The sequence below is a fragment of the Salvelinus alpinus genome, chromosome 13 (assembly GCF_045679555.1).
Source record: "Salvelinus alpinus chromosome 13, SLU_Salpinus.1, whole genome shotgun sequence".
NCBI classification, from domain to species: domain Eukaryota; kingdom Metazoa; phylum Chordata; class Actinopteri; order Salmoniformes; family Salmonidae; genus Salvelinus; species Salvelinus alpinus.
In genome coordinates, this window is record NC_092098.1 from 23687657 (window position 1) to 23813735 (window position 126079).

Sequence of the window (126079 nt, forward strand, 5' to 3'; positions counted from 1 at the left end):
CCCTCCCCCATTTCTCTCTCTCTCTTTCTTTTTCTCCTTCTCTCTATCTTTAGGTTTAAGGGCCATATAATTTAGGGGGACTCCTGTGGAACCCTATCCTCATAAATCAGGCCTGGGCAGCACCTGAGGACAGGAGCAGAGCACGGCCTGGACTTCAAAGCCAAGGAAAAATGAAGGCAAATATTTTACAATTAGAACCTGCAATCACTGCTAGCTCGGCTGACTGGGCTAGAGCCATCAACTCAACCTTTCCATGGTAATGCTTTACATTTTTTGGGGTTTTGAGATATCAAGATAGGTCTTGTCCAAACTGGTTGGATGGAAGTTTCAGATTGTGTTTCGTGTCTTAGTGGAATTGGGTTATACAGATTACCATGCTCCGAATAAGGTACAGATGATTGTGTTTCAAATGAGGTGGATTATCTGAGTCAGATATCAACTGAAGAGAACAGATTGGATGTCAACTGAAGAGAACAGATTGGATGTCAACTGAAGAGAACAGATTGGATGTCAACTGAAGAGAACAGATTGGATGTCAACTGAACGAACAGGTTGGATGTCAACTGAACAGAACAGATTGGATGTCAGATGAACAGAACAGATTGAATGTCAACTGAACAGAACAGATTGGATGTCAGATGAACAGAACAGATTGAATGTCAACTGAACAGAACAGATTGGATGTCAGATGAACAGAACAGATTGAATGTCAACTGAACAGATTGAAAGAGCACATTCTAAAAGTTTCACCTCATCACAGAAAACAACAGTATTTTGAACTGTGTGGAGTAAATGTTTTGGAGTTGGGGAAATCCCTGCATACACAGGATTGACCTTTGCGTCGGTTGCTTTGGTGGACACAGTGAAAGGTGATTGTCCTGACCTTTATCCAAGGCTCCTGGCCAAGTGTGTGTGCTGGGTCAGGTAACTAAAGGGTAGGCCCTCATGATGAACTGAAGGTCGTTGAGAAACATTGTTTCCTTCCTGCCTTCTTAATTTTCTGGTACATATCACAGCTGAGCGAGGCCAACCGTGAGAACAATTACAAGGCCAGGGTTTCAGCTCTTACCAATCACAACTATCGATCAGAGGTGCGTGGCAAAATTCATTTTTTGCGTAACAGTTTTGTTATGACATCAATACACTAGACTTATTGAGAATCTGAATTTCATTGATTTCATTAAATGTAGAGCTTCAATCATGTTATCTCTATGTACAAAGATAAAGAAAGCTGAATACAGACTGTGGCAAGCAGCATTTTTTTCACATTACTTTGATTTGAGCTGTCAATAATTCCCAGCCTATTTGTCCTGCACTTCCATTGCTCGGCTGATTCTATAGTCCACTATAGTCTATAGCTGATCCAATTGTCTATTCAAGGCAACCATATTGTCCATACAGCAACACCATACTACCCTGTTGATATACCACAATACTCTTCTATATGCAATTGTCATTGAAAGTGTTTGACGTGTCCAACTCCCTACTTGCAAGTAGGGAGTCATGCAGTTTCAAGTAGTGAGCAGCTAGCTAGGCCTCTCTTCCTCACAAGAGTTGTATGTGATTTATGTCTTTACGAGCACATCAGATTTACTGCTGTGGTTGTAGAGAGAGCATGGAGAGACTAGAGCATTGGACTCTCCCAGTCCATTCACTTTGACAGGTGACAAGACACCAGTAATTATCGGCCGCCAGGAATAAATCACAGACCTTTATTGCTTACCTCACCATACCCTTGACGGAATAACCATTTTCAAGCGAGAGGAACCTGCCCAACGCCACTGAACCTGAGATTTGTAAATCTCCTGCTAGAAGCTCACATAATGACTAGTTGTTACCTGCTCGTTATTAGAGGTCTGTGTGCCAAACGTTATAGATGTATATTCCCAAAGGGGTAGTTATACGGGTAATAAGTGAGTAAGGTCCGGGTTCGCTAACCTTGGCTTTGCAGTGGTATGTTAATGCATGTTTTTGGTGTCCGCTCTGGAATTTTCTCACCTCAATAAAAAGCCTGCAGTCAAAAAGGAGGGCTCCCCGTTATTCTAGGCACTTCCATTTTCTCACACCACAGTTCATGAGGAATTGTTAATGTCTTAAGATAGATGGATGTTTTCACCTGTAAACTCAAAAATATTTTTGTCATTTTTATGATAGTTATTTAGTAACCCTAATGCTTGCTATTCTGATTATTATACTGTAGCACTGCTCAAGGCATTGGCACATATAGCCATATCTGTGATATGCATAATACATGCATTGACGTTTAGTTACTTTTAGATGAGTGTCTCTGAATTAGGAGATGTGAATCCATGCATAAATTAGTATTGATTATTGAATGTAACATCAATTTACTTGAGAGTTGACTGAGACCTCTAGCACTTAAGAATTGAGATGGCAGCAACTCAACATTGATCTGTAGTGCTCTGTTCAGTGGAGTGTCGTTAGTAAGGCAATTAACTATTTCCTTCCTATGTATCAACCTATCAGGCCACATCTCCCTTCAGATCTCTCTATCTCTTGATGTCAGCTGTCACTGACGAATGCTGTCTGTCACAGGCAATGGTGTCATCTCTTGGACCAGATTAGAGATTTGTTGAGGGATCCCCTCCCTTTCTGAGTCAGGCAGGCCTCTAGTCTTCTGTGTCACTTTTTCCTCCCTGGTGAACAGAGGGAGTGAGCCACATAGTATATGAGACACACATACACACTCAGAAGGATCAATCCAAAATCCTGTCATTTTGTCAAGTTTTGTGGTAAGGTGGGTTTGTGTGGGCTGTATCTGAGCATCAATGTGCGAGTTGAGAGAACTCAAACCACACCTGAGGGGTACTTGCCCCCCAAGACAGACCTCAGTGCCCCATACCATACATACAGTGGGAATACATCAAAGGTCCCTCTAAACATGTTCTAAACAACACATGAAAACATGGAAGGTTACTGACGTGCAACATTGTGAATCATTCTGTCTGAAATTACTGGCAATTACGCATGTTTGTCTGCTGTAATCTCTTTCAGCTAGCGCACCGGCCATAAAATCTGAAATGTTGGGTGGAAAAAACGCCGGTGGCTTCTCCAGCACACACAACTCAACACTGAAAGTGTCATACTCAGGATGTCTGTCAAAATGTTGACTATTAATCATTTAGTTGTTTTGAAGAGTACTGTACTTCAACATCACTGCTGTTTTTGATGTTTTTATTTTACTCCATGGTAACCAGATTTTTCCGGCATGGCAGAAAACAGTGCTCAGTGATAAAAGTGTTATCTCATAAGCTTAGTTTTGTTTTTGTTTTATTAGGATCCCCATTAGCTGTTGCTACTGCATCAGCTACTCTTCCTGGGCTCCACACAAAACATAAAACATGATATAATACAGAACATTAATAGACAAGAACAGCTCAAGGACAGAACTACATACATTTAAAATAAGAAGTGGCAAGGGCATGCTTAGATTTCACTCAGGGGTTGAAGAATTTAACAATTCTTCCATTTGAAGAATAGGCCTCCTGCCTATACAGTAGATGTTGGGGATGATGCACACTGCCCTGTCTCTCTTAGTCTTGTAGGCATTGGAGAGGATTGCTAAAACCCCTTCTAGTGATCTGATTTACGCCTAGGATTAGACTAGAGAAATGCAAATCTGTGAATGTCATGTCCAACAGTTACCCCAACCTGCATATAGTGTAGCAATGTAAGCAGCTCCACCTCTCTGTGTTTGACCGCCTAAATGCCGATTTCAAGCCAAAACAAACAATGAGAAATCATGCCATCATTATAAGAATGATAAGGTATTCACTAGTATCCTCCAAACAGAAGCATGTGTTGTGAATTGCTGATTGAATACTTAAATGAAAAAAAGTATATGCTGTGCACCCACAGCACATCACTACAGGAAAATTAGCACTTTGAGTTGTTCCCTTAAACCATGTACAGTATCATGTCATGTTTATGATACGTTATATAATGGCAGAAAACAGTGCTCAGTGATAGTGTTATCTCATAAGCTTAGTTTTTTTGTTGTTTTATTAAGATTCCCATTAGCAATTGATATTTCGCTACACCTGCAATAACATCTGCTAAAAATGTGTTTATGTGACCAATAAAATTTGATTTGATTATAATAATAATAATAATTAGGGGGTGCTTACGGTATATAGTCCTGTTTCACTATATGTACAAGTAGGTAACCTGTACATGTGTTAGGTGTGTTAGGAGAGTGGGGTCACAGCCAGGGGATCAGCTTCACGACGCATAGGCAGCTTCAATGTTCTATTTGTCTGTGCAGCTTGGGGCCGATTCAGACTTATGCCTCGTTCATATTAACCATAGGCACACCGTTACATTGCGCAGGAAGTCATTTCTTTAAGTGGGGACGTCCACAATGGAGTGGAATCGCAATGCCCCCTTGCAGTTGAAGACTCCGTTGTGAGACGGACGCTGCATACTTTTCCAAACTTTGCATGGTCTTCAGGCCAGCCAGAGTCCATCGAAGAACAAGAAGTGACCAAATCACAGAAGAAGATGAAAATATGTGGTTTTCGGTGACAAATATTTACCCATTCCTATAAGTGATTACTATTTTAATACTAATGTTAAATAATACACATTGGCTGTTAAGCCTTCAGAAAGTATTCACACCCCTTTACTCTTTCCACATTTTGTTGTTACAGCCTGAATTTAAAATTGATTAAATGTCATAATAATGTCATAATAGTGAGAATTTTATTTTGCAAATAATAATACAGAAAATAAAGCTGAAGTGTCTTGAATCAAAAAGTATTCAACCCCTTTGTTATGGCAAGCCTAAATAGGTTCAGTAGTAAAAATGTACTTATCAAATCGCATAATAAGTTGCATGCACTCATACCGTGTCAATAATAGTGAGTAACATGATTTTCGAATGACTACCCCATCTCTGTACCCCACACATACAATTATCTGTAAGGTCCCTCAATTGAGTAGTGAATTTCAAGCACAGGTTCAACCACAAAGACTAAGGAGGTTTTTCAATGCCTCGCAAATAAGTGCACCGATTGGTAGATGTGTAAAAAAATATAAAACAGATGCTGAATATCCCTTTGAGTATGGTGAAGTTATTAATTAGGCGTTGGATGGTGTATCAGTTCACCCAGTCACTACAAAGTTACAGGCATCCTTCCTAACCCAGTTGCCATAGAGGACGGAAACTGCTCAGGGATTTCACCATGAGGTCAATGGTTATTTAAAACAGTTAAAGAGCTTAATAGGTTGTGATATGAGATAACTGCGGATGGATCAACAACATTGCAGTTACTCCACAATACTAAAAGAAGAAAATGAAGGAAGCCTCTACAGAATAGAAGTATTCCAAAACATGCATCCTGTTTGCAACAAGGCACTAAAGTAATACTGCAAAAAAAATAACAAATCCAACACATCACTGAGTACCACTCTTCATATTTTCAAGCATGGGGGTAGCTACAGTGGCATCTTCAACCTAGCCTAGCTTTTAGCTAGATAGCTAGCTGCTCTGCAAGCTAGTTTGACTTGCTATAAAGTTAGAAACAAGTTGAGGAAAAAGTTACTTAACGAAACATGTTTTATTATCACCTGAAACAGTGGTCAGTTTATTAGGTACACCACCTCGTTCACAAAAATGGTTCGCTCCTATAGACAGTGAATCACGTGGTCATGGCTTGCTATATAAAGCAGGCAGACAGGCATTGAGTCATTCAGTTACTGTTCGATTAAAGGTTGAAATGGGCAAAGGGAGTGACCTAAGCAACTTTGAGCATGGTATGATCGTCGGTGCAAGGAGCACCTGTTCCATTATCGCGGGACACCGCCGGCCTCCTGGGCTTTTTCACGCACGACAGTGGCTAGGGTTTAGCGAGAATGGTGCAACAAACAAAAAACATCCATTCAGCGACAGCCCTGTGGGCGAAAACGGCTTGTTGATGAAAGAGGTCGAAGAAGAACGGCAAGAATTGTGCAAGCTAACAGTCAGGCCACAAACAGGCAAATAAAGCTGCAGTACAACAGCGGTCTGCAAAAAGGCATCTCAGAACACACATCTCGTCGGTCCTTGTTACGGGGATGGACTATTGCAGCAGGCGACCAACACACCGGGTTCCACTCCTATCAGCTAAAAACAAGAAGAAGTGGCTCTAGTGGGTACGTGATCGCCAACACTGGAAAATTGAGAAGCTTGGCATAAGCAACATGGCCCCATCCTGCCAAGTGTCAACGGTACATGTTGGTGGCGGAGGTGTAATGGTGTGGGGAATGTTTTCCTGGTACCAATTGAGCAACGTTTGAATGCCACGCCTTAGAATCCATGCCCCAAATAATTCAGTCTGTTCTGGAAGAAAAGCAGTGTCCGACCCGGTACGAGATTGGGGCATTAGGAATTTATGCCTTTCCTACTCACTTTTCAGTATCTGGTATTCAGTCAACTTATTCAGTCATGTAACGCGCTCTGCAGTTGTGTCTACCTTGAACACTGAATACATTTCATTCAACTTCTGAAAACCCTCCCACTTGCTGGCCAACATATTTTCTCATGGAGTTTTCATTCAATAGGGTTTTCAGTACATTTATCTTAAGCCATGCTTTTAATTATGGTGTGCCTTTTAGTTAGAATTTTGACGACAGACTCACTAGAATGTATTGAGAGAACGGGTTCAGAATATTAGGGATCAATGAAAAAAAGCCTTCTACTTAAAAGCCAACATGGTAGGGATAAAAACACAGCAAACATAGGACATAGGAAGCGCAGTATGTGTGCATGTACAGGTGTATTGGGATGGAAGGTGGGGTGTGTGTTTTTGTTAATGGAAAGTGTGGAGTTAAGTGAGTGAAAAAGGAAAATGGTTGCAAATGCCAGAGCCCATGTGTGTCTGCGAGCAGGAGTTGTGACAGAGAGAACTTTCAATTTTGTGCAGATATGGGATATACATTTCAAAATAAATTATAAATATATTTATTGTCCTATCATGATGGAACGGTCCCCAACTTTATACCCTATACACTCACCTGAGCGACCCAAACACTAAGGAGAAGTCCTTATCTGTTTTATAGACCTACTGCAAGTAGCCAATATGCAGCCAAGAAAGAAAGCTAAACGAGACCCACTTAAGAGTTTAACATCTGAGCTTGTGGTTGTTTGTGGGGGAAGGGTGAGGAGTATGTGTGTGTGTGTGTGTGTGTGTGTGTGTGTGTGTGTGTGTGTGTGTGTGTGTGTGTGTGTGTGTGTGTGTGTGTGTGTGTGTGTGTGTGTGTGTGTGTGTGTGTGTGTGTGTGTGTGTGTGTGTGTGTGTGTGTGTGTGTGTGTGTGTGTGTGTGTGTGTGCGGGCGGGCGGGCGGGCGTGCGTTCGTGTGGGCGTGCGTGTGTCTATGTATCCCACATCTGTTGCTATGGGATAATGATGTTAGGGACAATACAGGATGAATCACAATAATTGCTTGCCAAAAATGTAATGTTTGTAATGACAGGCCTGGTTATAGGTAATAATCCTTCGTATGAACTGCCACCATTATTACGCATATTATTTGTTAATTATGGAAATAAATTAAGATATGCAAGATTTTTCAATATATATTTTTAAATAACTATATACAATACAACCGAGGTGAGGGCATTGGAAATGCTTTTGGCCGTTAATCTGCTTCTGTTATGTGTGTGGCACTGTGCTCTTTTTAAAGGATGGGTTCCAATCTCTCAAGGGCCCTAGGATAGAGGTGGACAGGGTGGTCTGCCAGTCCCTGGGACAACAATCCAACTTGGGATGAGGGAAGGTTTTAGCATGTGGAATAGTGGAGAACAATTGGAAGTTTACTCAGTAGCAGTGCAAATACCATGGTACAGCTATACGGACACTCAATTATTATGGTACTTAATGGTAAGTCTACGAACATGTACTTTGATAAATAAAATTGAAACTAGTATCTTATGGAAAATTGTGAAATAAGTATAGACAGTTATAATTGTAATGGCTTAGCAGATAATAAAAAAACACAATCAGTATTTACCTGGCTAAAAGAGAAGGAATATAATATCCATTGTTTACAGGAAACTCATTCAACCATTTTAGATGAAGTTGTGTAGAAAAAGGACTGAGGGAGTGAAATATACTTCTCCCATCAGCAAAGAAACTAAAAAGGGGTGATGATATTTATTAACAATAATTTTGATCTGTGTCAGGACCCGGTGCGAGAAACAGTCACTAATAATCGTCAGAACCCAGAAGATGAGGCAGACACAGCAGTACTAGAGATGGTGGTTTAATTAAAGAACAAAATCTTCAGGCAAAGAAACTAAATCCACAATGTCCAAAAATAAAGCCAAGAGGCACAAAATGGAAATCCTCCAAAATACAAAAGAAACTCCACAAAGTGGGAAAAAACAGCAGGGAAAAAACAAACCTCAAAAGACTACTCAAAATATACACAAGAACTAAACCAGAGAACCTCTGGAAAATCCAATAAAAGAACTATCTGTAAAGAACAAGGCTTGGGCTGAGGCTGGGTGCTAACTTACATCCACTGAGCAAGGAACTGAGGAACACACAGGGTTTAAATACTAACAAGGGAATGACCTACAGGTGCAAACAATAATTAGAGCAAGAAAAACAAAAGGTACAAAAAAGGTGCAATGGGGACATCTAGTGACCAAAACCCGAACAGTCTTGGCCAAAACCTGACAATCTGAATGTGCAAATTGTCCAAACAGATCATCAAGGTAGATGGATTATTTTAAATATGTTATTGGACCATAAACAGATATGGCTCATTAATCTATAAGGTCAAAATAATGATGATCCACTTCTTTGAAATTATATTATAAAAAAATGTCAAGCCTACACGCAATACAATACTCTATTATTATGGTGGGAGATTATAATACGGTTTTAAATACCTCAATCGACCGATCGTAAAATAAATCACACAACAAACTATAACCCTTAGGCACTTAAGGAAATCACAAATATCATGGATATATTGGAACTAGTGGCTATATGGAGGCTAAAATATCCTGACCTAGTGAGATATACATGGTGGAGGCTCAATCAAGCTACTGTAGTCGTCATGACTATTGTTTTATGTCATTCTTGCTGGCACCAAAAGTTTAAAAAGTGTTGATAGGGGACAGAATGCGGTCGGACCATCAAATAATTGGCATATACATTACTCTTACAGAATTTCAAATCAAATGTATTTATAAAGCCCTTCTTACATCAGCCGATATCTCAAAGTGCTGTAAAGAAACCCAGCCTAAAACCCCAAACAGCAAGCAATGCAGGTGTAGAAGGGTGGCTAGGAAAAACTCCCTAGAAAGGCCAGAACCTAGGAAGAAACCTAGAGAGGAACCAGGCTATGAGGGGTGGCAAGTCCTCTTCTGGCTGTGCCGGGTGGAGATTATAACAGAACATGGTCAAGATGTTCAAATGTTCATAGATAACCAGCAGGGTCAAATAATAATAATCACAGTGGTTGTCAAGGGTGCAACAGGTCAGCACCTCAGGAGTAAATGTTAGTTGGCTTTTCATAGTCGATCATTCAGAGTATCTCTACCGCTCCTGCTGTCTCTAGAGAGTTGAAAACAGCAGGTCTGGGACAGGTAGCACGTCCGGTGAACAGGTCAGGGTTCCATAGCCGCAGGCAGAACAGGAAACTGGAGCAGCAGCACGGCCAGGTGGACTGGGGACAGCAAGGAGTCATCAGGCCAGGTAGTCCTAAGGCATGGTCCTAGGGCTCAGGTCCTCCGAGAGAGAGAGAGAAAGAAAGAAAGAAAGAAAGAAAGAGAGAAAGAGAGAAGTAGAGAGAGCATACTTAAATTCACACAAGCACCGGATAAGACAGGAAAAATACTCCAGATATAACAGACTGACCCTAGCCCCCCGACACAAAAACTACTGCAGCATAAATACTGGAGGCTGAGACAGGAGGGGTCGGGAGACACTGTGGCCCCATCCGACGATACCCCCGGACAGGGCCAAACAGGCAGGATATAACCCCACCCACTTTGCCAAAGCACAGCCCCCACACCACTAGACGGATATGTTCAACCACCAACTTACCATCCTGAGACAAGGCCGAGTATAGCCCACAAAGATCTCTGCCACGGCACAACCCAAGGGGGGCGCCAACCCAGACAGGAAGATCACGTCAGTGACTCAACCCACTCAAGTGACGCACCCCTCCTAGGGACGGCATGGAAGAGCACCAGTAAGCCAGTGACTCAGCCCCTGTAATAGGGTTAAAGGCAGAGAATCCCAGTGGAGAGAGGGGAACCGGCCAGGCAGAGACAGCAAGGGTGGTTCGTTGCTCCAGTGCCTTTCCGTTCACCTTCACACTCCTGGGCCAGATGAGTCATCAATAAAGACTTAAAGGTTGAGACTGAGTCTGCGTCTCTCACATGGGTAGGCAGACAATTCCATAAAAATGGAGCTCTATAGGAGAAAGCCCTGCCTCTAGCTGTTTGCTTAGAAATTCTAGGGACAGTTAGGAGGCCTGCGTCTTGTGACCGTAGCGTACGTGTAGGTATGTACGGCAGGACCAAATCGTAAAGTTAGGTAGGAGCAAGCCCATGTAATGCTTTGTATGTTAGCAGTAAAACCTTGAAATCAGCCCTTGCCTTAACAGGAAGCACGTTTCCACGGGGGCGAGGATATTTTACATTTAATCAAAGCCTATTGGATGACAAATTGTTTTTAATCAGGACAGAAAAATGTATAACTGATTTTTTCTGACATAGTTTAGGTACAGAAGATCCCCTTATTGTATGGGACACTTTTAAATGTGGCTTTAGAGGCCATACAATTCAATACTCAACTTTAAAACAAAAGCAATTTAGGTCAAAAGAGTTCATATTATCAAAGGAAATAGAGGGACTAACAGTACAGATAGATAGCAATAAAACTATACCATAGAGGCACAGAACACGTTAGAGGAAAAACAAAAAGAAATGGACGCACTTATTAAAGAAAGATCAAATAAAATCAACGTTTTTTATTTGTCACGTGTGCCACATACAGCAGGTGTAGGCCTTACAGTTAAATGCTTACTTACAAGCCCTAACCAACAGTGCAATTTAAGTAAAACATAGGTATTAGGTGAACAATAGATAAATAAATAAATAAAATACAATAGTAAAAGACAGTAAAAATTAACAGTAGTGAGGCTATATACAGTAATGTAATATATTATACAAATAAAGCGAACTGGATGGAATATGGGGGAAAAAGCACCAAATAATTTTTTAATCTTCAACAGAAAATGCTACCAAAAAGTATTTTCTGAAACTTGTTATAAATGAAGTAGTCACCCATGATTCACTAAACTATATTTTGAAAGAGGAAGCAAAGTACTTTAAGCATATGTTTCCATTTCAGTCTCCTCCATCTCCACTACCTGAAGTTAATTGTAAGGATTTAAAAAATATATATAATAATTAACAGCTGTACAGAAAGACTCATTTGAAGGCCAAACTACAGAGGAAGAACTTCTTGATGAAATTAAAGCCTTTAAGTCCGGGAAAACTCCAGGGCTGGATGGCATACCAGTTGAGGTATACCAAACCTTTTTTGATGAACTCAAAGGACCGTTATTAGCATGTTTTAACCACTCCTATAAAAATGGTAGATTATCAGATACTCAACAAGTAGGTCTGATTTCATTATTACAGAAACAGGACCCAAGTGGTAAATATAAAGATCCAATCCATAAAAAATATTTTGGCTCCTCACAATTCAGTGTTGTGATGCAAATATTCTAGCAAAATGCATAGTGCATAGAATTAAAAAGGCATTGTCGTATATTATTCATCCTAATCAGACAGGTTTTTTACACGGACGATACATTGGAAATAATATAAGACAAGTACAGGAAACAATAGAACGCTATGAAAAATCTGTGAAACCAGGCCTGGCATTCATAATTGACTTATTTTGATAATGCACAACAGGAATTGATATACACTGCTCAAAAAAATAAAGGGAACACTAAAATAACACATCCTAGATCTGAATGAAAGAAATATTCTTATTAAATACTTTTTTCTCTACATAGTTGAATGTGCTGACAAGAAAATCACACAAAAATTATCAATGGAAATCAAATTTATCAACCCATGGAGGTCTGGATTTGGAGTCACACTCAAAATTAAAGTGGAAAACCACACTACAGGCTGATCCAACTTTGATGTAATGTCCTTAAAACAAGTCAAAATGAGGCTCAGTAGTGTGTGTGGACTCCAGTCTGTGGTGCAACGTGGCGTTGGTGGATGGAGCGAGACATGATGTCCCAGATGTGCTCAATTGGATTCAGGTCTGGGGAACGGGCGGTCCAGTCCATAGCATCAATGCCTTCCTCTTGCAGGAACTGCTGACACACTCCAGCCACATGAGGTCTAGCATTGTCTTGCATTAGGAGGAACCCAGGGCCAACCGCACCAGCATATGGTCTCACAAGGGGTCTGAGGATCTCATCTCGGTACCTAATGGCAGTCAGGCTACCTCTGGCGAGCACATGGAGGGCTGTGCGGCCCCCCCAAAGAAATGCCACCCCACACCATGACTGACCCACCGCCAAACCGGTCATGCTGGAGGATGTTGCAGGCAGCAGAACGTTCTCCACGGCGTCTCCAGACTCTGTCACGTCTGTCACATGTGCTCAGTGTGAACCTGCTTTCATCTGTGAAGAGCACAGGGTGCCAGTGGCGAATTTGCCACTCTTGGTGTTCTCTGGCAAATGCCAAAAGTCCTGCACGGTGTTGGGCTGTAAGCACAACCCCCACCTGTGGACGTCGGGCCCTCATACCACCCTCATGGAGTCTGTTTCTGACCGTTTGAGCAGACACATGCACATTTGTGGCCAGCTGGAGGTCATTTTGCAGGGCTCTGACAGTGCTCTGACAGTGCTCCTCCTGCTCCTCCTTGCACAAAGGCGGAGGTAGCGGTCCTGCTGCTGGGTTGTTGCCCTCCTACGGCCTCCTCCACGTCTCCTGATGTACTGGCCTGTCTCCTGGTAGCGCCTCCATGCTCTGGACACTACACTGACAGACACAGCAAACCTTCTTGCCACAGCTCGCATTGATGTGCCATCCTGGATGAGCTGCACTACCTGAGCCACTTGTGTGGGTTGTAGACTCCATCTCATGCTACCACTAGAGTGAAAGCACCGCCAGCATTCAAAAGTGACCAAAACATCAGCCAGGAAGCATAGGAACTGAGAAGTGGTCTGTGGTCACCACCTGCAGAACCACTCCTTTATTGGGGGTGTCTTGCTAATCACCTATAATTTCCACCTGTTGTCTAAACCATTTGCACAACAGCATGTGAAATTTATTGTCAATCAGTGTTGCTTCCTAAGTGGACAGTTTGATTTCACAGAAGTGTGATTGACTTGGAGTTACATTGTGTTGTTTAAGTGTTCCCTTAATTTTTTTTGAGCAGTGTATATATAAATGCCTGAAATATTTAAATCCTGGATAATCTCTTATACAATGGGTTAAAGTGTCACGTTCTGACCATAGTTCTTTTGTATTTTCTTTGTTTTAGTGTGGTCAGGGCGTGAGTTGGGTGGGTAATCTATGTTTTCTATTTATGTGTTGGTTTTCTGTGTTTGGCTTGATATGGTTCTCAATCAGAGGCAGCTGTCAATCGTAGTCCCTGATTGGGAACCATATTTAGGTAGCCTGTTTTCTGTTGGGTTTTGTGGGTGGTTGTTTTCAGTCTTTGTGTGTCTGCACCAGATAGAACTGTTTCGGTTGTTCACTTCCATTAAATAAGATGAACAATTACCACGCTGCGCATTGGTCCTCTGATCCTTCAAACTTCTCCTCCTCAGACGAGGAGGAAGACGACAGCCGTTACATAAAGTTATGTATAGTAACCCTAGGTGTAAATTAGCAAATAATGGCCACTTATCTGAAAGTATTAAACTGTCAAGAGGAGTAAAACAAGTTTGTCCACTATTGGCATATCTATTTATTATGGCCATCAAAATGTTAGCAATTAAAATCAGATCCAACAATAATATCAAGAGGCTAGAAATCCAGGGCTTAAAAACAAAGGTAAATCCACAATTTGGATCCCTCCACAGCCTCATAAAGGAGCTAGATCATTTTTCTAATCTCTCTGGATTACACTGTGTACTATATTACGTATTGGATAACAAAAAAATACAACTTTTACATTACTGTGTAGTTTACCAATAAAATTGTCTGACGGTGAAGGGGACATACTCGGTTTTCATGTCACAAAAGAAAGAAATTATCTCATACATGTTTATAGAAAGTAAGCAAAAATAGATGAGATCTTGCTACCATGGAAAGGAAAATACCTGTATATTTGTGGAAAAATCACCCTGATTAACTCTTTAGTCATATCCCAGTGTACCTATTTGTTTATGACCTTGCCTACACCTAGCAACTTGTTTTTTAAATTATATGAGCAGAAAATATTACATTTTATTTGGAACGGCAAGCCAGACAAAAATAAATGGGCCTATTTATATAATGAATATGAATTCGGAGGGCAGATATTATTAAATATTAAAGCATTAGACCTCTCACTAAAGGCTTCAGTTATACAAAAGTTATAATTGAATCCAGACTAGTACTCTTGCAGATTAGTTAGAATGTCTCACCCCATGTTCAAGAATGGCCTTTTTAACTTTATTCAGATCACAACCTCTCACTTTCGGTTATTTGAAAATTAAATAATCTCCAAAATATGAATATTTTTAAAACAAGGCATATAAAGTTGGTTGCAATTTCAGTTTAATCCGCCAGAAAAGACACAACAAATATTACGGATCATTTCAAATATACTCATTTATTTTTTAAATATATATATTTTGGGGAGAAAAAAAACGGTATAATCTTTGAAAATGTTATCATAAATAGGACTGGTGGAGTTATGTCATACATGCAGCTAATAAAAATATATTGAAATGTCGGCTCTACCCAAAATTACAACCAACTAATTGCAACATTATGGCAAAAAATGGAAGAGGCAAGTGGGAGAGGGAGAAAGTAAGAAACATGTCTGGCGGCCCTGCATTAAAGACCAAAATGAGTTAAAGAAATGTCAGATAAATATTGCCAAATAAAAAAGTATACCAGTTTCATTTAAAGACCAAAAAATTTACAGCTGTGCCATACAGACTGCAAAATAATTGGGAAGAGATTTTCAATGTACCTATTCCATGGCACATAGGTTACGAACTGATATACAAAAATCACAGTTTTTCAATGTAAGTCAATATACAACATTCTTGCAACCAGTAGAATGTTGATTAATTGTTAATTAAAATGCATTCCAGGTGACTACCTCGTAAAGCTGGTTGAGAGAATGCCAAGATTGTGCAAGCTGTCATCAAGGCAAAGGGTGGCTACTTTGAAGAATCTCAAATATAAAATATATTTTGATTTGTTTAACACTTTTTTTGGTTACTTCATGATTCCATATGTGTTATTTCATAGTTTTGATGTCTTCACTATTATTCTACAATGTAGAAAATAGTAAAAAATAGAGAGAAACCCTTGAATGAGTAGTTGTGTCCAAATGTTTGACTGGTTCTGTATATTTACCCCCCAAAATATATGGGGGATTGGAAATTATGCAGACAATTACTTTGATGGAAGCCACAGTCTATCTGAAATATTAAAACTGATCCACCCCCCAATTTTTTTTATTAAAAATAATAAAAAGCCATCTAAATATATGCATACTCATCTCCGTTTCAGCACAAATTAAATAGACAACATCCTGATACTTAAAAATATACTAATCGTGTACGTTATTTAGGTTTAGGAACATTTTTACGAATCATAAAAACTGTTTTGGAGAGCCGTTACGCATGAAAGAAAGAAAATTGTGGTTTGATTCATTCTTAAAATTGACACATTCAGTTCTTCAACCCATGGTAATGTTGTAAGATTAGTGTACATATAATTACTATAGGAAAAATGGTTTACAATAGTAGTGTCACGTTCTGACCATAGTTCTTGTGTGTTTTACTTGTTTTAGTGTTGGTCAGGACGTGAGCTGGGTGGGCATTCTATGTTGTGTGTCTAGTTTGTCTGTTTCTATGTTTGGCCTAATATGGTTCTCAATCAGAGGCAGGTGTTTTGTGTTGTCTCTGATTGGGAATCATATTTAGGTGGCTTGTTTTGTGTTGGGGTTTGTGGGTGGTTGTCTTCTGTCTTTGTGTTCTGCACCAGATAGGACTGTCTCGGTTTTCACGTTTGTAATTTTGTATTTTGTATAGTGTTGACGTTATCATCTCTTTCTTTATTAAATCATGTTGAACACTAGCCGCGCTGCGTTTTGGTCCTCTCCTTCATCCCAGGAAGAAAGCCGTTACAAGTAGGCTATATCCTCGTCTATTGCCTGCACTAACCATGGAACTGTGTGATGACACGGCCAAGTATTGCGCCCCTTGTCGGGTTCAAACTGTTACAGCTTGATGTACGCTCTGCTCCACAACAATTTAATTAGCCTACATGTCTTTTTAAAATATATTATTAACTGTTACTAATGATCCTCAGGAACAAAAACAACAACCAAATTAAGGTCAAACGAAACAATGTAATTAAACGGAAGGATAATGTAGCCTATACCAACTGAAGGGAACTAACAGTAAATTGGATAGCCTATAATTAACACATTCAAGAGTACCCATCCCTGCAAGTTAAAAGGCTGTACAATTTAAATTCTGCATAATGGCACAGCATTTCATAAACTTTACTGTGGGAAAGTTGATGTATTAATATGCTTTAGTTTGCTGCCATAGTTTCACATTTGTCTCCAGCGATTATTAAGTAAAATATATCTAAAACAAGTGTCTAGCTCTTATCAATATCTCTTATCAAATTGTAAATTACAGTGCATGGAGAAGGTGTTATTTCTATTAAAAAAAATATAGTCGATGCTTTTTCCACTTGGAAACGGTAGGTTCGCTAGACCTTATTCATGGTGCAAAGGTGGTGGAATTATTAGGGAATAAAGTCAAGGTCAGAATAAAGTGTATCTGTAGACACACCTCCGCCACATTTGATCTCCACCACTATTCTCATGCTTAAATTCAAGTTCAGAATACACATAGAGAGAAAAGTGAATAAAAAGAGAATTACGTTCAATTGACTTAAATCGGGTCGGAATCGGCCCCCATATGAATAGAAGATTTTAGCTGAAGACAAACTCCAAAGGCAGCGGTATCATGTTCATGGTGCATTCCTTGTGAGGACTACTCAGTAATTATGCTGGGTTGTCATTAAGGAGTCCATTTGGAGTGTTAGAACCAGTGGTCAAGGTTAAGTGTCTGTAGGGTAGTTCCCAGTTCTCCGTTCACACACACATCACAGTTTTAGGGGGCTGAGGCTGCCCCCTAACCAATATACCAATGGGTTATAACCAAAATTATTTATGGGTGGTTTGGAATTCCCATTGTTAGAGTCTATCCTGTCCATGATACTGTATACTAGGCAACATACACATGGCCACATTCATAAAAAGTGTGATCGTTTACATCCTTACCTAGCAACGCACTTCTACTACTACTACTACTACTACTGCTACTACTACTACTAAATCAAATCAATTTTAATTTGTCACATACACATGGTTAGCAGATGTTAATGCGAGTGTAGCGAAATGCTTGTGCTTCTAGTTCCGACAATGCAGTAATAACCAACGAGTAATCTAACCTAACAATTCCACAACTACTACCTTATACATACAAGTGTAAAGGGATAAAGAATATGTACATAAAGATATATGAATGAGTGATGGTACAGAACGGCATAGGCAAGATGCAGTAGATGGTATAGAGTACAGTATATACATATGAGATGAGTAATGTAGGGTATATAAACATAAAGTGGCATAGTTTAAAGTGGCTAGTGATACATGTATTACATAAAGATGGCAAGATGCAGTAGATGATATAGAGTACAGTATATACATATACATATGAGATGAGTAATGTAGGGTATGTAAACATTATATTAAGTGGCATTGTTTAAAGTGGCTAGTGATACATTTTTACATAAATTTCCATCAATTCCCATTATTAAAGTGGCTGGAGTTGAGTCAGTATGTTGGCAGCGGCCACTAAATGTTAGTGGTGGCTGTTTAACAGTCTGATGGCCTTGAGATAGAAGCTGTTTTTCAGTCTCTCGGTCCCTGCTTTGATGCACCTGTACTGACCTCGCCTTCTGGATGATAGCGGGGTGAACAGGCAGTGGCTCGAGTGGTTGTTGTCCTTGATGATCTTTATGGCCTTCCTGTGACATCGGGTGGTGTAGGTGTCCTGGAGGGCAGGTAGTTTGCCCCCGGTGATGCGTTGTGCAGACCTCACTACCCTCTGGAGAGCCTTACGGTTGTGGGCGGAGCAGTTGCCGTACCAGCCGGTGATACAGCCCGACAGGATGCTCTCGATTGTGCATCTGTAGAAGTTTGTGAGTGCTTTTGGTGACAAGCCGAATTTCTTCAGCCTCCTGAGGTTGAAGAGGCGCTGCTGCGCCTTCTTCACAACGCTGTCTGTGTGGGTGGACCAATTCAGTTTGTCCGTGATGTGTACACCGAGGAACTTAAAACTAACTACCCTCCACTACTGTCCCGTCGATGTGGATAGGGGGGTGCTCCCTCTGCTGTTTCCTGAAGTCCACAATCATCTCCTTTGTTTTGTTGACGTTGAGTGTGAGGTTATTTTCCTGACACCACACTCCGAGGGCCCTCACCTCCTCCCTGTAGGCCGTCTCGTTGTTGTTGGTAATCAAACCTACCACTGTAGTGTCGTCCGCAAACTTGATGATTGAGTTGGAGGCGTGCATGGCCGATGCTACTACTACTACTACTACTACTACTACTACTACTACTACTACTATTATTTTTACAGATCCACTGTCTCATCTGTCCAGCCATGCAACTTAAAAAACTTGATGTCCTCTGTAAAAAGGATCATGACATTATCTCCAACATTTGCAACAATATTGAAATTCAATCTCCACTGTGTCCTATAATAATGAACGTGTCGGGACGAGACAGACAAGCAGCTTTTCTCAGCCAGTCGAAATCATGAATCAGCATATTTTTGGTGGATATGTACAAAGAAATGTCAATCGATGTCAACAGGTCAATTTAAACAAAATGCAGCTAGTTTGCTGGCTTTGCAGCTTCAGTCTGAAGTGATTGTGTTAGCTGTGTAGTTGGCTAGCTAGCAAGGGGGGGAAGAGCCTCCATAGAAATCATTGTTGTTTACCATAGTAAAGGTCTGGAACTATCAACCAGCGCTTGACAACCAGTTTGGGAAAGAACCTTTCTTTTTAATGCAGGTAATCCTTTGTATAAAATCAATAATACACTCGAGACCATGTGTTATGACATTTTTTAAATTTTTTATAATTTAATAATTTATCATACACATTTTTTCATAAAAATGTCATAACACATGGCCTCATGTATTCTTGCTTAAATCGTTTTGTTCTTATTAGAACCGTATATTTTTTTGTTCTGTTACACTGTTCCAACCAGAAAAGTTCTGAAACGGTTTGAACCAGAAAAAGTTACGGTTTATATCGTTCCTTTCTGAACTTCTGACCAGAGCTATCTAGCTAGCTAATAAGTTTGTGTGTGCAGAGCAGCACCAGAATTCAAATAAAAACATAGCTTACATTTTTGCAGTTAATAAAACCAAAGTGAAACGTGATAACTATAGTATCCACCATTAGCGTTTTTAAAAGTTCATCCAATCTTCTCTAATTTAATCTGTCTCCCTAATTTCTGAATCATTATTGTAATGTCAGTAGGCCACAGTTGCCTATGTTTCAGAGGGGGGGGCAAGTAGCCTACACTTGCACAAACACTGGCAAAGATTTTCAGCTAGCAGGCGGACACTGGAATACGTTTCTGAAGGACAGAGTAAAGGCTTTGCATAGGCATTTTGTTGTGTTTTTTGTGAGACTGGAAAAAAATTACTGCAGCGTAAAATAACGTTATTAACCGGTTCCCATGCTTTTAAAATAACTTTTCTGTTCAGGAACAGTATAGATCACTTTCGTTCCCGGTTCTGATTCTGTTCATCTAATATTTGTATTATTTTCCGGTTTTCGGTTCTGTTCTCTGAGTTCTGTTCCCAAGTGCAGCCATTTCAAATGTGCTTAAATGTATGTTTTTGAGGGCTTCTTATAAAGACAGCATGGCAGAGAAATTTTTACTTATTTTACTATCTATTAGTTGTATTTATTAGTCAATAATTACACAGTTGTTAAGTTTATGCAGGGTCGCAAGTCTTGTCTATGGAGCAATTTTAGTGCCAACAGAAAATGTATTTGAATTCCATAATTTTGAATTTGTAATAGGATATTGAATTTGAATGTAATATTTTTGAATTTGTAATGCACAAATTGAATCATTGAATTCATACATTTAACTTGTATTTCATAATTTGAAACTACATTTAATGAATATTGCATTCAGTTCTAAAATAAAAGTGTAATTGAATATTCAAATTCAATATTTACAGTATATATTCAGTTTCAATATGGTAGATTTTGCAAAATATAATTTACAAAATATAATTTAAAGTTTATCAAAGTTTCAAATATTCATCTTCTCAGATGCATTCAGATTCAGTTTAAAATGTCAATTCTTCAAATTCAGATTCAAAACGAGAGACAGCATGATACTTTGCCAGCCAGGAAAGGTAGAGAACTTCATTCTCTCAAATTTGGTGGACACATTTATTTACATCCCTGTTAGTGAGCATTTCTCCTGACAGGTGTGGCATATCAAGAAGCTGATTAAACAGCATGATCTCACACAGGTGCACCTTGTGCTGGGGACAATAAAAAGCCACTCTAAAATGTGCAATTTTGTCACACAACACAATGCCACAGATGTCTCAAGTTTTGAGGGAGCATGCAACTGGCATGCTGACTGCAGGAATGTCCACCAGAGCTGTTGCCAGAAAATGTTATGTTCATTTCTCTACCATAAGCTGCCTCCAATGTAGTTTTAGAGAATTTGTCAATATGTCCAACTGGCCTCACAACCGCAGACCATGTGTAACCACGCCAGCCCAGGACCTCCACATCTGGCTTCTTCACCTGTGGCATGGTCTGAGACCAGCCACCCAGACAGCTGATGAAATTGTGGGTTTGCACAACCAGAGAATTTCTGTATAAACTGTCAGAAACCATCTCAGGGAAGCTCATCTGCATACTCGCCGTCCTCACCAGGGTCTTGACCTAAATGCAATTCGACGTCGTAACTGACTTCAGTGGGCAAATGCTCACCTTTGATGGCCACTGGCACGCTGGAGAAGTGTGCTCTTCATGGATGAATCCCGGTTTCAACTGTACTGTGCAGATGGCAGACAGCCGTGGCTTCGTGTGGGTGAGCGATTTGCTGATGCCAACGTTGTGAACAGAGTGCCCCATAGTGGCGGTGGGGTTATGGTATGGTTAGGCATAAGCTACGGCCAACGAATACAATTGCATTTTTGAATGCACATAGATACTGTGACGACATCATGAGACCCATTGCCGTTCCATTAATTCGCCACTATCACCTCATGTTTCAGAATTCCTGAAAGCTGAACATTTCCCAATTCTTCCATGGCCTGCATACTCACCAGACATGTTTGTGACGCTCTGGATCGTAGTGTACGGCAGCGTGTTCCAGTTCCCACCAAAATCCAGCAACTTCACACAGCCATTGAAGAGTGGGACAACATTCCACAGGCCACAATCAACAGCTTGCTCAACTCAATGAAAATAGTCCAGTGGCCATTTGATTAATTGTTCAGCAGTCTTATGGCTTGGGGGTAGAAGCTGTTAAGGAACCATTTGGACCTAGACTTGGCGCTCCGGTACCGCTTGACGTGTGGTAGCAGTGAGAACAGTCTATCACTTGAGTAACTGGAGTCTTTGACAATTTTTGGGGCCTTCCTCTGACACCGCCTATTGATAGGTCCTGGATGGCTGGTAGCTTGACCCCAGTGATGTGCTGGGCCGTACACAGGTGTGATTGGACCATGATAGCTTGTTGGTGATGTGGACACCAAGGAACTTGAAACTCTCGACCTGCTTCACTACAGCCCCGTCGATGTTAATGGGGGCCTGTTCAGCCCTCCTTTTCCTGTAGTCCACAATCAGCTCCTTTGTCTTGCTCACATTGAGGGAGAGGTTGTTGTCCTGGCACCACATTGTTGTCGTTGTCTGTGATCAAGCCTACCACTGTTGTGTCATCAGCAAACTTAATGATGGTGTTGGAGTCGTGCCTGGCCACACAGTCGTGGGTGAACAGGGAGTACAGGAGGGGACTAAGCACACACCCCTGAGGGCCCCCCGTGTTGAGGTTCAGCATGGCAGATGTGGTGTTGCCTACCCTTACCACCTGGGGTCAGCCCATCAGGAAGTCCAGGATTCAGCTGCAGAGGGAGGGGTTTAGTCCCGGGGTCCTTAGCTTAATGATGAGCTTTGTGGGCACTATGGTGTTGAAAGCTGAGTTGTAGTCAATGAACAGCATTCTCATATAGGTGTTCCTTTTGTCCAGGTAGGAAAGGACAGTGTGGAATGCGATTGCGATTGCTTCATCTGTGGATCTGTTTGGGTGGTATGCAAATAGGAGTGGGTCTAGGATTTCCGGGATGATGGTATCGATGTGAGCCATGACCAGCCTTTCAAAGCACTTCATGGCTACAGATGTGAGTACTACAGGGCGGTAGTAATTTAGGCAGGTTACCTTTGCTTTCTTGGGCACAGGGACTATGGTGGTCTGCTTGAAACATATATGTATTACAGACTCGGTCAGGGAGAGGTTGAAAATATCAGTGAAGACACTTGCCAGTTGGTCCATGCATGCTCTGAGTCCCCGTTCTGGTAATCCGCATCCTTGTGAATGTCGACCTGTTTAAAGGTCTTGCGCACATCGACCACGGAGAGCATGATCACACAGTCGTCCGGAACAGCTGGTGCTCTAATGCATGCTTCAGTGTTGCTTGCCTCGAAGCGAGCATAAAAGGCCTTTAGCTCGTCTGGTAGGCTTGCATCACTGGGCAGCTCGCGGCTGGGTTTCCCTTTTGTAGTCCATAATAGTTTGCAAGCCCTGCCACATCCGACGAACGTCAGAGCTGGTGTAGTAGGATTCAATATTAGTCCTGTATTGACGCTTTGCCTGTTTGATGGTTCGTCTAAGGGCATCATGGGATTTCTTATAAGCGTCCGGATTAGTGTCCTGCTCCTTGAAAGCGGCAGCTCTAGCCTTTAACTCGGAGCGGATGTTGCCTATAATCCATGGCTTCTGGTTGGGATATGTACGTACGGTCACTGTGGGGACGACGTCGTTGATTCAGTTATTGATGAAGCCGGTTACTGAGGTGGTATACTCCTCAATGCCATTGGATGAATCCCGGAACATATTCCAGTCTGTGCTAGCAAAACAGTTCTGTAGCATAGCATCCGCGTCATCTGACCACTTCCATATTGAGCGAGTCACTGGTACTTCCTGCTTTAGTTTTAGCTTGTAAGCAGGAATCATGAGGATAGAATTATGGTCAGATTTGCCAAATGGAGGGTGAGGGAGACCCTTGTATGCGTCTCTGTGTGTGGAGTAAAGGTGGTCTATAGTTTTTTTCCCCTCTGGTTGCACATGTGACATGTAGATTGCCTGCGTTAGATTGTCTGCATTAAAGTCCCCGGCCACTAGGAGCGCCTCTTCTGGAGGGGCATTTTCTTGTTTGCTTTTGGCCTTATATAGCTTGTTGAGTGCAGTCTTAGTGCCAGCATCGATTTGTGGTGGTAAATAGACGGCTACGAATAATATAGATGTGAACTCTCTTGGTAGATAGTGTGGTCTACAGCTTATCGTGAGGTAATCTACCTCAGGCGAGCAATAGCTCAAGACTTCTTTCATTTTAGACATCGCGCATCAGCTGTTATAGACAAATAGACACACACCCCCATCCCTCGTCTTACCAGACGTTGCTTCTCTGTCCTGCCAATGCACGGGAAACCCAGCCAGCAAGTATATTGTCCGTATCGTTGTTCAGCCACGACTCTGTGAAACATAAGATATTACAGTTTTTAATGTCCCGTTGGTAGGATAGTCTTGATCGTAGATCATACAGTTTATTTTCCAGTGATTGCACGTTGGCCAATAGTTTGGATGGTAGAGGCAGTTTACCCACTCACCGACGAATTCTCACAATGCACCCCAACCTCCGCCTCCTGTATTTCCTTCTTTTCTTCACGTGAATGACGGGATTTGAGCCTGGTCTCGGGGAAGCACCATATCCTTCGCATCGGACTCATTAAAGAAAAAATCTACGGACAGTTTGCGGTGAGTAATCGCTGTTCTGATGTCCAGAAGCTCTTTTAGGTCATAAGAGTGGGTAGCAGCAACACTATGTACAAAATAAGTTACAAACAATGTGAAAAAAATAACATAATAGAATAGTTGGTTAGGAGCCCGTAAAACGGCAACCAGCCCCTCTGGCCCCGTTATATCCAAACTAAAATGAATGTACTGCAGAACAAGGCAGTTTGACATCAAAATAAAAAAACTGCTTGCGACAACATTTATACAGTGTCATTTTGATTACACCTGCTCTGCGTGGTACAGTGGTCTGATTACACCTGCTCTGCGTGGTACAGTGGTCTGATTACACCTGCTCTGCATGGTACAGTGGTCTGATTACACCTGCTCTGCGTGGTACAGTGGTCTGATTACACCTGCTCTGCGTGGTACAGTGGTCTGATTACACCTGCTCTGCGTGGTACAGTGGTCTGATTACACCTGCTCTGCGTGGTACAGTGGTCTGATTACACCTGCTCTGCGTGGTACAGTGGTCTGATTACACCTGCTCTGCGTGGTACAGTGGTCTGATTACACCTGCTCTGCGTGGTACAGTGGTCTGATTACACCTGCTCTGCGTGGTACAGTGGTCTGATTACACCTGCTCTGCGTGGTACAGTGGTCTGATTACACCTGCTCTGCGTGGTACAGTGGTCTGATTACACCTGCTCTGCGTGGTACAGTGGTCTGATTACAAAACTGAAGAACAAGATGCAGCTTGTGCAAAACAACCTCATTAGGTATCTGCCTAATGTATGTAGGATTTTAAATTGAGCCAGTTTGATAGAGCAGGAAAATAATCCTGCAGCAAAAGGAAATGTGAATTATTATGTGGATTATAATTAATAAACATTTTTGTAGGGGTTGATACATTTTTTGTTAGGGCAAATCAAGTCTGAAATGTCAAAGTGGAAATTACAAACTTTAAAAGCCTTTTCAAAACTCAAATGCAGTACAGGTTTGCATTTCCTAGGTCTGTTGCCTACAGCTCACAATGAAACAGCTGAAGCTTAACCACATGTACAACATCATTAGTGGTACTGGCCCTAACTACTTAGGCTCAAAGATAGCTATATTTTTCTGCCATTATGCTAGGAATTTATCAATGGATTCCAAAAGAAGAGATACTGGATTGGTCTGACTGACAAAGAAAAGGAATTGGCCACGAAATGGGTGGATGGCACACCATTGACCATAGGGTAACACAATTATTTTAGTGTCACATTTGCCTACTGAAGAATACGTGCAAAAATCCATGAATGGACATTGACATTCTGAGTGCATTGTGTGTTTATAGGTTCTGGTGAGACTAGTAATGAGGACTACTGAGATGGAAACTGCTTTCTCTGGTGGTCCGTTAAAGAGATGGAATGATGCATCTGAGTAATCTCCTGGATCTGTGAGAAAGTAGATTGCCTGTAAGCCTAACTCTTACACCAAACCCACAAGAAGTCATTAATAAAAAATATAAAAAATCGTTATAAATTAATGATATACAGTGCCTTCGGAAAGTATTCAGATCCCTTGACGTTTTCCACGTTTTGTTAGGTTAAAGCCTTATTCTAAAATTGATTAAATTGTTTTTTTCCCTCATCAATCTACACACAATAGAAATATTTGCTAATTTATTGAAAATAAAACACAGAAATATCACATTTACATAAGTATTCAGACCCTTTACTCAGTTAAGTGCTTAGGGTTGTTGTCTTGTTGGAAAGTGAACCTTGGCCCCAGTCTGAGGTCCTGGGTGCTCTGGCGTAGGATTTCTTCAAGGATCTCTCTGTACTTTGCGCCATTCATCTTTGCCTTGATCCTGACTAGTCTTCCAGTCCCTGCCTCTGAAAAACATCTCCATGATGCTGCCACCAACATGCTTCACCGTAGGGATCGTGCCAGGTTTCCTCCAGACGTGACTATTGGCATTCAGGCCAAAGAGTTCAATCTTGGTTTCATCAGACCATAGAATCTTGTTTCTCATGGTCTGAGAGTCTTTAGGTGCCTTTTGTCAAACTTCAAGTGAGCTGTCATGTGCCTTTTAATGAGGAGTAGCTTCCGTCTGGCCACTCTACCATAAAGGCCTGATTGGTGGAGTGCTGCAGAGATGGTTGTCCTTCTGGAATGTTATCCCATCTCCACAGAGGAACTCTGGAGCTCTGTCAGAGTGACAATCGGTTTCTTGGTCCCCTCCCTGACCAAGGCCCTGATTGCTCAGTTTGGCTGGGCGGCCAGATCTAGGAAGTCTGGGTGGTTCCAAACTTCTTAAATGTAAGAATGATGGAGGCCACTGTGTTCTTGTAGACCTTCAATGCTGCAGAATTTTTTTGGTTCCCTTCCCCAGATCTGTGCCTCGACACAATCCTGTCTCAGATGTTTACGGACAATTCCTTCGACCTCATGGCTTGGTTTTTGCTCTGACATGCACTGTCAACTGTGGGACCTTACATAGACAGGTGTGTGCCTTTCCAAATCATGTCCAATCAATTGAATTTACCACAGGTGGACTCCAATCAAGTTGTAGAAACATATCCAGGAGGATCAGTGGAAACAGGATACACCTGAGCTCAATGAGCCAAGTAAAACCCCAGAGGACAAACCCTCCCTTAACCCGGACGACGCTGGGCCAATTGTGTGTCGCCCTATGGGACTCCCGGTCACGGCCGGTTGTGACACAGCCTGGGATCGAACCCGCAACACTGCGATGCAATACCTTAGACCACTGCGCCACTCAGCAGGCCTGCAGATTAACCTTGAATTGCTTAATTGGTTTCTTCAGCTCAAAGCAGACTAACCAGTAGCCTGAATGCTACACTCTTAGAAAAAAAAGGTGCTATCTAGAACCTAAAAGGGTTCTTTGGCTGTCCCCATAGGAGAACCCTTTGAAAAACCCTTTTTGGTTCCAAGTATAAACATTTTGAGTTCCGATGAAAAACCCTTTCCAAGGAGATGGAACCCCAACAAGTTCTACCTGGAACCAAAAAGGGTTCGCCTATAGGGACAGCCGAAGAACCCTTTTGGAACCCTTTTCCTACGAGTATACTGAATGCCAACACAGCATATTATGGCCTGACACATTTATTAATAGTATTATATGCTAATAATGATATTTCCCTCTAACTATCATGTATGCATTTCTTACAAATGCCATTTAATGTTGAATGAGCTATTACTATTATCTCTTACTGACAAATAACAGCAGATTCACTTTTCTTTCAGTATACTTGTCACGTTCTGACCCTAGTTCTTGTGTTATTTCTTTGTTTTAGTTGGTCAGGACGTGAGTTGGGTGGGTTATCTATGTTTTGTGTTTCTATGTTGGGTTTCTCGTTTGGCCTGATATGGTTCTCAATCAGAGGCAGGTGTTAGTCATTGTCTCTGATTGGGAACCATATTTAGGTAGCCTGTTTTCTGTTGTGTTTTGTGGGTGGTTATTTCCTGTTTAGTGTTTTTGTGTTTCACCTTTCGGGACTGTTCGTTTGTCGGTTTATTGTTTTTTTTCAGTGTTCAGTTTTATTATTAAAACATTATGGACACATACCACGCTGCATCTTGGTCCTCTTCTTCTCCTCCAGACGGCGAACGTTACAATACTTTCCTGTTGTGCTTTTATCATCACACCTCATTATCAAGTAGAACGTCTTAACCATTTGTTGATTCATGGCTTGCAGAAGACTTGAAATAGATAAAGATATCCTTTTCATTTGAGTTCACTGATTGGTAGTGTTCCTTCACTACCTGTGTGTCTGAAGCCTGGCACGTGGCGATAACAAACTGGCGGTGCATGGGCATACATTTAGACTCAGACAACTTCTGGAAAGGACAGTTCCATGTCTACCAGTGTCCATGTCTAAAACAGAGATGTAGTGATAGAGATCTGCAGGTTGGTGCAGGACAAAGACCAACATACACCTAAAGTATTATTGTAGAGAACACGTCTCAGTAAATAATTGTACACAGTATCATATAGAAGCCATACAGAATTGATCTGCTTATATTATTGGAAATGGGCCAATGATCAGAGCTAATAATTCGATTTGAGGTTCTTGTGCATTGTGAAATAAATAATGTGATTTTCATGTAAATGGGTGCCAGTCAAGCTATATACAGTATTAAAAACGACAGTGCCCAGATTAAGGGATGAACAGAGTTTATGAGACAATACCATATTTCATATTTCAACAGACAGATATTGGCAGATGTTGCTCCAGTCTATTAATAAACAAATCAGAATTAAAATGTACATTCTTAAAAGACATACATTGAGTTGTGCAGACTTTGTGCAATACTGTATACATGTATATTTCTTATAGACCCTGCGTCGTCACTAGCGTTTTACACTGTGCACATCATCAATTATTAATGTTTCGACTTGCGTCTCTCTTGAAAACTGCGAGTAGCTCTGATGTGTTTCAGCCTTTCACTGATCTGCTATAAGAGGGCTACAGAATACAGCATAAAAATGTTTTATTGTGTACCAACATACTGTACATAAGCAAAGATTTCAAGCTTACTGATCTGAAGCGTTATTACCTCAAAACAGAAAACACAGTTGTTTTTTAAAAGACCAGCCCTTCATTTGACATCTATGACTGATTTATTCACTTAGGTTGTCAGAGCTATGTGGTTCAGTTACTAACCCCAGGTGGCTTTATGACACTGACAGTTTTTCTTCTTCTTACAAAAAATGTAACAAATGACTTGGTTAAATACAGGGAATACTTTAGTTGAAGGCGTATACATAACTGTGTCATTATGCCTACATAAGTGTGTCATCATGACACTTGACATTACCAGTCATGACACTTGACATTTTGCTCCATGTGTTAAATGCACAAAGGCATTAAGAAGTGGAGATTGTAGCATTAAGTACATAGCTGGTCATATGGATTAAGTCCATGAATTCTAATAAATGTTTGCCAATGCTAATTGGTGATTACGTCATGAGGTGTTATAATGACAGTATGTTTACCCCCTCAAAATCAAGAGAATTGACCTTTGCGTACGCCTGTCTCAAGAACAGTACACTCTGGCAGTGTTTACTAATTTGCCAAATTAAATTAACTTTTTTTTCTATTATTCTACTTCAGAGTGAAATCTCTAACACAGGAATCTGTTAACTTTCTCTACTCAATCAAGCAAATTTACTTTGATTTTTAAACACTGTGAGTGGCTGCAACATCAGGAATCTCTCCCACTACTATATAGAATGCATTATGTATCTACTGATCTGTGGAGGATGGTTGATGATTACTTTTTCAAAAACTCTTGGCTTAACACCTTTGTGTCAAGCATACACCAATGTTCACGTAAATTTTGCATCAGCAAGTAAGGAGGTTTACATAGAGAAAATGTCATAGCAGCAAGGTATAGGTATCATTAAGGTACACTAACACAGTATCGGAGACAAGAAAAACACAAAATCACAAAAACACTAGCCATGAGGTCAAGAGCTTTACGTTACCTTGTTTCTGTGTGTTTAGTAGGCCTTATAGTATTTCTGTGTTTAGTAGATATTGTAGTATTTATATGTGTTTAGTAAGTATTATAGTATTAACCTGTTTGTTTAATCAAGTGATGCTGGGATTTCTCTGATAAGAATGTAGATGGCGGAACCATAGAATTAGAATGAATAGAATTAGGAGAGCCTCTCTCTTTCCACAGTGGAAAATAAGAGAAACAGCTACTAGTGTTTAACTAATAAATATGTATTGCAATGAAAGGCTCAATTCCGGAGGAAATAGTTACAATGAAAACAATTGGTAATAAGCCTACTAATAAATTATCATTTTAGGTACCATTTGTTTTTAAAGCCTGTAATCCAAAATGGCATGGTGGTACCTACAATAACCACCTACAATAGACAGTTTGTTGTTATACTGTAATTGACAGTTTCTCAACAGTTTCTAGTCGACATTGTAACAGATGACATAACACATACAGTATATCATGATATATTCAAGTCTTACCAATAAGTTAACTGTGTCCAATCAACAAGCTGCAGTTAGACTGTTGCTTGTGTCATAACACTTTAATACCAATGAGTGCCAGTATTTGCATCCTGAGTCAAATGGAACAGTCTGTATTGAGTATATTGTGAAATCAATTCATTTTCTAACTACTGGTTTTGGGAATAAGGCTTGACAAGGTTTTTTATTTATATTTTTTAGAGATTTGGTTATGACTAATAACACACACAGAACACTTTAAGCAATGATGTTTGATTTGGAAGGTCCATGGTATGGGGCATTTAGGAATCAGATAAAACATATCTGTAAACATAATTCAAAAGTAGCCCATTTGAAATAGAGTTGACCAAATTTCAATCATACTATGCTGGCTATTTAAAAAATAAAAAAAATAAAAAAAAGTTTACCTTTATTTAACTAGGCAAGTCAGTTAAGAACAAATTCTTATTTTCAATGACGGCCTAGGCAGTTAACAGTGGGTTAACTGCCTGTTCAAGGGCAGAACGACAGATTGTACCTTGTCAGCTCAGGGATTAGAACTTGCAACCTTTCGGTTACTAGTCCAACACTCTAACCACTAGGCTACCCTGAGGTTTCATATTGTAGGTGTACAGTACTAACTAAACCAACATTTTATTTGTGTTCATTAACTTTCTTATCAATATATGTTTATAATTAATCATCCAATATGACTGAAGCAAGCAAAACATTTTGTGGATGTATGGTTGTATTTAGCTTTGAAGTCATAGCTCAAGAGTCACAGCTAAAACGTGTGTAGCCTGGATACCAGTCTGATCAGCTCCAGAGTTGCTAAATAAACTAGCATTCAGGTTAGCAAGTTCTTTGTTATCATCCAAGCCAGTTAACCAGTTCCAGTAAATGTAGCAAAGGCCTATCATTCTCAACAGGACTGTTCTTATAATAATTCACTTGCCTGACAGGATCTAACTACTAATAGAAAAAACTGTCTGTAGCAAACCCGTATGATCAATTAAATGAAATACACATTTATAAATACACAACAAATGTACCTAGGTCCAGCACATGTTTCCCTTGTAAAATGTTAAATCTAACTAGATATTGGTGTATATACACTATCCTTTGTTAGTGACTCCAAATTTGCATATTTTTAATTTAAATGAAATAAACAGCAATATCGTAATTGACTGATGTTGTTTCCCCATTTCATTTGTGTAGATTAATGTAAATGTTTTAATCTTAACCCACTTCATTCCATAGAACTCTGTTTATTAGAGCATAGGATTTATTGGTGTACTGTACGTAAAGATATCTACAATTTAATGACTAGATCATGACAATTGTACATAAATCCTCCTCTGACTGACAATCATTTTCTATTGGTTTAATCTCAGAAAGACAGAAAACAGGGAGGGAGAAGTAGTTTATGATACAGTTGAAGTCGGAAGTTTACATACACCTTAGCCAAATACATTTAAACTCAGTTTTTCACAATTCCTGACATTTAATCCTAGTAAAAATTCCCTGTCTTAAGTCAGTTAGATTCACCACTTTATTTTACGAATGTGAAATGTCAGAATAATAGTAGAGAGAATGATTTATTTCAGTTTATATTTCTTTCATCACATTCCCGGTGGGTCAGAGGTTTACATACACTCAATTAGTATTTGGTAGCATTGCCTTTAAATTGTTTAACTTGGGTCAAACGTTTCGGGTAGTCTTCCACAAGCTTCCCACAATATGTTAGGTGAATTTTGGCCCATTCCTCCTGACAGAGCTGGTGTAACTGAGTCAGGTTTGTAGGCCTCCTTGCTCGCACACGCTTTTTCAGTTCTGCCCACAAATTGTCTATGGGATTGAGGTCAGGGCTTTATGATCGCCACTCCAATACCTTGACTTTGTTGTCCTTGAGCCATTTTGCCACAACTTTGGAAGTATGCTTGGAGTCATTGTCCATTTGGAAGACCCATTTGTGACCAAGATTTAACTTCCTGACTGATGTCTTGAGATGTTGCTTCAAAATATCCACATAATTTTCGTTCCTCATGATGCCATCTAGTTTGTGAAGTGCACCAGTCCCTCCTGCAGCAAAGCACCCCCACAACATGATTCTGCCACCCTCGTGCTTCATGGTTGGGAGGGTGTCTTCAGCTTGCAAGCCTCCCCCTTTTTCCTCCAAACATAATGATGGTCATTATGGCCAAACAACTCTATTTTTGTTTCATCAGACCAGAGGACATTTCTCCAAAAATTACAATCTTTGTCCCCATGTGCAGTTGCAAACCGTAGTCTGGCTTTTTTATGGCAGTTTTGGAGCAGTGGCTTCTTCCTTGCTGAGCGGCCTTACGGGTTATGTCGATATAGGACCCATTTTACTGTGGATAGAGATACTTTTGTACCTGTTTCCTCCAGCATCTTCACAAGGTCCTTTGCTGTTGTTCTGGGATTGATTTGCACTTTTCACACCAAAGTACGTTCATCTCTAGGAGACAGAACGCGTCTCCTTCCTGAGCGGTATGACGGCTGCGTGGTCCCATGGTGTTTATACTTGCGTATTATTGTTTGTACAGATGAACATGGTACCTTCAGGCGTTTGGAAATTGCTCCCAAGGATGAACCAGACTTGTGGACGTCTACAATTTATTTTCTGAGGTCTTGGCTGATTTCTTTTGATTTTCCCATGATGTCAAGCAAAGAGGCACTGAGTTTGAAGGTAGGCCTTGAAATACATCCACAGGTACACCTCCAATTGACTCAAATTATGTCAATTAGCCTATCAGACGCTTCTAAAGCTATGATATCATTTTCTGTTATTTTCCAAGCTATTTAAAGGCACAGTCAACTTAGTGTATGTAAACATCTGACTCACTGGAATTGTGATACAGTGAATTATAAGTTAAATAATCTGTCTGTAAACAATTGTTGTAAAAATTACTTGTGTCATGCACAAAGTAGATGTCCTAACCGACTTGCCAAAACTATAGTTTGTTAACAAGGAATTTGTGGAATGTTTGAAAAACAAGTTTTAAGGACTCCAAACTAAGTGTATGTAAACTTCTGACTTCAACTGTATATTCTGGGGTTCACGTAATGTTGATGTTACTACTGTATTTTCACAAGTGAAACCATTACAGTCCCTGTCAAATATATTCTAATAATATAATAAAAACAGCAATGAGGTTCTAATGCTTCACCATACTTTATGTGGGGATAGTTTAAGATCTACCATGATATTAGCATTTTACACAGACCTTCCCTTCAGATGGAATTATTGCACTGCCAAATTAATTAAAAAATTGGTGAACTTCTCAAGACCACGAAGAACATGAAGGCATTCAAATAGAAGGTGCACTATACTGTCATGCCATGACACAGGTCTGGCACCACAAGGAGGTTATGTTGGGCATTGCCTCCTTGAATAGACTCTTGAATGTGATTGAGTTTTAATGGCAACCCTATTTCACCTTTATTCCTGGTATGGCATGGGCCTGTACATGATTAATCCAAAAGTTCAGAAGAGAATCATGTGTTGATCAATTCAATTATTAACACAAGTAGGTAATACCAGCATTCCATCATGACAACAAGACTCAGAGATAGCAATGAGGTGGGTTTGAAATGTCAATATGCTGAGTATACACAGACGTGTTGGAAGTGTTTAAGGTGCTGCTGACCTGACAGAAATAAGCTGATGATGAATGTGAACAATCATAGAATTAATAAGCAACTGTTTCTTGTCTCCTTTCACTCTCTCTCAAACAAAGAGAAGAAATAAAAAAGTATATTGCTTCAGAAAAAAGCTTTTTCAAAATATTGTGAGACATTTCATTCACCACTGCTTGGGTTGTTTTAGACAGAGCATTACATAGTCAGTCATAGGTATATTATATATATACTGAGAGATGCTGTGAATCCAAGAAATAAATGATCAATGAGTCGTGACTGTGACAAATGCCTGTGACCACACAGTGGCGCTGGTTAATCTCCCCTATCCTCCAACCTACCAGCAAGGGCCACAATGCAATGCAAGTATTGATGTATTTTGCCTGGGGGAGGGGGAGGGGCTGAAAGATCAGTCAGTCACAGTTAACATTAGGACCCAAGCCTCAGGATGTCACAGAGAGAGACAGAGAGATAGAGAGAGAGAAAAAGAGAGAAAATATGCACAGAAATGTACACATCTCCCCCCGTCTCTCTTGTTCAGCACTGTCTGGTGTCGTAGGGTAAAGTTAGGAGGGGGGGGGCTTTAGATGGTTGAATGCCAGTCCACTCCTCCACTCAGCGGGGATCATTTGCTCTTCCCTGACGTGCTGGAGCCCCCTGCCCCTCCCTCTGCCCTCTCACCCGTCTCCGACGTGTCTGCTTTCTCTGAGCCTTCTCCCTTCTTCTTGGACCCCTCTCCCTTCTCAGACCTCTCTTTCTCTGACCTCTCCTCCTCCTCCACCTCTCCTCCCATCTCAGACCTCTCTGACCTGGCGTCTGCGTCGCCCTCAGACTTCTCCTTCCTCTCCGAGCGGTCGGGATCTGTGGACGAGGTGGTGGGCTTGTCCCACTTGGCAATCTCCTCGTGTTCAGTTATACTGGTGGTGATGTTAGTGACCCAAGCCTTCAGGTCCTCCTGCAAAAGTGTACCCAGAGACATGATATTGTCAGGGTTTCCACAAAACCAAGAAGCAGGACCAGTAATTTAATCAATCAAATGTGTTTTTTAAAGTCCTTTTTTACATCAGCAGTTGTCACAAAGTGCTTTACGGTTACCTGGCCTAGACCCCAAAGAACAAGCAAAGCCAAGCGAAAGCACAGTGGTCAGGAAAAACTCCCTAGAAGGAAAGAACCTACTGTAGGAAGAAACCTAGAGAGGAACTCTGCTCAGAGGGGTGGCCTATCTAGCTCTCTAATGGGAATAAAACATTGATGTTAAGACATTAAATGAAACATTCATCACAGGCATTCTTACCTCATCCTTTGCATGGAAAATATAGTCATTGCCATCATTTTTCCTGTTGTAGAAGAAAGGAGAGAGACATTGTTACTGGAAGTACCAAGAGTCTATCCTCTGGTCACTCAAACGTTTTAAGGTGAAGAAAATGATTATATGCTAAAATAAGGTGGAGTAAAAAAATATCCTCTTCATCAAGCCATACTTGATAACGAAGACATTTTTCTTCTTCTTGTATCCTATGGTGCTATCACATATACAGACGCTCAGGTCGAGTGGGGTTTCTTCATTGTAAGGTGTGGTGGTGCTCTTGGCGTCCTTGTAGAAAGTGATCCCTCCCTTTGACAACACGCAATACAAATTCACCCAGGACTTACTGCAAAACAAGAACAAGAACAGCTTGTTGGGCAACTGCTTATGCACGTTTCTACTTTCTTCCAAAGTGAACTCATAGTGTGTCAATATGTGTGTCAATAGAGTACTGTATATACACATATTATTTTGTGATCTAGCTACATTAACCTTTTAACTTTTGTCTGCGTGGTGTGTGGTGTGTGCAACTGAGTCGGTGGACGCCCACCTGCTGGGACTCTTCTGGTGGCCCTCAAAGTCGTGTTTGCGGTACAGGAAGCCTTCGTTATGGGCAGTGTGTGAGGGCGGCAGAAGTTGTGCCGGACTCTGGGCCGGAGCCGAGCGAGAGCGTCGCTTCTCCTCAGGCTCTTTGGGACGGGGTCTCCTGCGGGGTTTGGGACGGTCTCGGGCGCGCGGGCGCTCGTAGGTCACAGGTGCTGAGAGGCTGCTGGTGGGGCGGTACGTCTCCCCTCGAGCCTGGAACAAACAGGAGAGAGGTGTGTCATTCAGAAATCCGAAAAGCAGGCCTGTGTGGCCTCACAAACGATCTTCATTATACAAAAACAAAATACGAAATACTGTTAAATACTGTACATGTGAAATAACTTACTTGTGCTGCCTCTCTCTCCTGGGCCTGCTCCACAATCTCAGCCATGGTGGTGGCTCTCTTCTCTCTGCAATGACACAGTTTCTGCCATGAGTCACCCAAACAGGGAATATAGTCAATACTCTACCTTCCAAATCAATGGTTTTGGATCATGGTGGACAGTGCAAATTGTAATAACTGTTTTTGTAATGAGCTTGTTAAATGAGTTTCCACAAACAAACAGCACAGTGAAGAACTGCTGAGGTTATGACCAGGCAGTCCTGGACTCACGTTGAGCGCTTGTCGGAGCCTTCCATGTCGCTGGAGTCGTCCTGCCTCGGTGTCCTCGCCTTCCCACTGCCCTCCTGCTCGCTGGACGACTGCCTCTCCAGGCGTCGCCTATAGCGCTCCTGGCGCACAATCATTGGCAGCTCGTTGAGCCGCGCCTGAATCTCCTGTTCGCTGGAGGTCTGCCGACCTAGCTTGTACTCCCTCTCCCGCCGCAGGTGGTCCATCTGGGGGTCTGAGCGGCTGCCGCGGGGGTCCCTCTGGAGCCTGCCGTGGAGGAGATCCAGGCCAGACTCTGGCCCGATCATATCCACCATGGGGATGTCCCCAAACTGTTCCCTCTGCGCCCTGCTGGCCTCCAGGAGGGGGTTGACAGCTTTTTGCATGTGGTTGATCCTGGGCTGCATGCAGTCAGCTTTCAGATGCTGCCACGCATATGCCATTTTGGGGTCCATGACCCCACCACTTTGAGGCAGATAGCTAGAACTACCCATACCCCCAACACTTTGCGCAAGGTAGCCTGAACTACCCATACTCCCACTACCTTGGTGTTGTGCAAGGTAGCCAGTACTTCCCATACCCCCACTACTTTGATTTTGCCCAAGGTAGCCTGAGCTACCAATACCAACACTGTTTTGATTTTGTGCAAGGTAGCCTGAGCTACCCATACCCCCACTACTTTGATTTTGCGGCAAGTAGCCTGAACTACCCATACCCCCACTACTTTGATTTTGAGGCAGGTAGCCTGGACTACCCATACCTCCACTACTTTGATTTTGAGGCAGGTAGCCTGGACTACCCATACCCCCACTACTTTGATTTTGCGGCAGGTAGCCTGGACTACCCATACCCCCACTACTTAGATTTTGTGGCAGGTAGCCTGGACTACCCATACCCCCACTACTTAGATTTTTTGGCAGGTAGCCTGGACTACCCATACCCCCACTACTTTGATTTTGCGGCAGGTAGCCTGGACTACCCATACACCCACTGCTTTGATTTTGAGGTAGGTAGCCTGGACCACACATACCCCCACTACTTTGGTTTTGAGGTAGGTAGCCTGGACTAACCATACCCCCACTGCTTTGATGGTTCAGTCCAAGGTAGCCAGAACTATCCACTGGCGGGGGGCCAGTCTGATGGTTCCCTCCAAGGTAACTAGAGCTGCTGTCCACTCCTCCACCGCCCGGATGGTTCAGTCCAGGGTAGTTGGAACTCTCCAATCCCCCGCTGCTGCTCTGATGGTCCAGTCCATGGTAACCAGAGCCATTTATGACAGGAGCGTAGCTGGCTATGGTAGAACCCAACCTTTGGGCTGCAGAGGAGGCAGAGGCAGACATCTCCAGACTGGTCTGCTTGGGCCTGGGCTCAATATGCACCTGGACCATCTGTCTCAGCAGAGTTGAGGTAGCAAGAGGAACGGTCGGAGTGAGACAGGATGATGGGAACATCCTCCGACTGGAGAGTGGCATTGGGGAAGGCTTGCTGCTCTGTTCTTCTCTCAGCTTCTCTGCCTGAGAGAAGAGATTGAAGTGAACTGCAACCTCAAATGTAACAGTAAAACAACTAGCAAGTTTACTGCACATGTACTGCAAAGACGTGTCCTATAAATTATTGAATCAAATATCTAATTAAACCCTTGTTTAACAAAATCCTAATGGATATGTTAGACAACAGACATAAGTAAATCCTTAAGTAGACTGTCTGTATCTATCTAAAGAAAGGCTTACATTGGAGAGCTGTCTCAGTGAGCTGAAGCGCTCCTTCCAGGTGGCTGCAGCATTGCGGAAGGCCTCGTGGCGGAGGATGAGTTGCTCCACCTCATCAGTCTGGGCCTGGGCATCTCCTCCAGCCCCCCCAGCCACCCTAGAGGAGGAGCTGGAGCTAATCAGGGGCTCCTTGGCCTTCAGCCAGGCCTCCGCCTTCACCGTCTCCTGGGCATACTGGAACTGATCCTTCTCTGAAGGAAAGAAGAAGAGATAGGCATGCTTAACTCGATATTCCTTATTATAACAAAGTCTTTGAACATTGACGAACCTCATACTGTACACATTTATGCTGCATGGGCATGAATGGGTCTTCCATTGACATAAGTTAATGATTTACATGAAAGTCTGAGTTTGGCGTGGTTATCTCAGCTCTGAATCGGCTAGGTCTTGTGTTGATGTTGTATCAGATGTATTTGATGGCTGTACTGTTCTGTAAAGTGTAATCTACACACTTAGAAAATATGTTTCTTCAGGTCCCCTGTGGGACAGTTGAGCTAACGTAGGCTAATGCGATTAGCATGAGGTTGTAAGTAACAAGAACATTTCCCAGGACATAGACATATCTGATATAACTCCGCTGTCCAATTTACAGTAGCTATTATAGTGAAATAATACCATGCTATTGTTTCAGGAGAGTACACAATTTTGAACATGAAAAGTTATTAATAAACAAATTAGGCACATTTGGGCAGTCTTGATACAACATTTTGAACAGAAATGCAATGGTTCATTGAATCAGTCTAAAACTTTGCACATACACTGCTAAATTGCACCTGGGCTGGAATAATACATTATGGCATTTCGCTTGCATTTCAAAGATAAATGGTACAAAAAAAATATATATATATTGTTGCTTTATTCTTTGTATTATCTTTTACAAGATCTAATGTGTTATATTCTCCTACATTCCTTTCACATTTCCACAAACTTCAAAGTGTTTCCTTTCAAATGGTACCAAGAAAATGCATATCCTTGCTTCAGGGCCTGAGCTACAGGCAGTTAGATTTGGGTATGTCATTTTAGGCGAACATTTTTAAAAAGGGGCTGATCCTTAAGAGGTGATGGTTCTATTTTGATGGTTCTATTTTGAACCATAATGACTCATCTTTTAGGGATAATTAAAATGTAGGGGCGGTGGCTCATTTGAATATTTTGGGGCGTTGTTTGCGCTAAGCTCTTTCTGTGCAACCGTGAGTGAGAATGTCATTCCAGTTTATCTAATCTGTTGTGTTATGTCATGTCTTACGTCAATACTTAAATATGACTATGGACAGTTACGGTGTCTTGTGACTAAATCAGTGGTTCCCAATTCTTTCCTTAGGGTCCCCCAGCTGTTCTATAGCTAGCAAACGTGATTCAACTTGTCAATTAACACAATAATAACACCTATGGAATAGCACTGCTATTTGCAGAGTTAGCTCCAGGTAAATGCACTGGTTATTTGTAGAATCCCAGGAAATGACCTTATGAGAATGGTTCTTTGTAGAAACTTCAAAAAATTGTTCAAAATAGCACCAAAAAGGGTCCACTATGGTAACAAGCCAAATAACCCTTATTTGGTACTATATATAACTATTTATTTTAGTGTGTAGTCTAGTCACGTTGAAACTATTGTTGAAGCCCACACACAAACATAAATATTCATAGTGAAAGCCATGTTGTTCACAAAAAATGTGCAGTGTGAAGATGCCTGCTCTGAGGCACAATCTAAAACCAGTACTCTCGAACACAAGCCCTTCCTTCCTCCATATAAAGATTTCTGCAGTGCTGCCTGAAAGCTGTTTGTGCTCCCTCCACGGTGCCTGCCAGTGTAGTGAGTCACTCACTGCGCTGCAGCTTCTCCTGCTGTTTGTCCCATCTCTCAGAGAGATCCTTCTGCTTAGCCAGGAGCGCATCCAACTTCTCCTTTATCTGTGTCAAGAGGGGGAGAGAGACGGTTGGGGAGCGTTCAAGATCACAACAAATGGAATGCAACGACAATATATTAAAACATTTGAAGTCAGTCTTGACAGGGAATTATATTCATCATCATGTGAGGTTTAAGTGATACACCTCCATTGAAGACAAACCTACACAATATTCATAATATAATATTTTAGTTATTCATTTTTTTTTGTTTTGCAGCAGGTTTTAACTAACACAGCATGAGTGAAGTGTGGTTTTGCTGCATACAGTGTGATGTGAAGTGTGGTTTTGCTGCATACAGTGTGATGTGAAGTGTGGTTTTGCTGCATACAGTGTGATGTGAAGTGTGGTTTTGCTGCATACAGTGTGATGTGAAGTGTGGTTTTGCTGCATACAGTGTGATGTGAAGTGTGGTTTTGCTGCATACAGTGTGATGTGAAGTGTGGTTTTGCTGCATACAGTGTGATGTGAAGTGTGGTTTTGCTGCATACAGTGTGATGTGAAGTGTGGTTTTGCTGCATACAGTGTGATGTGAAGTGTGGTTTTGCTGCATACAGTGTGATGTGAAGTGTGGTTTTGCTGCATACAGTGTGATGTGAAGTGTGGTTTTGCTGCATACAGTGTGATGTGAAGTGTGGTTTTACTGCATACAGTGTGATGTGAAGTGTGGTTTTGCTGCCTAACCAGCTGGCACATTGGTTCCTTGGAAGTTGTGGGAACGTATGTTTTTAGTTTCACATTAGTTGTGGGAATGAAGCCATAAGTTTCCCGACCGGTAAAACAGAATACTTTTTAAACATACTGAGAACAGAAGTGAACGTTTTGCCTGTTCTGGAAACATTTATGTTTAGGTTGCAGGGAGGTTCTGAAAATGTTTTACTTTGGTTCCTTGAAAGTTTTCCTGGGAGGTTATATTAAGGCTTTGAGAACGTTATTCTGAGGGTTTTTAATAACTTCCTTAAAACTTTCACTGAATGTTTTAATAAGACTTTTAATAACACTGCTAGCTTATTTTGGGTTAACATTTTTGAACTCCAAGCACAGATAAGACACATGGAAATTCATTTACTTATCCTTTAATCATACGAACACATTTATTTTGTTATTGTTCCACGGCATCAGTGAGATTCAAACCAATAATCTTCTGTTCTCCATACATGGAATTAGTCCATTGCGCCACCAGGATGGAGCTAGCTATAACATGTTTTTTTGTTGTTGTTGTTGTGTTTTACAGCCCTTTTCTCCCAACTTTCATGATACCCATTTGCGATCCAATTACTCCCCTAACCCGGACAACGCTGGGCCAAGTGTGCGCCGCCCTATGGGACTCCCGGTCATGGCCGGTTGTGACACAGCCTGGGATTGAACCCGGGTCTGTAGTGACACCTAAAGCACAGCGATGTAGTGCCTTGGGTTACTGCGCCACTTGGACGGCTGTGCAATGTTTTTGTACGTCTACTCAAACAGGGTGCAGCCAACACACCTGAACACACTTAATAAAGATGCACTATGGAGAAATCGCAAAAAGTTACATATAACAGCTTTAACATGATATAGTTTTGTTGATGCTTAGAACAGAATGTATATGTTTTTAACTAACATTCTTAGAACTTCATCTGAGCATTACTAACATTTTCTTGTGGTTTTTATGTAAAGTTTTCTTAACGCTCTTAGAACAATTTGAGAACATGACTTTAATTAGAACCATGAGGAAACCGGCAGGAAACGTTATGCTGAAGTACTGAAATTCCCACAAAAGAAAGTTGTTCTCTGAACTATTTGAGAACATTCCCAATGTCAAACCAGTTGGAGAACATTTCATTACCAAACTGTAAATTAAATGTAACCATGTTTGAACTTTTAGGAAATATTCTGTTAAAATAATGAAATACCAAGAAAATATATATTTTTTTGTCAAGTCCCTTAAATGTGCTGAGAATGTTCCAAAGCCAAGCAACTATCTTGCACCATTCCCTGAAAGTTGTGGGAAGGTTGTATGAAAAAACCACATAGGACAACCACGCTGTCACCAAGCTCTAAGAAACATATGGTTCTCAGAACATTTTGTGCTAGCTGGGTACAGTGTGTAATGAGATTTTGCTGCATACAGTGTGATGTGAAGTATGGTTTGGATCCATACAGTGTGATGTGAAGTGTGGTTTGGATCCATACAGTGTGATGTGAAGTGTGGTTTGGATCCATACAGTGTGATGTGAAGTGTGGTTTGGATCCATACAGTGTGATGTGAAGTGTGGTTTGGATCCATACAGTGTGATGTGATGTGTGGTTTGGATCCATACAGTGTGATGTGATGTGTGGTTTGGATCCATACAGTGTGATGTGAAGTGTGGTTTGGATCCATACAGTGTGATGTGAAGTGTGGTTTGGATCCATACAGTGTGATGTGATGTGTGGTTTGGATCCATACAGTGTGATGTGATGTGTGGTTTGGATCCATACAGTGTGATGTGAAGTGTGGTTTGGATCCATACAGTGTGATGTTTTGCTGCATACAGATTCAGTGTAATGTGGTTTTGCTGTATACTTATGTAGGTGAAGTTATATGTGATGCTGACCTCCTCGGAGGCTGGGTTGCCTGCGGCCAGCAGGATCTTTCCCAGCTCCACACATTGCTGTATTGTCTTCCTACGGCCATCCATCTTGGCTTTCAGCTCACCATGCTGTTTCATCATCACCTCTGCAGAAGACGAGTCCCTGGCGGAAGCCACCCCATAGGACAGCGTCAGACAGGAGGGAAGCACAAAATGCAAATGTCAGAAAAGAAGAGTGAAGAGACGGACCTATTACCATTTTCCCTATATCATACTTTCCAGTATGGTTCTAGCAACTGTATTGTAGATACATACTGTAACCAGGCCTGCGAAGTGCAGGTCGGCTCAGCTCAGCTAGTGTGAAAAGAGTATGTGTGAAATGTTAGCCAGGTGCTTGACTAGTGGGTTCTGACAAACCAGCTAAAGAAAGTAAAGTTACGTATGTGATGTATCCTTAAATATAAATGAGGACTACTTAAATACTGTAAACAAAAACAACATCTTTTCCCCTTATTTCCCACAACCAAATTAAACTGAATGGCAGATATTAAAAGAAATTAGGTCAAGGTGACGAAGCATTTTATTTTTAAACTAAGTACAGCTTTATTGCATAACATGAATGGGTCTATCTACAGTATGTGCAAGCCAAGAAGGTATTAGATCAACTAGGGGTGCCTGAAATGGTTACTAAAATAGAAGATAACATATCTATACTGAACAAAAATATAAACGCAACATGTAAAGTGTTGGTCCCATGTTTCATCAGCTGAAATAAAAGATCCCAGAAATGTACCATATGCACAAAAAGCTTATTTTTGTGCACAAATGTGTTTACATCCCTGTTAGTGAGCATTTCTCATTTGCCAAGATAATCCATCCACCTGACAGTTGTGGCATATCAAGAAGCTGATTAAACAGCATGATCATTACAGAAGTGCACCTTGTGCTGGGGACAATAAAAGGCCACTCTAAAATGTGCAGTTTTATCACACAACACAATGCCAGAGATGTCTCAAGTTTTGAGAGAGCGTGCATTTGGCATGCTGACTGCAGGAATGTCCACCAGAGCACATTCATTTCTCTACTATAAGCCGCCTCCAATGTAATTTTTGAGAATTTGGCAGTATGTCCAACTGGCCTCCCAAACACAGTCCATGTGTAACCACACCAGCCCAGGACCTCCACATCCGGCTTCCTCACCTGTGGGATGGTCTGAGACCAGCCACCCGGAGAGCTGAGGAGTATATCTGTCTGTAATAAAGCCCTTTGCGGGGAAAAACTAATTCTGATTGGCTGGGCCTGGCTCCCCAGTAGATGGGGAGCCAGGTGGGTGGGTGGCATAGGCCCTCCCAAGTGGGTGGGCCTATGCCCTCCTAGGCCCACCCATGGCTGCGCCCAAGCCTAGTCATGTCAAATCCATAGATTAGTGCCTAATATATTTATTTCAATTGACTGATTTCCTTATATGAACTGTAACTTGCTGAAATTGTTGCATGTTGCTTTTATATTTTTGTTCAGTATATACATTACAGATGCATTTCCTTTTTATCCTTAAACTAAGAAGAGCCTATTTATCAAGTCAAGTATCAGAGTTATGAGATGATCAAAATGGCTGACAATTAGCATTTAGTTCAGGTAAGGAGACCTTCCATTACTTACCTGGGGTCGTCCCCTCCAATCTGTCCCATGATGCCCTCCATCCACATGAGCTGCTCGCGCACCACCGAGAAGAACTGCACCTTGTCTGTCACCGAGGTGACCTGCACACGACTGGCCTCACAGGAAACCAGTAACTCCTTCCATGCTGACATCACTTCCTGCTCTTTGCTCATGATGGCCTCAGCCTTCTCTCCGGCATAGATGGTCCTCAGCTGGGCCGCATTTTCCTGCAGCTGCCTTACCTGGAATACAACATAGGACATGCCTCTGTCATTTCAAATCATCAACTAATCATGGTTGGTCTTCAGTTTAGAATACAACCAGGTTAATCAGGTGTGCTAGCTAGGGTTGAGGCAAAAGTATGACTCCAGTCATATGGTACATATGGCACACAATATCTTTCATCTTTGCCACTGTGTCCATATTGGTATTCTATTTACTGCGCTGTGTATCTTGGGGTTAACATCTATAACATCCTCATGCCCTCCAGGAGCATTACTTATTTGAGTGAATGGTGTTAGAGGAGAGCCAAAGTGCATTGACAGTCCTCTAAGGTCAGAGGGGGACATTTCACCAAATCACCTCATCTACACTCACCTGTGGACCCCAGGAAGAGTAGCTGCTGCTATCACAACAGCTAATGGGGATCCTAATCAAATACCAATACCTGTGAGACGAGCAGCTGGAGGGCGTGCTCGAAGGAGAGCATGAGCCTCTGCAGGGTGGCAGGGTTGGCGATGCTGGCTTGGCACGCCCTCACCTCTGGCAACTGCCTCATCTTCCCCGCAGTCTGAGCCAAGACCTACAGCACAGCACAACACAGGACAGACAGCATCATCATCACAAGACCCTCACAAATACAACCTCACACCCGGGATATTCACAAATCTAAGTGTCTACACTGTCTACCAGCACCTCCAACCACTATGATGTTTGATGTAATCTAATATAAATCCAGCCGAACCGTACTAGTGTTTCTCCCACCATTGTACAGGCAGGTCAGGTCTCCCTGCCTAGCTATGTTTCCCTCTGCTTATTGAAAATACTCTTGGGGAACCTAGAAAATAATCTTGGAGAAACACGGAGCTGTACCTCTTTGCAGTCGGTGAAGAACTTGTGCAGCTGGTGTGATGCTGCCAGCATCTGTCTTCGGGTCTCCATGAGCTCCAGTAGGTCGGCCCATGACTCATTCAGTCCGTCCTTCCACTCAGCTATGGTGGCCGCGTCCGTGTGGCCACAGTCTATCATCTCATTCACCATCTTATTCACCTGCTCCATCCTCTGCTGGCCTATGCTGTTGGTCTCTGAGCAGAACTTGGTGAATTTTTCCTGTAGCATCTGTGAGAGAGAGAGACCAGAATAAGCTTGGGACCAGTTATAGAGGTCAGGTATCGTATTTCACATTTCCATTCCATTTGTCATTTCTATTGCACTTTATTTTGTGTCATTCAGTTGTGTTTTTATGGTGCACTTTGCTGAAACACTCAACTACTCACAACAATGATGTTTATTGAATAAACACATGACAATGTAATTCGCCAGGGACTGATTGTGACCATCCATCGTCGATTGATTGATTCATTGCCTGATTGATTGATTGATAGACTGACCGTGACATGCTCCAGGTCTTGACCCAGCTCAGTGGAGCTGGCAACGGCCTCCCTCTCAGTGATCCACTTCTCTAACTCCTCCACCTCTCTGTTGAGCTGGTACATCCAGTACTGCTGCTCCAGCTTGGTCTTCCTGTGCTCCACCATGTCCTTCAGAGACACATACAGACGGTCTATGTGGGACTGCTGCTTGGTGATCCCCTCACTGTCAAAGAGAGAGAGGGGGATATTGAGAGGGAAACTGACACAGTAGACAGTAAAATAACGGATCATTCACTGAAATTTAGTAGCCTATACAAACTGAGGCCGTTTTATTTTCTGTGTGGTCTATGGTAAAATTCCACCAGTGAATTAGCTGTTGTTTGTGGGTATGAGTTGGAGTATCATTGAAGCATGTGTTTAGATGTAGTTTGAGCCTGGGTGTGACTGTCCGTGCCTGTCTGGGTGCCCAAGCTCCAGCTGTCGCTGACACTGCTGGGAGAGCATGCCCACTGTCTCAGCGTAGTTCTCCAGTGTCGCCTCCAAGGCCAGGTGCTCCTTCAGCAGCTGCAGGGTGCTCTCCTCGTCCTACACAACAGTGACCTCATATTAGGGACAAAATCCAAACCATCAACCATACATGTACATTTTTTTGTAAAAAAAAAAAACAGGCACATTAGGCAAATCATGGTAAAGGTCCTCCGGGAGCACTGTGGACTACTAACCAACGGGCCAGTCTCATACCCACCCTGCCAGTTCAATCTCATGATACCATGCGTACCGTGCCCTTCTCCTCATTGATGAGGTGCAGTTTCTGGCCTGCCAGCCAGGACTCCACCTTGGCTGCCTCGCTGTAGTACTGCTGGGCCTGCAGCACCACATCCAGCATCACAGACCTCCTCTCCGCCTCCAGCCTCAGCACCTCCCACACCTGACGCACATGCCCCGCCCCCTCACGCACAAAGTCAACCTCAGGGGTCCGCAGAGAGGCGATGATCCCCGCCCGGTCCAACACCTCCTCCACCCGTGCTTGGCGCCCCTGCAGATCCCTCTGCAGTGTCTGACGGGCCAATAAGAACCAGGGGTCATGTTTAGCTGGGTAAAAACGGCTCAAAACAGAGTGAAATTGGGAGGCATTATCTGAATTTGTCCAATAAGAGCTCACATTTTTGCTTTCCTTTATAAAAATGTGTGGCGGTGTGTCCTGTTGTGTGGGGACTGTAGTTAGGTCTGAGATGAGCAGGGATAGTTATTCAGTTTATGCTATGCTGTGAAGAGATAGTGTTGTGTGCTCATATAGAGGTCATCTGTCTCTCACCTGGTTGATCTTGACATGCTGCTGAACACTCTGCAGGTTGTTGCCGTAATCCTTAGAGGAGGCCAGAGGAAGCCGCTCCTGGATCCACAGCTATAACAAATCATCAAACTGTGGTCAGTGACAGTCTGTACATACCTATCTCATTGAGAGGAGACCGTGATGGTTTAATTGATAAAGAATGGGAGACATCGTCAACCTTTGACCACAGAACATACAGTGAGGGAAAAAAGTATTTGATCCCCTTCTGATTTTGTACGTTTGCCCACTGACAAAGATATTATCAGTCTATAATTTTAATGGTAGGTTTATTTGAACAGTGAGAGACAGAATAACAACAAAAATATCCAGAAAAATGCATGTCAAAAATGTTATAAATTGATTTGCATTTTAATGAGGGAAATAAGTATTTGACCCCTTCTCAATCAAAAAGATTTCTGGCTCCCAGGTGTCTTTCATACAGGTAACGAACGGAGATTAGGAGCACACTCTTAAAGGGAGTGCTCCTAATCTCAGTTTCTTACCTGTATAAAAGATACCTGTCCACAGAAGCAATCAATCAATCAGATTCCAAACTCTCCACCATGGCCAAGACCAAAGAGCTCTCCAAGGATGTCAGGGACAAGATTGTAGACCTACACAAGGCTGGAATGGGCTACAAGACCATCGCCAAGCAGCTTGGTGAGAAGGTGACAACAGTTTCTGTGATTATTCGCAAATGGAAGAAACACAAAAGACCTGTCAATCTCCCTCAGCCTGGGGCTCCATGCAAGATCTCACCTCGTGAAGTTGCAATGATCATGAGAACGGTGAGGAATCAGCCCAGAACTACACAGGAGGATCTTGTCAATGATCTCAAGGCAGCTGGGACCATAGTCATCAAGAAAACAATTGGTAACACACTATGCCGTGAAGGACTGAAATCCTGCAGCGCCCGCAAGGTCCCCCTGCTCAAGAAAGCACATATACATGCCCGTCTGAAGTTTGCCAATGAACATCTGAATGATTCAGAGGACAACTGGGTGAACGTGTTGTGGTCAGATGAGACCAAAATGGAGTTCTTTGGCATCAACCCAACTTGCCGTGTTTGGAGGAGGAGGAATGCTGCCTATGACCCCAAGAAACCATCCCCACCGTCAAACATGGAGGTGGAAACATTATGCTTTGGGGGTGTTTTTCTGCTAAAGGGACAGGACAACTTCACCGCATCAAAGGGACGATGGACGGGGACATGTACCGTCAAATCTTGGGTGAAAACCTCCTTCCCTCAGCCAGGGTATTGAAAATGGGTCGTGGATGGGTATTCCAGCATGACAATGACCCAAAACACACGGCCAAGGCAACAAAGGAGTGGCTCAAGAAGAAGCACATTAAGGTCCTGGAGTGGCCTAGCCAGTCTCCAGACCTTAATCCCATAGAAAATCTGTGTAGGGAGCTGAAGGTTCGAGTTGCCAAACGTCAGCCTCGAAACCTTAATGATTTGAAGAAGATCTGCAAAGAGGAGTGGGACAAAATCCCTCCTGAGATGTGTGCAAACCTGGTGGCCAACTACAAGAAACGTCTGACCTCTGTGATTGCCAACAAGGGTTTTGCCACCAAGTACTAAGTCATGTTTTGCAGAGGGGTCAAATACTTATTTCCCTCATTAAAATGCAAATCAATTCATAACATTTTTGACATGCGTTTTTCTGGATTTTTTTGTTGATATTCTGTCTCTCACTGTTCAAATAAACCTACCATTAAAATTATAGACTGATCATTTCTTTGTCAGTGGGCAAACGTACAAAATCAGCAGGGGATCAAATACTTTTTTCCCTCACTGTAAGAACTATTTAGAAAAGCATATTAGAGACCTTAAGAGGCTATAGGACAGAAAATAACAGAATAGATGGAGAGATAAAGGTGGAGAGAGGGAGAGAGGGAAAGATGCCACGGAGAGAGGGAAGTATATTTTGCATGTGGAGGTGTCACCGGCTGGAGCGCCCTTATGTACAGTACCAGTCAAACGTTTAGAAACACCTACTCATTCAAGGGTTTTTCTTTATTTTTTACTATTTTTTACATTGTAGAATAATAGTGAAGACATCAAAACTATGAAATAACACATATGGAATAATGTAGTAACCAAAAAAGTGTTAAAAGTAATCAAAATATATTTTATATTTGAGATTCTTCAAAGTAGCCACCCTTTGCCTTGATGACAGCTTTGCACTCTCTTGGCATTCTCTCAACCAGCTTCACCTGGAATGCTTTTCCAAAAGTCTTGAAGGAGTTCCCACATATGCTGAGCACTTGTTGGCTCTTTTTCCTTCACTCTTTGGTCAAACTCATCCCAAACCATCTCAATTGTTTGAGCTGTTCTTGCCATAATATGGACTTGATCTTTTACCACATCTTCTGTATACCACCCCTACCTTGTCACAACACAACTGATTGGCTCAAACACATTAAGAAGGAAAGAAATTCCACAAGTGAACTTTTAACAAGGCACACCTGTTAATTGAAATGTATTCCAGGTGACTACCTAATGAAGCTGATTGAGAGAATGCCAAGAGTGTGCAAAGCTGTCATCAAGGTAAAGGGTGGAAGAATCTCAAATATAACATATATTTTGATTTGTTTAACACTTTTTTGGTTACTACATGATGTGTTATTTCATAGTTTTGATGTCTTCACTATTATTCTACAAAGTAGAAAATAGTAAAAAATAAAAATAAAAAAAACCTTGAATGAGTAGGTGTGTCCAAACTTTTGACTCGTATGGAATAAATAAAAAAAATTGTCAAATAAATTAAATCAATCAACATAGGGAAAGAAAGGCTAGAGGCACCAGGTAGTGATGAAGTGTGTCAGTCACTCACTATCTCTTCCTCCAGGTCCTGGGCGACCTGGTGCATCTCTTTGGAGGCCAGCAGGATGCGTCGCCTCTCCTTCAGGGGCTCGATGAGGCGCACGATGCGGGTCTCCACTACGGCTGGCTGCTCGCCCCCTTCTCCCTCCCCACCCTTCACCAGGCTGCCTCGCTGGGGGAGGCACACCCCCTGGAGGGACCCTAGTTCCCCAACGTCCTTGTACAAGTTCCCCATCTGAGACTGAGGGAGGCCAGCCAGGGGGAAAGAGGAGGTCACGTTAGGAATAGATGATGAGAGACTGATGCCCAAACACACAGCACATGGGTTTGAACAGCACTTTGAGCTATTTTCTTGTGTGTGTTGTGTTTCAATGTTATGCAATGTAATGGATTAGCTGGCTTTAAGAACAAACTATACGGTGCATTCTTTCATGTCGACAACCAGCCTAGTGTCTGATGGCAGGGAACTTGGCATGTAAAAGTCAACAACAACGGCTTCTATAGCATTAACAGACATTTGAATTTGAAATATTACATAAATTAATATAAAATGAGTTGAAATGTGTTGTCACAAAATAACTGCCATAGCAAAAATCATGAAAAGCAACCTATAACAGTAAATTGACACCTGAAATTTATGCAGCTGCTCGTTGAATGTGGGTAGGTGATGAGCCTGCTCCAGCTGGGGGGGCTGTTTCTCCAGGCCAGAGAGCTGGTGGTCCAGGTCTGAGTAGCTCTTCACCACCGGCTCTGGCTTGTTGTTCTCAAACAGAGCCCGGGCCTTGGCCTTGGTGGTGCTCTCCAGGTCCGTCCAGCACTCCCTGATCTCCTCCAGCTTCTGCTGCACCACCGAACGCAGCTCAGGCTTCTCATCGATCAGCTCCTGGCCCTCCTGAAGGCACATAGAGGGGAAGAGGAGAGAGAACAGTGGTTACATATATACCCTACCAAAGTTATTTTCTTAGTTTAGCTTGTCCTAAGTATGGCCACTTACATGGCCAACAATTAATTTAATGTTTGAATAGTTAAATATAAGCTGAGGAAGTTCAGGTGACATGCTGTATTATCGTATACCATTGTCGTAACTGTAAAGCTGCTCTGCTGCTGATACTGTGATAACCTCAAACTCATATGTTAAATCAAGCAATGAACAGTTATATTTCTCAACTGAGAGATGTAATGCTTCCCTCCAACATGTACACTAGTATAATGTCAACTTTCCCTTGGAGGGATGTTACTCACTAGCTGTGCTGATTATTTCCTCATTTAGTACAGTGTGCTGAAAATCTCTCAAATACAGGCTACACAATCTCCATACAATATTACTATTTTGTGCATAATGCCAGAAAATATCAAATGATTAAACCCAAGCCAAATAAGATCAGTTCTTACTAACAAAGCATAGTGTGAAATGTGCAAGATGACTGCAGCAGATTGAAGCATAGACAATGTTTCATGTCTCTCTGCCTATGCATAAGTGACTTGACCATCCGTCATATCAAACTAATGTTTATCAGGGCCATTTTTTTTTTTTTACTTGACCTTAATTTAACTAGGCTTGTCAGTTAAGAACAAATTCTTATTTTACAATGACGGCCTACCCCGGCCAAACCCTCCCCCAACCCGGACGACACTGGGCCAATTGTGCGCCGCCTTATGGGACTCCCGATCATGGCCGTATGTGATACAGCCTGGGCTTGAACCAGGGTCTGTAGTGATGCCTTTAGCACTGAGATGCAGTGTCTTAGACCTCTGCGCCACTCGGGAGCAGAGATTGCACAAAGCTAGGGCAATTTTTGCAATCAGGCTGATTTCAGGTTGCTTTCACATGAATTCCATGGAAATCATCTGTGTCTACACACAAGTCTACAGTGCCTCAATAAAAGGCTAGGGGTCCCAGAGATCCAAAGCATCATCTTTTGAAATCACCACAGAAAGCCACAGCACTGTCTCTGTTTAAAGGTCATGACTCCTAACTAAAAGGTTGTTTCGGGAAAGGGAAGACAAACACCCTTTTATTGACCGCCAATGTTGTGTCTGGTCAAAAACACCTGTTAAGGCAACACCAAGACAACCCCAAATGTCCCATAATATTTTGTTCAAACTCTGGGCTATAACAAGTGTGTGGTTCATTTCTGATCTTCGTCCCTGAATCAATGGTAACTCATGAGCAAAGCCACAATAGCCCTGGCAATGCCAAAAGGCTGGTGCCTTGAATGGCTTTAACTCGCACAGAGGCAGGTGTATAACAAAACCTAGCCCCAGGCTGACCTAAAAAAAATAATGCATGGAAAGCCCTAATACACCCCTGGTCTGTCTGTCTAAGCACAACAGTTCCCTGCATTCACTCGAGGGTTTCTTCTTCTAAATCTTGGGCTTTGTGCATGATGTGAGCTGTACGAGGAGATAGATGTGCAGAGAGAGATCAAAGCTTTTCCTTCTCTCTCTGTCTGTCTGTCTGTCTGTTCGTGTGTGTGTGTGTGTGTGTGTGTGTGTGTGTGTGTGTGTGTGTGTGTGTGTGTGTGTGTGTGTGTGTGTGTGTATATATATACACTGCTCAAAAAAATAAAGGGAACACTAAAATAACACATCCTAGATCTGAATGAATGAAATATTCTTATTAAATACTTTTTTCTTTACATAGTTGAATGTGCTGACAACAAAATCACACAAAAATGATCAATGGAAATCAAATGTATCAACCCATGGAGGTCTGGATTTGGAGTCACACTCAAAATTAAAGTGGAAAACCACACTACAGGCTGATCCAACTTTGATGTAATGTCCTTAAAACAAGTCAAAATGAGGCTCAGTAGTGTGTGTGGCCTCCACGTGCCTGTATGACCTCCCTACAACGCCTGGGCATGCTCCTGAGGAGGTGGCGGATGGTCTCCTGAGGGATCTCCTCCCAGACCTGGACTAAAGCATCTGCCAACTCCTGGACAGTCTGTGGTGCAACGTGGCGTTGGTGGATGGAGCGAGACATGATGTCCCAGATGTGCTCAATTGGATTCAGGTCTGGGGAACGGGCGGGCCAGTCCATAGCATCAATGCCTTCCTCTTGCAGGAACTGCTGACACACTCCAGCCACATGAGGTCTAGCATTGTCTTGCATTAGGAGGAACCCAGGGCCAACCGCACCAGCATATGGTCTCACAAGCGTTCTGAGGATCTCATCTCGGTACCTAATGGCAGTCAGGCTACCTCTGGCGAGCCCATGGAGGGCTGTGCGGCCCCCCAAAGAAATGCCACCCCACACCATGACTGACCCACCGCCAAACCGGTCATGCTGGAGGATGTTGCAGGCAGCAGAACGTTCTCCACGGCGTCTCCAGACTGTCACGTCTGTCACATGTGCTCAGTGTGAACCTGCTTTCATCTGTGAAGAGCACAGGGCGCCAGTGGCGAATTTGCCAATCTTGGTGTTCTCTGGCAAATGCCAAACGTCCTGCACGGTGTTGGGCTGTAAGCACAACCCCCACCTGTGGACGTCGGGCCCTCATACCACCCTCATGGAGTCTGTTTCTGACCGTTTGAGCAGACAAATGCACATTTGTGGCCTGCTGGAGGTCATTTTGCAGGGCTCTGGCAGTGCTCCTCCTTGCACAAAGGCGGAGGTAGCGGTCCTGCTGCTGGGTTGTTGCCCTCCTACGGCCTCCTCCACGTCTCCTGATGTACTGGCTTGTCTCCTGGTAGCGCCTCCATGCTCTGGACACTACGCTGACAGACACAGCAAACCTTCTTGCCACAGCTCGCATTGATGTGCCATCCTGGATGAGCTGCACTACCTGAGCCACTTGTGTGGGTTGTAGACTCCGTCTCATGCTACCACTAGAGTGAAAGCACCGCCAGCATTCAAAAGTGACCAAAACATCAGTCAGGAAGCATAGGAACTGAGAAGTGGTCTGTGGTCACCACCTGCAGAACCACTCCTTTATTGGGGGTGTCTTGCTAATTGCCTATAATTTCCACCTGTTGTCTATTCCATTTGCACAACAGCATGTGAAATTTATTGTCAATCAGTGTTGCTTCCGAAGTGGACAGTTTGATTTCACAGAAGTGTGATTGACTTGGAGTTACATTGTGTTGTTTAAGTGTTCCCTTTATTTTTTTGAGCAGTGTGTATATATATATATATATATATATATATATATATATATATATATATGAGGCTCTCTCTGTGGCTCTACTCCAGCTCTCCTGAAATAGATTCTCTAATGCACAGTCTCCTCCCATGCTCCGACTGAGAGGAACAGGAGGTGTTTCCTATGACAAGCGTTCATATCAGACGTTTCCTCATCATCTCTAGTATCAAGGACCACTGAATGTCAGTCAGCCGTATGGAGCCAGAGGAAATTGTGCAGTGAAAATGACATACAGTCCTGTACTGTATACACACGTAGTAGACCTTCATAACCATAAGTGTAGTAGAGACCTGTTTAGTGCAATGTTCGTTTTCAAGAAGAGAAGCCTGAATAGAATTGGTCCTTTATTCTAAATACCCTGCTAAATGAAAATAACTGGTGCTGCTATAGACTATACCTTGCAGGGACATGCATAATAACCCAGAATATAACATATTTCATCCTGTAAATATTGCTGTATGTTTCTCTCCTATATCTTTCTCAGAGATAGCTGGACCTATCCTTTGGCTTTCATAATGCAGTGCTGCATTCCTCCTCTTGGCACAGCCTCTATGCTTAACTGCTGCCATTGCTCAATCCCTCTCTCTCTCTCTCCCTCCCTCTCTCTCCCTCTCTCTCTCTTTTTCTCTGCCACTCTCTCCTCCTCGCATAATGCAGAGCCAGCAGAAAGCAGGCTAGATCTCTCTCCTCTCCCTTGGCTTCACTGACACACAGGGAGAGAGAAGGAAGAAGAGAAATCAGTGTGGGGGGAGGAGAGGAAATGGAGAGGAGAAAGGAGAAAGGAGGACAGAGAGAAAGAAGAAAAGAGGAGAGGGAGGTATGAGTGAGAGGAGAAAGGAGATAGAGAAAAGGAGAGGGGGGATGTGCAGGGCACACACACCTATGTAAATACATTGTATACTGAGAAGCACAATAACAAACACATATGCACACATATTCATAAAATACACAGACATAAAAATACTATATAAACACTCATGCGCTATACAGTGCATTCGGAAAGTATTCAGACCACTGGACTTTATCCACATTTTGTTACGCAACAGCCTTATTCTAAAATTGATTAAATCATTTCTTTCCCCTCATCAATCTACACACAATACCCCACAATGACAAAGCAAAAACAGGTTTTTAAACATTTTTGCAAATGTACACAAACCCCCCCCTGAAAATGTGCATTTACATAAGTATTCAGACCCTTTACTCAGTACTTTGTTGAAGCACCTTTGGCAGCGATTACAGCCTTGAGTCTTCTTGGGTATGATGCTACAAGCTTGGCACACCTGTATTTGGGGAATTTCTCCCATTCTTCTCTGCAGATCCTCTCAAGCTCTGTCAGGTTGGATGGGGAGCGTCGCTGCACAGCTATTTTCAGGTCTCTTCAGAGATGTTCGATTGGATTCAAGTCCGGGCTCTGGCTTGGCCACTCAAGGACATTCGCAGACTTGTCCTGAAGCCATTTCTGTGTTGTCTTGGCTCGGTGCTTAGGGTCGTTGTCCTGTTGGAAGGTGAACCTTTGGCCCAGTCTGAGGTCCTGAGCGCTTTGGAGCAGGTTTTCATCAAGGATCTCTCTGTACTTAACTCTGTTCATCTTTCCCTCGATCCCGACTAGTATCCCAGTCTCTGCCGCTGAAAAACATCCCCACAGCATAATGCTGCCACCACCATGCTTCACCGTAGGAATGGTGTCAGGTTTCATCCAGAAGTGACGCTTGGTATTCAAGCCAAAGATTTCAATCTTGGTTTCATCAGACCAGTGAATCTTGCTTCTCGTGGTCTGAGAGTCCTTTAGGTGCCTTTTGGCAAACTCCAAGCGGGCTGTCATTTGCCTTTTACTGAGGAGTAGCTTCCGTCTGGCCACTCTACCATAAAGGCCTGATTGGTGGAGTGCTGCAGAGATGGTTGTCCTTCTGGAAGGTTCTCCGATCTCTACAGAGGAACTCTGGAGCTCTGTCAGAGTGGCCATCAGGTTTTTGGTCACGTTCCTGACCAATGCCCTTCTCCCCCGATTGCTCTGTTTAGCCGGGCGGCCAGCTCTAGGAAGAGTCTTGGCAGTTCCAAACTACTTCCATTTAAGAATGATGGAGGCCACTATGTTCTTGGGGACCTTAAATGCTGCATAAATGTTTTAGTACCCTTCCCCAGATCTGTGCCTCGGCACAATCCTGTCTTGGAGGTCTACGGACAATTCCTTCAACCTAATGGCTTGGATTTTGGTCTGACATGCACTGTCAACTGTGGGACCTTATATAGACAGGTGTGTGCCTTTCCAAATAATGTCCAATCAATTGAATTTACCACAGGTGGACTCCAACCAAGTTGTAGAAACATCTCAAGGATGATCAATGCAAACAGGATGCACCTGAGCTCAATTTCGAGTCTCATAGCAAAGGGTCTGAATACTTGTGTAAATAAGGTATTTCTATTTGTGGTTTTATGAATTTGAAACAATTTCTAAAAACCTGTTTTCACTATGTCATTATGGGGTATTGTGTGTAGACTGCTGAGGACTTTTTGTTATTTAATCCATTTTAGAGTAAGGCTGTAACGTAACAAAATGTGGAAAAAGTCAAGGGGTCTGAATACTTTCAGAATGCACCGTACGTGTAGCCTATGAAAATCAATAGGCACTCACACTCTCACAAACATGGCATTCACATGGATATGCACACACACGCGTGCCTGCGCACACATACAGACGCACACCCACAATGCCATCAGAGGCCTGGTTTGAATCATTTGCTGTTAATTACCCTATTGGCAGGTATATTGTGATGCTAAACTAATCCATGACATCACCATAACGATACTTTACATACAGCTAGCTAGGTGCAGCTACATGGTTTCTCAAGTGGGTGTGCAGATAGATTCTAGGTACTACTCCGGGCAACCAAAACAACGTGTGACTGACGCAGTTGTAGATTCTGACTAAAAGGCTAGTGCATGGTTAATTTTTCGCTCGCAAAACCAACACCTTAAAAACAGCAACAACAGACCTCAACTGTTATATGTTCACTAGACCGAATCCAAGGACATCAACTGGATGTGATGTGATCCTGTCGTATGCTTTTGTTTGACAGTATCAAGTGTTCCAGAGGGATAGGTGTTTTTGTGTTTACACAGTGTTTTTCTATGTTTACACAGCATTTGACATTGGCAAAGCATTGCCACAAGGTCAGCCTTAAGTAAACCCCAGAGTCCTCTCTTTGTTACAGACAAGCATCCCCACGGGACTGAAGAGGCCTCTACTGAGACAGCCCCACTTCATAGCTCCGAGCTCAGGCCCAGTCCCAGCTCAGAGCTCCAAGCTGGGACTCAGGCCCATCTGCTGAGTAAGTACTGAGGGAGAGCAGAGGAATTGGCCCGGGGCGGGAACCCTTCCAAAAGGACAGAGAGTTCTCAAATCGCAGCAGAACGCAGCATAATCTTTTCTCCCCGGTCTCTCAGGTAACGAGAGAGGGAGAGGAGGAAGGATAGGTGGGGGCCGATTAAGTGATGTTCTCGAGAGTAGCAAGACACGAGGGTCTCTGAAACACATCTTGCGTGGGGCTAGCAGAGACATAGAGCCTTTGAGAAACCCCGCTAGTCAGCCTTGTGGATACAGTCACCACAGACAGAGCAGACATCTTCTGTGTCCATTCTTTTAATGTACTTTTGTACTGTATCTATCTGGTATCTGGTATGAAAGGTTATACAAATACGCTGATGATTCTGAAGCAGAGCAGGTATCCTTTTTCATTACGTTTCCACTTTGAGCTAGCTGTCATTCTAGCTCGAGCGAGGGCCTCTCTGTGACACCAGTAGACATTTCACAGCCATTTGTAGATGTACTGTATGTACATAATGAACAAATCATACTTAATTGTAAGATGCTTTTATCCAAGATACTATATCTATCACAGGTATTAAATGTATGTCACTAACATCCAATACTGATTATGACTGAGCTATTTTATGCATGTACATATTATACTGTGTCTACTCTACCAACAGACATCCTCACTCCTAAAAATCAACCATTTGAGAACCAGCTCCAATCCTTACTCTACAAGGCAAAGAGGTTTGTCTGTTCTCCAAATATATGTATATCTAAATGTTCCATGACCTTGTGTCCTACTGAACATGGCCCTGGTCTTTCCAAAGATTTTTCAGTGTTGGAGAGATCGCGATTTACCAATGTTTGGTACGGCTGCTCTCTGACTACTTTTATTATTAGTTGGATTGATCAGTTATTTCATGCATTATTTATAATATAATCCAATTTCATTTTACAGCCACATCAAGAATAAACAAAGACATATGCTTTTAAAAAGGCCTAATACCTGGACCCTCTAGAAAACCCATTTGCCTTTGACTGCAGGGCAGAACATTGAGCATCATTGAGCAGCATCAGGCTCATGAAGGGGGGCCTACTATTGCATCGTACACTGGACAAGCAAGATGGCCATGTGAGCATTCTGATACGTATGGTATGGTGAGAGGCTCTCATATCCTCAATAAGACATTCATTCATCACCTCACGTTTAATCTCTGCTATAACATATAACCTCTCAGTGGTATATAATTTTGATTTACACTACCAGTCAAAAGTTTTAGAACACCTATGTGACGTTCTGACCATAGTTCTTTTGTGTTTTCCTTGTTTTAGTGTTGGTCAGGACGTGAGCTGGGTGGGCATTCTATGTTGTGTGTCTAGTTTGTCCGTTTCTATGTATGGCCTGATATGGTTCTCAATCAGAGGCAGGTGTTAGTCATTGTCTCTGATTGGGAACCATATTTAGGTAGCTTGTTTTGTGTTGGGGTTTGTGGGTGGTTGTATTCTGTCTTTGTGTTCTCTGCACCAGATAGGACTGTTTCGGTTTTGCCACGTTTGTTATTTTGTATTGTATAGTGTTCACGTTTATCGTATTTTTATTAAACATGTTGAACACGAACTACGCTGCGTCTTGGTCCGATCCCTGCTACACCTCCTCTTCAGACGAGGAGGAAGGCTGCCGTTACAACCTACTCATTCAAGGGTTTGTCTGTATTTTTACTATTTTCTACATCTTAGAATAATAGTGAAGATATCAAAACTATGAAATAACTCATATGGAATCATGTAGTAACGATAAAGTGTGAAACAAATTAAAATATATTTTTTAATTTGAGATTCTTCAAATAGCCACCCTCTGCCTTTATGACAGCTTTGCACACTCTTGGCATTCTCTCAACCAACTTCACCTGGAATGCTTTTCCAACAGTCTTGAATGAGTTCCCACATATGCTGAGCACTTGTTGGCTGCTTTTCTTTCACTCTACGGTCCGACTCATCCCAAACCATCGGGGGATTGTGGAGGCCAGGTCATCTGATGCAGCACTCCATCAGTCTCCTTCTTGGTAAAATAGCCCTTATTCAGCCTGGAGGTGTGTTGGGTCATTGTCCTGTTGAAAAACAAATGATAGTCGCACTAAGCGCAAACCAGATGGGATGGCGTATCGCTGCAGAATGCTGTGGTAGCCATGCTGGTTAAGTGTGCCTTGAATTCTAAATAAATCACAGACAGTGTCACCAGCAAAGCACCCCCACACCATAACACCTCCTCCTCCATGCTTTACGGTGGGAAATACACATGCGGAGATCATCAGATCACCCACACCGCATCTCACAAAGACGCAGCGGTTGGAACCAAAAATCTCCAATTTGGACTCCAGACCAGAGGACAAATTTCCACCCGTCTAATGTCCATTGCTCGTGTTTCTTGGCCCAAGCAAGTCTCTTCTTATTATTGGTGTCCTTTACTAGCGGTTTCTTTGCAGCAATTCGACCATGAAGGCCTGATTCATGCAGTCTCCTCTGAACAGTTGATGTTGAGATGTGTCTGTTACTTGAACTCTGTGAAGCATTTATTTGGGCTGAAATCTGAGGTGCAGTTAACCCTAATGAACTTATCCTCTGCAGCAGAAGTAACTCTGGGTCTTCCTTTCCTGTGGCGGTCCTCATGAGAGACAGTTTCATCATAGCGCTTGATGGTTTTTGCGACTGCTATTGAAGAAACTTTCAAAGTTCTTGACATTTTCTGCATTGACTGACCTTCATGTCTTAAAGTAATGATGGACTGTCGTTTCTCTTAGCACATTTGAGCTGTTCTTGCCATAATATGGACTTGGTCTTTTACCAAATAGGGCTATCTTCTGTATAACACAACACAACTGATTGGCTCAAACGCATTAAGAAGTAAAGAAATTGCACAAATTAACTTTTAAGAAGGCACACCTGTTCATTGAAATGCATTTCAGGTGACTCCCTCATGAAGCTGGTTGAGAGAATGCCAAGCATGTGCAAAGCTGTTATCAAGGCAAATTGTGGCTATTTGAATAATCTCAAATATAAAATATATTTATATTTGTTTAACACATTTCTGGTTACTACATGTTCCATATGTGTTATTTCAGAGTTTTGAAGTCTTCACTATTATTCTACAATGTAGAAAATAGTAAAAATAAAGACAACCTCTTGAATGAGTAAGTGTTCTAAAACTTTTGACTGGTAGTGTATATAACATTTGTTATCAATATGCCCTTTTGATATAAAACTTCTGCATTGGGATATATATTAACAAAGCAATTTTTGTAAATTAGAGGTGTTTCAGTTTATCATGCCATAATATTCTACGAAATGTGAGAGCAAAAAGATAAATACCTTGCTGATGAGCTCGATGAATAAATAATTTCAGTAAACCGCTACAATATCAAAACAGATTTACCGGAATAAATTAAATCATTGAAATGAAATCCATTGAAATGTCAATCGTGAAGGTATTCCAACTGAGGTTAAAATCACGTTCTTGCAAGAAAGCACAGGACATTGCAAAAGTCTTAGAAAAGTAAAGGTAAGAGTGCTGGGAAATGCATGAAAATAACATACATTTTGATACAATTTTAAGGCTAAGACATCCAGCAGACATTTAAGGCTTTCAAAATGGTGTTATCCACAATAATTAGTTAGCTAGGTCCTACATACAGTAAGTCTGTTTTCACATCCAATCTATTTTTATTTCGTTTTTTTATTTTACCTTTATTTTAGCAAGGAGTCACCATTGAGACCAGTGTCTCTTTTTGAAGGGAGCCCTGAATATACAATTTCATGGAACAAAAAAATTGAATACAATATAAAACAAGTAAAATACAGCACGACACAATTGCACTGACAAACATAGGAGTCTCCAGAGTTAACCCTATGAACTGGTTTGATAACTTGTCATTTTAAATCTTAATAGTGAAGTTAGGTAAGTCGGAAGCTTGTGGAGCAGGGCTTTGTAAACAAAAAGAGCGTAATGATGTGATCTACGTGACTTCAAAGAGGTCCAACCAACCTTTTGGTAAAGAATACAGTAATAAAACTGTCTCCTGTGATAAAACAATGGGCACTATGACAAACGGCATGCAGGGGTTTAAGAGTAGAGGCAGTTGCACTTTGATAAATAGTATCACCCTCATCAAGAACAGGTAGATAGGTTCACTGCACAATCTGCTTCCTGCTGACTAGAGAGAGACAAGACCTGTTTTGTAAAAAAAAGCCCACTTTAAATCTTAGTTTCTTAACAAGCTCATCCGTATGTTTTTTTAAACAATAAGTCATTGTCCATCCAAATACCAAGGTATTTGTATGCAGTGACTTGTTCGATTACATGTATCTCTTGATAGGCCTAAATAAACAATAGTAGTCAAGAGAGCATTCAAAAGGGCATGTGGGCTAGATAAGCTAATTCTCACAGTATAGCCTGGCCCTAAATTGAATTACTTGGGGTGAAGACTTTTACAAACTAAAGGTTTCTAAATACAGTAGACCTTTTCCTGGAATGGGTAGACTTATTCTAAATCGAGCCCTAGTCCCTGTAGATCTGAAAGGATTGTGTATGGCAGTATTATGTCAATTGCCTCACCTGGCCTTCTGATTGGCTGAGTGCCTTAGGTGTATGGGCTAGGGGTTGATTTGGAATTCCGAGGTAAATCAACTAATTCAAACGTGGAGCACCCACATGAGCCTCCCACCAGGCTTCTCTGCAGCAGTGTGGTTGAAGAACACTTGGATCGGGGTCAGTAGGGCACAGTAACACCAAGGCTTGTTCTTATTGGACAAGTTCAAGTAGTACCTTCCAGTTTCGAAAATGTTCTCTCTATTGAACCCAACCCAGGTATGGGTTGTCTTCACTGATAAAACAGCACCAGAGAACTGGGATGTCAGCATTTACTGCCTCTCTAGTTACCATACAAACAATTGCATGTTGTACAGTACTACGCTATTAATACAGACTTGTTGGTATATTCATAAAATAAGGCCATGAATGGATTGTATGTTGACAGTAGCACACAGGTCTGATAGCCCACTAACTGTCATGATGTTCACGTTTCATCCAATTATTGATAATAAATGCTTTGAGGAAGAAACACACTGGTAAAATATAATCCAATGTTAGTATGTAGCTATAGCATGGGCAGATGAATAGGCAATAGGAAAAATACATTGCCCAGGGTTTACTGCTTCAGTTATGCAGAAAGCATAACAACACTGCTTTCACGTGTATAACCTTGAACTTGAAATTCAGGATGTCCTAAAGAGAAGCATATAACAATATTTGTTTACAGTTTACTCATGGCTGAGTAATCAAAACGGAGTAATGACAACCCCCCTAATGTGTCTTGCCGACGTGACCATCCCTTTTACACACACACACACACACACACACACACACACACACACACACACACACACACACACACACACACACACACACACACTATCCTCCCCAAGCACAAACCCTCTCTCAATCATGTGCTCACACTACCCTCCCCCTGCACCTTCCACTCACCTGATCTGTCTGACCTTCCCCCACCTCCCTTCACCTGCTCTCTCTGACCTCCCCATACCACTCTCTCCACTCACCTGCTCTCACTGACCTCCCCTTAACACCCTCTCCACTCACCTGCTTTCACTGACTTCCCCCTACCACCCTCTCCATTCACCTGCTCTCTCTGACCTCCCCCCACCACCCTCTCCCCTCCCCTCTCCATTCACCTGCTCTCTCTGACCTCCCCCCACCACCCTCTCCCCTCCCCTCTCCATTCACCTGCTCTCTCTGGCCTCCTCCCCCCACCACCCTCTCCCCTGCACTCTCCATTCACCTGCTCTCTCTGACCTCCCCCCACCACCCTCTCCCCTCTCCTTTCCACTCACCTGCTCTATCTTGGCCAGCCATTCTTTGTTGCGGGCCAGCTCGGCCATGAAGGCCTGGTGCTTCAGCCACTTCCTGTGAAGCTTCTGGGCCTCATCCCGCGCCGTGTCTCGTCCCGCACCCATAAGCATCTTTTCCTTTACCCGCTGTCACCAATCACTCAGCTAGGGGAGACAAAAATAGCCACCATCAGGGGCTGAGCCTGAGCCAGCCCCTCTTCCTCTCTTCTCTCCTCCTTTCCCACAGGACGTCCTGCCTATCTGCGTGGCTCCTCTACGCCAGAGACACCCACTCCACTCTGCAGGGTCCCGGGTACCTTCACTGTCACAACCCACCCCAACCCAGCCCCCACCAGACGCCCTTTCTGGAGAAAAAAAATAAAGATAAGCACCTCAGCAGCAGCAGTGGCAGTAATGGTAGCTCAAGCCCTTCCGATTCGCTCGCCCCTGGGTCCTCATGCCATACTACTTCACGGCTCCTGCAGTCCTTCCTGGTGCTGCAGTGCCTGCTAGCCGGTCTCAGAGAAAGCAAAAACAACCAAGCAAATACAGGAAAAGAGCCAACGACCCAACAGCGCCGACAAAGAGCGTCACAAACATCCAACACTCCTTTTTCGTTTTTGGGGGATGTTTTTTCTCTCCTTGTCTCCTGAGCTCGATTAGAATCCAGTCGTTAATGAAGGTGATAATGATCTAGCATAACCAGCACGACTCCATCAGACAGGACAAACCTGAGGGTCCAGCGATCAGCGTTGGCGATCTCGTACGGTCCGTGGTCCTGCCTAATGTTGCCGTAGTCGGGAGGAGGAAGAGGAGGATGAAGAGGTGGAATGGGAGGAGCAGAGTGAATGGAGATGGATGCAGAGGCAGTGCAGTCAGAGGGGGGCAGATAACATAAGCTGTCCACTCTTGAAATGCACCGTTGCCACTGCTGCAGAGTAGAGATGTAGCTACTGTACACACGGGGGTTGGGTTGTGTAAGACACTGCTACATTATATCCTCTTCCCAGTTCTCCTTCCTCAAGTCTCCACACAGATCAGACGCGGCTGGTGCATACTGCTGCAGTCCCTGCCTCTCAGCTACGCTCCGCTGTGTGAGAACGTGTGTGTGTGTGGTGTGTGTGCACGTATTTGTGCAATCACAACCAGCACTGCAGTGCCGGGGAAGAGGTAGGGGGAGGGAGGGAGGGAGAGTGAGGAGAGAGAGAAAGCAAGGAGAAATGGAGAGTGAGAGAGATATAGCGGGAGAGGGAGAGATAGAACAAAGCGAGATATATAGAGCTATTGGAAAAGAGAAAGAGAGAGAGGAGAAGGAAAGAGAGAAAACGAGAGCCTGCGTCATCCTTTAGTGTCACCAGGGACATTTTTCTGCACTAGAAATGACTGCACTCAGAGCAGAGCGGGAGCAGGAGGTTTAAGAGGGAGGGGGAGGGGGAGGTGTTGTCATTTGGAAACAGCTGAATGAGAGGGGAGGAGGATGCAGGAACACATGGCCCACAGTGCAGCTGGCTGCTTCGGATCACCGTTCACTCTCACCCATTTAAAGGGACCAGCATGCATTTGGTTCACCAGCAGCAAATAGGGCTACCTCATTGGGTAGCTACAGTAACACAATTTCAGGGGTTAGAAGTGGAGGACTTTACAGCACAGACGTAACCTGTAAGCAATTCTAGACCTCTGAAATAAAATGTTTTAATCCATGAATATTTGTTCCACATGAATCAGAAACAGTGATATTGACAATGAACGTTCAATGACAGTTTCTGTCATGTATATGGATTAGGTATTAGTAAATATACTTGAATAACAATTGAACATGCTGCTGAATGTACAGTAAGATAAAGACTATACACAAGGAATGATCAAATGTTACTCTTGTAGAGTACATAAGAAACAGATAAGCAATTCAGGGTAACACTTTCCCCCGGGTACTTTAGGGTAGAATTATTTCATATTGCCATATAAACATATTTATAGCACCTATGAATTAAGATGCAGTCTATAGAACATTATGGAGCTGTATAGTAAAGTAACAAGGCACAAGATGCTATGATATATTATGAATAAATCACAGATCACCTTACTGCTTTATTATAAAGTTCCCTAATGCTGACAGCATCTACAGTATCATGTGCTATGAATCTATGTTAACGACTTACAGTGAATGTGTACCATTAAGCATACATTACACATCTATACACACATCATAAACATTGCATTATAGCTACATAGAGCATTATGAAAATGTAATTAATATTTTTGTAGTAGTAGCGTGTATGTCGTGTTCCAAAAACACTGTGAATATTCTGATTGGAGAGTGAGCAGAGTGGAGGAGTTAGCTGGGCTTGATAAGGTGATGCCATAATATCAACAAAGACATTTTAAATTAACAAGGCCAGTTAGCTCCAATATATACATACGTTAATCTTTAATAACGGTCTATGTAGCTATGATGCCATGTTGCCATGTTTTTTATGTTTATAGATATGCAATGTAACCTACCTAACCTACCAATGTAACCTACCTAACCTACCAATGTAACCTACCTAACCTACCAATGTAACCTACCTAACCTACCAATGTAACCTACCTAACCTACCAATGTAACCTACCTAACCTACCAATGTAACCTACCTAACCTACCAATGTAACCTATACAAGCTTCGGAAAGTATTCAGACCCTTTGACTTTTCCACATTTTGTTACATTACAGCCTTATTCAAAAATGTATTAAAAAATATATTTTCCCTCAACAATCTACACAATACCCCATAATGACAAAGCAAAAACAGAAGGTTTTTTTGTGCTAATTTATAAAAAAAAAAAAACGTAAATATTATATTTACATAAGTATTCAGACCCTTTACTCAGTACTTTGCTGAAGCACCTTTGGCAGCGATAACCGCCTTGAGTCTTCTTGGGTATGATGATACAAGTTTGGCATACCTGTATTTGGGAAGTTTCTCCCATTCTTCTCTGCAGATACTCTCAAGCTCTATCAGATTGGATTGGGAGCGTTGCTACACAGCTATTTTCAGCTTTCTCCAGAGATGTTCGATCGGGTTAAAGTCCGGGGTCTGGCTGGGCCACTCAAGGACATTCAGAGACTTGTCCCGAAGCCACTCTTGTGTTGTCTTGGCTGTGTGCTTAGGGTCGTTGTCCTGTTGGAAGGTGAACCTTCGCCCCAGTCTGAGGTCCTGAGCAGGTTTTCATCAAGGATCTCTCTGTACTTTGCTCCGTTCATCTTTCCCTCGATCCTGACTAGTATCCCAGTCCCTGCCGCTGAAAAACATCCCCACAGCATGATGCTGCCACCACCATGCTTAGAGATGGTGCCAGGTTTTGTCCAGACGTGACACTTGGCATTCAGGCCAAAGAGTTCAATCTTGGTTTCATCAGACCAGAGAATCTTGTTTCTCATGGTCTGAGAGTCTTTAGGTGGCTTTTGGCAAACTCCAAGCGGGCTGTCATGTGCCTTTTATTGAGGAGTGGCATCCGTCTGGCCACTCTACCATAAAGGCCTGATTGGTGGAGTGCTGCAGAGATTTAAAAATGTTTTTATTTCACCTTTATTTAACCAGGTAGGCTAGTTGAGAACAAGTTCTCATTTACAACTGCGACCTGGCCAAGATAAAGCAAAGCAGTGCGACAGAAACAACAACACAGAGTTACACATGGAATAAACAAGCGTACACAATAGAAAAAAAAGAAAGTCTATATACAGTGTGTGCAAATGGCATGAGGTGGTAAGGCAATAAATAGGCCATAGTAGCAAAGTAATTACAATTTAGCAGATTAACACTGGAGTGGTAGATGAGCAGATGATGATGATCAGATGATGGTGTGTAAGTAGTGATACTGGTGTGCAAAAGAGCAGCAAAGTGAATAAAAACAATATGGAGATGAGGTAGGTAGATTGGATGGTTGTCCTTCTGGAAGGTTCTCCCATCTCCACAGACGAACTCTAGAGCTCTGTCAGAGTGACCATTGGGTTCTTGGTCACCTCCCTGACTATAGGAAGAGTCTTCGTGGTTCCAAACTTCTTCCATTTAAGAATGATGGAGGCCACTGTGTTCTTGGGAACCTTCAATGCTGCAGAAATGTTTTGGTACGCTTCCCCAGATCTGTGCCTCGATACAATCCTGTTTCGGATGTCTACGGACAATTCCTTCAACCTCATGGCTTGGTTTTTGCTCTGACATGCACTGTCAACTGTGGGACCTTATATAGACAGGTGTGTGCCTTTCCAAATCATGTCCAATCAATTGAATTTACCATAGGTGGACTCCAATGTAGTTGTAGAAACATCTCAAGGATGATCGATGGAAAGAGGATGCACCTGAGCTCAATTTCGAGTCTCATAGCAAAGGGTCTGAATAGTGTAAATAAGGTATTACTGTTATTTATTTTTAATACATTTGAAACAATTTCGAAAAACCTGTTTTCATTTTGTCATTATGGAGTATTGTGTGTAGATTGCTGAGGATTTTTTGTTATTTAATCCATTTTAGAATAAGGCTGTAACGTAACAAAATGTGGAAAAAGTCAAGGGGTCAATACTTTCCGAAGGCACTGTATGATTTGTAATATAGCCTAGAATGAATGTACATATTTTTTATTCAAGGCATACAATACAGTAAGTTTTATATTATTCAATTCTCAGAAACAGGCCTTCAGCACCATAGCATTTTGCAATCCTGGTGCATTCTTTCTATGAGTTTCAGTAATGTTTTCAAATGACTAGTACACAATACATATAATGTTATCATTTGTGAAAAATAATAACAATTTGTCCATTGTCAATTTCTTTAGCTTAAATAAAAAGTTGAATGTGAACTCTAAACAAAGACTCAAGCTGAGTAGACCATTAGGTTCACTAAATCAAATAACCTTGGTTTCTACTTACTGAACTCAAAAGTATTTACCACTGGGCCAAAGCCATGTTTAGTCTTGTTTTTTCCTTATAACTGAAAAACAGAAATAAAGAGTCACTTTCTTCTCAAAATCGTAATAGTTTTCGCTAGAATGGGAACTTCAACAATTCTAAGTAATGTTTTCCCGACAGTAACAGCCAAAGGCAACAAAAGGTCATGGCCTACACAGGAGTGACCTGGAAAGTAAAGCTGCAATTATCAATAACTGTCAATAACGGCCTTGGTTAGTCGGCTAAATACTTGATTTGTTTTGCTAAAGATATACAAACATGTTCCTAATCCTTCTTCTGTTGAGTGTGACAAGTATTGAGCGATTTCAGTGCCAACAGAAATGTTTTGGAATTCCATCATTTTTTATTTGTATTAGGATATAGAATTAGAATTTTATATTTTAGAATTTGTAATGCACAAATTGAATACTTGAATTCAGAAATTGAACTTGTATTTCATAATTTGAAACTGAATTGAATAAATATTGCATTAATTTTTACAATTCTATTTCCAATTGAATTAAATATTCAAATTCAATATTTATATGTTCAGTTTCAATATGGTAGATATTGCATTCGTTGTCTGTGTATCAAGTTTACAAACTATAATTTCATAAGTTTATCAAAGTTTCATATATTCAACTTCTCAGATTCAGTCTCTAAATTAAGATCGAAAACCAGAGACAACATCCTGATAGAATCAAACACTATCTGTGGTCAACAGCAGCTTCTGGCGGTTTCTGAAGCCGATGTGGCATGTTGAATACATTTTCTATCTATGAATTTGACTCTAGCGTTTGAACCGTTTGAGTTAGAAGCTATTATGACCGTTTATGACCCATTCCTAAAAGCTAAGACTGTAACATGGACGTCCCTTCAATTCCGCTCTATGATGATTACAGGCTGTACAGGACACGTTAAAAAGGAGTGTGATAAAAACCTAAATTTGGCCCCCGTAAGAACATAGTTGAATAGCCCTGTCATTGCACTTCTAAGGATAGCCTTTCCACTCCCTATTTAATCTTGCTCTTGTGACCTACTGGGTTTGTACTGGGTCTCCTGCCTGTCACAAGACTGTGTTAGCCCACTTAGCTAAAGCCCATAGGGATTAGTTCAGGAAGTTAACACAAGTCTTAAAGTCTACAGCAAGGTTACTCATCCAAAGAGCGTGGTTCATCGAACCACCTCAATAACATTTCACCCCCTTTCACCTCAAACTCAGATCCCAGAACCAATATAACTGACTGGGTTCAAAATCAGGCCTACTGCACAACAATAAAATGTATTGTGGCAAACAGAAGCAGAAGGATCTGTGCACCCTATTTAATGAGAATGCGATAGAGGTGGTTTGGTGATCCATGCATGTGATGAGCAACTTTGCCTAAGATCTCAAGAAATGTGTTAGTTTGACTGATGAGATTCTAACCCAGGTCTCCTGTGCGCCAGAGAATGCAAAGGTCTCAGACGAGTTACTCATCACGTGAGCGTGGTCATTGAACCACCTGTGTTACACTTCAGTCCCCTTTGACCACTTCCTAAAAGAGACCCATCCAAGTCACAGGACCAATCCCTAGGCTTTAGCTCAAGAGGCTAACGATTTCTTAACACAGTCAGTCACTATACTAACAGTAACACATTTCTAACACAAACAAACATGTCAAACTAACAAGTCTTCCGGTTTTCAGGCAAGGTTCTCATCAATAAGGCCTTTTTCAATAGCGTGGTGGGTTGGAACGCTTTAGGAGGGTGGTCACGTATGTTTGCGAGGCAGAGGTCCTGAGTTTGAGTCTCGGTATGAGCTGAATCATGGGGAAGTGGTACGCGTTAAGCAAGCAGTGTATCCTCCTTTACATTAACTTCCTTAAGTTATCCCTATAGGCTTCAGCTAAGTTGACTAACACAGTCTTGTGACATGCAGAAGACCCAGTTCGAACCCAGTAGGTCACAAAAGCAAGATTAAATAGGGAGTGGAAAGGCTATCCTTAGAAAGGCTATGACAGGGTTATTCTATATTCTTATGGAGGCCAAGTTTTTATCACACTCCTTTCTAATGTGTTCTGTGTGGCCTGTGATCATAATATTTTATTTATATTATTATTTACCCTTATTTTACCAGGTGACTGAGAACACATTCTCATTTACAGCAATGACCTGGGAATAGTTACAGGGGAAAGAAGGGGCGATGAATGAGCCAATTGGAAGTTGGGGATGATTTGTTGGCCTTACTGAAGAGCTCAGTGACTTTCAACGTGGCATCGTCATAGGATGCCACCTTTCCAACAAGTCCTTTCATTAAATTTCTGCTGTGCTAGAGTTGTGCATGGTTGTGACGACAAGCATTTCGCTACACCCGCAATAAAATCTGCTAAATAGGTTGACCTATAAAATTTGATTTGATGAAGTATGTGTGGTGACAGTGTTGAGTCTACAGTGGACTGCTCTGCGACTGAGGAACTCTTTTAACCTATTTTAAAAAGCTGGTATATCAGGGACATTTAAATGTTATCTTTTTTTTAAATTCACCTTCTTCCTCCTTATATGCTGCCCTAGCTATCAGGTCTCAACTTTTCTCTCAAAGTTTTCATGTGGTTTTGGCACAGAGGAAAAGATAGACATTGACTTTGTTCATATTGTTATTCATTCATATCCTGGAAAAAGTGGTTGTCTCTCCATTGACGTCACACTTTGTTGGTCCCATTAGTTCCCAGCATGAGAATTATTAAAGTGTCAATAAGCCTGTCATTCAAAGTATTTTAGTAATGGGAATGGAAAAATTATGTAGGCCTACTACAGTGTTAAATTGTATGAAATCCATGAGTGATGATTCCTTGGAACATTTTATTTACAAAACAAAAACCTTTAGGCCTACATCAATAGTTGTCACGAGTGATTCACCCAAGGGTCCAGGGTTTCGTTCTAGAACAGGGGTCGGCAAACATTTTGGCTCGAGGGCCACATCGGGATTTTGAAATTCAACGGAGGGATGCATTTTTGGGGGGACCAACTGTTTGTTAAATTTGCGGGGGCCTCCCGAGTGGTGCAGCGGTCTAAGGCACCACTGAGGCATCACTACAGACCCGGGTTCGATCCCAGGCTGTGTCACAGCTGGCAGGGACTGGGAAGACTCATGAGGCAGCGCACAATTGGCCCAGCATCATCCGGGGTAGGAGAAGGGTTTGGCAGGCCGAGATTTCCTTGTCCCATTGCGCTTCTAGCGACTCCTGTGGTGGGCCAGGCGCATGCACGCTGACACGGTTGCCAGGTGTACGGTGTTTCTTCCGACACATTGGTGCGGCTGGCTTCTGGGTTAAGCGGGCATTGTCAAGAAGCAGTGCGGCTTGGCTGGGTCGTGTTTCGGAGGACGCACGGCACTCAACCTTCACCTCTCCCGAGTCCGTACGGGAGTTGCAGCGATGGGACAAGACTATAACTACCAATTGGGTACCATGAAATTGGGGAGACATTTTTTGTAAATGTCTTGCGGACCGGATTGAAGTGCCCCCTGGTCTAGAAGCATGGTTTAGACTGCTCCTACAGTTTTGCTTCGGTACTACAGTTTAACTGACTCCCGGCCCAGAAAGAAAATTCCATAGATGGCCACAAGTCAGATTTGAAAATTCCTAATAAGACACTTTAGTCATCACCTTTATGCACAGAATATCCATTGAATTATTCCAATAATTGTCGCTGAGGACAATTTTTTCCATCCCTCACAGCCGAAGATAGTCACTGCTCGCGCTGCTCCCTGTTGGCCCGTATAAACTGATGCAACCCGGATATAGACAGTCCATGAATCGGCGAACATGAGTAGATTACCTTGAAAACAACGGACGGACAAATGAACAGTCTCCAGTTAATATTATACCTCAGTGGCATCACCTGGCCTAAATCCCAAAAGTGCAAGCATAACAATGATTTATATACACTAGATGACTGATAGGGGTGCTGTGTTGAAGCCACCATGACTCCACCGTCGTAAAAACTATTTTGGAAGCTATAAAAATTCAAATGTATTTAATGTCTACGTTCATTTTTGCCACATTTATTATATTACAGACACCTTAATGCATACTTTTAAATTATATTATGTGAGCTAAACATAAAATACATTATTTAGAAAAATTCCTTAAAGTATAATTTTTTGAGATTACTAATGTTACTGTCCCCACTACAACAATGCTCATGAAACATTTAATTGAAATACTGTAGAATTCCATTCTGCTCCTAATGGGGAGTGTCAATATGGCCAGCAGGAGGCAAAGCCTCTCAATGACCAATACATCAGCAATCCAGGGTTTATATACCTTATTGAAGCAGAAGCACTGTGGCAGGGCAAGAAAGATACCTAAGGGGGGTCTTTGCCTTCATATCGTGTGAGTGAAGGGAAGTCACTCTGATGAAGTTCAACTTGAGTGGACACAACTTTTAGCCATCATTCCACACCACACTACACCTCCCACAATCCCCTTGGTTGGAGGTTGCCCAATACACAAATTACGGGCCAGGGGTTGGTTTGTTGTTGCAGAAGAAAGAGCTAAAGAAACAGCAATAAAAAAAAGTGAATATAATATTTCAGTGAAGGTGTCGCATGAGGTAGGTCATTGGGACTAAATGCTCGATTATCTGACCTGTCTTTAATGTCCGCTTGATTCAAGTAAATCATTTTCGTTGTTAGCTTAGCTAACGAGCCAGTGAGGCAAGTTAGCTTGCGTGTTAACTAGCTTGCACTGTTTGAATTTGATAGATTTAACGTTGGCTAAGTCAGCTTGCACCGTTTGAATTTGGACGATGTAATGTTAGCTAGCTAAAAAAATAAGTTAGTAAAGTTTGTTTGACACCTAAAATATGGACTATTCTTAAAACTGAACGTATGTACTATATACTAGCTAAATAACGATCTACCGTTAGTTATTCTAAGTAACGTTAACGATGTGGTTACTATACCATGTTTGGTTTTGTATGTGTTAGCTAGCGTTACCGTTTCAGTATTGTCTGCACAAGAAGGTCACAAGTCTGAGGCAAAGCGATGTTTCAACCATGACTGGCTAACAACAGATGGCTGGCTAGCTAGCGAGAAATTGAATTCAGAAATGTTTATTTGATAACATTACCTGATAAGGTAGCTAACTGGCTATTCAATAATAATGTCACCAATAAAGCCAGTGAACAATCAGTGTACAGACCCGCTGAGTAAGGTGAACCTGTTGCTCTAAATATTTTCCTGTGTGAATCGTGTTGTGACTGATGTCGACACAGCCAGGTCGCTTGGTTGGGTGGATATAATTTGTGGAACGTTCCAACAGGAATCTGTTCCAAAAACTTCGTAAATAACAAGGTTGCCAACAAACAACACATACAAAGTTGTATAGCGGCAGAATAAGATACCGGGTAGAATTGGGCTATTTCTTTAAGTTTTTCACTCACCGTCCACGTTTATTCCGAAAAATGTCTCACTCTGGTAGCCTATGGACAAACATTAAGAATAAGCTACGTAGTGAGTTGATGCTTATTCGGCAGCTAATTAGTTAGGTGAATTGATCATGCTACTGTGTATGCGTTGTTTTTTGGCATCTTTGTACTTCACGTTTTTGGAAGAGATTCCTGTTGGAACGTTCCACAAATTATACCCATTCCGCTTGGTTTGCCTCCCTGATGTCTGATGTGAATAAATATAGTCTGTATAACATGACATGCGCCTTTTAATATAATGAGACTTGGAGCAAAGTGACCCTGCTGCTCTCTAACAGCTTTCCTGTGTGGTGTTGCTGGGTGTGACCCTCCCTGCCATGAGAGCTGACCAGGTCCACAGCCACCCCTCCTTCTGCAGTTGATGGATCTGCAGCTGGTCTGGAGATGACAGACAGCATCAGGGCCTTCCTCCGCAATGTTGCGACGGTCAGACAGCAACACACCACACCCTGTCTCTCCACACACAAGTGATAGGCCAACACATAGGGTTAAAGGACTGTACAGCTATGACACTGAATCATGAGGATGTGTACCAACTACCAAGCTCTGTTTAGATCGATTGGGAACTATGTTTTTTAGTTCAATTGAAGCCATCCGCGTGGCCCATTTAGCATTTTTCCTGGTTAATTAGTTTGTTTTTACACAAGACAAGTGAAATGTTTTGAGAAAATGTAAGCTTTTTATTTTTGTCTTGTTTTCTCTAGTCTAAAGGAAGTAGAGCAAACGTTGCTTTGGGGCAAAATCATAGTAGCCTACATTTAGAGGCTTAACCAAATGTTTACCTTTGTGTTGTTTACCTTGAACCTTATCATCTTGCTTTCAGATGGCTAGTGATCCCCTCCACAAAAGCAGAACAAAGATTAGCCTTGTTTTTTAAAATTAATTTACGTTTTATTTCAACTGTGCTACTATGTAACCAAGTGCACTAACACACATGCTACATGACTTGAATGATATAAGAATGCATTTTGTATTTAAAACACTACTATTGAACTTTTCAACCCACCAAGTCTAACATAGTGTTGCGTATAACATTAGAAGAATGTGCTGTGTTAATTTCCTTTAAGTAATTTACCCCAGTCTGCATATTTTCTGTGTGTCCTACAGGGGATTAAGGACTCCATTTTGGGGATTGGAACTATCTCCAAGCTGGATGCCCGCATCCAGCAGAAAAGGGAGGAGCAGCGGAGGAGGAGAGCCAGCGGGGCCCTGGCTCAGAGACGGGCCCAGAGTGAGGAACGCAAACAGGAGAGGTAGGCACTGGCACGTAGGGCTGCAATACCCTATTCACACTGCCAAGCTGGGCTGTCCTGGTCATGTATCCACCACTGTTTCTGTAACTGTGAAAGGGTGATGGGAAAAAAGAATGTCAGAGCCAGCACACTTCTGTTCAGGTTGGCACAATATTGTGGGTATAAGAAAGGGTATACATGTTACATATCATAAAAGTCTACTGCTTAATAGACACTGATATTTTGCAATTTTATTTACATTTCTCCCTCTCAAACCGGATATGCTATTTCTAGTTGTGAACGGTTCATATTAGGGGCTCAATTAAATCCTTAACGCAGAAGTTTAGCTCTATTGCGCGATTGATATCCAATTGAGCCGACATATGCAGTGTTTTCTGTGAATGCAGTCTCCGCTAATGTGTGAACATGGCCTTTAAATTTAAATTGCTCTATAGCACTGAACTTTCACGATACAGATTGAGTTGCGCCCTACGAGTTATGAGTAAAGCCCTTTAATATGGATCCTTATATGCTGTCCAGTGTCCACGATAGGCCAAGGCCTATACCTTTTTGTGCCTATTAATGACAATGGTGGGTGACAATGTGTCATATTCTTTCTTTCAGTGAACCCAAATTAGCCAGTAGGATTTTTCAGTGCTGTGCCTGGAATGGGGGAGTGTTCTGGGTAAAAAATAACACTTTTCTATATTTTAAAACCATTTGATAAATGTATATCATGTATTTTTATGATGGGCAAATACTGTATGTAATACTACGTAGACATTGTTTGTGTTAGTAATCCCCCCTCCGATTCCCTTTGCAGCTCAGTCTGTTTCTCTTCTACCGTGTGTTTATTCCACTGCTACAGACTCTGACAGCAATAATCATCGGTATGTGTGCCTGCCAGGAACAGTGGGGCGGGTTTACTCCATTATCACATGCTTCATAGTGATTTGTTAAGAACAGTGGTAAAACCTGTCACTCAAAGAGCCATTTCCTGCCAGGTGACCCCTCTCTCCATGGCAACGTGTGGTCCTGGCTGGAGTTCATATTGACCTCCGTGTTCAGTGCTCTCTGGGTGCTCCCTCTGTTTGTGCTCAGCAAGATAGTCAACGCCATCTGGTTCCAGGTGAGGCCTCTGTTAGTTAGGACACAGATGATGATAGACATGTTTTGTGGTTGTTGTAACAAGGGTGGGATATAGCTGGTCAAGGAGAACTGATGCACGGTTGGCACTGGAGAGCACTAGTTGTGTATACTTTTAGTCTAAACGGAATCCTTGGGATGTTCCAACTCTGATGTCGCCCGATTTGAAATTGAATACTGTTAGGTAAGGGTTAGGTTAGGTTTAGGTAAGAGTTAGGGTATGGGTATGGGTTAGGTTTAGTTTTAGGGTAGGGACATCCCAAGGATCCCGGATAGTAGGGCTGCACGATATGGGCAAATCGTTTTTTTTTTACCAATGATTGCGATTTTACAGAACACTGGTGAACTGTTGGAATCATAGAAATCAAACGATTATTTGGATTCTATGGTTGGTGTTGTTTGGAATGACAACTAATGAAAAGGCCTGGTACAGTCGAAGTTGTTGTGACGGGGTAGAAACCTAAGTGTTGGACAGAGTTTCCCAGGGTACCTTTATTACATTTGAATTGATGGTGTTTTAAAGGAAGATTGGAGACTCTTGCGATATGGATATTGTACATGTCGATATTGCAATTTGATTAATTGTGCATCCCTACAGGATAGCACTAACCATACCTTTTATCATAAGCCAATTTAATGAATAATGGGAAAGGGGGATACCTAGTCAGTTGCAGAACTGAATGCATTCAACCGAATTACGGTCCATGTTGACGATATAGTTTCCAGCAATGCTCGGGATAGAGTAGTGGCTTTGATACAGTTGAATGTCTCACAGTAGTTAAGAATTTCCCTTGTGTTATTGCTATCTATATTCTCTTCCAGTCTTGAATATTATTGCCTGAGGATCTTGTGAGACGTTAACCTCCCGTTTTACTGTGTAACACATGTTAACGCGCCCTCTGGTTGTCTGCTGTAGGACATAGCTGACCTGGCATTCGAGGTGTCTGGTCGGAAAGCCCAGCCCTTCCCCAGCGTCAGTAAGATCATCGCTGACATGATCTTCAACCTCCTCCTCCAGGCTCTCTTCCTCATTCAGGTAGTACAGCAGTTGACATTCCCATGTGTCTTCAAGTTCATGAAGACTCACTATCAATCATGATCTCACTATCTGTCAAGAGGGTTCTCTAAGGTTATGTTGTAATTAAAACCTACAGGGGTCTTCGGTTTCAACACTGAGAGCTGTGATCCATTACCTTCAATGGTTCGAGTTAGTAATCAACATATTACCTCATCTTGTCTTTGTTGTGGTCCTCTAGGGTATGGTTGTGAGTCTCTTCCCCATCGACGCTATTGGACAGATGGTCAGCCTTCTCCACATGTCTCTGCTCTACTCCCTCTACTGCTTTGAGTATCGCTGGTTCAACCATGGTGAGCCTCCTTTCTACTCAAAGATGTATTTCTTGTCAAAGTATTATACTCATTTTAGGTAATAGGAACTGATTAAAATCTCAACCCATTTGTAACCGTTTCATACAAGGCATTGAGATGCACCAACGGCTGTCCAACATTGAGAGGAACTGGCCCTACTACTTTGGCTTTGGTCTCCCCATGGCTCTGTTGACTGCCCTCCCCTCTTCATATATAATCAGGTAATGCCACTAACATCTTCTCTCTTTCAAGCCATGCACGAGACACTTCCAATATGCAGACTTTCAGTCCTACTGATATCCCAAATCATTCTAGTGATCGATTAAAATGATACTATTTTTTTCTGCTATAGTGGCTGTCTGTTCTCCATCCTCTTCCCTCTGTTCATTATCAGCGCTAACGAGGCCAAAACCCCAACAAAGCTATAGTGAGTATAGTGCACTGCATGCCCTAATAATGACCTGTGATCAAACTGATTCACTTGTGTGAAAAGAGCCAGTAAAATCTTCCCTGCTCACTCAATCTTTTCTTCCCCCCGTGTCTTCCACACGTAGCCACTTCCAGCTGCGCCTCTTCTCTCTGGTTGTGCTGATTAGCAACAAGTTGTTCCACAAGACGGTCCACCTGCAGTCCTCCCTGAACTCGTCCATCTCCGCCGAGAAGCTGCCTACCTCTCCCCACGCCTCTCCTGCCCGCCATAGACACCTGCTCTCCAAGTGATGGCCACCGGGGGGGACGACAACGACAAGGGAGCAGCTCTGCTGCGCAGTAAACCAATGGAGCAGTTGATTCTGTCTGTGGAAGGATCTCTCTTATCAGGACAGGAGGAGGATGTTTGGTTTAAAGCTAGGTTTTATTGTGATTTTAACGATTTTACTACGGCCATTTTCATATTGTTTTTGAGCACAGGTCAGGTGTGTTTTTAATGTGAATGACGTGTAAGGAGATTTAACTGCTGTGTGCCTCACACTCAAACACACAGGATTCTTATCTTATTCTCATTCAAATGTTTTATTTTAATTGTTTTTTTATGTATGATGTGCCATTTTAGTGCTTTAAATTCAGCACAAGCAGTCATATACATTGTTTTTCATCAACAACAACAAAAAATCTGCTCTGTTTGATTGCTACTCAAATGTTTTGCTTGTTTAATCTGTTTATCACCCCGTGGCTGATCCCAGACTGCTTTGTATAAAACTCTTGATGTGGAAGAGGGAAAAGGGTTACATTTTTGCCAGGACTCATGTTACTGAATGTTTTGAATGACAGACAGAGCTTTAGACACTGGTCACACGATCCTTGGTATACCTTTGTTTGAGGAATCAGCACAGGGATGCAGCCAGTGACTAGATGTACATCAAAGCGTGTGTGAATAAAATAAGCCCCTTCTCCATTGAAGGGGGTGACATGTTTGCGACGTTCAAAAGTGGAGCACAAGAGTTGTGATATGTACATTTTTCTGTGTTGCAAGTGACATTCCTTTCACACTGATGGGATGTTGTCTTGTTAATAAATAGCTGTTTCTCTGTAAAGCCAGGGCGTCACTGATACTCCTCTGGCCGGAAACCCAGGAATAATCTTGTGTGGTGAAAACAAAGGGATACTTTTTTTTTTCTGTAAGTGCTTTCTTTAGACTATTGTAACTTGTACACTTTCAGCATGGGAATTGGTCTAAACATCCCACAAAAAAGAGCATCCTTAATTCATCCAAATATATCACTGGTTGTTGTGTGTAAAGTAAGGCTAGCTGTTTTCTATAGTTGTGTATTAGACAGACAGGTGAAGCTGTATGACTCTGCTGCTTGGTCAGATCAGATGACACTGCCAAACTGCTTTATCTACTACTTTGTTCGACTCACTTCTGCTTCGATCAATTGTACACAGAACACTGTAGTGTAGGTACTAGGAAGATGTCACTCCATTCTGACTGATTTTCTCTTGAAGGAAGAAAGGAAGGTGTATAGTGCATACCTTAACAGACAGGAGAAACCCTCTGTGTTTATGTTCCCCTTTGACCAGTGGCAAATCCAAACGGGCTGTGAGGGATTTTTGTTTGACATAATGCCACTTGGCTCTGAATGTTCAACCAAAACCTCACCATGGGGGTTACCATCAATCTTTTACCTAATCTTATCTAATATGTTGGGGGGGGGGGGGCAGTATGTAATAATTGTAAGTGCATAGTATTTATGTATCCAGATTGCTATATGTGTGAGATTTTGTAAAAGTATTATGCCTAATTTCAATAAAATTGGTCAGTGTACACTACATCTAATCGGAAGTCATCTTGATTAACACAATTATTTTAGTCTAAAATATTCTATTGTAAACTGCTAAATGTTTCCAACATGGATATTTTATTTAAAACATCTCAACATTTGTAAAATAATTCACAAAATGTTGGTGTTATATTAATGTCCCAATGTAGGTGATACTTTACTGCATAACTGGTTGGAAACTATTAGAGATATTTAACAATGTTAAAAAACCAAATATGGATGTCGCTTTTTATACTGCCAGACCAATTTTATCAAGGGGATTCGCAGATTACTGTTCGATTTTGAGAAAGCGCTCCTCCCTCACCGCGTTTTCCCGTTCACGTCACTGGCCAGAGCAAGTTCAGCTTAATCGAACTCCCTCAAGCTATTTTCTCAGCATTAAGGACACGTCACTGGAAGGAACAGCGATTTATCCGGCCTGTTTGAATGATAGCTCATTAACGAATCAGGAATGAGATAGTTTCCTGAGGGCCGACGCAAGACCAATAAACACGTTGCATAGGTTGGTTGGGCGGGATTCAGCGGCACACAAGGTTGTGTGTGAGAAAAGTGTATGTAACAGGAACGGAGTGGGTAAGTGCCGCTCAAAATAGCTGGAATATCAACATATTCAACGAGATAGATAATTGAAATGCTATTTGGTTCTGTTTGTATGCATATTCTGAAATTGTGTAACTTTGAGAGTAAGTGGAAGAAGAGCTTATGTTCATTCATACAGCTAAAGTTAGCTAGCATGTAAAAAATAAGGCTCAGCCCAGATTCCATTCAACTCGAGCCGTCTTTTTTACAGGAACGTAAAACCCACCAGATGGTTAACTATTTATTGCGTTTAGGACAATACATGCATGCATGCAGATTATTTGCTAGAGAATTAGCTACATTTAAGACATTCGCTAGCTACTTGCATTGAACTTGACAATTCCTTAATGTCAGCTATTTAGCAGCATTTCTCAATTACCGGTGTTGCCATGTCTTAAACAATAATAGCCTGGGTTAATTAATTTGGTTGGTCAAGGCAGAAAAATAACTATGAATGTCAATAGAAGGAAAGTTTGCAGCCTAGACGGAGTTGCATCCATTTCCTGGTTTGATTCCTCTCGCCACATCCAACCTGGCGGTGCGCGTGTCCTTATCTGGTTGGAACAGAGTTGGGCACGTCTTTAAACCCAGTCAGTGATTTCATTTGGCAAATAGTGTTAGTATTATAGAAGTTGGTTAATAGATCGTGTGATGTATTTAACATCCGTCAAGTGAGTTTTTCAACAAACACACTTGGGGTTAGTAGTATAACTTACTCGCCCTGAGTTTGTAGGCTGAAGCTCCATGTTTTTAAACCCAGAAATACAACAAAAAATATTTTTTATTGAATAGATTTGCCTCATGACCGAGCTACTGATCAAGCTACTAAACTGAATGACTGCTGCTCTGACTCATGCACAAGCAATGCAAATGTGGAATGGTGCTTGCTGCCTCACACCTACATGGTTCATTTAGATTTTCTTCCCAACAGGTACAAAGGGATAAGCTAAGTTATCCCTCCCTGCTTGAAGATGACGAAGTTGGGCTTCCTGCGGCTTTCCTATGAAAAACAGGACACGCTGCTGAAGCTGCTCATCCTGTCTATGGCTGCAATCCTCTGTAAGAACACACACTTTACATCCTTTTCTGTTACTCTACACTTATAGTATTCCTTAATAATAATGAGGGCCATTGTCACCTGACTCTGTGACATGAGTAGAGATGATTTAGACATGTTCTTTATTTCCCCCTTATCCTCAGCCTTTTCCACCAGGCTTTTCTCTGTGTTGAGGTTTGAGAGTGTCATCCATGAGTTTGATCCGTAAGTCCACTACCTTATTTTATGATAGTCCCCCCCCAATCGTTCAGATTGATGCCAGTTTACTATTTATAATTCAAATGGTGTTCAAATCCCTTGCATGCTTCGTTTCTTCATCGTCAGGTACTTCAACTACCGGACAACCCGTTTCTTGGTAGAGGAGGGATTCTACAACTTTCATAACTGGTTTGATGACCGGGCATGGTACCCTCTGGGGAGGATCATCGGGGGCACCATTTACCCAGGTAGGTGGGATTACCTGTTCAACACAAGACTGTCCTTGAAGTTATTGGGTGACTATCTAAACATTAGTATGTTCCACTAAAAGAGACTGTCCTGTGTTAAGGTGGCTTTGGGTCATCAACTCTAGTGTCACCTTTTTCCCCCCTGTCATAAAGATCCTTTCTGTGGTTGTGTTGGCCTTGTCCACACATTATTCGGCAACGGCAAGCTAACAATGATAGAAGCTACTTGCCCTTTGTTAACTCTTTCTATTCTGTCCGGGTTCCCCCAGGCCATTTTATGTACTTCACTGAGGTAGGCAGCTTCATAGGTATTGGCTTGTCCTGTGTTAACTCTGTGCCCTGTCCCCCAGGCCTGATGATCACATCTGCTGCCCTGTATCACGTCCTGAACTTCTTCCACATCACAATCGACATCCGTAACGTCTGTGTTTTCCTGGCTCCCCTTTTCTCCTCCTTCACTGCCATTGTCACCTACCACTTTACCAAGGAGCTCAAGGTAGGTTGCAGCACATCAGGTAGAAAGCGTAAAGAAACAAAGGTAACCTACAAACTGAAAATGCTCAAGCGCTCTGAGATGTACTTGTTTTCATTTCTACTGTCTACTTCTTGTAGGATGCAGGTGCTGGGCTCTTGGCTGCTGCCATGATAGCAGTGGTACCTGGCTACATTTCCCGTTCTGTTGCCGGCTCCTATGACAATGAAGGTACAGAACATGCCTCTTCCCCACAGACATGCCCCTCTAAAAGACTTGGCCCTTGTTATGATCTTTAATATATTTTCTTGTTTTTCTTTCCAGGTATTGCTATATTTTGCATGCTGCTGACATACTACATGTGGATCAAGGCAGTCAATACAGGCTCCATCTACTGGTCCTCCATGTGTGCCCTGGCCTACTTTTATATGGTGAGACTAATGCCTCTAAAATAAAGGAAAATATAAGGATCATTGACAATAAGGAACTTAGAAACTGAAAATTACAGTAACTCAATCCCTGCTAAAGGTTGACACTAGTCTTATGAGGCTTATCTGAAGGAGGCTTACCATGTCTGCGTTTTAAGATAAAGGAAAAATAGCAAATTACATTGTTACACTATATAGCAAAAATGTTAAACCAAATGAACACAACCCTTATGTCTTTGTCTGCAGGTGTCCTCCTGGGGTGGCTATGTGTTCCTGATCAACCTCATCCCCCTCCACGTGCTGGTCCTCATGCTCACCGGCCGCTTCTCCCACCGTATTTACGTGGCCTACTGCACTGTCTACTGCCTGGGAACCATCCTCTCCATGCAGATCTCTTTCGTCGGCTTTCAGGTAAACACTTACCTGTATTCTCTCCCTTCCAACGCATACACAGCAGCTGTCCAGATGTTGCTCTGGACATGCAGTTAGACTGCATGTTATCTTGTGACTACAACATGGGTCCATAAATATGATGGCCCAGTATGATTTAAAATAAAATATGATTATATATCCTATTATCACAAATGTTTGCCATTGGAGGGATTTTGGGATGTTACACTCACTCCGTTCACCTCCTTGTCTCCATTGAAGCCTGTGCAGTCGTCTGAGCACATGGCAGCATTCGGGGTGTTTGGCCTGTGTCAGATCCATGCCTTTGTGGACTACCTGCGCAGCAAGCTGAACACTCAACAGTTTGAGGTCCTCTTCAAGAGCGTAATCTCCCTGGTGGGCTTCGTCCTGCTTTCTGTGGGCACCGTGCTCATGCTGACAGGTAAGAAACTCGCCAAGGATCCGCTCAGGAAAATACTCTCAATCAAGTACAGCTTAAGTATTTGAACTCCGGGCCAGAGCAATGTCTCTACTCGGTAATGTAGGCTTCTATTTACAGACCTGTATAGTTGTTCAAAGCCTGTTTGTTCTTGATGATTAACATATACACTGAACAAAAATATAAATGCAACAATTGAAAAGATTTTATTGAGTTACAGTTCATATAAGGAAATCAGTCAATTGAAATAAATAAATTAGGCCTTAACATGGATTTCACATGACTGGGAATACAGAATATGCATCTGTTGGTCACAGACACCTTAATAAGAAATGTAGGGGCGTGGATCAAAAAACGAGTCTGTATCTGGTGTGACCTCCATTTACCTCATGCAGCGAGACACGTTTCCTTTGCATAGAGTAGATCAGGCTGTTGATTGTGGCCTGTGAAATGTTGTCCACTTCTCTTCAATGCCTGTGCGAAGTTGCTGGATATTGGCTGGAAATGTTGATCCAGAGCATCCATAACATGCTCAATGGGTGGAATATCTGAGTATGCAGGGACATTTTCAGCTTCCAGGAATTGTGTACAGATCCTTGCGACATGGGGCCATGCATCATCATGCTGAAACATGAGGTGATGGCGGTGGATGAATGGCACAATGGGCCTCAGGATCTTGTCACAGTATCTCTGTGCATTCAAAATGACATAGATAAAATGCAATTGTGTTCATTGTCTGTCGCTTATGCCTGCCCCTACCATAACCCCACCGCCACCATGGAGCACTCTGTTTACAACGTTGACTTCAGCAAACTGCTCACCCACACAACGCCATACAAGCTGTCTGCGATCTGCCCAGTACAGTTGAAATCGGGATTCATCTGTGAAGAGCACACTTCTCCAGCATGCCATTGAAGGTGAGCATTTGCCCACTGAAGTCGATTACGACGCCAAACCGCAGTCAAGTCAAGACCCTGGTGAGGACGGCGAGCAAACAGATGAGCTTCCCTGAGACTGTTTCTGATAGTTTGTGCAGAAATTCTTTGGTTGTGCAAACCCACAAATTCATCAGCTGTCCGGGTAACTGGTCGCAAACTATCCCGCAGTTGAAGCAGCTGGCTGTGGAGGTCTTGGTGTGGTTACACGTGGTTGTGAGGCCTACTGCCAATTTCTCTAAAATGCGGCAGTGGCTTATGGTAGAGAAATTAAAATGTAATTATCTGGCAACAGCTCTGGTGGACATTCCTGCAGTCAGCATGCCAGTTGCATGCTCCCTCAACTTGAGACATCTGTGGCATTGAATTGTGAGACAACTGCACCTTTTTAGTGGCCTTTTATTGTCCCCAACACAAGGTGCACCTGTGTAATGATCATGCTGTTTAGTCAGCTTCTTGATATGCCACACCTGTCAGGTGGATGGATTATCTTGGCAAAGGAGAAATGCTCACTAACAGAGATGTAAATAAATTTGAGAAATACATGTTGTGCTTATGGAAAATGTCTGGGATCATTTATTTCAGCTCATGAAACATGGGACCAAGACTTTACATTTGTTATTCCTAGATCAACACATTCTCTAAATTTGAGATCCTGCAGATTAAAAAGTATTTTAGGAACATACAGATATGGTTAAAGATAAAACTCATAACCCTATACCCAATAAATATCAGAACCAAGTGATTTGGTAGTGCCTTGTTCATTTGTCTCGACTTGACTGTGTTGTGATTGTTGCGTTTCTCAGGGAAGATCTCCCCCTGGACGGGTCGTTTCTACTCGCTGCTGGACCCGTCCTATGCCAAGAACAACATTCCCATCATCGCCTCTGTGTCTGAGCACCAGCCCACCACCTGGTCCTCCTACTACTTTGACCTGCAGCTGCTTGTCTTCATGTTCCCAGGTAAACACACTCAATCAGTCTGAAATGGTAGTCTTGCTGGTGAAATGACACAGCAGAGTGATGTTTAGGTAAATGGATTGATCAGAATACTGTTGGGACAAAGGTACAAATAACATGTAAAGGAAAACATTGTGGTGATTTAATGAACCTGCGTTTCTTCATACTGACAGTGGGTCTGTATTACTGCTTCAACAACTTGTCTGATGCCAGGATCTTCATCATTATGTACGGAGTCACCAGCATGTACTTCTCAGCTGTCATGGTAAGTCGGCCTGCAGATTAGCTCTTGAATGAGAGGAATAATTGAAATGTGTAGTGTCTAATATACCAATATTTACTTTTGTAGTAGGAATTGCACATGGTACCTGTCAGTGCTCCCCTAGGCTCGCTCCATCCATTATATTCATGCAGTCTGGCAACGCTTGATTAGTTTTCCCCTATTGTATGTTGTGCAAGCAGATGAGCTCCCAGAAAGAGACTACGTAGCAAGTTATGTTCAACTGATTTGGCTGCTTCTCTCCTCAGGTGCGTCTGATGCTGGTCCTGGCCCCAGTCATGTGCATCCTGTCAGGCATTGGTGTGTCCCAGGTCCTCACCACCTACATGAAGAACCTGGATATCAGTCGGCCAGACAAGAAGAGCAAGAAGCAGCAGGACTCCACCTACCCCATCAAGAACGAGGTAAGAGAGGAAGGATACATCAAGGCATCATGATGCAATATTGGCCCCCAGATGGCACTGTTCAATAAATGGTTGTTAATGTCACCTAAATGCAGCTTTGGCATGTAGCCATTTGATACTGGATGTCATTCAAACTGATGAAGTCAGGGCATGCATTTGATAAGGGTCATCATGGCCTGGTCCAGTTACAACCCCTAGGCACTGTAGATCTGAAAGTAGTATTAGGTCCCTGATATCCTGTACCATTTTTGTCTACCAGGTGGCCAGCGGGATGATTCTGGTCATGACCTTCTTCCTCATCACCTACACCTTCCACTCCACCTGGGTGACCAGCGAGGCCTACTCCTCCCCCTCCATCGTCCTGTCAGCCCGCGGCGGAGACGGCAGCCGCATCATCTTTGATGACTTCAGAGAGGCCTACTACTGGCTCCGCCACAACACCCCAGAGGATGCTAAAGTGATGTCATGGTGGGATTACGGCTATCAGATAACAGCCATGGCCAATCGGACAATTCTAGTGGACAACAACACATGGAACAACACGCACATCTCCAGAGTTGGCCAGGTGAAGTGTTTATTTTTTATTTTCTCTGTATTGATTCCTTTACATGGGACTGACATGTGGCAATCCTATCATCTCTTAATGTGTGGTTGATACCTCTGAACTATATATGAACTGTGTTTCTGTTGAACGGTAGGCCATGGCGTCCACCGAGGAGAAGGCCTATGAGATCATGCGGGAGCTGGATGTCAGCTACGTCCTGGTCATTTTTGGTGGACTGACGGGATACTCCTCAGACGGTAAGTCTACAAAGCCAGTGGAAACTATCAATGCCCATCACTCTATGCAATCACTCTTGGATTATTATAGCTTCTTATTATTACATGATGCATATTATTACAGCTTCTTAACATATCTGTTTCAGATTAAGTTGTCATTGCCACATTCATGAATCAGATCAGTGGTAAATGCATTTATTGGTTTCATTTTTGATAAGATGAAAATGCATTGAATTTAAGGTTTTGTTGATATCAAAATTTAAATGCATCTTATTTTTAAGGTTGTCATTCGATTTGGGGTGGGGTCGCAATAAATTATTGAGGAAAACATGGGGTCTCCAGAAATTCTGGTGGTTAAAGTTTGAATAACTCTGCGTTAGATAATCTTTAATTTAAAAATATAACTCATGCTTTTGGTCTGCCAACACGTCTCTCTCTGTGCAGACATTAACAAGTTCCTGTGGATGGTGCGCATTGGGGGCAGCACAGACACAGGGAAGCACATCAAGGAGCACGACTACTACACCCCCACTGGAGAGTTCCGTGTGGACCGTGAGGGCTCCCCTGTCCTGCTCAACTGCCTTATGTACAAGATGTGCTACTACCGCTTTGGACAGGTCTACACAGAGGCCAGTGAGTAACCCTGCCTTATTATGACACTGTGGGTGTCAAGCTTCTATTCATATTGGCCCTAGTCCTGATGTTCTAACCCTTGTTCCAGAGCGCCCCCCTGGCTATGATCGAGTGAGAAATGCTGAGATCGGCAACAAGGACTTTGAGCTGGATGTGCTGGAGGAGGCCTACACTACAGAGCACTGGCTGGTCAGGATATATAAGGTATATCTCCTCCTTGCTATGGTCTTCTACTCTCCTCTGTATTTATTCAGTCACCCGTAGAGTACCAGGCCAATCCAGACTGTATCGCTACCGGACGTGATTGGGAGTCCTATAGGGCGGCACACAATTAGCCCAGCGTCATCCGGGTTTGGCAGGTGTAGGCCGTCATTGTAAATAAGAATGTTCTTAACTGGCTTGCCTAGTTAAATAAAAAATAATTCCAGAGGCTTTTAAAAAAAAAATCATTACATGTAGACTCTACATGAAAAAGTTGTGATGTGAGAGTATAAATTCTATTTCCTTATTTGATGCCAAGGAGTCAAAATATTTATTACGATTTATTAACGGTCTTTTTTACCTTCTTCAGGTGAAAGACCTGGATAACCGAGGGCTATCACGGACGTAAAGCCCTCTGACCCATCAGCGTTCATAAACCCCTTTTAGCACTGAGAAAGCCTTCCCCTGTGGTCTGCAGATGAGTGTGAAATTCAACTTTTTAAAAAAATTGTTTTTATATATACTTTTGTTGGGAATTGCAGAAAGATTTTTTTATTTTACCAATGTGGCGTTTCTCTCGTCTGGGAATGGCAGGAGGTGGTGTTTCATAATGTCCAATCAAATGTCAAATTATTTCTGCAATCAATGGCCAAAATAACAATATTGTCAATCGGTGAGCTTTTACAATGTGGTCAATAAAAGCGGGATAAATGTGAGAATGTCTGTCTGGTTTTGAATTTGCGTTGTATTTACAATACCATGCCATCTTTGGCAGATTTATTTTTTCCAAGAGCTCTGAGTCAAGATTTGGCAACCATGCAACTCAGAATGCTTTAAAAAAAATGATTTTGCTTGCTGAATACCAAATGCATACAATAAGCAATAATGGGAGATGGTATGATTTGAACTGGGGGGGAAAGAGGGTGGGTACTACTGTGTGTATATACAGTTGAAGTCAGAAATGTACATACACCTTAGCCAAGTTTTTCACAATTCCTGACACTTAATCCTAGTAACAATTCACTGTTTTAGGTCAGTTGGGATCACACCTTTTATTTTAAGAATGTGAAATGTCATAATAGTAGAATGATTTTATTTCTTTCGTCACATTCCCAGTGGTTCAGAAGTTTACATACACTCAGTATTTGGTAGCATTGCCTTTAAATTGTTTAACTTGGGTCAAATGTTTTGGGTAGCCTTCCACAAGCTTCCCACAATAAGTTGGGTGAATTTTGGCCCATTCCTGGGCTGGTGTAACTGAGTCATGTTTATAGGCCTCCTTGCTCGCACACGCTTTTTCAGTTCTGCCCACAAATTTTCTGTGGGATTGAGGTCAGGGCTTTGTGATGGCCACTCCAATACCTTGACTTTGTTGTCCTTCCATTTTGCCATAACTTTGGAAATATGCTTGGGGTCATTGTCCATTTGGAAGACCCATTTGAGACCAAGCTTTAACTTCCTGACTGATGTCTTGATGTTGCTTCAATGTATCCACATCATTTTTGTTCCTCATGAGGCCATCTAGTTTGAAGTGCACCAGTCCCTCCTGCAGCAAAGCACCCCCACAACATGATGCTGCCACCCCCGTGCTTCACGGTTGGGATGGTATTCTTCGGCTTGCAAGCCGCCCCCTTTTTCCTCCAAACATAACGATGGTCATTGTGGCCAAACAGTTCTATTTTTGTTTCATCGGACCAGAGGATATTTCTCCAAAAAGTACGATCTTTGTCCCCATGTACAGTTGCAAACCGTAGTCTGGCTTTTTATGGCGGTTTTGGAGCAGTGGCTTCCTTGCTGAGCGGCCTTTCAGGTTATGTCGATTTATAGAACTTGTTTTACTGTGTATATAGATATTCTTTTACTGTTTTTTTCCAGCATCTTCACAAGGTCCTTTGCTGCTCTTCTGGGATTGATTTGCACTTTTCGCACCAAAGTACGTTCATCTCTAGGCGACAGAACGCGTCTCCTTCCTGAGCGGTATGACGGCTGCGTGGTCCCATGGTGTTTATACTTACATACTATTGTTTGTACAGATGAATGTGGTACCTTCAGGCGTTTGGAAATTGCTCCCAAGGATGAACCAGACTTGTGGAGGTCCACAATTTTTTTGGGAGGTTTTGGCTGATTTCTTTTGATTTTCCCATGATGTCAAGCAAAGAGGCACTGAGTTTGAAGGTAGGCCTTGAAATACATTCATAGGTACACCTCAATTTGACTCAAATTGTCAATTAGCCTATCGGAAGCTTCTAAAGCCATGACATAATTTTCTGGAATTTTCCAAGCTGTTTCAAGGCACAGTCAACTTAGTGTATGTAAACTTCTGACCCACTGGAATTGTGATACAGTGAAATAATCTCTGTAAACAATTGTTGGAAAAAGTACTTGTCAGGCACAAAGTAGATGTCCTAACCGATTTGCCAAAACTATAGTTTGTTAACAAGAAATTTGTGAAGTGGTTGAAAAACAAGTTTTAATGACGCCAACCTAAGTGTATGTAAACTTCTGATTTCAACGGTAGGTAGGTAGTGGTACTTGTGGTCACGTTTCACAGAAAAGGAACAAGTTTTTCTAAATGGGTCACCAGGTTCCTCAAGATCCAAGACTTGTCAGAACTTTTCACTAAACACAATTTCTGGATATTATTTGTTAGAATTCCATCATGAGGATGTCGAAGAAATGTCTGTGGTAAAAAAAAAAATGGATATACAGTATTAAATAAATTAGCAAGTATAACTGAAAGTTTGACATGATCTTCCAATAATGACCCTTGATGTGGAATATAACTTCTTTTTTTTCTCTACCCAAAACAGTCTACGGTTCTTTTGTTTGCGATCATTTCTCTGAAACAAAGTGAAGCCTGGCCTAGTTATGGCTAGTGCTCTGTCAATCAAATGTGGTGGGTAGGATGTCTTGGTTTAAAGGTTGGCTGTATTAAGCATTCATCTTTTTAGAGCCTGAGGTGTGTCAAACACCCATGTAACTGACATGCCATCCCAAAATAAATAATGTTGTGTCCCAAAGGCAAAAAGGGGCTTCCAATATGTCAACTGAAGAGCAATAGGTGCTGGACTTACTGCTGGTCCATCCTGAAAGATCTTTTGCTGCTTGCTGTTTTTGAAAAGGAGTGTTCAATCACTTCAAGGTTTGTCTCATCAAATCCTTAATGGTTTCTCTTTTTAAATAGCCTTTAGAATGTATGAGCTTTCATTATGTATGATACACCTTAATTGCGTTGTAATTTCAGGTGAAGAAATTGGCTGAAGGAGATGTAGAAGGGGCAAGGGGGGCATCTTACAGTAATTTGTTTTTCAATGTTTTGGCTGGGAATTTGGATATACTGTCAGATCCAAAATGATTGTCAGCCTTGATGATAATTAGCTAAATACATTTTTAATATACACTGCTCAAAAAAATAAAGGGAACACTTAAACAACACAATGTAACTCCAAGTCAATCACACTTCTGTGAAATCAAGCTGTCCACTTAGGAAGCAACACTGATTGACAATAAATTTCACATGCTGTTGTGCAAATGGAATAGACAAAAGGTGGAAATTATAGGCAATTAGCAAGACACCCCCAATAAAGGAGTGATTCTGCAGGTGGTGACCACAGACCACTTCTCAGTTCCTATGCTTCCTGGCTGATGTTTTGGTCACTTTTGAATGCTGGCGGTGCTCTCACTCTAGTGGTAGCATGAGACGGAGTCTACAACCCACACAAGTGGCTCAGGTAGGGCAGCTCGTCCAGGATGGCACATCAATGCGAGCTGTGGCAAGAAGGTTTGCTGTGTCTGTCAGCGTAGTGTCCAGAGCATGGAGGCACTACCAGGAGACAGGCCAGTACATCAGGAGACGTGGAGGAGGCCGTAGGAGGGCAACAACCCAGCAGCAGGACCGCTACCTCCGCCTTTGAGCAGGAGGAGCACTGCCAGAGCCCTGCAAAATGACCTCCAGCAGGCCACAAATGTGCATGTGTCTGCTCAAACGGTCAGAAACAGACTCCATGAGGGTGGTATGAGGGCCCGACGTCCACAGGTGGGGGTTGTGCTTACAGCCCAACACCGTGCAGGACGTTTGGCATTTGCCAGAGAACACCAAGATTGGCAAATTCGCCACTGGCGCCCTGTGCTCTTCACAGATGAAAGCAGGTTCACACTGAGCACAGGAGCACATGTGACAGACGTGACAGAGTCTGGAGACGCCGTGGAGAACGTTCTGCTGCCTGCAACATCCTCCAGCATGACCGGTTTGGCGGTGGGTCAGTCATGGTGTGGGGTGGCATTTCTTTGTGGGGCCGCACAGCCCTCCATGTGCTCGCCAGAGTTAGCCTGACTGCCATCAGGTACCGAGATGAGATCCTCAGAGCCCTTGTGAGACCATATGCTGACACATGCACATTTGTGGCCTGCTGGAGGTCATTTTGCAGGGCTCTGGCAGTGCTCCTCCTGCTCAAAGGCGGAGGTAGCGGTCCTGCTGCTGGGTTGTTGCCCTCCTACGGCCTCCTCCACGTCTCCTGATGTACTGGCCTGTCTCCTGGTAGTGCCTCCATGCTCTGGACACTACGCTGACAGACACAGCAAACCTTCTTGCCACAGCTCGCATTGATGTGCCATCCTGGACGAGCTGCACTACGTGAGCCACTTGTGTGGGTTGTAGACTCCGTCTCATGCTACCACTAGAGTGAGAGCACCGCCAGCATTCAAAAGTGACCAAAACATCAGCCAGGAAGCATAGGAACTGAGAAGTGGTCTGTGGTCACCACCTGCAGAATCACTCCTTTATTGGGGGTGTCTTGCTAATTGCCTATAATTTCCACCTTTTGTCTATTCCATTTGCACAACAGCATGTGAAATTTATTGTCAATCAGTGTTGCTTCCTAAGTGGACAGTTTGATTTCACAGAAGTGTGATTGACTTGGAGTTACATTGTGTTGTTTAAGTGTTCCCTTTATTTTTTTGAGCAGTGTATTTTTTTTAAGGGGGGAAATATTTAACAAGTAACAAAAACAATTATTGCCACCCCTGTTTTCAATACTCGGGCACAAATCTGTTCCTGTGGAAACAAGATATTGGTGTGCTCCGCTCGCCTTGGGCTGCAACATGCCCAGGTAGCCTTAGCATCTCCCCGGCTCCTGTCCACACTGCCCTCTTCACTGTGAAGAGCCTCCATCGCAGGCTAGCACACGCCAAACTAGCCTTAGTCGACAGAACCCTAACATGGGAGCCGGTGTCCCCGATGGCTCACCAGAGCCGATGGATATCACCACCGGGAATCGTGGAGTGACGGCTAGTGTGGGCGTCATCCCCAACAGTTCTCAGTGTGGACCTGCAGGACGTGTGCAAACACGCTGTGAATAAACTGGTGATTCCCTGGCCCAATGCAGTAGCAGAGACCACCACGTCCCGCTACTAGGGTAAGAGGTTACCCAAAGCCAAACGGGCAGCCAGGCAATTTCTACCAGTCTTCCCAGAATTGCCTGGAGGATTACTCGTACCTGGAGTACAGCTTTCTCCTCCATGAACCCTGTCCAAGGTGGGTCGGTGTTGGACTGTGTTGACATGGTGGGGATTAGGTTTGCCCACATGCCCCCCCATCGAACCCCTGGTGTCTTCCTATCTACACCCCAGCCAGAAGTCCTCCATGACCTTGACTGTCCCCACCTTACCAACCAAGTATGAGCGCTTCCAGTCCTCTGTGACAGAGGTGGTCTACAGGTCGGTCGCCACAGCGGTGAGGGCTCTCAGCACCGCCTCCATGCTCTCGGCATACTACGCTGAGCTACAGGAAAAGCTAGCGGTCACACTGGAGCCAGGTCTATGGGATGAGATCTGTATTGCAACAGACCTCAACCTGCGTCTGCTTAAAGCCGCTGTCCAGGCGTCAGGAAGAGCGATGGGGCTCATGATATCCCAGGAGAGGGCTCAATGACTCAACCTATCCACGGTGTATGATAGTGAGAAGCTGTAGATCCTGGAAGCTCCAGTAGACCCTAAAGGCCTTTTCGGTCCCACCGTCAAGATGATACAGAAACGGTGTGAGGAGAAAAAGAGGGAGAGTGAAGCCCACGAAGATACAGCCCTGTGCCTCGCCACACCTTCGCCCAGGCTGCAGCAGGTCGACCCTCCTCGACCTTTAAGATCCCCAGATGCCCAGCCTCCCAGGCTGCGATCCCAGGGCAGCAGAGAACCTTGGACAGTAAGGGACCCTGGTCTAAGAAGCCTCCCTTCCCACCCAGAGAACTGGCAGGCAAAGCCACTGCGGCTTTTACTCAATATTTCCTGGTTCCAAAAAAGGGGGGTGGCATACACCTGATCCTAGACCTAGGTGCTCTGAACAGGGACATGAGAAATGTTGACACTGCTCTGCTACGTTCTGTGTGCCCAGGTGATTGGTTCCTATCCGTCAACCTGAAGGACGCTTACTTTAGCATCTCAATATACCCTCCTCACAGGAAATTTCTTAGATTTGCTTTTCAAGGCTACGAATTTCTGGTGCTCCCTTTCGGCCTCACTGTCACCTCATGTTTTTATGAAGTGTACCGAGGCAGCCATAGCCCCACTTAGAGAGGGGCATTCGGCCGATGACGTACATAGATGTTTGTTGCTGTACGCGCAATCGAGATAAGAGGTCTTACAACACAGTCAGCTTCTCTTGGAACACCTGACATTTATAGGTTTCAGAATAAACACACTAATAAGTGTTCTGATTCCCACGCCGACAATCTCTTTCCTAGGTTTAATCCTAGATCCTGTATCATTCAAAGCTTTCCTTTCAGTGGAACATATAATAACTTTACAAGATTGCGTAGCAGAAGGAACCTGGTCTCTTTGAAAACATGCCTAAGGCTACTAGGTTTGATGGCATCGGCTTTAGTAGTTATTTGGATGTTTGAATATGAGGGTTTCAACAATGGGTCTCTTCTCTAGGTCTCAGTGTTTCAGGAATGGTGCACTAAATCACAGACAGTGCAATTCCAGTGCACTGTCCCGGTAATCCTGTCATTTCTACAGGAATTATTAGAAAAAGGAAATGTTTTTTCTACTATTAAGGTATATCTAGCAGCTATTTTGGCTTGTCATGTGGGTTTTGGGAGCACGACAGTGGGGCAACACCCCCTTGTCGCCTGTTTTATGAAGGGTGCATGTCGTTTGAGTCCGGTGTCCAAACAGCTTGCCCCATCATGGGATTTATCAATTGTTTTGGATGCTCTATGCCAACAGCCTTTTGAGCCCCTGAATCAGGTGGAGCTAAAGATGCTTTCATTTAAGACTGCTCTATTACTAGCATTGGCCTCTGCCAAGCGTGTAGGTGACATTCACGCACAATTTGCACCCGGTAAGAAATCAAATCAAATTTTATTGGTCACATACACGTGATTAGGTATCATTGCGGCCTAACTCCGCCTTTATCCCGAAGATTATTAACCCATCTTTGATATGTCTTCCCCTTGAGCTGGTAGCTTTTTATCCCCCACTGTTTTTCTCTCCGGAACATCAACGGTTTTATATGTTGTGCAGGACTAAGGGATTTAGAAAATGTGATCAGTTGTTTGTTTCCTGGGCGAAACCTCACACAGGTAAAGCGCTCACTTAACAATACCTCTCTCACTGGATAGTGGAGGCTATCGCTTTGGCCTACACAAGTTAGGGTCTTCATTCTCCTGCTGGCCTACGGGCTCATTCCACTAGAGGAATGGCTACGTCCTGGTATTTATTTAAGGGCATATTTATCCAAGATATTTCTCTCAGCAGCGCGTTGGGCTTCGCCTCATACATTTGCAAAGTTTTATAGGCTCGATGTCACTGCACTGACCCTGGCGCATGCTGTTATACGTGTAGGATCTTCTGAGGGGCAAAGCCCATTTGTGTGATACATCGCACAGGGCAGTCGGTCGTCAGGATAAGCTTGTCTGGCAACACAGAGGACTTTAGGTTATGACTGTAACCCAGGTTCTCTGATAGTATGAGTGAGGTATTTCACTTATTGGGTATACTGACTCCTGTAGACTCAGAGACGCTGCGTTGGACGTTTTTTATAGGGTAGGAGGGACACCCTTCCCCGACACACACGTCTCGACGTCCAGCCAATCATGGCTGGCGTAGTGTAATAAAGGCTTCTGACGAATACGCTGGGGGCGTATCCCATAAGTGAAATACCTGACCCATACTATCAGAGAACTGGGGTTACGGTCGTAACCTAAAGTTTTTCAAAGCCAAACCCACCACTGGTGTGCATGGCCAAAGAGCTCTATTTTAATGTTATCTGACCAAAGCACCGGTTCTAATCCAAGTGCTAATTCCATTTAGCAAACTCAAGGTGGTGCTATGATCAGATGACATACAAATAGAGCTCTCTCGCTCTCTCATTCAAGGGGCTTTATTGGCATGGGAAACATATGTTAACATTGCCAAAGCAATTGAGGTAGATAATATACAAAAGTGAAATAAACAAAAGTGAACAGTAAAAATTACACTCACAGAAGTCCCAAAAGAATAAAGCCATTACAAATGTAATTATGTATATATAGTGTTGTAAGGATGTACAAAAGAGAAAATAAATATGGGTTATATTTACAATGGTGGTTGTGCTTCACTGGCTGACCTTTTCCTGTGGCAACAGGTCACAAATCTTGCTGCTGTGATGGCACACTGGTATTTCACCCAGTAACGTTAGATATTGGAGTTTGTCAAAATCGGGTTTGTTTTCGAATTCTCTCTCTCAAAAATGGAACTTATTTAGAATAGTGAATTTGGTGATTTGCTTACACAAATGACCTAGGTCAATACAGTAGCATGAAAGTGATTTTATAAGTTATATAAAATGCCTCCCTATCCCATCTGGGGTGTTGCAGGCAGCCAGTAGTTTAGGAATTCTATTATGGTTCAAACATTCAAAAGTGCAGATGGATGCCTTCTCAGATGAACCCGCCCAGACCCTCCTCCAAAATGTCCCATGACCTCATTTCGAGACATTCGATTGGCTAAAATGAGTTTTCCCTGACAACATCCGGACCAATCTTATTTTTCATTATACAGCGCGAAAGTTGAATGGGTTTGTTTTGTGAGAGACGTTTTAGCTTTTGTCTCTGCCCGTCGGTTTTCCTCTTTGTCGACAATACATTCATTAACAAGGTACGCGCGATTATTTATTTTTTATCTAGGTTCGCTAGTTAAACCTTCTGGATTGAAATTTACACCCGACTTGATCGTTTTCCAGCAACCTCTTACGCTTTGTTTCCAGTTAACTACCTACGGGTTGCAGGCCAACGCGGTCGAAAAACGTTCATAATATATAACATAGTATTACTAGTTAGTAAACTGCTAGTTAGGTAGGCAGCTAGTCGTAAAAACGTACGTTTTAGAATCAGAATTCCTTGTAAAAAAAAATCCCACAAATATTCTAGCTCTGTTACTGATCACCTATATTTATATTTTTTTAGGGCAATAGGGGATCTGCCTTTTGTGCCCGAAGAAAATGGCCACAGTTACAAGAAAGAACACCAATTTAAAAAAGGTAAGGTAAATATGGGTGCGTTCGTAAATTCTCTCTGGCTATCTAATCCGATTTCAGAGCAGAATTACTGATGAATTTACGAACGCTCAACACCCGTTGCATATGGCGGGTGTCAGTAAACGTCGGGGAAAAAACGTCATTAAATTGTTTCCAGCAGCACAGCACAATCACCGACGGTCTGGATAACATTTAAACAGCCTAACCAGCTCTGCTAGGGCGAGTAAAATGGTCAGTGTGATGTTCTCTCATTTTGTGTCTAGAAGTAGCTAGCTAACGTTAGCCAGTTAACGTTAGCTTGGGTGCTTGCCTGCCGTTGAGGTCAGAACGCTTGGATCAACTTGCCATAGCGTTCAGTGTGCGCTCTGATCGTTCCGAGGGCTAAATACTCTGAATTTACTACCGCCCAGAGCACACTCTGGCACTCCAGATTGAATTTACAACCCCCCCCCCCACCAAGTGCTTAGGGGTTGGCCTATCTATGTATTACATCTAATTTATCTGTCTTGTTTCCTTGTCCTGTCTGCTATTATTAGGGCAACAAAGAGAATGCCAAACCAACAAGTGGATCCACTAAGTGTTTAATTACCAGAGCTGCTCCTACTAAAACAGTGGCTGCTCAATTTGCCCCTCTGCATTCCAAGAGCAATAAAAAGGAGGACTTGGGAAAGGGAGAGGATGCTCTAAAGAAGGTCAAGACGGAGCAGAAAGATGTGATGGCAACAACCACTGGCAATACGAAGAGACGCAACACCTTCAGCCAAGCCTTCCTCACCAAACAGGCTGTCAGACAGAGAAAGCTGGTTGCAGATGCCCCAAAGCCTCCAGCTACCGTCCCAGTCAAACCTGTCCCTGGCGCATACAAAGGCAAGGTTGTCCAATCCAAAATAAGCTCCTTCAGGAAGCCTAGTGGCCTGGAAGGAGGGCTAGAAAGCAAAGCAGCTGCGAAGACCGCTGTGTCCAAAGCTAAGGGCCAAAAGCCTGGATATTTGACAAAGTCCAAATCTGTTGCTGATTTGCCTGGGCGTGACACGTTTAAGCCCCCCCAATCGTGTCAACCCTCAAGATCCAAGTCTGTGTCCAATGGGCCTCCTCCAGTCTCCAAGTGTCCAGTCCCAGCTATACGCTGTCCCACGGGCGTTCTCTCTGCAGTCCCTCCTTTCAGAACTGCTCCATTTACCACAGCTCGCCCAAGCTCCACTAGGTCTGCCATGACATCTAAGGGGAAAGAGCTACCGCAGGGCACCAAGCCTAAGATGACAGTGGCAACTGACAAGGTTCACAAGATTCCAGTTGCCAGCACCCGAAGCCAGTACAGGGCTATCACAGAGACGGCTGAAGAGAGAAGGTTTGCGATTTTATAATTTTTTAAAATTACATTCTTGAAAATTGTCAAATAACTGTTGGTAATTAGGTCAAGTGCTCAAAATTGTTTTAACTGATGTTTTTGATTCCCAGGACAAAGCTGGCAGAGTGGCTGGCATCCAAGGGAAAGACTCTGAAAAGGCCTCCCATATCAGCAGTGGCACCCCCAAAGTCTAAACCATTTGTGCAGCCAGAGCCTGAAGTGCACCCAGAATCCACAGCTGTCTCTCAACTAAAGACCAATGTTGCGCCTCAGCCCGTTGACCAGGAGCCACAACAACCTGTTGATGAGCCTGAACCGACTGTTCGGCTTAAAAACGACCAGGTGGTCATTGAACAGGAGGCAGCCTGTGCCTCAACTCCACTGACAATGAACACGACATTGGACCTGCTTGACAACTCTGATACAGATTTTCTTCCTGTTGATCCAGAGGTCAGAATGAATTATGTAAGAAACCTATATACTGTTTTATTCATCAAAACTCTTAAATATAACCTCATTGCCTCTGTCGTATGTCTTATCACAGATTGTGGTCAACCTTCGTGATGCATTGGAGAAGCCCTCAGCATGTGTGGATGGCACATTTTGTGGTTAATGCATTTACATTCACAGCGAACAGAAATACAGACGAATTTACTTGCTCATTTGACGTTGTCTGCCTAATTCAAATTATGCAACACAAAGGCTCAAATCGTGTAAGAGATGAACTTGTTAACTGTAGTAACGTGTTATATTCATTGGTGTTTCTGTTTTAGAAGACCCGAATGAGAAAAGGGATGAATCTGAAGAGAAAATGGTGGAGAGACATACAAATAAGGAATTTGAAGAAAGGAATGAGTCTCCTGTGAATAAGGATGTTGAAGTGAAATGTGACGTAGGAGAGGGAGCTTCAGAGCAGAAAGTAAGGAAGGGTTATATTGATGAAGTTCATGACGACGGTGACTGTTTGATGGAGACGACACCAGAGGCAGACTGCACATCAGTGGTGAAATACAGTGTGAAGACAACTCCATACCTGCAAAGGTGAGATTTCTTGTCTTTAAAAATACCTGCTGTAATCCTGTTATAACATCACTTCCATTTATAGCAACTTCTGGAGGTCATGGAGAACAGCACTACTTTACATCTCTATATTGAAATGTATATTAAACCGACATGGCTTTCAACTAATCACAAAATGCTGTCCATCTCTTTCCCCCCTCTAGTGTTAAGAGAAAAATCGACTGTGAGGCATGTGCAAGTGGTTCCAGGCGAAAGAGCACCATCAAGGATCTGAAGTTCCTGACACCAGTCCGTCGTTCCTGTCGCATCCAGCGAACAGCATCCCGCCTGCCTGGGATGCTGACAGACCATGACACCTGTGTGTCCTCGCTGGCTGAGCTGGAGAAGCTGGACGACGATGCCAACGCCTACATCTACAGGAGGAACCCTGCCCTTCTGGAGGACCTGCCTGACCATCCCAAAGACCTGGAGAGGTTCTGAGTCTTTGGATGATTGTGAAGAGGCACTTTACAGAAGGGGTATTAAAATAATGAAGATGGATGATTTGCTATTTTACATAATGTTAATCCAAATTGTGATAATATGGACTGTGTGGCAGACTAATATTACTGATCCACTAAGACTGGGTGCCTCAATTAGGCATGCCTTTTTGTTCTTCTGTTTCTTATTTCTTTGTGTTGTCACTTCTCATAAGGAAGACTGGTTTGCTATACCTTGATCTGCTACACCTATTTTATTTGTTATTGTATATATTATCTGTTTTTATGAATGTATTGTTTGTTCTTTTAATGGCAGAGTTGATACGTTAATATCTACCACACAGTTTTACCATATATTTAATAATGTACAACACCGCTTTTATCGGCAAATCGGTGTTGCACATCAAGGAAAAGTGACATAACCTATTTTTTTAGCAAAATAGGTGTCTGGTAGAGTTATTGCTGTTGCAATTTTAAATGGGAAATTCCAATAAATTGACAACTCACTGGCTGCAACTTGCCTCTTGATAGACAGTAATGCTACCTAACAAGTTTTAGAGGGCCAAACATGAGCGATGTCAGAACTCTTTAAAAATGTTATGTGTAGATTGAGCAGGAATATCTTTAACCACACAACAGGTGTAAGCAGAGTTTCTACACCAAGTCAATGAGAAGTGAAAAATTATTCCTTAGATAATTGTCATGATTAACGCTGTCTTAAATAAAACTGTATTTGACAAATGTTTCCGAATACAACAGGTGTTGACCTTCAGTGAAATGCTTACTTTACAAGCCCTTAACCAACACTGCAGTTTTTAGAAAAATAAGTGTTAAAGTATTTACTATATTAACTGAAGTAAATGAAAAAGAGCAACAAAATAACAGTAAAGAGGCCATATAAAAGGGGTACAGTGTCAAAGTGTGGGGGCACAGGTTAGTCGGGGTATTTGACATAATGTATAGGTAAATTGACTGCATAGATAATACATAGTGAGGGGGGATCAATGCAAATAGTCCAAGTAGCCATTTCGTTAGCTTTTCAGGAGTCTTATGGCTTGGGGATAGAAGCTGTTAAGAAAAATTTTGGACCGAGACTTGGCCCTCCGGTACCACTTGCTGTGCAGAAGCAGTCTATGAGAACAGTCTATGACTAGGGTGCCTGGAGTTTTTGGCAAATATTAGGGCCTTCCTCTGACACTGGTATAGAGGTCCTGGATGGCAGGAATCTTGGCTCCAGTGATGTATTGGGCCGTACGTACTACTCTCTGTAGTACCTTGCGGTCATAGGTCGAGCAGTTGCCATACCAGGCGGTGATGCAGCCAGTCAGGATGCTCTCGATGGTGCAGCTGTAGACCTTTTTGAGGATCTGGGGACCCATGCCAAATCTTTTCAGTCTCCTGACGGGGAATAGGCGTTGTTGTGCCCTCTTTAAAATTGTCTTGATGTGTTTGGACCATGACAGTTCGTTGGTGATGTGGACACTAAGGAACTTGAAGCTCTCAACCTGCTCCACTGCAGCCCCGTCAATGAGAATATGGGTGTTTGCTCGGCCCTTCTTTTCCTGAAGTCCACGATCATCTCCCTGATCACATTGAGGGAGAGGTTATTATCCTGGCACCACACTGCCAGGTCTTAGATCTCCCTATAGGCTGTTTCATTGTTGTCAGTGATCAGGCCTACCACTGTTGTGTCGTCGGCAAACTTGATGGTGTTGGAGTCGTGCTTGGCCATACAGTCATGGGTGAACAGGGAGTACAAGAGGGGGCTGAGCACGCACCCCTGAGGGGCTACTGTGTTGAGGATCACCGTGGCAGATGTTACCAAACCTTACCACCTGGGGGTGGCCCGTCAGGAAGTCCAGTTGCGGCATGCAAATTGGTGTGGGTCTGGGGGTAATGGTGTTGATGTGAGCCATGATCAGCCTTTCAAAGCACTTCATGACTACAGACGTGAGTGCTACGGGTCAGTAGTTATTTAGGCAGGTTACCTTGGTCTTCTTGGGCACAGGGACTATGGTGGTCTGCTTGACACATGTTGGTATTACAGACTCGGTCAGGGACAGGTTGAAAATGTCAGTGAAGGCACTTGCCAGTTGGTCAGCGCATGCTCGGAGTACGCGTCCTGGTAATCCGTCTGGCCCCGGAGAGCGTGATCACACAGTCGTCTGGAACAGCTGGTGCTCTCATGCATGCTTCAGTGTTGCTTGCCTCGAAGCGTGCATAGAAGTAATTTAGTTTGTCTGGTAGCCTCGTGTCAATGGGCAGCTCACGGCTGTGTTTTTCCCTTTGTAGTCCATAATAGTTTGCAAGCCCTGCCACATCCGATTAGTGTCAGAACCGGTTTAGTTAGATTCAATCCTAGTCCTGTAATGCCTGTTTGATGTTTCGTCAGAGGGCATAGCTTGATTAGATTCCTGCTCCTTGAATCTGGCAGCTCTACCCTTTAGCTCAGTGTGGATTTAGCTTGTAATCCATTGCTTCTGGTTGGGTTATGTACGTACGGTCACTGTTGGGGCGACGTCATCAATGCACGTATTGATGAAGGCAGTGACTGAGGTGGTGTACTCAATCCCATCGGAAGAATCACGGAATATATTCCAGTCTGCTTGCAAAACAGTCCTGTAGTTTAGGATCTGCGTCATCTGACCACTTCCATATTTAGCGAGTCACTGGTACTTCCTGCTTTAGTTTTTGCTTGTAAGCAGGAATCATGGAGGGAGAGCTTTGTACGCGTCTCTGTGTGTGGAGTAAAGGTGGTCTAGAGTTTTTTTTTTTTTGGGTTACACACGTAACAGGCTGGTAGAAAACGGATTTAAGTTTCCCTGCATTTAAGTCCCCGGCCACTAGGAGCGCCGTCTCTGGATGAGCATTTTCTTGTTTGGAGGCAGCTGTTCTATCTTGCCGATGCAAGGAAAACCCAGCCAGCTGTATGTTATCCATGTCGTCGTTCAGCCACAACTCGGTGAAACATAAGATATTACAGTTTTTAATGTCCCGTTGGTAGGATAGTCTTGATCGGAGCTCATCCAGTTTATTATCCAATGATTGCACGTTGGCTAATAGGACTGACAGTAGAGGCGGGTTAACAGCTCGCCGTTGGATTCTTACAATGCACCCTGACCTACGACCCCTATATCTCTTTCTCTTCTTCATGCGAATGACGGGGATTAGGCCTTGTCCGGTGTCTGAAGTAAATCCTTTGCGTCCACTCGTTAAAGAAAAAAACTTTGTCCAGTACGAGGTGAGTAATTGCTGTTCTGATATCCAGAAGCTCTTTACAGTCATAAGAGACGGTGGCAGAAACATTATGTACAAAATAAGTTAGAACGTGAAAAAACACTCACAATAGCACAATTGGTTAGAAGCCCGTAAAACGTTTGCCATCTCCTCCGGCGCTGTTGTAGTTGAACTTGGTTTTACTCCAACCTCGTAAAAGGGAAAACTGATACGTTTTCAATTTCATCAAAAAACTGGGAGAGGGGCAGAGAGGCATTATTTTAACTCATTCAAAGAGGAGACATAACTTTATTGACATAACAGTTAGGAAATGGTCATCACATGCATGGAACTTCCTTCCATCTCATATTGCTAAAATAAACAGCAAACCTGGTTTCAAAAAACAGATAAAGCAACACCTTGCAGCACATCTCCCCTATTTGACCTAGATAGTTTGTGTGTATGTATTGATATGTAGGCTATGTGTGCCTTTTTTAAAAAATGTATGCAGTTCTGTCCTTTAGCTGTTCTTGTCTATTGTTTCTGTATTATGTTTCGTGTTTGGTGTGGACCCCAGGAAGAGTACCTGCTGCTTTTGCAACAGCTAATGGGGATCCTAATAAAATACCAAATACATACTTGCACACAGGACACCTCCACGTCCTCCTCTCTTAGTGCCACTGGGCTTGTTCAACATTGCAGCCACCAGTGAAAGCTTGCGTCATAAATAGCTAGTCATTATTTGTAGGTCAGTCAGTCACAATTGAACCATGATCCATTTAAGCAATAAGGCCAGAGGAGGTGTGGTATATGGCCAATATACCACGGCTAAGGGCTTTTCTTATGCATGATGCAACGCGGAGTGCCTAGATACAGCCCTTAGCCGTGGTATATTGGCAATATACCACAAACCCCAGAGGTAGCCTTACTGCTATAATGATCTGGTTACCAACGTAATTGCAGCAGTAAAAATAAATGTTGTCATATCCTTGGTATACAGTCTGATATACCATGGCTTTCAGCCAATCAGCATTCAAGGCTTGAACCACCCAAGTTTATAATACGGTTTTGAACCTCCAGAAAGGAAGAGAGGCCCATCTGTCTCCCTCCCGCAGCCGGCATGTTTTCGTTGTTTCGCCCACCAAGCAAGGAGTTTTTGTATGGAGGTCAATGAGTCGAATTTGGTCAAGAAAAAAACGACGGGCTTACTTGCTAAGTAAGGTTTATTTGATCGAATACACGTTTCGTAATTCTTAAATTAAGAGTGTACTGATATACAGTACCTGTCAAAAGTTTGGACACACCTACTCATTCCAGGGTTTTTCTCTATTTTTACTATGTTCTACATTGTAGAATAGTAGTGAAGACATCAGAACTATGAAATTATACATATGGAATTATGTAGTAACCAAAAAAGTGTTAAACAAATCAAAATATATTTTTATTTAAGATTTATCAAAGTAGCCACCCTTTGCCTTGATGACATCTTTTCACACTCTTGGCATTCTCTCAACCAGCTTCATGAGGCAGTCACCTGGAATGCATTTCAATTAACAGGTGTGCCTTGTTAAAAGTTAATTTGTACAATTTCTTTCCTTAATGCGTTTGAGCCAATCAGTTGTGACAAGGCAGGGGGGGGGGGGGGGGGTATACAGAAGATAGCCCTATTTGGTAAAATACAAAGTCCATATTATGGCAAGAACAGCTCAAATACACAAAGAGACAACATTCCATCATTAATTTAAGATGTGAAGGTCAGTCAATCCGGAAAATTTCAAGAACTTAAAAAAAAAAGAAATTGCAATCCAAATAAATGCTTCATAGAGTTCAAGTAACAGACACATCTCAACATAAACTGTTCAGAAGAGACTGCGTGAATCAAGCCTTCATAGTCGAATTGCTGGAAAGGAACCACCACTAAAGGCCACCAATAAGAAGAAGAGACTTGCTTGGGCCAAGAGACAGGAGCAAATGGACATTAGACCGGTGGAAATCTGTCCTTTGGTCGGATGAGTCCAAATTGGAGATTTTTGGTTCCAAACGCTGTGTCTTTGTGAGATGCAGAGTAGGTGAACGGATGATCTCCACATGTGTGGTTCCCACCGTGAAGCATGGAGGACAAGGTGTGATTGTGTGGGGTGCTTTGCTGGTGACACTGTCTGATTTATTTAGAAGTCAAGGCACACTTAACCAGCATGGCTACCACAGCATTCTGCAGCATTCTGCATGAGACATATTTCACTGGATGTTTAAATGTGAAGCATCCGCTTGGCGATTCCACTCACTACCAAGTATGGTAGTGAGAGGAAGCCCACCTCTCACCAACATATTTTCTCCTCTCACTAGTGGGAGAAGTTAGAAGGAGATAGAATTTGGCCGACATTCTGCAAATTTTCTCAAAGAAACATTTGATCTCAATAGAGTTTCTGTTCCCAAAACTATAATATGTTATGAACAGAGTGGACTACGGTTTGTAAACTTTAACCTTTGCATAAGTTTTTAAAAATTGCATTGTTTAGAAAGAGTGCAAATGCACACTTCGCAGAGTAGGCGTTCCCTAACGGAAATATGCCACTATGGCTAATTTGTTCCCATTGGAAACGACAGGCTGTGGTCTATGCTGTGGTCTATATTGGTTTAGTTATACAATTATTTGTCTGAATGAACCAGAGGTAACTCATTTCTGGTACGTTGCCTATGCCCACGGCAATGGGCTGCGCGTGCATTCTGGGCGATTTTGGGTCAAGTAGTGCTCTCCTTCAAGGAGTGAATGGACAGATAGAAAGGGGCACACTCCAACACTCAGACATAATTTACAAACAAAGCATTGTGTTTAACGAGTCTGCCAGATCAGAGGCAGTAGAGGATGACCAGGGATGTTCTCTTGATAAGTGTGTGAATTGTACCATTTTCCTGTCAAAATGTTGGGTGTCAGGGAAAATGTATGGAGTAAAAAGTACATTGTTTTCTTTAGGAATGTGGTGAAGTCAAAGTAAAAGTTGGCAAAAATATAAGTAGTAAAGTAATGTACAGATACCTCAAAACTACTTATGTAGTACTTTAAAGTTGTTTTACTTAAGTACTTTATTCCACTTATATCTAGGTGCCTCAATTACTTCGTACCCCTGGACATAGACTCTAGATTATTAGAGTGTGTTTTACTTTTCTATTATTATCATTTTTTTCTTTCTCTCTGCATTGTTGGGAACGGCACGTAAGTAAGCATTTCACTGTTAGTCCACACCTGTAGTTTATGAAGCATGTAACAAATACAATTTGTTTTGACCATAGCATATCAACCCAGAGCATATCGGACTGCTTTAATCTACCACATCTCCGGATTCCTACCGCAAGTGCTGAACCTTTACTCTGGATCATCGCAGCTAGCTAGCTGCTATATGAGTGGCGACTTCTGGCTAACGTCTCTGTCCCGAAGCAAGCTCCAGTTAGCCTGGAGCTAGCCTTGAGCTATGCCCATCTCCCGGCTAGCCAAAGAGATCCATCAGATAATTCCTGGGCTTCAATATCACTTTTGCACATTGGCCTGGACCCTTTGCTGCCGACACAGAGCCCCTCCGGTCCATCACGACTGGTCTGCCGACATAACCGTCCGAGGCAGTTTCAACAGGCACTCTCGTTGCGACGTCCCCCTGTGGCCCATCTGCTAGCTTACTAGCCCCGGCCTGCTAGCTGTCTGAATCGCCGTGTCTCCAGCTGGCTTAGCTACTCACTGGACCCTATAATCACTTGGCTACACAATCCTCTCCCTAATGTCAATATGCCTTGTATATTGCTGTTTTGGTTAGTAATTTCTGTCTTATTTCACTGTAGAGCCTCCAGCCCTGCTCAATATGCCTTAGCTAGCCCTTTTGTCCCACCCCCCACACATGCGCTGACCGCACCTTTCTTCAGAGCTCGTACTGTTAGGTGACCTAAACTGGGACATGCTTAACACCCCGGCCATCCTACAATCTAAGCTAGATGCCCTCAATCTCACACAAATTATCAAGGAACCTACCAGGTACAAGCATAAATCCGTAACCATGGGCACCCTCTTAGATATCATACTGACTAACTTGCCCTCTAAATACACCTCTGCTGTCTTCAACCAGGATCTCAGCGATCACTGCCTCATTGCCTGCGTGCGTAATGGGTCCGTGGTCAAACGACCACCCCTCATCACTGTCAAACGCTCCCTAAAAAACTTCAGCAAGCAGGCCTTTCTAATCGACCTGGCCCGGGTATCCTGGAAAGATATTGACCTCATCCTGTTAGTAGAGGATGCCTGGTTGCTCTTAAAAAGTGCTTTCCTCTCCATCTTAAATAAGCATGCCCCATTCAAAAAAAATTGAACTAAGAACAGATATAGCCCTTGGTTCACCCCAGACTTGACTGCCCTTGACCAGCACAAAAACATCCTGTGGCGTTCTGCATTAGCATCGAATAGCCCCTGCGATATGCATATTTTCAGGGAAGTCAGGAACCAATATACTCAGTCAGTTATGAAAGCTAAGGCTAGCTTTTTCAAACAGAAATTTGCTTCCTGTAGCACTAATTCCAAAAAGTTTTGGGACACTGTAAAGTCCATGGAGAATAAGAGCACCTCCTCACAGCTGCCCACTGCACTGAGGATAGGAAACACTGTCACCACCAATAAATCTACGATAATCGATCATTTCAATAAGCATTTTTCCACGGCTCACCATGCTTTCCACCTGGCTACCCCTACCCCGGCCAACATCTCAGCACCCCCTGCAGCAACTTGCCCCCCCCCCCGCTTCTCCTTCACCCAAATCCAGACAGCTGATGTTCTGAAAGAGCTGCAAAATCTGGATCCCTACAAATCAGCTGGGCTAGACAATCTGGACCCTCTCTTTCTAAAATTATCCTCCGAAATTGTTGCAACCCCTATTACTAGCCTATTCAACCTCTCTTTCGTATCGTTTGAGATCCCCAAAGATTGGAAAGCTGCCGCGGTCTTCCCCCTCTTCAAAGGGGGAGAGACTCGAAACCCAAACTGTTATATTCCTATATCCATCCTGCCCTGCCATTCTAAAATCTTCGAAAGCCAAGTTAACAAACAGATCACCGACCATTTCGAATCCCACCGTACCTTCTCCACAATGCAATCTGGTTTCCGAGCTGGTCATGGGTGCACCTCAGCCATGCTCAAGGTCCTAAACGATATCATAACCGCCATCGATAAAAGACAGTACTGTGCAGCCATCTTCATCAACCTGGCCAAGGCTTTCGACTCTGTCAATCACAGCATTCTTATCGGCAGACTCAATAGCATTGGCTTCTCAAATGACTGCCTCGCCTGGTTCACCAACTACTTCTCAGACAGAGCTCAGTGTGTCAAATCGGAACGCCTGTTGTCCGGACCTCTGGCAGTCTCTATGGGGGTGCCACAGGGTTCAATTCTCTGGCCGACTCTTTTCTCTGTATATATCAATGATGTCACTCTTCCTGCTGGTGATTCTCTGATCCACCTCTACGCAGATGACACCATTCTGTATACATCTGGCCCTTCTTTGGACACTCTGCTAACAAACCTCCAAACGAGTTTCAACGCCATACAACACTCCTTCCGTGGCCTCCAACTGCTCTTAAGTGCTAGTAAAACTAAATGCATGCTCTTCAACCAATATCTGCCCACACCCTCCTGTCCGACTAGCATCACTACTCTGGACGGTACTGACCTACAATATGTGGACTACTACAAATACCTAGGTGTCTGGTTAGACTCTAAACTCTCCTTCCAGACTCACATTAAGCATCTCCAATCCAAAATTAAATATAGAATCGACTTCCTATTTCACAACAAAGCCTTCACTCATGCCGTCAAACATACCCTCGTAAAACTGACTATCCTACCGATCCTGGACTTCGGAGATGTCATTTACAAAATAGCCCCCAACACTCTACTCAGCAAACTGGATGTAGTCTATCGCAGTGCCATCTGTTTTGTCCCCAAAGCCCCATATACTACCCACCACTGCGACCTGTATGCTCTGGCTGGCCTTCACTACTTATCCGTCGCCAAACCCACTGGCTCCAGGTCATCTATAAGTCTTTGCTAGGTAAAGCCCCGCCTTATCTCAGCTCACTGGTCACCATAGCAACACCCACCCGTAGCACACACTCCAGCAGGTATATTGCACTGGTCATCCCCAAAGGCAACACTTACTTTGGCCGCCTTTCCTTCCAGTTCTCTGCTGCCAATGACTGGAACGAATTGCAAAAATCTCTGAAGCTGGAGTCTAATATCTCCCTCTCTAACGTTAAGCATCAGCTGTCAGAACAGCTTACTGATCACTGTACCTGTACACAGCCAATCTGTAAATTGCACATCATCATCTGCACATGTATCACTCCAGTATTAATGCTAAATTGTAATTATTTTCGCCTCTATGGCCTATTTATTGGCTACTTCCCTACTCTTCTACATTTGCACACACTGTACATAGATTTTTCAATTTTTCTTTTGTGTTATTGACTGTACGTTTGTTTATGTGTAACTCTGTGTTGTTTTGGTCACACTGCTTTGCTTTATCTTGGCCAGGTCGCAGTCGTAAATGAGAACTTTTTCTCAGCTGGCCTACCTGGTTAAATAAAGGTGAAATAAAAAAATTGCCACCACGCACATCTAGAAATGTTATGTAGTCTAACATGCTTCCTCCGTGCAGTAGATAGCGCTAACACGTTTAATTCTGAAAGGTTTTACATTTTCGTTTTTTGGCTGACACTGGCTGTCTTTTTTATTTTATTCATAACTAATCAATACAAAAAGTACATGGGGGAACACATTTATAATTCTAACATCTTTTTTGTTGCCAGTGTTTTTTATTGTCTTAAAATATAGTTCCATTTATTTTTGCAAGGTAATAAAATGTGGTGTTTTGCTTGTCAATTTACATTTGTGAACATACAATTTGGCCAAAATAATAATGAAATGAATTACATAAAATTGTTTCAACTTATTTCTACCATAAGTAAAGAATCCAAGCAGCACATTTCCCTGTAATAGTGTAAAATCTTCATAAATGTGTTAAATTATAAATCTACTGATGTCTTGCCACAGATTCCTTACATGAATACAATGCTAAAAAAGATGCAACACTGTTTCTGGGTGGTCATTACAAAAGGTACAATTTTAATGTGTGTTTTTTTTTACTTCTTCATATTTTGGTTGGCAGGATAATATTTATGAATAATTTTTAAAGAAAGTTCCTTCATTTTGTTAATAAGTACCTATGTGTGTGGCAACATCCAAACTTTTTTCCAAAAGACATTATCAATAAAACCATTCCAATAAGGCATGACATAAGGTATAGTTGAAACAAGGCTCGTTTTTCTCTGTTGTTGAGTGGACTCCCTACCCAATTGAAGTTGACATTTAAAACGGTTAAGGCATCCCAACGATCCCAAATAGCGTTGATTATTGTGACAGACATGCGCACTGGGATGTGACGTTAGCAAAGCATTGTGGGAAGATGGTTTATTCGCGCGTCCCGTTGTTTCCACCAGGATTCAAGGCCACATCTAGCACCGCAGCGCGCTCGTCTATTCTTTAGTAATTTCAGGGTAAAGTGAATATTCAAAATTACTTTTGAAAAGTAGCATATTAGCAAAACTAACAATGTCCAACTTTTGCGCTGCTCCGAATTGCACCATAAGAAGCAATGAGTCAGCATCGCCATTCTTCAGGTTTCCAAGGGACACTGAAAGGTATAGTAGCAATCTGACTAAGTTGTGGTTCTTTGCTTGACATTACGTACGTTACTGACTTAATAGCACGGTAAGGTAGCCTAACGTTAGCTGTTAGCTGTCAGCCAGAGATGTGCTTCGAGTAGTATCTAGCCTACTAGTTAGTTTTGCTGCATGCTTGCAGAGATAATTGCATAGCTAGCCTTTTGGGTTTTGTAAATCAGTAGGTCTTATTTTTAATACCAGAAAGCTAGCTTACCAGAGATGGCTTTCGGAATGACACAATGTTTTAGTTTGCATGTTCTTGTCAACGTGGCACACGTGATTATACCATTGTCGTCTATGGTAGTCATCACAGGAGGTTGGTGGCACCTTAATTGGGGAGCACGGGCTCGTGGTAATGACTGGAGCGGAATGGGTGTAATGGTATCAAATACATACATTTGATGCCATTCCATTTGCTTCGTTCCAGCCTTTATTATGAGCCGTCCTCCCCTCACTAGTCTCCACTGAATCATATCTATTGTAATGAAACAGTAGGGAGCAGGTCTCGAGCCCGAGGTCCGGCGCGCTATCGACTGTGCAGCAAAAGCATGCTCAAGCGGCAAAGTCGACTTCCGCGCTTATAAACCCAGGGTCGTTACACTATGTTCAGTGATAGTTAATTGTATACATTTGAATTTTGTTTTGTCTGTCTTGCACAGATGCAAGCAGTGGGTGGACAACTGCCATTGCAAGGATCTTGAAGATAAAACACCTGACCAGCTAAACAGACACTACAGACTTTGTGTTAACCACTTTGAACCATCCATGATATGTAAAGCAGTAAGTGATGTTGATGCTCGAGCTTAATGTTTTTTTGGACTAACTGAAGCATATAAAGGTGTAACATGGAGAAATTGCTCTGCCATTTTCTGGTGGCTAAAATTCTAATAGTATAATTTCAGTTTGTGACAAAACAAGCAATGAAAGTGTAGAGGATCATTGTACCATCTAAACCGCTGTGAAATATATTTTCAATAACCAAAATATTGTATTTTCAGTTTGAAGCTGGTGTACAAAACCGAAAATAAGATGCAAAAATGAAACTTAAGAACAGGAAGCATATAAATATATCACATAGAACTGACCTACTTCTTAGACTTGCGTTCAATGAGAATGATGACTAACATTTCTATGTGAATTTGGTCGTCACCCAAAAAGTTAAATATGTAGCTTTAACATTTGAAATGGATGTAGTTGAACAGAGATGTGCACCTCAGTGCTACATACCCATCAAATAGGTTAGGTTAATCTCTTATCATCTTTCATATTTTCAGAGTCCTTACAGGACAAAGCTGAAGGATAATGCCACACCAACCATCTTTGACTTAACAAGCCACCTCAATAATCCACAATGTAGGCAACGCAAGAGGATTAAAGAGCTGGTATGGGTTTCTTCTGCATTTACCAAATAACAAGTCAAATACTCAGTGTATTTTTTACAATTTTTAAAGGCTTCTTCTAACAGTTTGGTATTGACTGTTTATCTCTTTCTATTGTAGAGTAATGCAGAAGCAAGACAAATGAAAGAGAGGAAAAGTAAGTTGTGTATCCGATTTACGTTGAACAACAGTTTTTGTTGAGGCTGTTTTACAATGTAATATGATAATAATCAAGATTTAAATTTAATGACCAGTAATGAAGGACGTCTTTCTCTCTTCATCATAAGACAATGCACGATCACAGGACCCACAAGCAAAAAGTTACGTTAATCCTCTTTTCCCAATATTGATTTGTTTGTCTATAGAGGACTCGGTGGACCAGTCAAAGACGAACCAAAATTATGCGGAAGGTCAAGTTGACCCTGAGACAAACGACACCACCCAGCTGACCTCTAAGGAGAAGGAGCATAGAGAATACCTCAAATCACTATTTGAAGTTATTGTAGTGTTGGGCAAACAAAACATACCTCTGAATAGACATACCAAGGAGGTGCCGGAGAGCAAGTGCCTTACTCCGAGCAACTTCAAGGCGTTGTTGGAGTACCGAATGAATGCTGGTGGTGACGAAGCTCTTAGGAAAAGGTTTGAGATGAGTGCTATGAACAAAGAGTGCTGTACCTTCACCCAGCAGATGCAGATGATGGAGGTCTGTGAGAGTTGCATCCGTGAGGAGCTCTTACAGGAAGTCAGAGAGGTTCGCTTCTTCTCATTGGTCACCGACGATGTGGTTGAGATCTCTGGCGAGAGCCACCTCCCCATGTTCTTGCGTTTTTTGGACCAGGCCAACTGCTTGCGGGAGGAGTTTGTGGGATTCCTTCCATTTGAGGGAGAAGATGAGACCCTGATGGAGAGGCTGCTGACTGAGGTGACAAAGAAGTGGGGTTTAAATATGGACTACTGTAGAGGGCAGGCCCACTTCAGCTCCGGTGTGCATTCTAGCAAAATGAAAGCCATTGCAACCAAACTCACAGAGATGTACCCCACAGCAGTATACACACCAAGATCCACCTGTGCCTTAAATGCCTCACTGGCAAGTGGAGTGGCCTTGACAGGCGTTCAGATTGTCATGTCTACTTTCAAGAAGATTGAGTCTTTTTTCAATGAGGCTTCTTCACTGCAATTGGAGTTGGAGAATGCCATCTCCATTTTCTACCAGGGTAATGAAGAGAAGGCCAATGATCTGAAAGAGGCCTGCCGTACCAACTGGACAGTGAGACATGATGCATTTGAGGTGGCAGTCGATGTCCTGGAATCTCTTCTGCTCTGCATGGATAGTGTTCACGATAATGAAGATCTGAGGTGGAGTGACCAAGTCACAAATGATGCCTTGGAGATATCAGAGGCTCTGGCTGATTTTGAGTTTGTTGCAACGTTGGTTGTGCTGAAAAACACCCTGTCATTCACAAGAGCCTTTGGCAAGAACTTGCAAGGGCCAACGATGGATGTCTACTTTGCTGCCAACAGCTTGACCGCTGTGTTGCACTCGCTGAACGAGGTCTCGGATAACATTGATGTATACCATGAGTTCTGGTTTGAAGAGGCTGTTAACCTAGCCGCTGCACTGGAGATCCCGGTCAAGGTTCCCAGGCTCTACTTGAGAAAGCACCACGCAGAATCTGGAACAGAGATCCAGCCTGAGAGCTACTTTAAAGAACACCTGACCGCCCCGGTGGTGAGCCACGTCATCAATGAACTGAACGACCTCTTCTCTGAAAACCACCTCAACGCCCTGAGATGTCTGACGCTCGTCCCTGCTGTCATGGGGCAGCTGAAGTTCAACACTTCTGAGGAGAACAACGTGGAGATGTACAGGAACGACCTTCCCAATGCAGACACTCTCCCCACTGAGCTGCACTGCTGGAGGGTGAAGTGGAAGCACAGGGGCAAGGTGACACTGCCCTCCACCGTCCATGAGACGCTGCAGCTGGCTGAAGTGAAGTTCTTCCCCAACGTACTTGCCTTCTTGAGGGTGCTCTGCAACCTGCCAGTCCTGAGCCTTGATGTCGATGGCGATGCTTCACGTAAACGCTTTCAGATGTACTTGGAGAACACACCTGACAAACACAGGTCCAAGAGTCTGGCGTTTCTGAACATACATTATAATGCCAGACATGACCTGGATGTCATGGTTGATAGTTACATTAAGATGTACCCTGAAAATGAAAGTCATGAGCAAGTATGCCAGCCTGTTGACTAAATTACTTGTTCTTTTATGTTAGTAGTAGTCTGTCCTTAGCATTTGTGACCTGAGCTTATCTATCACCTATTGGGTGTTTGATATGTTGAAACCACTTATTTTGGCTCTATATGTTTACCAATGACCAATGCAAATATATGCATTTTTTGTTGTTGGGGAAAATCAATCGTTAGTTTTAAACTGCAAAAAGTATGTGGACACCTGCTTGTCGAACATCTCATTCCAAAATCATGGGCATTAATATGGATGGTGAAGCGTAATTCATCACTCCAGAGAACGCGCTTCCACTGCTCCAGAGTCCAATGGCGGTGAGCTTTACCTCTCCAGCCGACGCTTAGCATTGCGCATGGTGATCTTAGACTTGTGTTAGGCTGCTCGGCCATGGAAACCCATTTCATTAAGCTCATTACGAAAAGTTATTGTGCTGACATTGCTTCTTGAGGCAGTTTGGAACTCTGGTAGTGAGTGTTGCAACTGAGAACAGACGATCTTTACACGCTTCAGCACTCGGCGGTTCCGTTCTGTGAGCTTGTGTGGACTACCACTTCGTGGCTGAGCTGTTGTTGCTCCTAGATGTTTCCACTTCACAATAACAGCACTAACAGTTGACCGGGGCAACTCTAGCAGGGCAGAAATTTGACAAACTGGCTTGTTGAAAAGGTGGCATCCTATGACTTTGCCACATTGAAAGTCACTGAGCTCTTCAGTAAGGCAATTCTACTGCCAATGTTTGTCTATTGAGGTTGCATGGCCGTGTGCTCGGATTTTATACACCTGTCAGCAACGGGTGTTGCATAAATAGCCAAATCCACTAATTTGAAGGGGTGTCCACATACTTGTGTGTACAGCACCTTCAGAAAGTATTCATACCCTTTGACTTGTTCCACATTTTGAATAAAAAATTGGTGAAAAATACACATTTATTCCTTCTACAATACCCCATAATGACAGTGTAAACATGTTTTTAGATATGTTAGCACATTTATTGAAAATGAAATGCATTAATATCTCATTTGCATAAGTATTCACACTAGGGATGCACGATATATCGGTGAACATATTGGAATCGGCTGATATTAGCTAAAAATGTCTAGTTTAACGCCCCGATGTTAAAGCTGACGTGCATACCTATATAATGTAGGTACATGATGCCACGTAAAATTTTGCGCTATACGTGCAACACAGCATTCCTAAACTATCTCACAATGTCTGCTGTGGATCGAGCAGTCATTTGAAAGAGTAAAAAAAATGTCAACGAGACAACTCAAAGGCGAAATCCATTGAAGCCAATATAATGGAATCCATTGCCCTTGACAATCAATCGTTCTCTGTCGTGGGTGATGTTGGCTTTCGCGACTGGTCGAGCCCCACCAAGTGCGCTATTTTTCAGATGTTGCACAGTAATGGCGTCACTGCTATTAGCTTCATGACATGCATACTATGGAACGCCGTTTGGGTCTTTGCGTGTCAAAAAAGATACAGTAGCACTGTCAAAGCTGTACAAAAAAATCTGCAAACACAGGCCACGAACGACGTGTTTACAATACCGCGTTAGTAATAAAGCATACTTTGTTCGACCGCAACTTCTGGGGTAGCTAGCTTGGCACCTAGCTAACACCAATACAACCAGCCTGAAAACAATGACCAATAGAACCTGCAATCATTTATATTATTCTTAGCAATGATTTAGGAATCCTTGTGAGTAAGTATTAGCTAGGTTGCCACTTTTTGTTCAGCTATTGAAATTGAACTTCAGTTCATGAAAATAAATAGCTAGTCAGCAACATAACCCTGTTGCCCAAAGCTAACGTTATAAGCAGCCAGCTAGCTTCATCTGGCTAGTGAGGCTCGACCGCAAAGGGTTGTGTTGTGAAGCTAGCCACAATAAGGATTAGGCACAATAGTGGAATTTGCAGTTTGCCTTCAAAAATAAAAGTTTGTCATTGACAGTAATGCAAATGAATACAAATAGAATTATGCCATATTTTTTATTTTGAACGCTAACCACAAAGTCTACTATTGTGGCTAGCTTTGCATAGATGGGTCTGACCACCATGAATCAAATAAAAATAATTATAATTAGGGTTATTTTAGATGACACCTACTATATAGTTAACTAGCTACTGAAACGGATGTTGTGTTAATTGACATATCTTTTTTTGACACGCAAAGACAAATGGTGTTCCATAGAAATCCTGTTTGAGAATGGAACGATTTGAACAACGAAACAGCACAGCAAGTAAGTGAAGTAAATAGGTTTTGATTATGTTTTACTGGTAATGGGGACATGCGTAAATGCCAACAAAATAACTTTTTGGTGTGCGTGTGTGTAACCTTTTATTTAAGTCAGTTAAGAACAAATTCTTATTTACAATGACGGTACGGACGACGACGGGTAAATTCTGCGCCGCACTATGGGACTCTCAATCACAGCCGGATGTGATACAGCCTGGATTCGAAACAGGAACTGTAGTGATGCCTCTTGCACTGAGATGCAGTGCTTTAGGCCGCTGTGTGTGTGTGTGTGTTAAATAATTAACTACTAGAATGCTTAAAAGGCCGCTAAAATTGTAAATATCGGTATCGGGTTTTTTGGCAAGGAAAATATTGTAATCGGCCAAAAATGTCATATCGGTGCATCGCTAATTCACTCACACCCCTGAGTCAATACTTTGTAGAAGCACCTTTTGGCAGCGATTACAGCTGTGCGTCTTTCTGGGTAAGTCTCTAAAGCCTTGTTCACACTGCAGGCCGTAATGCTCAAATCAGTTTTGTTTTTCAAATCTGGACTACAGACAGCACGTAACAAGCGACCAAATCTGATTTATTTGTGTGTGTTAAGACAGCAGTCATTTGCTGACACTGCTATGCTAGTTGTCATAATATGACGGGTGTGTGCAGTGGTGTAGGCTGATTGGTGGTGTTCCCTATCACAACAATGCCTGCCATGGTCATTTCCCAGTTGCATTGAATGTTCAAAATCATAGTGTAAGAACAGTTTTCTAAAGCCTCAAAGGATAAGATGATCCAACTTTAAAAACGAGTCCTAGCTAGGTAGCTGTTTTGGTTTGTAGCTCATTCAATAATTTTGTTTGTAAACAATTAACAAGCTAGTTGGCTACCACAAGTCCTTGTCAAACTGTCAACAGAGTAAGTTAGCTAGCTAGCAAGCAAGGAGATATGCCGAATAACAGTCTAAAAACCACTTAAGGGAAAATCAGATTTGAGCGTTCAGACACAAGTCACATGGCCAGGAATCAGATTTGTATCTGACTCCAAACCACCTATGAAGTTGGTTTGAAATGTAGCTTGGAATATCAGATTCCATGTGCTTTTTGGCCGGATATGCAAATAAATAGGATGTAAGTCACTTTAAACTGCCAATGTGAACATGACTTAAGAGCTTTCCACACCTGGACTGTGCAACATTTTCCCATTTTGATTATTTGGCAACATCTTCAAGCACCTTCAAATTGGTTGTTGATCATTGCTAGACAACCAACTGTAACTCCGTCTTCTTGGTAAGCAACTCCAGTGTAAATGTATTTAACTAGGCAAGTCCGTAAAGAACAGATTTTTATTTACAATGACGGCCAAACCCGGATGACGCTGGGCCAATTGTGCGCTGCCCTATGGGACTCCCAATCACGGCCGGATGTGATACAGCCTGGATTCGAACCAGGGACGCCTCTTGCACTGAGATGCAGTGCCTTAGACCGCTGCGCCACTAGGGAGCCTATTGGTTAGGGCGTTGGACTAGTAACCGAAAGGTTGCAAGATCGAATCGCCGAGCTGACAAGGTAAAAATCTGTCGTTCTGCCGCTGAACAAGGTAGCTAACCTACTTCCTAGGCCGTCATTGAAAATAAGAATTTGTTCTTAACTGACTTGCCTAGTTAAATAAAGGTGTAAAAAAAAAAAAGAAGGGAAATTCTGTTTTTGCTCTGGGATTTTGCCTGTGCTAAGCTCCATTCCGGTTCTTTTCTTTATCCTGCAAAACTCCCCAGTCCTTAACGATTACAAGCATACTCATAACATGATGCAGCCATCACTATGCTTGAAAATATGGAGAGTGGTACTCAGTATTTTTTTTGTATTGGATTTGCCCCAAACAACTTTTTGTCCTGAAAAGTGTTCATTGCTTTGCTGCATTTTTTTTCAGAATTACTTGGTGCCTTGTTGCAAGTAGGATGCATGTTTTGGAATATTTTTTTTCTGTACAGTCTAACTTTTCACTCATTGAATTGGGTTAGTATTGTGGAGGAACTACAATGTTGATCCATCTTCAATTTTCTCCTATCACAACCAATAAACTCTTAACTTTATTACAGTCACCATTGGCTTCATGGTGAAATCCCTGAGAGCTTTCCTTCCTCTACAGCAACTGATTTAGGAAGGATGCAGGTATCTTTGTTGTGACTGGGTGTATTGATACACCATCCAATGTAATTAATAACTTCACCATGCTCAAAACCCATCTACCAATAGGTGCCCTTCTTATCGAGCCATTGGGAAACCTCCCTGGTCTTTGGTTGAATCTGTTTGAAATTCACTCATTGACTGAGGGACCTTTACAGTTATCTATGTGTGGGGAACTGAGATGAGGTAGTCATTCAAAAATCATGTTGAACACTATTGTTGCACACAGTCCATGCAACTTATTATGTGACATGTTAAGCAAATTTTTACTCCTGAATTTATTTAGGCTTGCCATTACAAAGGGGTTGAATACTTACTGTGTCAAGACATTTCAGCTTTTCATTTTGAATGAATATGTCAATTAAAGAAACAGAATTCCATTTTGACATGTGTGTGTGTGTGTAGGCCAGTGAATGAATAAATAAAAATAAAAAAATGTAATCAATTTTACATTTAGGCTGGAACACAATTTGGAAAAAGGGGTGTGATTTATTTTCTGAAGGCACTATGTACAGTTTAAACTCAACTTTTTTTTTTTGTCTTGAATTTCTGCAGTAGTGGTATGTGGGTAAAATCCAGTTTTCTGTGCAACTTGCGGTAAATCGGCTGCTTGTGGGAGGTGAAGTAGATGATGCATATTGCATGTAACACAGTTACGTGATCTACAGCATGGTTAAGCAAGTTCATGTTTCCGACATTTTCGGACCACTGAACTACTGATTTAGAGCCACAGAGTTGTAGCAAAGAAAACAGTAGCTGCCTCCACTATTTCAGCACCATTTCAACATCAAATCACCTCTGCTCAGTGTAATACAGTGACAACTAACAGGCTGACAACACCGCTCGCGTCGCAAAATAAATTTAGAAATCTGTTATTCAATTATTGCACCTACACTGCTCGCGTGCGCCAACGAGCGTCTGCATTTGTAAGGGCTAAAATAGAAGTTGTTTCTATTCCTGACGCAGATCGCGCTGCAAGTCCTGCCTCTCCCATCTCCTCATTGGTTTATAGAAGCAGGTACCCATGTGCCATCTCCTCATTGGTTATACCCACGTGGGTGACTGAAAGACAAACGAAGTCAGTGGCGGTATTGCACCTAATTTATGATTGTTGCCAATCATAATATAAAGTCAAGAGAAGAAAAAGCCTGGAAGGTGGAGAGATGACTAGAAACGATTCGTTTGACCGTTTTATGTGTGGATTAATTGGCGGAGTAGAGGACCTTGTGCATTTCAGGTAAAATAACAACTCAATGTTTATGTATCAGGACAAATTAGCTAGCAACAGCAATTTTTTTGTTGTCCGAGGCTACATGGGAAAAATGGTTGCTCGCTAGCCTAACTTCCTTTCATGGGCAACGTTAGCTAGTTAACATTAGCCTTCTACATCTAGCTACTGTACATCTTGAACTTCCATCCTCTCAGGTCAGGGGCACAACAATGTATGATTTAATGGTTGGATCAGAATCGCAGTTATAATCATTGGCCAGGATGGAGATTTTAAGTAAAACCACAAGTCCAAATCCATAACTGCGTCCATGGCTAATTTAGGAAAGGGACAATTTTAGCTAGCTAGCCACCGGAGGACAACACAACTAGATGCAACAGTTCAAGTTTTTCTGTTAATGACGTATGCTCTCAAAGCGACTTGATAGGAGACTCCAAATCCAAGCTAGCTTCCCTTGATACTTTTTTTGCGCTCGTTCAGTTTAGCTCAACGCTGACTGGCAGATTTAAAAAATAATAATTTGTCAAGGGAGGCCAAATGCTCGCTGGCTTCCCTTGCATTCAATGCTACGTACGGGTGGCAACATTGTCATACTCGTTTGAACCAGACAGTATTAGATAATGGCCTACACGTAGAGACCGAGGGTCGCTATTTCGCTCGCTCGGATGCTTTCTCCTGTGAGATACATTGTCTCTTGCAAATTGAAGGAAAATTATTAAACACAGACAAAATGTAACAGTATTTTAAAAACATTTTGAGGAAGCCTGGTTTCTCTTGGCGTCCATGAATACATGCCACTGAATTTATGTATAGGTAATTTATGTTTATGCAACTGGAAATGTAATATGTAAACTTGTCTTGTTCCCAGTAAACACTAACACCTTTGACCGACTTATCAAAATGCGTAGGGAATATGTAGTTTGGCGAGTGTTTACACATTGCAAGACATCAGAATAGCATGTTGATGCTTGTCAGACATAAACAATTTAAAATGTAGACATTTATAAATAAACCTGCAAGATGTCTTGCCAATTAGCAAACTCTCCATACTACATCTTGATGTATCATGTATGCATCAGGCTTATGTTTAGATGTACAGTTTGTGCGATCTGGGTTGAAGTGCTCCCTCTTGTAAGACCAATTTGAATGAAATACAGTTGATGTAAATTGTATTCATTTTGTAAAAATGATCGTTCGAAATTAAGATAAATGAGAATTGCAATTATTGTCATTAATTTGTTAATTACACTATTTTATTTGGGTTACCTGTTAGTTTGGGTGATAGCATTATCTCTGAAATAAATGGATATAATATAAACACTTTCTAATTAGAATCAGATGTATTTTTTCAACCACAGAGTTTTCAAACCTTTTCCATAGGCTCTTTGGTACAACCATTAACTCCTCTAGTCATGTAACGTGAGAAGTACGCAGTACATTTTATGAGCCTCGTGGTATTCCGATATCACCTACTCGGTTGTCATAACTGTATTTTTGAAAATTCAGGATATCAAAATACATCTGATATTACAGTACTCTACTGCATACATAGAGAGAAAATACGCAGATATCCACGTTTTACAAGATTCAGAGATCAATGAAGATTGTGACTAGAGAGAGTAAGGCTACGCCCGGAAGTGACTTTTCGTAGCAGGTTAGGAGAGCATTTTAGCTAACCGTAACCTAAGTCTTCTAACCTGCCACGTGAATTAGCCTAATCGCTACGAAAAAGTCACTTCAGGTCGTATTTGTACTCCTATTAGTCAGAACCATTGAGGTATAATAACGGTCAGAACCCTCAATGCGCCATTCAAGCCTAGCGGTGTGTTGATTTTCGCTTTGCAAATGTCTTCATCCTAATTAGAGTAGCTTGACTTCCGGTTTTCGGAATTTGCCTTCAAAATAAAAGTCTACGTAAAATGCTATGCGTATGATACTACATTTTTTGCATAGTACATGACGTTAAAATGACTAATTAGGGGGGACAAATCAAAACTAAAAAGTACTACTGTTTATATAAGAAAGTAGTAATTCTGCCGCCTCTGGTCTCTTGGCATCCCATCATATATACACTGCTCAAAAAAATAAAGGGAACACTTAAACAACACAATGTAACTCCAAGTCAATCACACTTCTGTGAAATCAAACTGTCCACTTAGGAAGCAACACTGATTGACAATAAATTTCACATGCTGTTGTGCAAATGGAATAGACAAAAGGTGGAAATTATAGGCAATTAGCAAGACACCCCCAATAAAGGAGTGATTCTGCAGGTGGTGACCACAGACCACTTCTCAGTTCCTATGCTTCCTGGCTGATGTTTTGGTCACTTTTGAATGCTGGCGGTGCTCTCACTCTAATGGTAGCATGAGACGGAGTCTAAAACCCACACAAGTGGCTCAGGTAGTGCAGCTCATCCAGGATGGCACATCAATGCGAGCTGTGGCAAGAAGGTTTGCTGTGTCTGTCAGCGTAGTGTCCAGAGCATGGAGGCGCTACCAGGAGACAGGCCAGTACATCAGGAGACGTGGAGGAGGCCGTAGGAGGGCAACAACCCAGCAGCAGGACCGCTACCTCCGCCTTTGAGCAGGAGGAGCACTGCCAGAGCCCTGCAAAATGACCTCCAGCAGACCACAAATGGTGATATATATACTCCTGACTCTGACATTGTCATATTTAGATTCTTAATTCCATTATTTTACTTTTAGATTTGTGTGTATTGTTAGATACTACTGCACTGTTGGAGCAAGCATTTCGCGACACCTGCAATAACATCTGCTAAATATGTGTATGGACCAATAAAATGTCATCTTATTTGGCCCTCCCGCCCCTACGGGAGGGCTGCTCTCGCTCAGTTCAGTCAAAGCTCTTCTCTGTCTTGGCACCCCATTGGTGGAACCAGCTTCCCCCTGAAGTTAGGACAGCAGAGTCCCTACCCATCTTCTGAAAACATCCAAAACCCTACCTCTTTAGAGTATATTTAATAATCACACAGCACCCCTCCCCCCATTAAAAAGGGGCTTTCTTGAATGAACATTCATGCTTGTTCATTGTCACATGCGCCAATACAACAGGTGTAGACCTTACCGTGAAATGCTTACTTACAAGCCCTTAACCAACAATGCAGTTCAAGAAATAGAGTTAAGAAGATATTTGCTAAATAAACTATTCAATTTAAAAAAATGTATAAATTAACACACAATTACATAACAATAACGAGGCTATGTACAGGGAGTACCGGTACCGAGTCAATGTGTGGGGGTACAGGTTAGTCGAGGTAATTTGTACATGTAGGTAGGGATAAAGTGACTATGCATGGATAATAAACAGCGAGTAGTAGCAGTGTAAAAACAAAGGTAAATGTAAATAGTCCGGGTGGCCATTTTGATTAATTGTTCAGCAGTCTTATGGCTTGGGGGTAGAAGCTGTTAAGGAGCCTTTTGGAACTAGACTTCGTGCTCCGGTACAGCTTGCCGTAAGGTAGCAGAGAGAAGAGTCTTAGACTTGGGTGACTGGAGTCTTTGACAATTTTCTGGGCCTTCCTCTGACACCGCCTAGTAAATAGGTTCCTGGATGGCAGGAAGCATGGCCCCAGTGATGTATTGGGCCATACGCACTACCCTCTGTATTTTTTTATTTAACCAGGTAGGCCAGTTGAGAACAAGTTCTCATTTACAACTGCGACCTGGCCAAGATATAGCAAAGCAGTACAACACGGACAACAACAGAGTTACACACGGAATAAACAAACGTACAGTCAATAACACAATAGAAAAAGTCTATATACAGTGTGTGCAAATGAGGTAATATTAGGGAGGTAAGGCAATAAATAGGCCGTAGTGGCAAAGTAATTACAATTGAGCAATTATACACTGGAGTGATAGATGTGCAGAAGATGAATGTTCAAGTAGAGATACTGGGGTGCAAAGGAGCAACAACAAAAAAATTATAATATGGGGATAAGGTAGTTGGATGGGCTATTTAGAGAGGTGCAATGATCTGTGAGCTGCTCTGACAGCTGATGTTTAAGGTTAGTGAGGGAAATATGAGTCCCCAGCTTCAGTGAATTTTGCAACTCGTTCCAGTCATTGGCAGCAGAGAACTGGAAGGAAAGGCAGCCAAAGTAGGAATTGGCTTTGGGGGTGACCAGTGAAATATACCTGCTGGAGCGCGTGCTATGGGTGGGTGTTGCTATGGTGAGCTGAGATAAAGCGGGGCTTTACCTAGCAAAGAGTTATAGATGACCTGGAGCCAGTGGGTTTGGCGACGAATATGAAGCGAGAGCCAACCAACGAGAGCATACAGGTCGCAGTGGTGGGTAGTATATGAGGCTTTGGTGACAAAGCGGATGGCACTGTGATAGACTGCATCCAATTTGCTGAGTAGAGTGTTGGAAGCTATTTTGTAAATGACATCGCCGAAGTCAAGGATCGGTAGGATAGTCAGTTTTACGAGGGTATGTTTGGCAGCATGAGTAAAGGATGCTTTGTTGCGAAATAGGAAGCCGATTCTAGATTTAATTTTGGATTGGAGATGCTTAATGTGAGTCTGGAAGGAGAGTTTACAGTCTAACCAGACACCTAGAATATGTGGACGACTACAAATACCAAAGTCACAACCATCCAGAGTAGTGATGCTGGACGGGCGGGCAGGTGCGGGCAGCAATCGGTTGAAGAGCATGCATTTAGCTTTTCTTGCATTTAAGAGCAGTTGGAGGCCACGGCAGGAGAGTTGTATGGCATTGAAGCTTTTCTGGAGGTTAGTTAACAGTGTCCAAAGAAGGGCCAGAAGTATACAGAATGGTGTCGTCTGCGTAGAGGTGGATCAGAGAATCACCAGCAGCAAGAGCGACATCATTGATGTATACAGAGAAGAGAGTCGGCCCGAGAATTGAACCCTGTGGCACCCCCATAGACTGCCAGAGGTCCAGACAACAGGCCCTCATATTTGACACACTAAACTCTGAGAAGTAGTTGGACCAGGTGAGGCAGTCATTTGAGAAGCCAAGGCTGTTGAGTCTGCCGATGTCAATCACCGCATTCTTAAAGAGTCGAAAGCCTTGGCCAGGTCGATGAAGACGGCTGCACAGTATTGTCTTTTATTGATGGCGGTTATAATATTGTTTCGGAGTTTGTGCGTGGCTGAGGTGCACCCATGACCAACTCGGAAACCAGATTGCATAGCGGAGAAGGTACGGTGGGATTCAAAATGGTCAGTTATTTAACTTGGCTTTCGAAGATCCCAGAAAGGCAGGGTAGGATAGATGTAGGTCTGTAACAGTTTGGGTCTAGAGTGTCTCCCCCTTTGAAGAGGGGGATGACCGCGGCAGTCTTTGGGGATCTCAGATGATACAATAGAGAGGTTGCACAGGCTAGTAATAGGGGTTGCAACATGCGGTGGATAATTTTAGAAAGAGAGGGTCCAAATTGTCTAGCCCAGCTGATTTGTAGGGGTCCAGATTTTGCAACTCTTTCAAAACATCAGTTGTCTGGATTTGGGTAAAAGAGAAATGGGGGAGGCTTGGGCAAGTTGCTGTCGGGGGTGCAGGGCTGTTGACCGGGGTAGGGGTAGCCAGGTGGAAAGCATGGCCAGCCCTAG

At 42.6% G+C, this 126079-nt stretch overlaps 5 protein-coding genes across 14 annotated transcripts; 4 read left to right on the forward strand and 1 right to left on the reverse strand.

The window, feature by feature from the left end:
- Window positions 1–28471: 28471 nt before the first annotated feature.
- On the reverse strand, window positions 28472–64802 carry LOC139537421 (spectrin beta chain, non-erythrocytic 4-like). Of its 2 annotated transcripts, XM_071338675.1 has the most exons (20): window positions 63842–64802; window positions 63453–63614; window positions 50719–50982; window positions 50101–50331; window positions 47243–47332; window positions 46706–46984; window positions 46382–46512; window positions 45946–46150; window positions 45428–45673; window positions 45003–45137; window positions 44336–44577; window positions 42701–42839; window positions 40046–40130; window positions 38181–38410; window positions 36454–37964; window positions 36187–36250; window positions 35806–36053; window positions 35431–35601; window positions 35244–35286; window positions 28472–34904 (listed from the first exon to the last, which is right to left on the reverse strand). In XM_071338675.1, exons 2-20 carry the CDS (start codon window positions 63579–63581, stop codon window positions 34575–34577), a joined length of 4773 nt encoding a protein of 1590 aa, XP_071194776.1. In that variant the 5' UTR covers window positions 63582–63614; window positions 63842–64802; the 3' UTR covers window positions 28472–34574. The 2 variants fall into 2 exon arrangements, with proteins under 2 accessions (XP_071194776.1, XP_071194775.1); XM_071338674.1 differs by having other exon boundaries at window positions 63453–64801.
- Window positions 64803–72819: 8017 nt separating this feature from the next.
- On the forward strand, window positions 72820–79858 carry LOC139537422 (etoposide-induced protein 2.4 homolog). The gene is made up of 11 exons (XM_071338676.1): window positions 72820–72966; window positions 74121–74268; window positions 74950–75095; window positions 75699–75759; window positions 75898–75964; window positions 76079–76203; window positions 77137–77256; window positions 77477–77588; window positions 77698–77809; window positions 77941–78015; window positions 78143–79858. Exons 2-11 carry the CDS (start codon window positions 74227–74229, stop codon window positions 78306–78308), a joined length of 1026 nt encoding a protein of 341 aa, XP_071194777.1. The 5' UTR covers window positions 72820–72966; window positions 74121–74226; the 3' UTR covers window positions 78309–79858.
- A 413-nt stretch (window positions 79859–80271) lies between these two features.
- On the forward strand, window positions 80272–88589 carry LOC139537423 (dolichyl-diphosphooligosaccharide--protein glycosyltransferase subunit STT3A). 2 transcript variants are annotated; one of them, XM_071338677.1, is made up of 17 exons: window positions 80272–80440; window positions 81378–81505; window positions 81647–81707; window positions 81828–81949; window positions 82300–82445; window positions 82562–82652; window positions 82746–82852; window positions 83096–83260; window positions 83501–83681; window positions 85420–85575; window positions 85746–85837; window positions 86101–86256; window positions 86516–86821; window positions 86955–87057; window positions 87481–87669; window positions 87758–87873; window positions 88241–88589. In XM_071338677.1, exons 2-17 carry the CDS (start codon window positions 81418–81420, stop codon window positions 88277–88279), a joined length of 2118 nt encoding a protein of 705 aa, XP_071194778.1. In that variant the 5' UTR covers window positions 80272–80440; window positions 81378–81417; the 3' UTR covers window positions 88280–88589. The 2 variants fall into 2 exon arrangements, with proteins under 2 accessions (XP_071194778.1, XP_071194779.1); XM_071338678.1 differs by lacking the exon at window positions 80272–80440 and adding an exon at window positions 80471–80550.
- Window positions 88590–96877: 8288 nt separating this feature from the next.
- On the forward strand, window positions 96878–100971 carry LOC139537425 (cytoskeleton-associated protein 2-like). 8 transcript variants are annotated; one of them, XM_071338679.1, is made up of 7 exons: window positions 96878–97002; window positions 97311–97384; window positions 97918–98729; window positions 98840–99194; window positions 99274–99337; window positions 99503–99770; window positions 99953–100971. In XM_071338679.1, the coding sequence occupies exons 2-7, from the start codon at window positions 97346–97348 to the stop codon at window positions 100227–100229; spliced, it is 1815 nt and encodes a 604-aa protein (XP_071194780.1). In that variant the 5' UTR covers window positions 96878–97002; window positions 97311–97345; the 3' UTR covers window positions 100230–100971. The 8 variants fall into 8 exon arrangements, with proteins under 8 accessions (XP_071194780.1, XP_071194782.1, XP_071194783.1 ...); XM_071338681.1 differs by having other exon boundaries at window positions 99506–99770; XM_071338682.1 differs by having other exon boundaries at window positions 99274–99325.
- A 9971-nt stretch (window positions 100972–110942) lies between these two features.
- LOC139537426 (52 kDa repressor of the inhibitor of the protein kinase-like) lies at window positions 110943–115748 on the forward strand. The gene is made up of 5 exons (XM_071338688.1): window positions 110943–111175; window positions 111859–111979; window positions 112474–112581; window positions 112699–112735; window positions 112944–115748. The coding sequence occupies exons 1-5, from the start codon at window positions 111087–111089 to the stop codon at window positions 114833–114835; spliced, it is 2247 nt and encodes a 748-aa protein (XP_071194789.1). The 5' UTR covers window positions 110943–111086; the 3' UTR covers window positions 114836–115748.
- Window positions 115749–126079: the final 10331 nt, after the last annotated feature.

Coding starts and splice junctions, on each gene's coding strand:
- LOC139537421 (XM_071338675.1), bottom strand. CDS start 63,581: ATGCTTATGGGTGCGGGACGAGACACGGCGCGGGATGAGGCCCAGAAG. Junction 44,578..45,002: donor TCCAGCTGCTCGTCTCACAG/GTATTGGTATTT, acceptor GTTGTATTCCAG/GTAAGGCAGCTGCAGGAAAA. Junction 35,287..35,430: donor AAAAATGTCTTCGTTATCAA/GTATGGCTTGAT, acceptor CTTCTACAACAG/GAAAAATGATGGCAATGACT.
- LOC139537422 (XM_071338676.1), top strand. CDS start 74,227: ATGACAGACAGCATCAGGGCCTTCCTCCGCAATGTTGCGACG. Junction 74,269..74,949: donor TCCTCCGCAATGTTGCGACG/GTCAGACAGCAA, acceptor TGTGTCCTACAG/GGGATTAAGGACTCCATTTT. Junction 77,589..77,697: donor GTATCGCTGGTTCAACCATG/GTGAGCCTCCTT, acceptor GTTTCATACAAG/GCATTGAGATGCACCAACGG.
- LOC139537423 (XM_071338677.1), top strand. CDS start 81,418: ATGACGAAGTTGGGCTTCCTGCGGCTTTCCTATGAAAAACAGGACACG. Junction 81,506..81,646: donor GTCTATGGCTGCAATCCTCT/GTAAGAACACAC, acceptor CCTTATCCTCAG/CCTTTTCCACCAGGCTTTTC. Junction 85,576..85,745: donor GCTTGTCTTCATGTTCCCAG/GTAAACACACTC, acceptor TCATACTGACAG/TGGGTCTGTATTACTGCTTC.
- LOC139537425 (XM_071338679.1), top strand. CDS start 97,346: ATGGCCACAGTTACAAGAAAGAACACCAATTTAAAAAAG. Junction 98,730..98,839: donor GAGACGGCTGAAGAGAGAAG/GTTTGCGATTTT, acceptor TTTGATTCCCAG/GACAAAGCTGGCAGAGTGGC. Junction 99,338..99,502: donor TGTGGATGGCACATTTTGTG/GTTAATGCATTT, acceptor TTTCTGTTTTAG/AAGACCCGAATGAGAAAAGG.
- LOC139537426 (XM_071338688.1), top strand. CDS start 111,087: ATGTCCAACTTTTGCGCTGCTCCGAATTGCACCATAAGAAGCAATGAG. Junction 112,582..112,698: donor GCAAGAGGATTAAAGAGCTG/GTATGGGTTTCT, acceptor TTTCTATTGTAG/AGTAATGCAGAAGCAAGACA. Junction 112,736..112,943: donor ACAAATGAAAGAGAGGAAAA/GTAAGTTGTGTA, acceptor GTTTGTCTATAG/AGGACTCGGTGGACCAGTCA.